General features: G+C 50.1%; 2 protein-coding genes across 2 annotated transcripts; one reads left to right on the top strand and one right to left on the bottom strand.

The window, feature by feature from the left end:
* Window positions 1–9,191: 9,191 nt before the first annotated feature.
* IL9 (interleukin 9) lies at window positions 9,192–12,794 on the top strand. The gene is made up of 3 exons (XM_075542690.1): window positions 9,192–9,305; window positions 10,933–11,058; window positions 12,681–12,794. The coding sequence occupies exons 1-3, from the start codon at window positions 9,192–9,194 to the stop codon at window positions 12,792–12,794; spliced, it is 354 nt and encodes a 117-aa protein (XP_075398805.1).
* A 21,885-nt stretch (window positions 12,795–34,679) lies between these two features.
* SLC25A48 (solute carrier family 25 member 48) lies at window positions 34,680–85,892 on the bottom strand. Its single transcript, XM_075542689.1, has 8 exons — window positions 85,847–85,892; window positions 85,683–85,799; window positions 82,444–82,487; window positions 73,189–73,260; window positions 70,333–70,591; window positions 44,746–45,003; window positions 39,489–39,622; window positions 34,680–34,802 (listed from the first exon to the last, which is right to left on the bottom strand). Exons 1-8 carry the CDS (start codon window positions 85,890–85,892, stop codon window positions 34,680–34,682), a joined length of 1,053 nt encoding a protein of 350 aa, XP_075398804.1.
* Window positions 85,893–143,306: the final 57,414 nt, after the last annotated feature.

Raw genomic sequence — 143,306 nt, 5'->3', positions numbered from 1 at the left:
TAAAATAAAAGAATGTGGGATGCTGGGAACTGCTCTCTCCCTCTGTCCTTACACCTTCCTGCCTCCTGGGCTCTGATGGTGTTCTCAAGAGCTGTCAGAGCCATATTGCCGCTGACCTTGGCTTCTCAGGATTCTGCACCCACGGGCCTGCGAGCTTCCTGCATTCTGCATCATCGCATGAAGCTACGTGAGTCTGAAGAGGGACTTGAGGACTAGTGTCAAACACATGGACTTTAGTTGGGCTGTGCTGGGATGCCTTCTTCCTACATGAGTGCTTCTTGATAGAAGGCTCTTTCTTATGAGGCCCGCTGGATTTGTTTCCCCGCAGCCCAGCCTAACACATCACGTTATCCAGGGACAGAGCCAGAGCGGGGTCCATGTGGGGTGCCCCATTAGTGACTAAATGTTGGGTCTGTAGTCTCCCGCGACGAGCCTCATTAATAACGCCAAGAGGGACGGAGAAAGAGAATAACCCCCTCATTTTCTGAGGCCAGGGAGCAGAACACGACAGCAGCGGCGGCGATTCGTTGGGCGCACAGATCATCACAATCTCCAATGGATGTTTATACTGATGTCTTCTAAGCATATTAATCACATATTTAGACCAGATGGTCCATGACTCTTCAGATACACGACAGGCTACACAAAGTCATAAAAAGCAGAAAGGGTAGTGAGTGCATAAAAGAAGAATTTGATCATTCATGATCTTGGCATCTACTTTCCAGCGGACCTATCTCTCCTCCTCGGTCTCATAAAATGGCCAAGACAGCTGGAGGTGTTGAGTCAACTCCAAGCGGGATTCAAATAGTAAAATACTCTAGACTCTGTTTGAATCCTTGGAAACAGTCAAAACACACAGTGATAAAAGTAAAACAAACTGACTATATTTAAACATGGCTCAGTGAAATTTTAAAAACCGAATGCAGTCTTGCTTACAAGTCTGCCTCATGGCCCAGTTTCTTTTCTAAGTCGATTCTGCATATAGAATTTGTGAGTATAGAATAGTGGTGTAATTGACTGAACAGAAATGTAGGGACCGTCTTGGATTACCAGCTACTTCTATTCTTAAATGTGTCTCTAAGGTAAATATGTATGTAAGTCAGAACATTTAGGTGTATTTCGTGTTTAAATCCAGTCCAATGGTTGTCTTCACAAACAATATACCTTTCATATATAAAAACATTAAAAGAAACACCTCCAGATACCTGAAAACATCTTGAACATAGTAACACAGTAATGACAGTAATAACAGCGTTTGATGCATATTACAAAGCAGTGTCCGACTTTGAACTATTGAATGTACTTCAAAATGTTCATGTAATAGACTTTCTAGAGGTTGGTTCTTAACTGTGGGTTGTCAGATTTTGGTAACCTGGGGATTCCTGTACAGAGACTGTGAGCATGGCATTAACACCCATGTGAACAGACAGCTCCTTGGAACAAATTACAAGCTAGACACACAGCTTGTACTTCACAGTCTTGGTACACTATCCTCTGGAGCTACACTGGAAAGAGTAGGCCCATGTTCCTGGGGGGCAGAAGGGATGCAGAAGAGAGGTGCAGGACTCCTTGCTAGAAATAACTCTCTTTTCAGGAGAAGCCCCTGCACGGGGGGAAGTTTATCCAGTGGGGCTTGCCCCAACCTACTTGATTGGGAAATACTGATCTAGAGATACATTACTTGATCACAAAATTAATTCTCGAGTATTCTCATTACTAGTTATTGCTTGGCTGCTGAGATTAAAGGGAAGAATGGGTTTTACTGAGAAATGCAGTGCTTTTTAATTAAAAAAAATTTTTTTGGTGTTAAGACTTCCTGGAACAAATAACCACTTAGCTTTATTCCTAAATAAAGAAGCCATGACACATGAACTTTTATCACAGAGCAAAAAAGCCAGACTTTATCTTTCAAACTAAATACATGGTTGAGTGTTGTCTCCATCATTTATTGAAAAGTGTATTATCTCTGTTAGTAAGCATCCTCCTCTATGATCTTTTGATATTTAAATTTGATGAGTAACTAAATTCTGAGTCTGGTGCATTTCTTATGTAGAAGAGTCACAATTTGCATACTTCACTTTAAATATTGCCAGAAATCTTAGAAACCAAACCTCAAACATGTAACAACTTGGTCTAGATAAGAATCAGCTGTGTAAATAGTGTTGTCATCTGCATAGTTACTATTTAATATGCTTCTTTAAAAACTTTCTTACTAAACTGGTGGGTGGAAGATGGGCAAGGATCGTAACGAGTCACGGAACCAGCTCCATTCTCCCTGCCTCTCGGTGTCCTCTTTTACATAACCAGAGCTCCCACATCGCCGTACCTCCCGATGCCCTGACTGACTAGGGCCATCAAAAGGGAGAATAGGTGGGAAAGGGCTTCAGAATGTCTTAAACCTGTGCCAGTGTCAGAGGCATGAAGTAATTCCTTCATTCATTGCTTGGCCCCTCTTCAAATGCTTTCCTTGTTCAGATGATTTTAAATATTCTGTTTTTGAAAATAAATAAAGGATTAATCATCCTCTGGGATCGTGCATTGATCATTAAATAAATAAAGAAAAATTTTACCAAGTTCCACCTGTCAAGCTTTCATTTGTTTAACTTATATTTCTTGAGCTCCCTGGGAATAGAATGACGAACCAAAGAGCCTTCTTATTTGCCTTCGTACAGCTTATGTTCTAGAAGAAATAGACACGCAAGAAATAAGTGCATGTGAATTGCAAGGTATTGAAAGGCTAAAGAAGAATATTCCCAGCAGAAAGCTTAATAAGGCAAAGTGGGTCCTGAGGCTGACCATGGAAAGTGCTTGGAAAATGGGGCCGGCTCTGTTAGCACAGCAGTTAAGTGCTCAGCAGCCAACTGAAAGGTTCTGGGTTCGAACCCAGCCAGCACCTTTGCAGCAGGTAGCTGTGGAGGTCTGCTCCCGGGAAGATTACTGCCGAGAAAACGACGTGGTTGTTGCTAAGTGCTGCTAAGCCAGTTCTAACGGACCGCGACTCTGAGCACAACAACAGGAAAACTGCCTGGTCCTGGGCCGTCCTCACAATTGTTTCCACATGTGAGCCCGTTGTTGCTGCCACCGTGTCCACTCATCTCCTTGAGAGTCGTCTTCTTCTTGCTGCCCTTCCACTTCACCAAGCATGATGTCTCCCCAACCTTTATTTTTTAAATACGGGGTACTTTTCATCCATCACATGGCGTTGCCTGCGTCGAACTGCAACACCTGACAACCACCACCCAGAGCTCCAAACGCACTGCCATCTTGGAAAGTCGAAAACCTGCCCAGAGAGCGCCAGCGTTGGCTGCCTACCTTCCCTACACCAGTCCTCGGAGCCTGTGGGAGGGACAGGGGGTCAGACCAGCACAGATCTGCAGAGGAGGAGACGTGAGCCAGCTCGCTGTTCTCCTGCTGTCAATCCCAGGGCACCGGGGTGGCTGGAGATACCATTGACTGAAGGTACCCGGCTGTACCCAGAGAGAAGACTTTCAGCTGGGGGGTGGGGGGACTTCAAATTCACACCATGGACAAGTTCCTTCTCCATTTCCGCAGCCTAGTGGCCGACGACTCTCGAATGCTCATTCCCTTTGTGCAGAGACAGGAGCCGCCATACCAGATGGCTCATGGGAGAAGAGACCCTAGAGCCACCACCCAACGCTATCCTCCCGGGCCTGGAAGATAGAGATCATGGCATGGTCTGGGAAGCCCACGGGGGGCAGTTCTACCCTTCCTGGGGCCTCTGTGAGGCAGCGTGGACTAGATGGCAGGGAGTTTGGTTTCTTGGGTTTTGAATATGGAAAAGGATCCTTGGCAGAGCTGTCCTGTAAGCCCACCCGATGCTCCACGGCAGAAGAACGAGGCTGTCTGCGTCACACAGATGTGCAGACTCGGAAACCCAATATAGGGTCGCTTTAGCACCGATTCAAAGCAACGGGTTTGTTGGCGTACAAGGAACGGGGCGTGCAAACTAGATCAGGTGCCTGCAAACACTTTCCGATACAGGCAGGAGCTCTAGTGGCAACGCACATGATGAGTTAGGCTCATGGGGACAAAGTTAGCCCTTAGGACGCCCCAGCGACCCCTCAGGAGAAAAGGGGGTGTCCATCGGCCTCCCTGGGAAAGATTCACAGTCTGGGAAACCCAGAGGGGCGGTTCTGCTCCGTCTACAAAGTTGCTGTGAGTCGGGAATCAACTCCATGGCAGTGAGGGTTTGTTGTTTGTTTCTTTCTTTTGATAAACAGTTATTTTAAAATCTCATCAAATCTTTTATGACCCCCCCCCCTTACTTCTCTTCTAGTGACCAAGCATGACAGAGTGGAGCGCTGCCTAGGGTTTTTGACGGTGCTAAGCTTTATGAACTTGGATCATCCCGTCCTAAGTCTGGAGATTAGCTTGGCCCATGGCAACAGCACCGTGACTTGGCAGCCCTTCACCTCAGTCACCTGATTTAGAAAAGTTCTCTTTTCCTCTTTAGAGTCACATCTGCTTTGTGCCCCATATCTTTTTAACGTAGCCTTCTAATGGCAAGCTCTCTATGTCACTGCTGTTGCTAAACTCCCAGGATGAGTGAACTTGCCAACTGCTCTTTGAACGTTCCTGCTAACCACAAGGTCGGCAGTTCTCAAACACCATAAGAAGCCAATTTCACTTTTCCTTGGAGGCCTGGGAATGTCATGGCTATGTGTTTATTGGGCTGGGATCAGAAAGGTCAGCAGTTCAAAACCACACACCGCTCCTTGGGAGAAAGACAGGGCTTTCTACTCCCGGAGTCACAGTCTCAGAAACTCACGGGCAGTTCTACCCTGTCCTGTATGGTCTCTATGAGTTGGCATTGAGTTGATATCAATGATTTTTTTTTTGCTTGATTTGGGTTTTGGTTTGCCATCAAGTCACCACTACCCCAACCCAGCTCACAACTAAACACCCTCACTGCTTTCAAGTGGACTCTGACGCTTGGCGACCATATGGGACAGGGTACAACTGGCCCCGGAGTGTCTGAGGCTGTCGTCCTTATGAGAGGAGACAGCCTCATCTTCCTCCTGTGCTGTGGACTTTGGTTTCAAAGTCTTGACGTTGGGGTGAGCAACCCAACATGTACTCTACTATGCTACAGGGGCTCCTTACAGCTCACACCTGTGCGGCCAAACAAATGACCCGTCTTCTCCTCTAAGGAGCAGCAGGCCCTGGAAAAGAGCGCCGTCAGACTCGCATGCAATGCTGAGAAAATACTGTAGCTTCTACAGTTCAAGGTGCGATAGATGGAGACCCCTCACCTTTTCCATCTCGAGTGTATCTTCCCACCTATGTATGCATACCTAGAAGGAGCCCTGGTGGGCTAGTGGGCTGTGCCCCGCAAGCTAGGCATTCTGACACCACCAGTGACTTCTCAGGAGAAAGGCGAGGTTTTCTGTGCCTGTAAACAGTTAACAGTCTCAGCAAATCTGGTTGATTGCCCCAGCGTGTAGACATTGAGAAAAATAGAATAGTTGTTTAAATTTTACAGAACATATTTCCTAATTTATTCAGTTCAGGGGCCTGCCCATAAACACTGAATGTTAGAAGGCAGGCCAGAAGAGAAACGCATGTTCCATGGTGGTTAACTAAGTCTCTGTGAACCGATGTCACATGTCATCTAGTGCTGTCTTTGCCTACTATGCCTGAGATAGTTAACGTTTGTTGTGCCAACCTGGCCAATGAACACATGTGGGATTAATTGAAGGGCGGAGAGATAAATGGCTCAGTGAGCTTCGCCTTTCTTGTCTCTCACTCTTGGATCATTGGACCAGTGTGCGGCTGCCTTGCTTGTTCTGTGCCTCCATTTGCAAACTACACTACCTGTGGGACATCTAACCTGTGGACTATGTCGCTGTAATTTGAAGTTCCTTCAAGACCTGCTTCGCCACACTATTGGAATATACATCTCTTGAGCTGGGGACTGTCGGACCCTGTCATCTGGCTGACTGTTGGAGACCTGCCTTGCTGTTTGCTGTCTGTGCCCAGACAGCCTGAATTGCTTTACAGAGGACCACCCAGCAGCCCTCAAGACCTGAAAGACTGCCAGTGTCTCACAGCTGTCTCACGGGAGTGAGTTGCACTGAGCCATTTGTACTGCTTTGTAGATTAATTGCTTATTTCTTATGTTATCTATCTATCTAAATATATATAATTATTAGCATTCTGGTTTTGTTTCTCTAGAGAACCCTAACATAATGTCTTTGTAGTCAATGTACCTTGTAATCAAATAAAGTGAGATCATAAACAAACAAGCACCAGTTAGTCTCAGGAACGTACAGAGGCAGTTCTACCCTGTCCCATGGGGTTGCTATGAGTCTGTAATTGACTCGATGGCAGGGAGTTTTAATATATAGCTCTAGGGCAGCAGTTCTCAACCTAGGGTCAAAGGACCCTTTCACAGGGGTCATTCAATTCATAACTGTAGCAAAATTATAGTTATGAAGCAGCAACAAAAATAATTTTAGGGTTGGGGGTGTCACCACAACATGAGGAACTGTATTAAAGGGCCACCGCAGGAGGAAGGTCGAGAACCACTGCTGTAGGGTCACTGTGCATCAGAATTGACTGGGTGGCAGTGGACTTGGAGTTCTCATATCGCTTCAACTCATAGTGACACTGTACGACAGAGCAGAACTGCCCCTGTGGGTTCTGAGACTTGACATCAGCACAGGAGTAGACAGCCTCATGTCTCTCCCGTGGAACACCTGGTGGGTTTCAACCACTGGCCTCGGTGTGTTGGCCACAAAGTTATGTGTGTCTTTCGTATTATTTCCAAACAACTGCAAAATACGGCTTCAAGTCAACTTTAGTGGGAGCCCACCACGTCGCAGGCACCTGCCTGAGGTCTTTCTCCTCTGGGCCTCGGGCTCATGGACAGCCTGGCCTGCTGGGAGAGCTGGAGAAAAGCACCGAGCAAAGAAGGAGGTCAATCGCTGGGCCCAACTCCGACTTCTGCGGGGGACTTCAGATTCCACTGCTCCCTGGCTGGGCAGCTTTGGAGACCCTTGTCTTTGGTTTTTGCTTTTAACCTGTCTCTGCATTCGTTTCCTCGCCTATAAAATGAAGACAATAATAGTGAGGTTAATACCAGACAACATAGATCACGCTCTGACCTGGAGCGAAAGACACGTCCCATTCAAAGCAGGGAGTTCCCACTTTGCACACTGGCTAGTTCAAACCAAGACGGCTCCGGCTTCCTGTAAAGTCCCATATTGCGCTCAGACTTACAAGCTGTGAAAAGTGACGTCAGTGCAAACAGGAGTTCCCTGGCAATCGGCCATCCGTGTGCGGGCATGGAAACACTGGCATACTTGTGACTGGTCAGAGATGTAAAACCCACTCACTGTCAGCAAGTCCATTCCGATTCACAGCGACCAGAACGAGACGCTGTTCCGATGTGTCCATCTACCTTTCCAAGGACCTTCCTCTTTTCTGCTGCCCCTCCGCGCTTGATAAGGACCCTAAATAGAGTTTCTGAGGTGCCGAGTCTTTACAAGAATACATGTCTTTCTCTCACAGGGCAACTTGTTTGAGCCTCTTACCTCTCAATCGTCCAATGCTCGCTCAGCAGCACTGTGGGCTCCCCCCCCACCCCAGAGCTCCTTAAACAAAGTGTGTGTGTGTGTGTGCTTTATATTAGAAGATCAACTCTTATTTTCTTTCTTCAATGTAGTTAATATAAAACACAAACAAGCAGAATGGTTTTTTATTGGTTTTCTGGGCTGCAGAATGGAAATCTATCTTACAGCATTAGTTCCATGTGGAGCTGCTCTATGAGTAGTTTTATAAATAAAAAGCTTTATTGGTATTTTATCCACATATCATACAATTCAGTGATTCAGTCGTGTCAAGAAGAGTTGTAAAATCATCACCCTGGATCAATTCTAGAACATTTTCTTCCTTGCATTCATTGCTATTCATGTAATTTTTTAATTGGGCAAAACATATACACAACAAAACATCCTCCAATTCCACAACTTCTGCATGCACAATCCAATGGCATCACATGCACAATCCAATGTCATCATCTCTGCTGTACAACCATCGTCGATGCCCTTTCCCACACTAGTCCACCCCCGTTAACATGAATTTGATGCCACCTAAGCAACATGGTAACTATTGGTCAAGTGTAGTTTCTTTCTTTCTTTCTTTCTTTTTTTCTTTCTTTCTTTCTTAGTAGTTGTCTGATATACTGTAAATGTATGATATAATATTCACATATCATACATTTCATAGTTAAATTGCTTTTCAAAATAATTATATATCCATCATCACAATCCGTTCTAATGCTCCCTCCCACCTCCCGCATTCATTGTTTCTCAATTCCCCTCATTCCCACCCCACATCCCTGATAAACCATTGCATGACTTTTTGTCTCGAAGCATCCACTCTCTTAGGGCTTCGCAAACACGCGAGCGTTTCCAGCAGCAGCGCCCTGCCTGCGGCAAATGCTCAGGAAATGCCCGCTGCTGTCTAGCTTCTTGTGCTGGATCTTACAGCACTGCCAGGGTCTCTCCCAGCCCTATGGCCACGGGAACAGGCTATACCTTGGGTGCTTGTGGTTGAAGGTGTCCTCCTGCAGAGATTTTTACAAAGATAATCTACGATGCACTTTGGGGAGATGGGGCATCTAGTCTGAGGCATGAAAGGCATGTTTAAGATATGGGGGCAGTGAAGAGAATGCGTGAGGTTAGAATTACTAAGAGAAAACTCCACTGGACAAAAGAGCTACCCTGCAGCCTCACTTGTCCCCCTCCTGCCCCGGACCTCCCCTGCATGGGAGGGCCCACAACTGGCTATGGTATCAGCATTTCCAATAATGTCAGGTGGGAAAATACAGATGTGGCCTTTCATGGAAAGTGCTCACACTCACAACCACAGTCCTTGCTGTTAAGACAAAAAAGTATGGTTTTAAGGTCTTTAATTTTTCCTACAACAGCTCAGCGCTTTCTGAAGGGCATCTCTTTCTTAGGATTTTGTATTTCTCTGTAAATTTGGACCACTTGATATGGAAGAAGAAAAAAAAACCAGACAGACAGACAGAAAGAAATCAAACTGAGTCACAGAGAAAAAGTATCATTTTGATGTCAGGGTTTTCCCATGTTTGAAAAGGAGCTTTAAATACAGCTCGGTCCACAGGAGCCTTCAGGTGAGCCTCGCTCCAGCTCCGTGGAAAGATGCTGCTGGCCATCTTTCTGGCTTCTGCCCTCTTCCTCTGCCCCCTGGCGGGCCAGATGTGTCCCAGCACCTTTGGGGCCTTGCATGTCAACCACCTCATCGAAAAGCTGCAGGTAGGTTTTGGAGGTGGGTGTGGGGAAGGGTAAAGATGGTGATTGCAAACAGAAGTGCGATAGAGATGGATGAAAGCACCATTCACTCACTGTGGGTTCTTGGCTTTTGACCAGGCGGATCCGGCTTCCCAATGCAGCTGTGGCAGTAATGTGAGTACCTCTTCTTTCAGGAACTTTCCTAACTCGCTCAGCTTCCTTTTCACACCCTGGACACTTCATGACCGGAACTTTCTCTCTTGCAGGTGACCCACTGCTTGTGTCTTCCCGTTCCTTCTGTGAGTATCAGGAAGACCTGGGGCTTCCATCCTGTTCACAAGTCAGCATCGATAGCTTCGTTTGCCTTACGAGGCAGACAGGGGCTATGCCACTGAAATGGTGAACAGATTAATGATAACCCTGGAGTGGTTTAAAAAGCAGCTTCTCTTGTGTGCTTGTGAGTGATTTGCATGAGCGTTCGCAGAGTGAATTGGTTTTCCTTTCAACAATTCCTGCACACGGTTTGTGGCACTGATTAGAGCCCTCCCAAGATCCGAGCCGTTTCCCGCTTCCTTCCTGTGACTGCCGCTCTCCGACTTCATCCTTAGTCCCATCCCTTCCTGCCTCTGGGGCTCTATCCCTGGGTCAGTGCTGCTGCCCTTAGGACCCCCAAAAGTGCGCCTTCTTACTAAGGGGTCATCCCTCTCTGGAGCTACAGTTCACTGTCTTCTGGCTGGAAGTTGAGATTGGTTAAGTTACGGGTATGAAGAGCGCCTACGGGCCACTCCACCAGGCTCCACCAGGCTCTACCTGACTGGCATGATTCTGAGTTTTCCCCAATATGCTCAGGACCTTCTAGCATGATCCCTTTCAGAGTGGTCGCTTTGTGCAATTATATCAAAGCGGACCGAAGACCACTGCCCTCCAGAGAACAGGGTGAGCTTGTGCATGGAGAAGGGCACAGAGTTCCCAGAGGGTGGCTCCCATCTTGGCAGAGAAAGGGGGGGCTCACAGGTTCCGATTCTGTTGATGCTTTGTCATTCAAATGCCTCACAGACAATTGGACAGGCTGGGGGGCCAGGCTAGTGTCAGGAAGAGGCACTTCCTAAGCTGCAGTGTGTTACTTCCACAAGCAGGGCGGGAGACGTTGGGCGGTGGTCCCCATTACAGTCCCTCCGGTAGTGGATTGGGAGAGAGGCTGTCTTCTAAGGAGGAACCACAAGTTCACAGCCTGCTCCAGGCCTCTCGGCGTAGACCCCATGATCCTCACTGCTGCTGACTGTCGGCTCCTCTCTTCAGTTTGCTGGGCCAAAGCTGTTTCTTCCTCCGCACTTTCAAATCCACTATAAGAAGGCTTAGAACACAGGAGCGTCTGTCGAAAGGTGGGCTCAGAGCTGGCTATTTCCAAAGCCCCGCAGGTCTCACATGCCCGTAGATAGAACATTCTAGAAATCTCCTCCAGGGAGACTGGGCAACGGTCTCATCTAAAACGATGAAAGAACCTTTTGGAGAGTGGCCAGGGATCTGTCTTAAAATGCGCAGGTGTCCGTGGCCCTTGGCTGCATTGCAGTCACCTCTGGACTCATTTTCTCTGAAGCGCCTGCTCAGAGCCCCTCTGAGTGTCTCTTCCCAATCCCGCCTCGTTGACCAGGACAACTGCTCCACGCCGTGCTTCCAAGAGGGGCTGTTGCAGATGACCAACTTCTCCAGGGCAAGAGACACTAATATCTATCAGGTGATCAAGATAGTGAAGAGCCAACAGCTGAAAAACTGCCAAGTGAGTTTGTTTATTTATTTATTTCTCTTCCTATGAGGTTTGCTATGGTGCGTGCTCTTTAAAGTTGATGTCAACCCTACTCAGGTGAGGAAAGATTACGAGGTTGGAAGTGGCAGGCTCAAGATGGATAAGGCATGTCCGAGAGATTTAATCGGCATCCCTAGAATTAAACAGGTCTGCCCCATCGATCCCACAGTTCTGCCTGGTTTGGATGGGCTGGCATTAGCGCACCCACGCCTGGTTTCTCCTTAATGGATTGGGAAGCACTTCCTCGGAGGACAATTAGAAGCTGCAATCTAGAGCCTCCAGGGCTAAGCCCACATGCGGAATGATTCCCAGGATCAGTTGGCTCGCTGAATGGATGCAAAAGAAGGGGAATGCCTTTTAGGTGTCAGCTGGGGGCGGGGTGTTGCCACGTGTGACCATGGCTGATGTCCCTGAATAGCTGCATTAATAGAAGTGGGCTCACCGTCTCAGGCGGGAGAGTGCCATTTGCCCCACGCCCAACAGCTTCTCTCATCTCTTCTGTAGAAGTGAATCTTCTAGGCTTGCTCCAGTGGGGGTGATGGGGGAGAAGGGCCCTGTTGTTTTCCCCTCAGAGCCCTGCTTCCGTGAATAGCATTTTCGCATGAGACCACGGAAGCCCGGCCGCCCTTCACTTCGCTGTCTAGCTGGTGCCAGGTACCGAAGAGCAGTCTCAGTATGTTTCTAACATCAACAGCCCTGAGCTCTGCATGGCTAAGCACATCCAGCGAGGCTTGGGAGAGCCAGAATTCAACGGGACTGTCTTGTTCTTCTGCTCCCTGATGTTGTCCATGTTGGACAGCATGCAGCCTTGCCGCTTCTCCGCTGCCCTGGATTCACGGGCGATATCTGGGTTTCCTTGCTCTGGCTGCATGGGTTCTGGCTTTTGTCTGTTGTACTGTATTGTCCCATTGACTACCTACCTTATAGACAGATGTTAGCTTTATTACCCTCAGGTCATTAGGGAGGACAAGGCGGCACAGTGGGGCTCGATGGCTTGCCTAAGGCTACATGGAGCCCTGGTAATGCTGCTGGGGACCGGTCGGACGGCCACCAGCAGGGTCGTCGGTTTAAATACATCATCAGTCCTGTAGGAGAAAGATGAGGCTGTCTGCTCCCGTGAAGACCTGCAGCCTGGAAAACCCATAGGATCCGAATAGACTCCATGGCAGGGAGTTTTTTGGCTACAAACATAGCATGTGGTAGAGTAGGTTTGAACTTGGGTCCAGGAGATGGGATCCTCTCTTGGCCATTCTTACTCTATTGGTGACCTTGGAAGGGGAGGGGATAAAAAGGTCATCATACAATGTTGGGTCCCAAGGCTTCTAAGAGAAGGTCTCTTCTGAGGGAGAGATTTGGGGTGGAGGGGTGTATGTGTGGTGTGAGCAGACACCCAAAGTTAACCAGCTTTCAGACAACACAAAATGCTATCCCTGGATCTCCCGTTTGCATTTACTCTAGGTCTCAACCCCCTGCCTGCCCACCCTGCTCCCTGCCGACACCTCCCACCCCTGGGGCTTTCTGGCCAGCGTGGTTCCGGGGGCTGCTGGGTGCCATGTGGTTCTCACCACTGTCCTTGTCCACTTGTATCCCCACAGGCCTTCTCCTGTAGACAACCGTGCAACCAGACCACAGAGGGCAACGTGCTGACATTTCTGAAACGCCTCCAGGACACGTTCCAGAAAGAAAATGGGCAGAGCAGGAGAGGGTGAAGACCAGAGTACTATTTATTGTATTTATTGAATGTAAAGAATGCCACTTCTTTATGTTGCTGCCATTTGGGCAGCAAAAGGAGGTTACCCCCATGAAGACGGGTTAGGATAAATTGTTTTAAGTGGTGCGCTTTGTATTTAGAGGACAAATAAACACGTGGGGAAAGCCAGCTGGTCTCCAGTTCCTCTCTTCTTTCTTACCGCCCAGCACTAAGCCACTGACTGACCCTGTCGATGGGAAGAAATGGTCCAATATTGGGGTGAGGACAGACAGCTCCCTGTCCTCCCCAGGCATGGGAAGGCAGAGATTTCCAGGTGACCCAAACAAGACCGCCCTGTGGAGGACAGGCCTACCCTGAGGCACCCAGGGTGGCCCGCCAGGAGGTGGGGTCCACACTTCCATGGTGGGGCTGCTTTGCTTTGCGAGGTTCCCCCGAGGCTGCTGCTGTGAGTCGCTCTGAGTAGCTCACCCAAATCAACCTTGCCCCTGACCTGGGAGCAGGCAGCCCCTGGGAGAGTCCAAAGGCGGGAGCTTGGGGGACCCAACAAGCCGGTCATGTACCAAGTGAGGAGAGAGGCGCGCTCAAGCTAGACCAGGAGCGTCTGGGAGCAGAGCCCTTGTGTAGAGACACCCTGGCAACGGGGCCATCAATTTCCACACACGCGGACCCCAAGTCAAGTGAGGGGTACACCCTGAGGTAGCCTGCGTGGTAGAGTGTGGGTTCGTCACCTTAACCCTGTAGCCTGCTTCCCACCCTACCCACACTACTCCTGGCTTCTTCTCCACAACACACCCCACCTTCTATGACCCTCTCCTTTCCTGTCTGTTGTCGGCCCCCTCTGGGACAGACAGCTCCCCGACGGCGGACAGCTTCCACATCCTGAGTGTCTGTGCTCCTGGCCTGGAGCGGTTCCCCATAAACACTGAAGAGATGGGAGCCTTTGAGACACAAGGAGGGACGTGGAAAGGGGTGTCTAGGTCAGGGGTGTACCTCCCAGAGAAAAGACGGGGCCCCGTGTCATGCTGAGGATGAGAGTGTATCCTAGTGCAATCGTGGTGTTTTCAGCCGCTTCCTAAGCCTGTGGGAGTTGGACAGAGGATGAGGATGGCAGGAGAAGAAGGAATGTACTTGATCTTCGGAGTTGGCGAAGGATGGTTGAGGAACGATGGACTGCCAACAAGAGCCTCACAGGCTCCGAGGCAGCCCTGGCCACGCAGGAGGGACAGACAGCCTGTAACCACCGTTTGGCCTCCCACACTGTTTGATGAGCAGCTGACTGTGGGGTGAAGGGCAGGGTCATAGTCTGATGTCAGAACGGCCCTCGCCTACTACCTGGAGGTGAGCACATAAGCCTGTCTGATGTTGCTGTTGCCAGACCAAGTCTCCACTTCTGAGGGAGGTAAGATGAGCAATTAAGGCACCACAAGACAGCATCCCACCAAGGTCAAAGAAATGACCTGGGCAGTTCAGTGTTGGGGATGAACCATGAGCCTAGCTGGGTGGTTTGCCTGGGCTTCTCTGCAAACTCCATCCAACCCCTGGCCTGCAATCCAGCTCTGCAGAGGTGCTGAGGGGCCAACAGTGAGGCGGGCATCCAGGAGCCAGGCTGACTGTGGCAATGGGCTCTGGCAGAGTAATGTGGTGAGGGCAACACAGGATGGTGCTGTGTGTTCTGTTGTGCATGGCGGCTTGAGGAGTCGGCCCCTAGAGACCACATGAAAACCTGCTGAGTTGGGTCAAATAATTTTTTCTGTCTCTGTTAAGAGTCATATTGGTCCTCCTATTTGTTAACTTAGAAGTTAACATTTTCATTGTTATTTATCATATCTTCTAGATTAGCTTTTGGAGTCGCAGAAGTAGCACCCTGGATTATGAGGATCCAAGGCAAAAGCTCTTTGACGGTGGGGTGCTGGTGAGTGAGCCCCCTGGGGAAGGAGCCCCCACCTGAGCCTGGGTGGGGAGTGGGGGTGGTGACAGAACGCCCATCTCAGATTGAAGATTTCTGAATGGATGGCACCCAGGCCTCATACTCGGTCTTGTGCCACGGGAATGACAATCTCTTGCTGTCCAATTCAAGGGGTGGAGCAGGGAGGACAACCAGAAAGCCCTTCGAAGAGTGTGTTAGGCAGGGTTTTCCAGAGGAACAAAACCTGGACACTTATGAATTATATATATATATATATGAATAGATTTATATAGCACCAAGGCCTACAACAACTAATTAGTCCACAAAGCAGTACAGAGGGCTCATTTCAACTCACTTCCAGGGAACAGTTAATATACAGGAATTCCTTCAACTTACAAGGGCAGCTTGGTCCAAGGCAAGGAAGCAGACAGCTGAGTCTTCCCTTGGGCAATGCAGGCAAACTCCAAAGTCCACCCACAGGCAACAAAGAGCAGGGAGGATCGCCAACAGTCAGCAGCTCGGGAGCTTAGTGAAGCAGGCCCAGATGAGAGATTGCAAGACAACAGTATCTACCAGCCTCAAGTTCAAGCAATGTACACACCAGCAGCATGGCGAAGCAGGTCTCAAAGGAACCTCAAGCTCTAGTGACACGATTCACGGGTTGGCTATCCCACAGGTCATGTAGCTCACAAGTTGAGGCAGAGAACTAGCTAAAGCAGCCACATGCTCGTCCGATCACCAGAGAGCAAGAGAGTGAGGGACAGGCCTTGCCGAGCCATTTATCTCTCCCCGCCAATCAAACTTCAGCTTGATTAATCCCACATGTTTCTATTGGCCAGGTTGGCCCAATAAACCTACCTATCACAAAGAGGGACCTAAGTGACCCACTTTGTCATCTCAGTGGAAAAGCCAAGGTTTCCCCCACAGGACAGAGAGGGGTGTGGATGTGACATGGAGCACTGGAAGGTCAGGGTCCACCTTCCAGTTGACTGACACGGCACACACCAGGTGGTAGAGGACCAGATAGGAATGGAGATGTTTCTGCAGAAGACCCAGCAGGGAGAAGGCTCTGTCTCGGGACTAGAGAAGACCACCCTCAGGGCAGCACCCAGATCCACCCAGAGCCAGCAGCCTCTTTGCCTACACTCAAGGCCTACAATTGCAAGTCAGCCCAGCAAAGCGGGGAGAGGACACATTCAGAACTGCCTGGATTTACCTGGGAACTTCTGAGTTTGACCCTGCAATGGCAAAATGGATTTTCCATCTGCCATCGATAGAGCCCACGGAAAATATGCAAACAACCCAAGGGCCCCCCTTCCTCCAATGAGTATGTCTACAAACCCTGAGGAAGCCCTGGAAGGGGGTAGGGCCAGGAGGGCCATTTTACAAGTGAGGAAAAGCCCATTGGGGGCAGAAGCTTGGCAAGATTGTGTAGGGTACCCATAGCAGACCTGAGACCAGATCCTGGGGTAAAGTCCTCCTTAGTCTATAACACAAGGTGAGACCTAGGAAACAGGAAGAGAGTTCTCATCACTGAGGCAGAGTACCAGCAGGGGTCTTATTGACCTCTGCTGCCACCAAGTGGTGACTTTATAGCATATCAGCCAGAAGCCCTTTCTCAACTGGCTTTTATGTAATTTCTCTTTCCTTCCTTCCTCCCTCCCTCCCTTCCTTCTTCTTTCTCTTCCTCCTTCTCCTCCTCTTCTCCTCCTCCTCCGCCTCTCCTTTCTTCTTCGTCATCTTTATTTTTCTTGGTACACCTGTGGTTCTCAGAGAGTTTCCAAAGGTCAAAGGTATTTTTAGGTAGTATTTAGATGTTATTTGCCTTTTTCAGTCTCATTCTATCAGGCGATGAAGTGAAATTTCCCAGTAGCTGCAATGGGGTCACGCTGAATGGGAATGGACTCCATTGTACGCTGTGTGTGATGGGTGATGAGGGCAGGACAGACTGAAAACACAAGTGGGTCTGGGGGTCTGGCTGCCTTCCAGGGAGCCATCGACTTGAACAGAGGACGACGACGCCATGCTATTCATTGGGGGTGGCGTGCGGAAACAGCAGTTTTCCTAAGACGATGTTATTTCCATCAATGTACAACAGGCTTGTTCTTATACTCAAATGAATCCAAAACCCAGACTCATGACCATCATGTTGAGTCTGATGCACAGCAAGCCTGCGGGACAGGGCCGACCTGCCGTGTAGGTTTCCGCGACTGAAGTCTTTACAGGAGGTGAAGCGCTTCATCGTTCTCTTGGGAGCAGCTGGTGGTTTCAAACTGCTGACCTTGTGGTTAGCAGCCCAGTGAATAAGCACCTTGTGAAAACTCTCAGATTTAAATTACGATAAATGTGGACAGATATAAACTGTATAACAGAAGTTCTTTGGTGTGCTCCATGATTGTTACCAGTGTAACAATCCTGAGACCAAGGGGTTGGAGAGCCATGGCTGTGCAGTAACATCGCTGCTGCTCTTTCCACCATGGCCTTTGAGCCAGTCCAGCCCCAGGATCAAAACATAAACTCACTGCCGTTCAGTCGATTTTGACTCATGGTGACATAGAACAGGGCAAAACTGCTCTTGTGGGTTTTCAAGACGGTAACTCTTTCTGGGAGTAGAAAGCCTCATCTTTCTTCCACGGAGCAGCTGGTTGTTTGGAATGGCCGCCCTCTTCATGAGCAATCTCATTCGTAACTACTGGCAACTGCCCCTGCGAGTTTCCAAATCCTTACAGGAGTTGAGAGCTTTGTCTTTCTGCTGAAGTGCAGTTGGTGGTTTCAAACCACTGACCTTGCAGTCCACCAGGACAGACAACCCAACTGAAGGTTGGTTTGGATTCTGTTCTGGCTTCAGGCATTCTTAACATTTTCGTTCTGCTTGTTTAAAGACATTCCTGATGATGACACATATACTTACAGTCCCCAGCACAGAGTAAGACTCAACACTTATTCTCTTGGCTGAATGAGAGAAAGGCTGTGGGGTGTGTGTGTGTGCGCATGTTAGATGCCACTGCGTCCACATAACCCAACTAAACACTGCCTGCCCTGCGCCATCCTTACAAAGGATGTTCTCTTGAACCCACTGTTGCACCTAGCATGACTCCGTCTCATTGACTGTCTTCCTCTTTTTTGCTGACCAAGCATGATGTCCTTGTCCAGGGACAACTCTTGATAGAAAGTCCAAAGTAAGTGGGGTGAAGTCTCCCCTATTTTTCCCTCTGAGGAGCATTCGGGCTGTAAGTCTCCCGAGACACATTTGCTTATTCTTCTGGTCGTCATGATCTATTCTGTGTTCTCCATCATAGCCCAGAGGCATCATTCCTGCCTTGTTCCTCCCCATTTATTGTCTGGCTTTTGCAGGTGTCCGAGGCCACGAGAATAACATGGTTTTTGACCAAGATGTCTTCTAGCAAATGCGTCCAATGCAGTACATATGGCTGATTTCCTTATCTGACTGCAGCGTCCTCGGACGCTAATTGTGAACACAGGGAACATTTTATGTTGGCAACTGCGATAGTTTCTGTTTATCGAGAGGCTGCTCGCTGGTTCTGTTATGGGGATTTAAAAATACCCATCCTGAAGGCCATAGTCTTTGATCTTCCTCAGTAAGTGCTTCAACATCTTCTCGGTTTAAGAAGGCAAGGCTACGCCATCTGCAGAGAAGGCTGTTACTGAATCTTCGTCCACTCCGGATGCAACACTCTTCCCCATAGAGCCCCTCTTCTCGGACGATTCCTCAGTGCCCAGATAGAGTAAGTAGGGGAAAGATACAACCCTGATTCACACCTGCCTGATTTGGTCTGCGTGTAGGTCCTGCATGCACACGGTAACGTGCCCTGGAATTCCCGTTCTTTGAAACATTGCCATGGCTTGTTAGGATCCACGGGGTTACTACTGTTTCAGAGTCCATAAAACGCAAGGGACCATCTCTCTGGTATTCGCTGATTTCAGCCACGACCCATCTGACCTAACTCCAGGAGCACTACCCCCACTCCACGGCCTCTGCCAGATCTGGCTAGAATGCCTGGCAATCCCTTCTGGCTGCATGGAAGCCACAGGTTTCTCATTCTCATCAGCAAGATTTTATGTGCATGTGATGTGAATGATAGTCTTTGGTAATGCCTGTATTCTGTAGCCTTGCCTTTCCTTGGGATGGGCACAAATCTGGCTCTCCACAGTTGCTGGGCCAGGTAGCTGCCTTCCGAGAGTCCTGGCAGAAATGAGAGATTGCATTCAGCTTCTTCCACACCTGCCCACAAGAGTGATCCTGCCGGGGTTTGAAACTGCGGCAGCATCCCAGTTTCACACCAACATGCAGGCCATGCCCGTAGGACAAATCGCCAGAGAAGCAGTGGAGAGGAAGACTAGGAGGTGTGAGGCAGGCAAAATAAAACCCAACCCCCCACTATTGGTTTCAGTGTTAGGCCCGATTACTCATTCACCAGTTTCTTTCCTCAGAGCCATTGGGGGCTGGGCCCTCCCAGTGATTGGTTCCTACATGAGGCTTGTCTGGGTCGGGGAAGTGTCTTCAGTAAGGTTGGATTGTTGCCTTTGGCGTTGTCCGAACAGCGTTGCCACATACCACAAGGGGGTGGTTTTAACCAAAGCAGAAAACCAAGCGCACTGCCATCAAGTCAATTCCGACTCATCGTGACCCCAAAGGACCAGGCAGAGCTGTCCCTGTGAGTTTCTGAGACTGTCACTCCTGACAGGAGTGGACAGCATCATCTCTCCCCTGGTGGTTTCGAGCTGCTGATCTTGGGGTTAGCAGCCCAGGCCATAACCACTAAGCTGCCAGGGCTCCAGCTTTAAGGAAGAGAAATGTAATTCTCAGGGGGTGGCTCTGGGGGGAGGCCCCTCCTCGGGGACAGCTCTATCAAGCCCTTGGCACCCCTTGGTGTCCATCTGCGCCCCGTGGTGGCTCTGTCCCTGTGGTGCTCTGTTTATAATCAGAGGAGATTAGGGCTCGAACCAGCCTCACTCTGACAAGCATCCAACATGGAACCCCAGCTCTAGAAGTGGGTGTCTGTTTCTTTTAATTATAAGACCAATATACGTTCTCTGTAAAAAATAAATTGAAACAGAGTAGTGTAAGAAATCATTATCTTCAAAGTAGAAATTCCTTCAGCCACGTACCTCAGATTAGGTGCTGAGTTAGTTTATTGTACCAACCTGGCCGATAAACACATGTGGGGTTAATTGAAGGGCAGAGAGATAAATACCTTGGTGAGCTGCGCCTTTCTAGTTCTCAGGTCTCTTGCTTTGTGATGGTCGCACCAGGGTGCAGCTGCCTTAGCCAGTTCCCTGCTTCAGCTGGCAAGGCTGACTTCTTGCAAGACATCCCCAAGGAGAAGCCACATGGACCTACCCCGATGCAGCCCTGGGTGCTGGAGCAGCCGTGTGGAGACCCCTGCCAGCGCTGAGATGCTTACACGTTCACTGATTCGGCTTTCCTCCTGCAGTCAGCATCATTGCATGTGTTTTGTGAGATGGAGGACTTTGTGGATTGGTGTTGGACATATGGGTTCATGGGTTAATGTTGGACTTGTGGGCTTGGGCAGCACTGGGTTGGGATGTTTTCTTGATGTGCACTTACCCTCTGTATAAAACTCTCTCTTATACATGAGTGTCTGTGGATTTGTTTCTCTAAAGCACCCAGCCTAACACCGGTGCTATAATCAGTTTGGTGTGTATACGTCAAGACTACCTTCAGTGCCTACATAGTTATGTGTCTATAACAAATAAAGACAACCCTACCACCATCCAGTCAATTCTGAGATATAGAGACCTATATAGAAGGTAAAACTACAGGACCAGACGGTCTCATCTTTCTCCTGAGGCTCAAACCACCCACCTTGTGGTTAGCGGCCCTATGGCAATATCATTGTATATTTTACATGAAAACAGGCACACATATAATGAATATTACATTTACATCCTTTTCTCACTTTGCATATTATTTTGCTGGCAATATAAACAGATCTCTCTTGCTCTCTTTAATGATTGTGTAATACAGTTTGTGGCAGTTACATAATCTCCTGTCAACTTCCAAAGGGGTTGAGTCTAGCCTGTCAATCAGATCATAGCCCATGAGGCTTCTGTGTGGGCATGGCCTTCTCCTGAGGATTCTGGGAAGTCCAGTCTTCCTCCCTGGAGGTGGGACTCACACTTTTTCTGTGCTTCATGTCCCTGCTTGGTATTCCTTTGGATAAGTCACCTGGAGCTACGCTGATGGAACCAGAGCCCTGGAACTGAAGGAGCCACGTGGAGACCCATGCTAGTGCTATGATGCTTCCATCACCACTGGATCCACACACTTTCTACCCACTGGCCTGTGATCTTCCTGCATTCTGCATCATTGCATGTGTTACGTGAGTCTGAAGAGGAATTTACAGACTGGTATCGGACATTTGGGCTAATATTGGACTTATGGACTTGATCTGCACTGGGCTGGGATATTTTCTTAATATACAATTACTCTTTATATAAAGTGCTTATACACATGAGTGTCTCTGGATTTGTTTCTCTAGAAAACACAGACCAACACACTATTCTAAAGTGTGTGCATACACCTGCATTTATTTAACCCTTACTCTGTCATTAGCATTTACTTTCTAAATTTTTTTTACATTTTATTAGGGGTTCATACAACTCTTATCACAATCCATACATATATATACATCAATTGTATAAACCACATCCATACATTCTTTGCCCTAATCATTTTCAAAGCATTTGCTCTCCACTTAAGCCCTTTGCATCAGGTCCTCTTTTTTCCCCTCCCCCCCACCCCCTTCCTCATGAGCCCTTGATAATTTATAGATTGTTATTTTGTCATATCTTGCCCTATCCGGATTCTCCCTCCCCCCTCCCCTTCTCTGCCATCCGTCTCCCAGGGAGGAGGTCACATGTGGATCCTTGTAATCAGTTCCCCCTTTCCAACCCACTCACCCTCTACTCTCCCAGTATCACCCCTCACACCCCTGGTCCTGAAGGTATCATCCACCCTGGATTCCCTGTGCCTCCAGCTCCCATATGCACCAGTGTACAACCTCTGCCCTATCCAGCCCTGCAAGGTAGAATTCGGATCATGGTAGTTGGGGGGAGGAAGCATCCAGGTTCTGGGGGAAAGCTGTGTTCTTCATCGGTACTACATCACACCCTGACTGACGCATCCCCTCCCCTAGACCCCTTTGTGAGGGGATCTCCAGTGGCCGACAAATGGGCTTTGGGTCTCCACTCTGCACTTCCCCCTTCATTCACTATATATATATATATATATATATATATATATATATATATATATATATATATATATATATATATATATATATATATATATATATTTGCATGATGCCTTATACCTGGTCCCTTTGGCACCTCGTGATCGCACCGGCCGGTGTGCTTCTTCCATGTGGACTTTATTGCTTCTGAGCTAGATGGCCGCTTGTTCACCTTCAAGCCTTTAAGACCCCAGGCATTATCTCTTTTGATAGCCGGGCACCATCAGCTTTCTTTGCCACATTTGCATATGCACCCGTTTGTCTTCGGCAAGCGTATAATGGAGGTGTGCAGCCAATGATATGATTTTTTGTTCTTTGATGCCTGATAACTGATCCCTTCGGGACCACTCGATCACACAGGCTGGTGTGTTCTTCCATGTGGGCTTTCTTGCTTCTGACCTAGATGGCTGCTACTTTCTAAATTTTTATTACCACAAATAGTTCTCTCTCTCTCTCTTTTTGTAATTCATTATGACAATCCATCATTCAATTGTATCAAGCACACTTGTACATATGTTGCCATCTACATTTCCAAAATATTTTCTTTCTACTTGAGACCTTGGTATCAGCTCCTCTTTTACCCCCTCCCTCTCCCACCCTCGAGAATCCTTGATCAATTATATATTATTATTTTGTATCTTACACTCTTTGTTGCCTCCCTGCACCCACATTTCTGTGATTTGTTCCCCTGGGGGGATGGGCTGTATATCCAACTTGCGATGGGTTTCTCCTTTCTCCCGCTCCCCCACCCCCTGTCCCCAACATTCCCTACCCTCATGATATTGCTATGCCCACTATTGTTCCTAAGGGTTTGATCTGTCCTGAATTCCATGCATTGAGAACTTTTATCTGTACCAATGTGTGTAGTTTGATCTAGCAGGATTTGTAAGGTAGAACTGGGTCATGATCGTGGCAGGGAGAAAGCATTCAATAACTAGAGGAATGGTATGTGTACAGTGGTGCTATACTGCATCCTGGTTGAGTTTTCCCTTCCTTGTAACCCTTCTGTGGGGGGTCCAATTATCTAGATGGGCTTTGGGTCTCCACTCCAACCCCCTTATTTCACATTGATATAATTGTTTGTTTGGGATTTTTTGATACCTGATCCCATTGAAACCTCATGATCACACAGGCTGGTGTGCTTCTTACATGAGAGCTTATTTGCTTCCCTGCTAGATGAGTGCTTGTTTAACTTCAATCTTTTAAGATACCAGATGCTATATCTTTTGATAGCCGGGCACCATCAGCTTCTTCACTACTTTTGCTTATGCACCCATTTTGTCTTCAGTGATCACGTCAGAAAGGTATCAAAGTGGGTCAGGTTATTAGAATAAAGTGTTCTCATGTCCAGGGAAGCCTTGAGAAGAGGCCAAAAGTCTGTCTGCTGTTTTAATACTTAACATATAAATCTATGTACATTGGCCTCTATCACTTTCATTATCCTCAGGAGAAGACCGTGCCCACACAGAGGCCTCACTGGCTATATCTTGCTTAACAGAATAGACTCCACCCCTATACTCTTAATCCTCAAATTTGACACCAGATTATGCAGCTACCACATCCTCTACTTTACCAAGCATGGAGTCCTTCTCCAAATTGGTCTCTCCTGACAACATAAGACAAAGCCTTTTAAAACATCCATTCCTTGGGTTTGGGGCTCAAACAATTATTTCTGACATGATGGCCCTGCTTGATACTCATCCTCAGGAAGGAACACAGACAATGTGCTATAGCAAAGTGTGGTGAAGAAATTAGATGGTGCCCGGCTATCAGATAAAATAATATCTGGGGTTTTAAAGGCTTGCTTCCAAACAAGCAGCCATCTAAGTGAGGCGACAGCTAAGTCGATATGGAAGAAGTCCATCATCAGTCACCAAAGGATTGTAAGTAATATAATCCAAAGCCGGAGGAGGGATTGGTATCAGAACCTAATCTGTGAGAATATGGTTTACAGAAGGCTATGCATGACAGTGGGAGCCCAAGTACATTTGTGGGAACAACAAGGAAACAAGCCTTTGGTGACTTCTCTCTACCCATAATAGGGGATGGGAATAAACTGGTTACCCAGCAGAGTGCATTGGAGAGATGACGATGGGAGATAAACCTGACTTCAAAGTTATAACCTTTTCAGTTGATCACCCAATTGATCCCTGTGCTGAAGCACATTGGGCCTGATCTGATTTTCAACATTTTCTGTGGGTTTTTTGTTGGTGTTTCTTCTTATTAGTTCATATTGGGATTGATCTCAGATATTTTTTGCCACTGGGGAAACCTTCTTGAATCTTGGTTATATGTTTTTCTGTTTTTTGGTAGATGCAACCCAGGGCTCATGAACCTATAGCAACAGCAAGGAGAACAAGGGTTCCTGGGGAGTGCAGTGGGGGCGGGAGGGGGTTAAGTGGAGCTGATATTGCGGAGCTCAGGAAGGAAGACGAGGTTTTGAAATTGATTGTGGCAGCAGCGCATTGTAGCAAGAAGACTGCTCGATGGGATTGACATATAGAACGATATGATATCTGTATTAGCTCCCCATAAAATGCTTTTGAGAAGAGAGGATCCATTCCGTTGTGTTTCCTGTATTGAAAACACTGGCCATGACTGCTGCTGAAGATGAGGACTGAATTTAGTCCTGGCCTGGGGAAGGGGCAGGAGGGGGGGCACTGCAGCACAAGGTGGGACCCAGAACCACCATCTGAATGAATGTAGGAGCAAAGGGCCAGCTGCGGCTGGGGAAAGGGAAGAAAGAGGGGTGTAGGGATGCCCCCGGTTGGAGCATCTGAGTTGGGCCTTGGAGACCAGGAAGCACTTCCATTCCTGGGATCAGAGGTTTCCAGGCCTAAGGGAAGCTGGGAGGCAGGAAAGCAGGGTGGGTCGCAGGCAGGGAGCTACTGGCCCAGTGCGTCTTGCCTTACTTGGTCACTCAGTCTTTCTTTCCAGGAATCAAGCGCCTATTCTCCTTGGTTGGCCCAAGATGGGATGAGATAAAACCTGGAAGGGAACAATTGGAGAGTCTGGAAGAGCAGCTCCGGGGTGTACTATGGGCGGGCTTCTACTGTGGGAGGACTTCCATGCACGCCAGACTCCACACATAGGAGTCCCCACAGTTTCCTTGTGCACACTGGGAAATGCAACTGATGATATTCCCTGGATGAACAGCAGGGGACAGTGTTGTCTCATGAAGATCCTCTAGGGGGATTGACGTTCCAAGTCCTTACTTAGCAGGAGCTCATGTACATTGAAGCCTCAATCTCCTCTTCTGTTAGAGGGAGCCAGCACTGCCCCGCTCCGCTTACCACTTCCTATTTTCAAGAGGAGCCCAGGTGACCAAGTGGCCCCCAGGAGGAATTTGGTACCAGTAAGGTTGTAGTTGGGTCTCAGAGATACCATAAATATCCTGTAGAAGATGCTGGAGGGCCTTATCAGCACGCAACTACCAAACAAAACTGGGCACCCAGGTCTGACATGGAGATAATAGCCTAGTTGAGGCAGATATAGAAATACATTCCAGAGGGGGAGGCGGGGGAAAGAAAGGGAATGCCAACAAACCCAGGGACATGGGAACAAGTGATCTAAAATCGATGGTGAGGAGGGTACAGGTCACCTGGTGGGGCTTGGTCAAGGGCAATGCAGCCAAGAGGAATTACTGAAACCCGAATGAAGGTCAAACATGATAGTGGGACAAGAGGAAAGTAAAAGGAAATAGAGGGTTGTACACTGGTACATATGAGGGCTGGGGGCACAGGGAATCCAGGGTGGATGATACCTTCAGGACCAAGGGTCCTGGGAGAGTGGAGGGTGAGTGGGTTGGAAAGGGGGAACTGATTACAAGGATCCACATGTGACCTCCTCCCTGGGAGAGGGACAGCAGAGAAGGGGGGGAAGGGAGACTCCGGATAGGGCAAGATATGACAAAATAACGATGTATAAATTACCAAGGGCACATGAGGGAGGGGGGAGCGGGGAGGGAGGGGGAAAAAAAGAGGACCTGATGCAAAGGGCTTAAGTGGAGAGCAAATGCTTTGAGAATGATTGGGGCAGGGAATGTATGGATGTGCTTTGTACAATTGATGTATGTATATGTATGGACTGTGATAAGAGTTGTATGAGCCCCTAATAAATTGTTTTTTAAAAAAGGAAATAGAGGAAAGAACTAGGAGGCAAAGGGCATTTATAGAGGTGTAATCACAGGCATGCATATATGGAAATATATTTATATAAAATGATAGGGAAATAGATTTATGTGCTAAATATTAAGGGATCAGACATTGGGCTTCTACTCAAGTACTCCCTCAATTCAAGAACACTTTGTTCTAATAACTAGGCATTCTGTGGTGCTCACCTTCCCAACATGATCACTGAAGACAAAGTGGGTGCATAAGCAAATGTGAAGAAAGTTGATGGTGGCCGGCTATCAAAAGATATAGTGTCTGGGGTCTTAAAGGCTTGAAGTTAATAAGTGGTTATCTAGCTGAGAATCAACAAAGTCCACATGGAAGAAGCACACCAGCCTCTGTGATCATGAGGTGTCTATGGGATCAGGTGTCTGGCATCAAAGACCCAGAACAAAAAATCATATCATTGTGAATGAGGGAGAGGGTGGAGTGGAGACCCAAAGCCCATCCATAGACAATTAGACATCTCCTTACAGAAGGGTCGCATGGAAGATACAAGAGAGAGGGTACAGTATAGCACTGCTGAAACATACAACTTTCCTTTAGTTCTTTAATGCTTCCTCCCCAATACTATCATGATCCCAATTCTACCTTACAAATCTGGCTAGACCAGAGCAAGTATACTGGTACAGATAAGAGCTGGAAACACAGGGAATCCAGGACAGATAAACCCCTCAGGATCAATGAGAGTAGTGATACCAGGAGGGGAAGAGGAAGGTGGGGGAGAAATGGGGAACAGATCACAATGATCTACAAGTAACCCCCTTCCAGGGGAACGGACAACAGAAAAGTGGGTAAAGGGAGAGTGGTCGGTATAAGACATGAAAAAATGAATTTATAAATTATCAAGGGTTCATGAGTGAGGAAGGATGTAGGAGAGGGGATGTGAGCTGATACCAAGGGCTCAAGTAGAAAGAAAAATTTGAAAATGATGATGGCAACATATGTACAAATTTGCTTGATATGTTAGATGGAGTATGGATTGTGATAAGAACTGTAAGTGCTGCCAGTAAAATGACTGCAAAAACAGGCCCATCAGGAGCACCTAGACAGCATTCGCAGGGGCTGCCTAGCGCTGGTGTGGGCCTACAGAACCACACTCCTGGTGAAGATGCCCATTGTAGATACAATTTCGTGCCAACCTGATTAAAATAAAAAAGGAAGAGGTGGAGTCTAGCCTGTCAATCAGGTCAGTATGATCCCTCCTTGTGGGCATGGCCTTCCCATGAGGATCCTGGGAACACTCTGCTTCACATTCCTGGAGACAAGCCACGTGGAGCTCTGCTGATGGCAGCCAAATCCCTGGAGCTGGAAGAACCACTGCAGGCCAGTGCCAGTGCTGAGATGCTTCCACTGCCACTGGATCCACAAGACTTCCCACCCACTGGCCTGTGATCGTCCTGCGTCAGCATCATTACATGTGTAGTGTGAGTCTGAAGCGTAATTTATAGACTAATAACGGACATATGTGCTAATATCAGACTTAGAGACTCGATCTGGACTGGACTAGGATGTTTTCTTAATATATAATTGCTCTCTTACACACACTTGAGTGTCCCTGGATTTGTTTCTCTAGTCAACCCGACTAGCACAATGCCAGGCTGTGGAACCGTTGTCCTTAACATCTGGGGCAACACCTGCACGTAGTAAGTGGTCAGCAATATTTGGAGTCTGAATAAATGATCGCCTGACCCCTGGAGGGAGAGGTTGGTGGCAGCCTGTAGTAGAGATGCCTGGGCCTGTTGTGTTGGGGGCTGGGCAGAAGGCTCTCCAAGGAGGCCATCCTGAGGAGCACCCCCTGATTTCATCCCAAGACCCTTTACCATCTTTGCACTGAACAATGGCTCGTGCTGGTTAGCACAGAGGATTCCCAAAGATACTCTCCACACCAAGAGGTGAAGGGAGTAAGAAACAGAGAAAGACCCTTTACAGGGAAACAGAGAAGGACGATAACGGAGGGTGTTTCCTCCTCCAAGGTGTTGAGACCAAGATGGAAACAGGCTTGTTGTCCCTGCTTGCTCTGCCGTGGCCCCCGCCCACAGCACCACGCTGAGGATTTGGAAGCTCCATTCAGCTCATCAGGAAAGGGCTCTATGACTGTTTGGGACAGTGCAGTGGGTTACGCATTGGGCTGCTCATCTCAAGGTGAGCAGTTCAAAACCACCAACTGCTCTGTGGGAGAAAGATGAGATTTTCTACCCCCATAAGGCTTTGTAGTTTCAGAAACTCACAGGGAAAATTCCACCCTGTCCTGGAGGGTCACAATGAGTCACAATTGACTCCAGGGCAACATGTTTGGTCTGCTTTGGTTGTAGGCACAGCACCAGGAGTGACATCAGGGGCCCATGGCATGTAGCAGCCACCCAGCAATGTGCGTCCCACATGGGAGAAAGGAAATTAGAAGAAAGCAATCATTCTGGAAATGAGCCTGTGGAATGTGTGTGTGTGTGTGTGTGTGTGTGTGTGTTCTTAGCATTTGCTTTGAACACAAGGCCTGGAGAAAGCTCACACCATCCAGCTCAGGAGGGAAACGTTTCTCCAGGCTTCCCTGCCTTGCAGAGAATTTTACCCCCTAGGTCTTTCGCTGCGTACTCGAGCATCTGGGGGAACAAAACCCCACGAGGGATTGCTTCCCTCGGGGAGGACTTCTGTCTGAGCTGGGCGGTGTCCGTGGGTCTGAGAAGAGGTGGCGAGACGAGGGTGGCTGGGTGTCTTGGAGAAGGGAGGACGCGTCTGATGCAGGCAAGCCTTACAGAACTTCTCAGCATTTTTATTCAGAAACGTAGGGACAACACCAGCTCGCCCATGGGTTCCCCGTGAGTGTACAGTCCTCATGCCCACTGTCCCCAGAGCTGGGTGAGGTGTCGATCCATCCCTGATCTGGTGCCCCTTCCCAGGGCAGTAGCCTATCGGTCCCAGCCAGGGGCTGAGCGCGGGAGGCCCACCTGGCAGAGTCTGGGGCTGGGGGCCTTCATCAGCTGATTCACCGGCTCCAATACTGGAGACACCACGAGCAGCGACGTGGCAGAGGAGCAGGGTCCTGGACAGGTGGCCTCCGCCCTGGGAGCAGGAGAGACAAGACCTTCATCTGAGCAGGGTTATCAGGCAGCGGGCCCGATGAAGCTAAGGAATCATTGGGAGCCTATATTTGTGTGGAATAACATCATTGGCACAGACTGCATTAGGGTGGGCAAGGTCGTCTGTGGTTAGTTTTAAATGTTTGTTTTTTTTCCTTTTAAAGCTAGGTAATGAAGAGGGCCGCAGAGGTCTGAAGCAGGACTGGCCTCGGGGAGGACAGTTCAGCCTAACTCCAGGAAGGCTCTGGGACAGGGTATCCTGGTGGGTCAGCAGCGATGGTACAGTCAGATTTGTGGACCTTGGATAAAGCCTAGGAGCCGGCTCCAGCCTTCTCTTCTACAACCACACGCCTCTCCTTCACAGCCTGATGCTGAAGTCCCCGTGCAAACAGATACAGCCTAACACAGTCACACAATGGACAACTTCATGTGGTGGTTACTGGGCTGTGACAGGTCCGTGGGTCACTAACAAGGACAACCTGGGAGAGCAGTCACTTAGCGGCTGCATGGGAAGGAAGCAAGCACTCTCCCTGCCGGGACTCTCAGGGAGCTGGACGGAGGGAGCGCTGTGTCTGGGTGTTGGAAGGTACCACACACGCTATCCTCTGAGGAACTTAGCATTCCTGTATCCCCATCACCTGCTGCCGGGGAGCTGGAGATCACCACTCACCACTGTTGCTGTCGTTACGGCCCAAGTTGGTTCCAACTCACGGCACCCACATGTACGAACAGTGTCTATGCCTGCACCATCCTCGCAATTGTGGCGATGGGGGAGCCAATCACGGTAGTCCCTGTGCCCCCCATCTTATCTAGCGTGTCCTCTCTGATTGACCCTCTCCTTCCCCACGCGTGACATCCTCCTCCATGAACTAGAACCCCCTGACATGCTCACAGTACCGTATGTACTAGTGTGCAAGCCAAGTTTTTCAGCACATTTTTAATGCAGTTCTTATGGTGAAATTAGGTGCCTCGGCTGATATTCGGGTCGGCTGATAGCCGAGGATATATGGTAAGTGAAACTTCTCACTGTGTTTCCTCTCGAGACATACTCTGGGTGTAGATCTCCCAAGATAGACTTATTTGTTCTTCTGGCAGCCAGTGGTCCATTCGGTGCTCTTCGCCAGCACCATCATTCAAAGGCATCGATTCTTCAGGGGCGTGATGATGCCCAGGTTTCACGGGCATCCGAAGCAAGAGAAAAGACCATGACTTGGGTCAGGCACATGTAGTCCTCAAAGTTACATCATGGCTCTTTAAGACTTTGAAGAGTTCTGGATTTGCCCAGTGCAATATATTATTTGACTTATTTTTTAATGTTTGACATGAGCTTGTACGTTATTCGAGACTCCAAGTCCACTTCAGTTTTACTTTTCCTCCTTTTTTTAGCCACTGAGACCGATGTTTAGTTCTGAGGGGTAAGGAATCTGGAGGTAAGTGTAATTGGCAGAGACGCTGTCGTCTTTCAACTTCATCAGTGTTTCAAGTACCCTTTACTGCCCGCAAGCAAGGTTGTGTTTCCTGCACATCGCAGGTTGTTCGAGAATCCTCTTTCAATTCTGATGTTGCATTCTTCATCTTCTTGTCCAGTTTCTCACATTATTTGCTCAGCAGACAGATTGTCATCAGCAATAATACCCCCACACACACACAATTTTCATGTTCTTTTCTAAATTCAGCCAGAATTTCTGGCAGTTCCATGTTAATGTATTGCTGCAGCTATTTTGATTGTTCTTCAGCAAAACATTCTTGTGCGATGTCAGTGATATTCTTCAGTGATGTGTGCGTTCTGATGGATGACCTTACATGAGAGAGGGTACGGCTGCGGGTCTCTTCCTGTGGGTTAGCAGGTGCTCTCCTCCAATTTTCTATACTGAGACGTCTCAGTCCATATCCCACCAATTCCTGGAGCCTTGCTTCTCAGTGCCCCCTCGGATTTTCTTCAACATTAGCAGCTTTGGGTCATATGTCACCTCCTGAAATGGTTGCATGCTGACCAATTACTTTTGCTCAGTGTATTCCTCCCATGTAGAATCCCTCAACATTTCCACTCAGCACTTGACATTTTCTTCAGTTCTTTCTGCCGGAGAAATACCAAAGGCGCTCTTCCTGTTTGCTCTGCTGGCTCAACGTCTTTGGGTGTTTCATTATAAGACTTCATGTTATCTTTTCAGGCTGCCCTTTAAAACAGTCTATTCAGCTCTTCTATGTCATCATTTCTTCCATTCACTTTAGCTGCTCTACATCCAGGGACATGTTTCAGTCTCTTCCATCATTCATTTTGGTCTTTTCCCCCTGTCTTTTTATTGACCTTGTATTTGCTTCAGGTGTCACATCCTCGGTGCCATCCCACATGCCGACTGGTCTTCAGTCATTAGTGTACAGTGTGTCACATCGATTCTTGAGATGGTCTCAACATCAGGTAGGATATCATCAAATTGTACTTTGGCTCTCATGGACTTAATTTTCTTCAGCTTCAACTTGAACTTGCAGAGGAGCAATCGATGAGCTGTCCCACAGTTGGTTCCTGACTTGTTCTGGCTGATGATTCTTACCTTCCCCGCCGCCTCTGTCTACAGATGTAATCAGTTTGGCCCCTGTGTAATCCCCCCTGACGAGGTTCGTGTGCGTGTTGCGATTGCTGGTGTCAGGTGCATCGACGTTGTTCTAACTCACAAGAATCCCGTGCACAACAGAGCACGGCACTGGCTGCTCTTATGTGTGAGCCGATTGTTTCAACTTCTGTGTCAATCCAGCCGGTTGAAGGTCTTCATCCTTTTTAATTCCCCTCTACTTTACCAAGCATGGTGATATCCCTCTCCAGGGACTGGCCTCTCCTGGTATCATGTCCAAAGTCCATGAAACTAAGTCTCAACGTCAAGTTCACGAGCATTCTGATTATTCTTCCAAGGCAGGACTGCTTGCTCCTCTAGCAATCCACGGTGCTTCCAGGATTCCTCACCAGCATCGGAATTCAAATCCATCCATTCTTTCGGTCTTCCCCTTTCACCGTCCAACTTTCATGTGCATGGGAGGTGAGTGAAAACACAATGACTCAGGTCACGGTGCACCTTAGTCCTCCAAGAGACGTTCTTGCTCCTCAATGCTTTAAAGTGGTCTTGTGGAGATCTGCCTGAAGTTGGAGTGGGTGCCTCCAGCGCTTCATCCTTACTCCCAGTCTGTATTGTCTCAGAGGCACCCAGTACATTCTCGCCCACGATGTGCGATGAAGCCCGAGAGCCTCTGGGGTGAAAGCAGGGGCTGAAAGCCTTGGCTTGTTTGAGATGAGGGGCTACAGAAGAGTCCAGAAGCCCGTTCCCTCTGCCACTCAGCCAACACCCACTTCCTCCTTGATCCAGCAGAGGCCAAGGAGACAGACGTCTGTCTTACACAAGACACTTTCATGACACTGTGCCACAGCCCTCACCAGCCAGATCCAGGATGATCATGCTTGGTGTGAAGTAGAGTTTCACCAGTGTGGTCAGAAGGGGCATGGAGTAGCTGCTTGGTCAGGGCCCAGCCACTGCTGTGACAGAGAGCTCTTGGCATCCAATGATCTTGTCAACTTAATGACATGTCAAAATGGTCCTGAGCCAGCTAATGGAGAATTCGGCTATAAAACATTGTGACCTGGAGGATCCCGCTTTGGGGATACATGCAAAATCACTCAGAAGAACATTTAAAAAGGTATTAGAATCCATGGCTTTTATTTTGTTCTCCTGATTTGCGTTTTTTCTATAATAGGAATGTATTGGTTTTATCATAAATTAAAATTTATCGATAAAAGAAATACCCTACCCCTTAAAACATTAAACATGGGGAGTAGCTGATATCTGATCACAGCTTCAAGAACAAAATAACTTCTCTCCCCTGCCCTGGACATAACCTTCATACATTAACTTTTTGCTGAGACATGGAATCATGTAAAATGTGTCCTTATCTTTCATACAAAAGGGCAAACAGTCAGAAAAGCGGTGAATATCCAAGCTTTAGTGAAAAACTAAACACTTGTTAGTTTGAGTCAGTGGGATGGCGTGGCCACGGCTCACTGTGGTCAGCCTGACTGACCACACCCTCTCCCTGCATCTGTCTCGACACCATCCTCTGCTGCCCAGAGGTTTTCGATCGTCCTCAGGAAGGTGGGAAAGGTGCCCGGGTGGCATAATGGATCTCACGTTGGGCTGCCACCCGCGCAGCCAGCAGTTCACGCCCATCAGCCATTCTGCGGGAGAGAGGGCATTGTACTTCTACAGAGACTGATCGTCTCAGACACCCAGAGGGACAGTTCTCCTCTAACCCACGGGCCCACAGCGAGTCCGAATGGGCTCAGTGGTAGTATGTTTAGTTTGTGTTAATGAAGGTGGGAAATAGACCTCAAACATTTGGGGTAAATGTTCAAGACCAAGGTGGAAACGGAGTGGTCTTTTGGTTGACTAGAGAATTCGGCGACATCCCAGTTTGTTGCCTTGGCTTTGCAGGTAGCGAGCTTGAGGCCAGAGAAGGAGACACCGGGAGGAGGAGCAAGGAAAGGTAGAGAGGTCGCCGCACCTTCTCTGAGCGTGCAAACATGTGTGCGCCGGCTCCGTGCTAGGTACCTGTGAGACAAAGGTGGGGAAAGTCCTTGTAGGTCCCCTGGGACTTTCCGGCTGGTTGAGGAGTGAGGAAAGTGGCCAGGCCAGCATAGGGTGATGTGCTGTGGTAGGGTCAAGCAGGACCTGTGGGAGGGAGCCTAGGGCTGGTGCAACCTATGCCAGCGGAGGCATCAGGGAGGGCTTCCTGGAGGAGGAGACTTCCAAGTCAAGATCAGATGACACAGAGGAATTAGTGAAGCCATGGACAACTATGGCAGGGATTGCGGGGAGGGGTGGCATAGAGGGGAGTGAGGAGAGGCTATCAGGCAGAGACAACAGCTTGAGCAAAGGCCTGAGGTGAGAGAGAAGATACAGTTAGGGTGTTGGTGAGAGATAAGGGGATCCTTCAGGTTGAATGATCTTTGTTCAAAGAGAAAGGATGCAGGGAGTGGTGGCAGAGGCCTCCCTCCAAGGCTTTGGGTCCCAGGGACCAGGCTCCAATGGCCCATGGGAGCAGGGGGTGGCACCTGGCTCAAGGCCTCGCTTCAGGGCCAGGGTCACGGAATGTGTGCAGAGAAGCCGACAGATCTTCTCTCCATGGCTGTGACAGCTGTTGCGTGGGGGCCTGTAGACTGGCCCAGAGGTCAGCTCGGTGCCAGCTCAGTTCCGGGGGGCCTCGGGCCTGGACATCACAGGTGGGCATCTCAGAAATGCTTATGTGATGACCACAAGAGTGGCAGTTCTAGCCCAGATCTAACACAGGTTACACAGAAACGAACGGCAGGCGCGTGTTTTCAGAAGGCCAACCTGTATTTTTATGACAGAGAAGCGTTTTGAGCCTTGGGAGCCCCTAGGGCCGGAAAGGCAGCAGACTCACCTGAGCTCACGGGTCCATTGCTGCGTGGTCCCCTCGGATGGCCTGCAGTGAGAGCTCATAGCCCAGGAACATGGCCGCACTCATGGGGAACCCCCGCACAGCATTCACGGTGATGCCCCTGAAAAACACCTTTGCACAGAAGGCTAGATTATGACCGTGGCCTGGCCCTCAGCCTCCTCGGCTACAGGAAAGCTGGGGCTGTGCCACGCCAACCCTTGACTTGGGTTGGACACTGCAGCCCAAAGGGTCTGCTCAGGTAGAGACTAGACAGGGCACGCCAATTGTCTCCTTCCCGAATCCCTGTCATGTCCGATGGCTCTTTTCTCCTAGGCTCTGGTGCTGTCAATGGCAAGCTGCCGAAGGCCGTGTGGACTGGCTGAAGTGCTCTTTCTCTCACACACATGCACCACTGTTCTCCAGAATCCTGACCCTGCCGTCTGCTCACTGCGCAAGGATGGGTAGAGGACCAGTCCTGACCAGCCACTGCCACGAGAGAGTCGTGATACAGCCTCAACGTGGCAGCCCGGGGAAGCCCTCAGGCAGAGGTGAGGAGCCTGCAGAGTTGGGGCACAGCTCTGCCACCCCACAGCTGTGGTCCTTGGGTAGGTAGTAGACACTCTGGACCTCAGTGTTCCCAACTATAAAAGGGGCGTGTGTCATGATAGAATTTAATGGAAAGAACTGTTGAGGGACTAAGGAGCTGGTGCTGCTGAAGTGCCCACACAGCCCTGGCATGTAGCCAGCAGAGCTAACTGTACCTGCTGGCCACCTCCACCCTGACCCTGACCTGGGTCAGTGGAGTGTTTCTGTGCCAATAACCTGCACGCTCTGTATTTGTGTGTCAGGGTCGCATTTCCTCTCTTGAGGGGTCTGGGTCAGCAGGCTCTGCTAAACGTTTTCTACAGCAAATTGGCAAAGAAATGGTTTATGAAAGCCCCTGGTGGGGAGAGGGCGAGGTGGGTGACAATGGCAGAACGTGGGCATCATTTTTGCATAAAGATACTGTAACCCAGATGAGGGTGCAATCTTGATCATTGTATTAACCACTTATACTTAGGAACAGCTAAACCCTGCCCTGAATACCCCACCCACTGCCCTTCCATTCCCCCAGGAACACTATAAGACCCATCTCCATCCTCCCGATGATCTCCCTTCCCATTTGTGCTGGATGGGGCAGTAGGGGAGGGGGTTAACAGAATTCGCAGATGTGTTGTATGTGGTTCTGGCAGATGTGTTGTGTGTGGTTCCTGCCTGGGGGGGACTCGATCACCAGCTAGGGGAAGGAAGCCTACTCCAGGGAGAGATGAGCACAGAGAAGGGCTTGGGGAGGGTCTTACCAGGGACTCTGGAAAGAAATACAGGGCTAAAGGCAGATCCCACCTAAGCACAAATGTTGTATCTCATGCCAGACCTGAGATATAACCTGTTGTCTGACCCTTGTGCAATGGTGCAAGTGTAAGACAGAGAACAAGTGCTATGACTTCCAGTAGTGGATGTCCAGCCCTTCCACGTGCATCTGCAGGGTCAGGCTTCCCTCGGGCTGCCAGGTCACCTGTCTGGGGCTGGAGCTGAGCCTTCAGATGCAGTGACAGTCTAGAAGATGCAGCTCAAATGGGAATGGGGAGGGGGGTCTTGGTGGACCCTGAAGGACAGTCAACCCCAGAGAAGAGATCCAATGTCAAGCTAAGCGGCTCAGCCAAACCCTGGAGCCCCTTAGGCAGTGCCCAAGAAGGCTCCAGGTAACTTCAGCTCTCCTTTCTCATGTCTGAACTTTCTGGAATTCCCAGGCTCCCCCAGAGTGACTGAATAACAGTGAGGAACTAGGTCAGGCTCTGAGAGGAAAATTCCAGAGACGTGTCCACAAATGCTCCCTGTGGGCTTCAGCTTGGCTTCCCTCCCAAGGCTGAGCCAAGCGAGACCTCACGGGGAGGGCACGCCTCCTCTCCCACAGTGCTGGGTCTGCAGGGAGCCCTGGCCGATTCAAACCTGCAGACGATTCAGGCTGCCCTCCGGCTGCTGCAGCCAGGTCCAAAGAAGGCAAGCAGGGAATGGATCGATTGGCTCTACCTTTACATGTTCAGAACCTAAAACCACCAGGCTGAGGCTCTCCTTGGAGCCTCAATGAGTTCTCATTGCCAGGGTCATAACCCACCCCACCCCCTTCTGCTAGCCCTCAGAGCCTCCCCTGTGCGGGCTCTGAGCCACCTCCAGGTGGCCACTGAGCAGACCAAAGGCCAGTCATTTTCCGAAGGCACGTGCTCCGCTCTCACAGGTCTTTCCGGGTCCTTTGTCCTGGAATGCTATTTGCATATGGTCAAGGATGCTGGTAGCCTTCCATGACCTGCCACATCAGATCCGGCCCGTGGCTTCTGCAGACTTGACCTGTCCTCAGCATAGCCTCTCACCCAGTCCTCCCTTCACTCACTGTTTGTCTGTCTCCCCGGGAGTCACAGAAATCAGATTTGAGAGGAGACAGTGGTCCCTGTGAGGGTCTTGTGAATCCCCAACACCAGATCAAACAAACCCAACAAAACTCACTGCTAGTCAGTCAGTGCTGACTCAGAGTAACCCTATCCGCCAGGGTGGAACTGAGCCTGTAACTCTGTCCAGGAGAAGAGGCCCCATCTTTCTCCTGCAGAGCAGCTGGTGGTTTCCAACTGCTGGCCTTGCGCTCAGCAGCCCAGAGCATGACCACTGTGCTTGACCACTGTGCCTGCCGCCATGGCTGCCGTCTGACTCCGCTCAGACCCTCTTCGCACCCGCTTTCAATAGTCTCTCCGGGGGTATTGGAGGGACCAAGGAGCTCAGGAAGCTTGCCCACCTGCCAATGTTCTTCTACTTTTTAAATTAATCAATATAGAAAGAACATGCTCAGTAATTTAGCACCATCTGGCAAATGAGATGGTTCATCAAGATAAAACTGGCCTCTGAATGTCACTCTGGGCCCAGCACCATGCACTTAAGACATCATCCCCATCTCCTTCTAGCAGCGTGTTTGATACAGTGTACAGTAACTTGGGAAGGAGAGGACATCAGAAAAACAATTTGCCTCTATAGGCTCTTTGAGAGCATAATATATTTAATTTGGGCTGAAGAGATAGAAACATCTCAAATAAAAACATCACATCCAGTTTGAATCTTTCTCTTGGATCCCTGTATTTGTTGTTGACTGAATCACAAACTATGCTTCTGTCTCAGACACCAAAAGGAAAAGAGGGGGCCAAGGAGGCCCCATAAAAAGAAAATACAAGAGGGCAACAACTCCAAGTGTGCCCACTCTTAAAATGTAAAGACAGAAATGAAATCGTGTCTTTATTGTGTTGTTTTCTGCTACGCAACCTCAGTCCTGCAGCCTTTCTTCCAAAGATACAGTGTCCGGACCTCTTCCTCACCCCCAAGGCCCAGTCAGCGGTGACCCGAGGGGACATCCCAGCTGTGCTCTGACCGGAGCAGAGACTTCCACCCCCTCCCCTCCTGTGCCCTGGGTGTTTCTGTACGTCGACTTGAGACTTGGTCCCATTGCTGGCTCCCTCACAGAGGGCGTCGGGAGCGTGGTCTTTGCCTCTCTCCTGAACCACGGTGTTCCAAGTTCCTAGCACATTCCAGAGACTCTAAAAGTGAGTGTTCGTCAAATTAACATTGACCTGATGACAGCAAATGCCCTTGGTAACCACTGTGAAATCAATCGGCCCACACGCACAGGACAGTGGGCATTTCACAGTAAGAGCAAGACTACGTTGACTTCTGGTGGTGCTGCCCTTCAGATTGAGCCCTTGGAGCGCTCTTTGGGGTGATTTTGAATCTTATACATTTCAGACAGTATATTCCTATCTTCCTCAACATGGGATCATCTGAAACTGGGTCTTCCCTAAGTTCGGGGCTGATGAAACAGGACCTCCTGGTACTTGCTCAACCAAGACGAGGATAAGCGGGTGATACTATAGAGGTGTCATCAGGGGTAGGTAGGTGCAGACAAAGAGCAGTGGAGGACATGGGTTCCGGGGACAGGAGGCGGGGGACGATCCTGGGCCTGGACGTGTGGGGAGGTCCACTGGAAGAGGAAGGAGCCCGATGGAGCCAGGAGGAGTGAAGGAGGTTAGACAAGTGAGATGACCGCGTGTACAACCCTGGGCAATGTGGGGGTGGAGAGGACTTGTGTTTTGCATCAGCCTTCGGCTACAGGGAGAACAGAGACAGAGACAAAGCCTCAGGAACCAAGCTGGAAGCTCCAAGGCGGCCCTGACAGCTGAGACCAGAGCTTATGGAACCTGGCTGGCTCAAGTGGGAGAGCAGCAAGCACAGCAGAGCCGGCAAGATGGGATGACTGTGGGTCAGTCATGGTGGAAAGCGGTGCTGGAATTTCCCGCCCGAGGGAGGGGAGAGGGTGAGCAGTGAAGGAAGGAAGGAAGGAAGGAAGGAAGGAAGGAAGGAAGGAAGGAAAGAAGGAAGGAAGGAAAGAAGGAAGGAAGGAAGGAAGGAAGGAAGGAAGGAAGGAAGGAAGGAAGGAAGGAAAGAAGGAAGGAAGGAAGGAAGGAAGGTATTCCCCCCTTTCTGGATGAGCCGTGCACCCGCTGTGTGGCCCTGGGCAGATCCCTGGTGCTCTCTGAACCCGTGCCAGGTGAAACACTTGCCTACCTGGGCCACAAGTGAAGATGTTGGTGCAGGGCCTATATTGTTTGAAATGATAGCCATCACCCCCGGCTCTCTTCTCTGTCATCTCTCATTCCACCACCCCCCCCACCCCCACACCCCCACAAATGGTTGAGCCCCTTCCCAGGACTGGAAGGGGCTCTGCATGCTGGCTGTGGTGCTTACTTTGAGACCTTCCTGTCGGTAGCTCTGGGAGATACAGTCCAGGACACCTCTGTATTTGGTGACATAAACCCCATCTGCCTGGAGTCGACTTTTCATCACATCCATTGGAGTTGCTGTTCCCCAAGAAATCGCTCCTGGAAAGAGAGACAAGCAGGCGTCAGGGGCTGGGCTCAGGGTGAGGTCCTCAGAAGGCTGGGTTCTGGGCTTCCCTCCAGCACTTTCTCTACAACTGGCCTGAGTCTCTTACCTGTTCTATGCCCGGCCCGTTGGTCTACACAATGGAAATAGGAGGTTCGAAAGAACCTTGTTCAAAAGGAGAAATGACAGTACGATCGATTTTTTTTTAAATTCCAGAACATGAGAGCAGACTCCTTTGTCATTGTCACTGTGGTTGTCATTGTCGTTGTCGTTGTTGTTGTTGTTGTCACTGTTGTTGTTAGGTGCCATTGAGCTGATTCTGACTCACAGAAACCTTCTGCACAACAAAACCAAATGACACCCGGCCCCGCGCTAGCTATCGGCACCCTCCTTGTTTTGTTCGAGTGCATTGCTGCAGCCACAGTGTCAATCCTCCTCATCGAGGGTCCCCCTCTTTTTCACAGCCCCTCCACTTCCCCAAGCAGGATGTCCTTCTCCAGGGGCTGGTGTCTCCTGGCCACACGTCCGAAGTGCAGGAGACGAAGCCTCGCCATCCTCGCCTCGAGGGGGCCATCCGGCTGTCCTTCTCCCTCGGCAGATCCGCGTGCTCTTTGGGCAGTCCGCGGCACTTTCAGCAGTCTTCGTCAGCACCGTGGTCCAAATGCACGGACTTTTCTTCGGTCTCCTTATTCAAGGTCCAGTGTTCCCATGCAAACGAGGCAAAGGAAAGTACCGTGGCTCAGAGCAGGTGCACCTCAGTCCTCAAAGTAACCTCCTTGCTTCTCAGCACTTTAACGAGGGCTGTGCAACCGCAGATTCACCCCATGCAATGTACACAGTTTCCCCTGGGCACACTCTCAAGCTGGTGGCTTGGGGGGCGGTGGCGTGGTGTGTGCGTGGTCCAGCCGGTGTCACCGCCTGCCCAAGTTAGGAAAATCACATTCCTGGTTCTGAGCGAGGAGATGGGTGTATAAAGCAACCTGAGATATCAGCCCTCATTTTGTTTTAAATTATGTACGATCATTAATGGTTCTTAGGACTGGATTTCTCCACCCTACCCCACCCCCACCCGTCCCTCAAATTAGAGACTTGTTTTTTCCTTCTGAATTTCCTGGCAGATAGCAAGCTGGAGTTTGTTCGATGGGTGAGAGCGACAAGCAGCGTGCAGCCTGATTTCAAACCGAGCCCATGAGCCGGTCTGAAGAGCATGGAAACACACTTCACACCCGTGCACAATGAAATGAACCCTGTGCCTGTGAGGCTCACATGAACAAGGCATGTCCAGCATCTGACACGGTGGCAGGGACACAGCCCCAAACCCCACTGCTGGCCAGTCCATTCTGACTCATAGCAGCCTCAGTGGGGCAGTGGCAACAGGAAGTCTCAACTTTTCCCTGAGGAGCAACTGGTAGCTTTGAACTGCTGATCTTGTTACCAGTTGAATGAGTAACCCACGACACAGCACAGTTCCTGGGAACCAGGAGAGAGTGCCCAGGGTGTAGCCTAGGGTCGCAGTTTGGGGGCTCCTTAGAGGTAGGATATACTGGGACCATATACACAAAAAAGCTTAACAAACACTTGAAGATTTGCTACTGGCCAAGGAAGCATCCACCTAGCTTGTAAAAAGAAAAAAACAAGCTCACTGCCATCGAATCAATTCTGACTCATAGCAACCCTTAAGGTAAAAGTAGAACTGCCACTGCAAATCTTTACAGGGCTGGACAGACTTCTCTTTCTCCGGGAGAGCAGCTGGTGGTTTGCAACTGATGAGCTCGTGGTTAGAGAGCCACGTGTAATCCACTATGTGACCAGGGCACCTTGGACGGTAAAAAGAGCATTGAAACATCTCACTGCCATTGAGTTGATTCCAGAGAATAGCGACCCCATAGAATAGAGTAAAACTCCCCCTTTGGGGTTTTGAGGTTATAAATCTTTACAGGAACAAAAAGCTTCATTGTTCTCCTATGGAGTGGCTGGTAGATTCGAACCACTGACCTTTTGGCTAGCAGCCCAATTCATAGTCCACTGCGCCACTCCCTCACTGCCATTGAATCCATGCTGGTTCACAGCGGCCCGATAGGGCCGAGGAGAATTGCCCCTGCGGGTTTCTGAGACTGCAGCTCTTCATGGGAGTAGAAAGTGAGGAGAATTGCCCCTGCGGGTTTCTGAGACTGTAGCTCTTCATGGGAGTAGAAAGCCTTGTCTTTGTCCCCTAGAGCTGCTGCTGCTGCTTGACGGACTGCTGAGCCGCTGAGCAGCCAAGCGAGCAACTGCTATGACACTAGGGCTGCTAACAAGGGCAGTGCCAGCCTCCAAACATCTCTTTCCTAAACATGTGGGAGAGAAGCCTTGGAACAATGTGCCACCGGGTCACCTGACAAAACAATCTCAGCTGCCCTAGTTTGGAAACTTTTGTGATTTTAATGGATTGTAGGAAAACAGCACCCAGTTATTGTGTAAACACAGAAATTAACACATTCTTGGGTGCAGAGAACCAGCCAGCTGATGCCAAAGTCCAGGGCTGCTGGTTTGCAGGGTTTTGTAATTGCTCCCCAGAGTTCCCAAAGGAGACCTCAGTCTGCCCAGGCCCTCTGTCCCTCCCAGCCTTCAGCCCCCTTGGACTACTGCCTAGGACCCTCTAGTCTCCCCTGGACCTCAAAGGCCTTACCTGCAGGGGATAAGAGGCCATTTCTACAGGAGTTGACCTTGTCACTGCCCTGCTATGCTCCTTTGTCCGTGAGCCCCGGATGAGGGTGCTTCACCTGAGATCAGCCTCCTGGACAATCACACCTGCTCTCAGCAGACACGAGAGCAGGTAGAAGCCTTGTGTGTCCACTCAGCCGACACGGACTTCAGGACTACTCCCTTTGAACCAGGGACCACACGGGCCTCAGAAACCTGGGGCCGAGCGAGAACATGGTGAAGATGTGTGTTACGTGTTTGTTGGGAGTTTGTTGGTATTGATGATGATGATGATGATTAGGAATTTCAATTTTCTTCTCTCTGTTGGATCTTTCCCATCAGCCTCTAACACAGCCATGCTCTAAAACCAACTCTTTGCAACTGGGGTGCCCCATGGTTCCTCGTCATGGGAAATCCCACCATTCTTGAGGCTTGGCTTTCCCCATCCCTCTGATCCCTTCTTTCGGATCTCAGACTCATGTGGAGCCACTGGCCTGAGCCAACCACTTGGGCTCCTGCCTCATTCTCTTCTTGTTAGATGTCATCTCCATCGGATCTTCGCATCCCTCTCTCTGTCCTGAAAGGGCTTTGGTGAAAGTCCTCATGAAGTCCACATTCTAAATCCAATGGCCACGTGTCTCATCTCTCACCTTCCTCGGCCTCACCGCAGCCTGGGTCTTGGTCAAGCTTGTCTTACTTTCACAGAGCGTGAATACCTCTGTCTCATCCTCCCCCCTCTCCTCCCCTCCTTCCTTTTCTGTCTCATCCTCCCCTCCCTCCTCCCCTGCTTCCTTTTCTGTCTCATCCTCCCCCCTCTCCTCCCCTGCTTCCTTTTCCCTGCCCTTCCTCTCTGCCCCACCTTTTCACTTATCTTGTCTCCCTCCCTGGGACCTTATCATCTGCTCCACCTCTTAAGGACTCTGTCCTTGACCCTGTCTACCTCTCACACCCACCTCATAACAATATACCCTCTATATGCTGATGACTCCCAAACTCGCCTCCAGCCGGGCTCCTCCCCAGAGCTCTAGGCTTGCGCCTCCCCAAGGATGGTTCACAGGTATCTAAACTCCGGTGGCCCAAACAACCAGTGACTCACTGGCTCTGGCCTGTTCAGCCCTATCTCAGTGAATGGAAATCCATTCTTCCAGTTTCTCAAGCTAAACATTTTGGAAGCATTCTGGACGCTTCCTTTCCTTCACTATACACCATTCCCCCCTCTCCCCAAACCAGATCCACTGCCATCGAGTTGACTCTGCCTCAGAATCCCCCTAGAGGGTGGCGTCTTACAGGAGTAGACGTGGGCATCATGCTTCTCCCCAGGGGTGATGGGTGGAGTGTACCACCAACCGTGCAGTTAGCCATCCAATGCCTGGCTCACAGTACCACCAGGACTGCCGCTGTCCACTGTCTGCTGAGAGATCCTCCTGGGTCCCGACTCGCAGGGAGGCTTGCTTTAACTACCGTCATAACCTTCAATCTGTGTCGCAAGCCAACTCTCCTGACAGCAGCCAGATGCATCCTTGGACAACCCTGAAATTGCGAATCACTCCCCGACTCGAGTCTGGTGCCCCCTTCTCTTTTATTAAGAGTGATGAGCGTAGAAACCAGTGTCCTGGCAGCCGTTTTCACGCAGCCCATCGCCTAGCCGCCAGGCCACCAGGGCTCCTGGTAGCCTCGGATTAGGTTACTTAATCTCTCTGAACTTCTGTTTCTTCAGTTGAAAAGGCAAGATTGGTCCTTACCTCAGGGAACTAACAAAATGCTCAGACAGCAAGCAGATACTCAACTAAAGACCTCAAAACCAACCCAAACCAACAAACAAGGCACACCAAATGCACTGCTGACCCGTGTTGACTGCCAAGTCACAGTGACCCCCTAGGACAGAGTGGAACAGCCCCTGTGAGTTTCTGAGTCTTTAACTCTGTATGGGCATGTAAAGCCCTGTCTTTCTCCAGAGGAGAGACTGGTGGTTTTGAACTGCGGACCTTGTGGTTAGCAGCCCAAGGCTTACCGCACCATGGCTCCTTCTGGCACAAGTCAGGTGCTTCAAAGAGATCTATCAACTGAGCCAAAGTTAAGACTTGACATCTCCATAGCGCCAAAGGGAAGGAGGCTGGCGAGGAGGGGGCCCCTTGTCCATTCTTAGACGTTTACTGATGACAGGTCTGACATACATGATCCTCAATAGAGATGCTAGCTGGTGGCTGCACAGCTCTGGGGATGTGATGCAACCATTGAAATGTGTGATATTGGAATTACATGTCAATGATATTGTTAAACATTTTTTTAATGAATTAAAAATTTTAAGATTAAGAAAAAGCAAGCAAGAGGAATGTTGAGTAAGTGGCTGGACCAGGGATGCCTGGCAGGCTCACCAGTTGTCCCGCTGCTGTGGAAGGCAGAGGACAAAGAGCCCCTTGCTGTCACCTGCCCCTACCTGCCAGGCCTCCTGCCAGCCACACAGCACTGGGGCTGGGGCCTGCCCGGGTGTCCGGCGTGATCCACTCATTCAGGAACACATAGGGGATGAAGTAGAGGCAGTATCCTGGGACATCCCTCAGCAGCATGGCGCTGGCCCCGCGGTACAGTCCAGCCAGGCCTTCCTGCCGCACAATGGCTGCCATGCAGTGCACAGGCCCGGCGTAAAGCGGCTGCTGCCCCCGAGTCACAGTGTTGGACTTCACATGAAGATCGGCTGCAGAGAAAGAGAAAAGATAGCAAGTGACCTAGGGGACCACAGACTGGACCGGTCTCTGCCAGTGCTGGCTCTCAGGTGACCACCTGATCCTAGCAAAGCCTCTGCCATCCTTGGCAGCTCACACCGGACTCTGACATCAGCACAAGGATCCCTGGCCAACATGCAGTTAGAATGGGGCCAATTCTGGCCAGTGATAAGGGACCAGTGGTTTCTGTCCGGCCTTCAGAAAGTCTTCCTCAGCTGCTGTACTGAAAGCTGCTTCTGAGCAGCTATGTCAAACTTGACCAAGATCTTCTGGTTTTCCGAAGGAAGGGCTGTCCAATCCAATAGACTACATGCACATGTGTGTCTATGGATGCCTGTGTGTATGTGCACACATAGATGATTTGGAGTCACACAGACCTGGTTCTGAATCCCAGTTCCACCTCCCAGGCTACTTTTACTATAAGTTTATGCATATAAAATGCTCAGCATGGTGCTCGGAACCTTGTGGAGGCTAAGCAAGTCATCAGCTGGACCATGCTTACAAGGTGGGTAGCAGAAATTGGGCACAGAATCCAATAGCTGGGTGCATCCTCACCAACTTACTTTAGCCCTGGCCAGGACACGCCCTGGAAAAGCTGACAGGGTCACATCAGTGGCCTGAGCCCCTCAAGGTCCAGGGACCACAGGGCCTGCTGTCTCCTTGTCTGACCTCCACAGGTAGTTCCTGACTTAGAAGGGTAGGTCACTACCTCTACATATAGTTCCTGACTTACAAGGTGTGTTAGTCTGGGTAAACTAGGGAAATAAATTCACAGAAACTCATATGTATAAGAGAGAGTTTTATATAAAGGGTAAATGCACATTAAGAAGGCATCCCAACCCAGTGCTGTCCAAGCCCATAAGTTCAACATTAGCTCATATGTCCAACACCGATCTACAAAGTCCTCCTCAATCTCACAAAACATACACAATGATGCCGACTGAAGGAGCAACGATGAATAATTGAGTATGTAAGCATCTCAGTGCTGGCAGAAGTCTCCATGCGGCTGCTCCAGCACCCAGGGCTGCATCATTGTGGGTCCATGTGGCTTCTCCTCAGGGATATCTCACAGGAAGTGAGCCTTGCAAGCTGAAGCAGGAAACTGGCTAAGACAGCTGCACCCTGGTCCGACCATCAGAAAGCAAGAGACCTGAGAACTCAAAAGGCAAGACTCACTGAGCCATTTATCTCTCCACCTTTCAATTAACCCCACATGTGTTTATCGGCCAGGTTGGCACAATAAACCTTAAGTATCTCACAAGGTATTCAAGCTACAATGACCTCTACTTAACAGTCTATTTGTGTGTGTTCTGGGTTAGCTACAACGACTGAGGACAGAGAGTATGCTCTTGGGGTGTTAAGATCTAATGAGACAGGCCTAGAGTCTCAAAGGGGGAGCTTGGGAGAGGCGTACCCACTGCAGTTTGAGTCCACTCTATGTAAGCATAAGGGGTCTTGTTTATTTGAATCAGCCCCCTTCCATGTTTCCATGAGCTCAGTCAGAGCTGGCAGGTTGTTGTTCAGTACTTGAAGTCCTGCTAGGGCTTGAATTGATTGCCCGCACCTTCCCAGCCTTGACAGGGGGTTGAAATGAGAAAGTTGGCAAGGCAGAAACCTGTAGACGCTTCCGGCAACATGTCTGTTGCCCTTGGCATCTGCTCTGTCGCAATTCAGCCTGTCGTGGGGCGCTAACGTTATAGTCCACCTGCATATAATCTGCATTCGCATTCGTAAGAGGAAGCTACGGACAAGTGCCCATGGAAAACCGAGCACTGACCAAACTATCAGGCGGCTAGAGTCACCTCAGGGCTGGTCTCTAAGAAATTCCGTCCATCTGACCTGCTCAAGACCCCTGGTGGCAGAGGGGTTACAGGTTGGGCTGCTAACAGCAAGGTCGGCAGTTTGAAACCATCAGCTGCTCCCTGGTAGAAAGATGGGGCTCTCTGCTCCCAGAAAGAGTGACAGTCTCAGAAACTCACAGGGGCAGTTCCATACTGTCCTATAGGGTCTCCTTGAGTTGGCATGGAATTGATGGTGGTGAGTTTTTGGTTAGCCCTTTGGTTCAGTTGCCTCGGGCCTTAGATCCAATATTTCTGAAGGGAGGCTCTCAAAGTCCAGGGACTCCAGGGCCTGCTGTCTCCTGTTTGACCTCCACTGGCTGAGAGGTAGTTCCTGACTCGTGTATTTGAGTTACGATCAACCCTACTGAGGGACTTTGGGTGAGGGGGATGGAAGGGGTAGAATGTCTTATTGTTAGTAACATGTACTAGATACAATGTTGCAGCGTCTAATTGGCCGATATCTTTTGTTCTCAGATGTTCACAAGACTGCTGTATAGCAGACTATGGCCTGATCTACACTACAGTTGGTGTCAGCAGTCTTAACAGAGAAAGCTGGTCAATGCTCAACTCAAAAGACATAAGACCAAAAAAATAAATAAATAAAGCCATAAGATGCTTACTCTAAGGACAGACCACACGCAGACTTTGCAGGTGCCCGACAGACTTCACAGCTCCAACTTCAAACATCAGGTGTCAATCTGAAGTGGAGTTGCTCAAGTTTCCGCAACTAACACCTGCCCTGCTAGGACCTCCAGCCATGTCTCCAGCAAACAGAAGTCACGTGATTGAAAGATCCAAAAAGAGCAGCGAGGCCGGCTCAAACCTCAAACCCACGGCCATCAAGTCCATTCCAACCCACGGAGGGTCTCCAACGGGGGGAACTTCCCTGGAGCTGTCTCATCTTGCTCCCTCTGAGTGCCCAACCTGGAGGTGGCAACATAATGATTCACCCCTACACTCCCCGAGGCTGTTGGAGGCTCTACACATGGACAGAACGCTGAAGACCATTAGGGGATGGGAATGGAAAGAAAATCTGAGAGGTAGCATGTGAGGAGGACCCTTCTCGCTTGACCATTTTAACCATCATCAAGAAGAATTTCAAAAAGTCACAAAGAAGCAATTGGCATACAATCGATGATTTTGACAAAGAGACAAGAGCCACTCCGTGGATGGGAGGCCTTGAAGATGCTGAAAAACTGGTGCAACAGCAGGGAGAAGACTGCTGTGTGCAGTCACATCGCTTCACGCACAGATGCGGCTCCTACACACGCGTGTAACTGGAGACGCAGGCAGAGCCGACGACGAAGCTGCTGGAAACCCTGCGGACGAGCCGGATCACCCAATGCAGTCAGAGAAACCCTCTGAGAGAAGTGCAGGTGTTATCTGAAGTTTTTTCTAAGCGAAACCCAGGACGTTACAGCCCCAGTGCTGATGGATCCAGGAAGCAGTGAGGTGTGGCAGTGAAATGTTTTTGTTGAGAAGAGAAACACTGCAGGCGATACACGCCATCCCTGTCACCGCAGACAGGCCCGCTGGCCCAGAGCCTTCCAGAGGTGGAGCTCTCACCGCACGCAAAGAACACCAATGTTCGTCCAACAATTCCTCCCCTTCGGGTAATTTTTAAAATTACTTGTGTGTTTTTAAAATATATACCTATATTCCATTTATATATGGTTACACATCAGACTGTGATCACAATCTCAACAGTTTGAAACCACCAGCTGCCCCTCTGGAGAAAGTTGGAGCCTTCTAGTCCCGTAAAGAGTTACAGTCTTGGAAACTTACAGGGCAGTCCTATACTATCCTCTAGGGCCATTGTGGATCTGTAAGTTCAGATGTAATGTTTCAACCGCAAACAACAACTGAAGATTGGATTAGTCAAGATATGGATACTAAAACTCAATAATAAAAAAAAACTTATGGGGAGCAGGAAGGGAAGGGATAAAAATGAGGAGCTGATGCCAGGGGCTTAAGTAGAGAGCAAATGTCTTGAGAATGATGATGGTAAAAATGTACAACTGTGCTTGATACAACTGATGTATGTATGGATTGTGATAAGAGTTGTACAAGCCCCCAATAAAATGATTAAAAAATAACAAAAACTTTAAGAAAATAAAAGGAGGGCGGTAGTGGTATTCAGCTCTAACATCAGAGCTGACTGACGATGGAGTCCTGGGAATGGGGCAGCTGTGGGCCAGGGACTACCTGTGTGCTGACAGCTCCTTCTCCGGCTGCAGTGCCCAGCAGAGACCGTCTCTCTCTCTCTCTCTCAGTCCCCCTGAGCCTTCCCACTGGCTGTCCCTGTCTGTTCTCTCGGGTGCCTCGTCCTCTCCACGTGTCCACCCCTTTTTGACTCCTGACCAGAAAGGCCCCCCAGCTCCATCCAGCAAGTGTGGATGCTGGTCTCTCCCTGCCTGTCCCAGAGGATGAGTGAGGATGACAGGATAGAAAAGGGGGTGAATGCTGTTGGGCTGCCCAAGTCTAACACCCCAACAGTGTCTCCATGTTTGCACACATGCTGTCTGAGACGCAGGGCACTCTCATTCCACGCAGAAAGTGCAAGCCTTCCCCCCCCTAAAAAAACAGTCCCACCTATTATCAGATGACAGGCTGGGATACAATATTCCCTGTCTTAACTCCACACACCGAATGGGCGACTAGGCCATAAAGTGACTTGTACTTTCACCCACCCCAGAGAGTAGGTGAGGCTTGTATCTAGATACCCAGGAAGTGTGCTTGGACAAACGGTTTCCATCCCTGGAACGGCTGTTGGGTTTGAACTGCTGACTTCTCCATTAGTACTTGAATGCGGAACCACCTGTGTGGGGGCAAGAAGGCAAACCACTGTCATGCATGGTGGACTATGCACAGCCTGGGCAGGGGCTGAGTCCAGGCACAGCCTCCTCGGTGGTTCCCACAGGGGGTCCTGTGCGTGGGAATGGTGGTTGTGTCGGGGGCACAGGCTCCTTTGAAATCACTGGGAAGTCAGCGACAGTCCTTCCTCTCCCAAACCCACGATCACTCTGGTCGTAGCCATATCAATAGGTTATTTATCGGGCTTGCATGGGTTATCTGGGAGCATTTGCCATTGGACAGGGAGATGTCACTGTCCCCATGTACACACTTTGCCACGTTCACATCTGGGTAGTAGTGACCTGCCCCAGGAGTCAAGGTTTCCATGAATCAGCGATGGGTATGGTGAAGCTTGCGGGCGTTAGTGATTGAAGCAGTGTCCTGATAAACTGCTTGTTGGGATATGCAGAGATGTTGGGCAAATACTTGCCACACTTCAAACCGGCCTTGTCAACAAGAACCAAGCCTGTACTTTACTTTCCTTTCTTCCTAGGCTGAGCAATAAGGAAATCCTCTTTCTTCTCCCGGGCTTGTAACATAGCAGTTTATCTTTTTATTGCTGGAGAATTGGCCATTTATTATGATGACAGCAATATAATGGTCACACAGTGACTGCTGCCACCCGGAATGCTGACCTCCATCTGCACGGGGTACCACGGCCTTCTTCAGAGTCCAGAAGCTCTGGACCAAAGTTTATTCCAAACTCCTTCAAACTCCTGCAGTCCCAACGTATTTTTCAAAACCCCTTTCTGGGAGATCATTTCAAATTTGCAAAAAGACGGGCCCATATAGAAAACCTGCATGATTCTTTTCCCAGATCCGTCTGCTCGCTAAGACTTTACCTGACTTGCTTTTTATTTGTCTGTTGCTGCTCTCCGTCAAGTACCTTCCTCCTCACTCAGCTCTGTGTGTGAAATTAGGCGGAATAAGCCACATCGAACAGTGTATGTGCCGCTCTCACCTCCAGCTCGCGGGAGCTGTTCCAGAAGCTGTTCCAGGGTGAGGCTGGCGGGAGCTGCTGATTGAAGCAGTGTCCTGAACAATCTTGCTTGTTTGGATGTACAGCTGTTGGAAAAAACAGTTGCAAACCCTGGCCCGGCCTGGTTAACAAGAACCAAACAAGAATTAAAGCTTACCAGTTTAATTTCACCACGGGGCTCCTTGCCAGTCACTCCACCCTCGGTGAGTTCTGATGTAACTCAAGTGCCTCTTTTTTTTTTTTTCGTGACCCTTGCCTTTATGAGCAGTATCTTTATGAATCTTTATTTGTTTGGGGGAGTTGCAGGACAATGATACCATCAGCAAATTTTGTACTGAAACATGGTATGTAATCCATATTACTAACGATAAGACATACAAAAGGGTCCTCCCCTAAATGAATAGCTGTTCAGTGTGGTTCCTCCTGGCTCCGATCCAAATGACTAAAAGACTAGATGCTGACTCACAGCGATTCTCTCTGCATAAGACAGGGTAGAACTGCCCCGGTGAGTTTTTGAGATTATAACCCTTAACGGCAATAAAGAGCCCCGTCTTTCGCCCAGAGAGGCTGGTGGATTTGAACTCCTAGCTTTTTGGATCACAGCCTAATGCGTAACCAATACGCCCCCCAGGTTCCATACTCAAATCCAAGGAGACTTCCAAACCGTCATGCAAAAAGCCCCTTATCTTGTAACTGCCATTTTCCCATTAGCTTTTTGAGACTCTGCTGTGTCATGAGACGGGGAATTCTTGCCCTTGTTTACGCTTTGCCTCTGAGGATATGTAACGAGGACACGCTTTTATGCACCCACTCGCCCCTGCTTCTCACATGTAATTGTATTTTACGAATGATTTGAAGGTGAATTCCCACATGGCCATGGACTGAGTCTGTGACCACAAACCCAATTCCCCATACAGTGTTCACATACTTCAGTGTGTATTTCCAAAGATTAAGGATATTATTGGACATAACCACGCTACAGTTAGTTGCTTTGCTAAATGGAACACTTCCATCGGATCCACAGTCTAAAGTCGAATTGTGCGTGGTTTGGGCTCTTGTTTCCTTTGCAGCATTTCCTCCTCCAGGAGAAGATCCAGTCCAGGATCATATATTTCACTTAGTAGTGGCCATGCATCTTTAAAAGACAAATGAAGCTCACTGCCATCGAGTTGATTCTCACTCATGGCAACGTATAACAAACACGAGAACTGCTCCTGTGGGTTTTCAAGACTATAAGGGAGCAGCAAGCCTCATCTTCCTCCAGTGGCACAGACGGTGGGTTGAACTGCTGACCTTGGGGCCAGCAGCCCAACTCGTAACCCACTAGGCTACCGGGCTTTAGCCTCCTCACATCTGGAGCATCTCCTTTTCTTGTTCCTAGTACGTTCCTCATTTTGGTTTGTGTCTGGTGGGTCATTCCTTCCCCAGGATCCCTGGCCTTCTCCTCTTCTGGTATCTGGTCTTTGTTCTTGTTGGCTGGTTTTCTAATTGAGGTGTGATTTACACGTAGTCCAAGATAGAGACCTTCGGGATGTGCAATTGGCCAGTTTTGACCATTGCAAGCACGTTAACCATACTTTATGGAGAAAATGCCTTCATACACTTCACACCGGTTTTGGTCAGAGTCCACTTAGGCAGAACAAGGAGTCCACTGACCACCTACCCTCTCCTGCTTGTCCAGGGACAGGAACTTGTGACATCAATCAGATGGCACTCAGTGGAGAAGCAAACCTTTCCCTGTGGGGCAGTAGCGGTTAAAGTCCCATCTAGCTGCATTAGCAGTGTGGTGGTGGTGGTGAGTCAGATTACAATCCCAGAGCAACACATCACAGAGTCTCATCATTACAGCTCTGGCCCAAAGTATGCCTGACATAAACATGCACCAAAAGAACATTGTGGGCAGGGGGAGATGCTCTGAGATAGATGTGGCAGTGAGGGTACAATTTCCCTTGATATGATTGCATCATTGAACTGTTCAATTATTCAATTGTATGATATGTACATTACGTGCCAATATAACTGTTGGCATCACTTAGCCAAACAGTCACCCAAAACAAAAACTGAACTGGGTACGACCATGGAGTCAAAACTGACTGAGAGCAACCTGTAGACAGGGTAGAGCTGGGTGTCTGAGACTGTAGCTCTTTACAAGGGTAGAAAGCTTCATCTTTCTCCCGTGAAATGGTTGCTGGTTTTAAACTGCTGACCTTGGGGTTAGCAGCCCCACATGCACCCCTGCATCCCAAGAGCTCCTAAACAGTCACGGAAACCTACAATGATGATCTATCTCAGCTAATATTTATTTTTCATTGAATAGCAAGCAATCAGAGGCAAAATGGAAATCTAACAGCTCAAAACAGCACGGTGGCTGATGGAATAGAAGCTTTCTTCTAGGAAACAGCAGGAATTATTACCGGTGTTCATGAGCTGCCAGGATGTGCCCCAACACATTGTTGGTGGCAAGGCGCTGGGGTGTCGCAGCCAGACTTTTTAGGAAAGGGATTATTGTGGTCTGATTCATGAGGACCTTCTATTCTATAGAATACAATTTTGGACCCTCGCAAATCATGATTCTAGATAACCAACAAAAGACTCATTTTAGTTTGTGGAAGTCAAATTTTAGTAACCCTTCACAAGTGAGTTGGGGAGCTTATTGGCTCAGAGTCCATCTGAATCTGTGGACTCAGGTGTCATCTGTTTCAGAACCCCAGAATGGACCAGAAATAGGTGCGGGGTCATGCTGAATGGAGACTGCCCAGCACCTGAAACACCAGCATTTGATTGCATGTACCTATGTGTGTGCAGGAATTGATGCTGAATCGATTTCTAATCTAAAGTAAAATGTGTTCAATTTCCCTAACCCAAAGGTGTGACTCTCCAAGGAGGACAAAGATAAGATTCCAAGTTTGATCTTCTCACCATGAGTACTTGGCCCTTGGGTGCTCTCTTGAGGATTTCATAACTTTTACTAGGATTGCATGATTGATTCAATTTATATTGTTGGGATGCTGTTGAATAGATTTGAATAGTGACCCCCCCCCTACCCCACCCCACACACACCTTCCCTGCCGCCCCCAATGACAGAGAAGAGCTGCTGCATAGGATATTTTTGGTTGTCATCTTTATAGAAGCAAGTGCCCCCTCTTCCATCCAGGAAGCTTCTGGGGAGGTTCAAACTGTCGACCTGTTTGTGTAGAAGCAGAACGCTTAACCATTGCTCCACCAAGATGCCCAGAGGTACTGCTTTAGCTTGAGACGCGTGTGATGTTCTCTGCTTCTCCACATTCAATTCGGAACATCAGTCCTTCCTTGCACCCAGGCTGGCAATGAAATTGGCTTTCCTCCTTGCCCCTAGCCTCTGCCTGGGAGCGGAACTGGCCTGTATTGTTCTTAAAAGAGCCCTCCAGGGTCCCTCAGACTTGTCCAGCTCACTCCTGGTCATTGCTTTTGAGACCACACGCTGTGACAGTCAGGCACTACTGCCCTGCTCCGAGAGCCCAACACTTTGCAGGCTGGCCTCCTGTCTGGGCCAGGAGACCACTGTCAAGGGCCTCGATGGAGGAGAGATTCCAGGTCCCGCCAGTCCATATAGGTACCTGGAGGCCCCTGGATGGTGCGGGGGCTAAAGCATTGGGTTGTTAATGGAAAAGATGGAGAATCTGACTGAGGAGACATCTACTCTGATTCGCTCCGTGAGGGTACCATGAGTTGGAATCAGCTTAAAGGCAACTGGGTAACAAGCCTTGTGCCCCATGTGCCCCCAGCAGGGACTCCTACCTACCTTACAGGCGGGGGGGGGGGGTGCTGCACTGGCTCAGACTAGAGGCTTCGATGCTTACTGACCTGCGCCATCCTCCCTCTCCTTGGAACCCAGAGACCTAGAAGTGGCATATTGCTCTGGCTCTTCAAACACAGACACAGGGTCATTTTGTTCCTGTCCCCTCTCTCTCAGACAATGCTGTCCAATGTCTTCAGTGGGTTGTGACCTTGGACATGGAACATATTGCCAAGTTACCGGCCCACCCAGAGAAGGAGGCCAGAGTTTTGGAAACTCAAGAGTGGCCAGACCTTGGCCAGTCTCAGAAATGCAAAGTGCCACTAGGGCCTGGTAGGGCGTGACCAAGGGTAATGTAACCAAGAGGAATTACTGAAACCCAAGTGAAGGCTGAACGTGATAGTGGGACAAGAGGGAAGTAAAAGGAAATAGAGGAAAGAGCTAGGAGGCAAAGAGCATTTATAGAGGTCTAAATAAAGGCATGTACATATGTAAATATATTTATATATGAGGATGTGGAAATAGATCTATGTGCATATATGTATAGGTTTAGCATTAATGTAGCAGATGGACATTGGGCCTTCACTCAAGTACTCCCTCAATGCAAGAATACTTTGTTCTATTAAACTGGCATTTCATGATGCTCACCTTCCCGACACAATCACTGAAGACAAAGCTGGTGCATAAGCAAATGTGGTGAAGAAAGCTGATGGTGCCTGGCTATCAAAAGATATAGCATCTGGGGTCTTAAAGGCTTGAAGGTAAACAAGCAGCCATCTAGCTCAGAAACAACAAAGCCCACATGGAAGAAACACACCAGCCTGTGGAATCACAAGGTGTCAAAGGGATTAGGTATCAGGCATCATCAGAATAAAAAATTATAGCATTGTGAATGAGGGGGAGTGCAGAGTGGAGACCCAAAGCCCATCTATAGGCAACTAGACATCCATTACGGAAGGGTCGCGGGGAGGAGATGAGCCAGCCAGGTGCAGTGTAGCAATGATGAAACATACAACTTTCCTCTAGTTCCTAAATGCTTCCTCCGTCCCCCTCCCCCACCCCCACTGTCCTGACACTATCATGATCCCAATTCTACCTTACAAATCTGGCTAGACCAGAGTATGTACACTGGTACAGATCAGAGTTGGAAACACAGGGAATCCAGGGTGGATGATCCCTTCAGGAACAGTGGTGAGAGTGGCGATACCAGGAGGGTGGAGGGAGGGTGGGTTGGAAAGGGGGAACCAATTACAAGGATCCACATATAACCTCCTCCCTGGGGTATGCACAACGAAAAGTGGGTGAAGGGAGATGTCGGACAGTGCAAGATATGACAAAATAATAATAATTTATAAATTATCAAGGGTTCATGAGGGAGGGAGGAGTTGGCAGGAAGGGGGAAAATAAAGAGCTGATGCCAGGTACTTAGGTGGAGAGCAAATGTTTTGAGAATGATGAGGACAATGAATGTACAAATGTGCTTTACACAATTGATGTATGTATGAATTGTGATAAGACTTGTATGAGCCCCTAATAAAATGATTTAATAAAAAAAAAAAAGGCTGCTCAGACCTCCTCTTTGTGTGTGTTGGGGGAAAGGGGGGTGAGGTGGGAACACAATGTGACTTCTCAAAGGCCAGTTCCTACAGAAGAGGCTTGACAAATAAGCCATCCAGAGGCCCTGCTGGCTCCTGGTCAGAGATGTGCAGGCTTACGTGTTCCAGGTCCAGCAGGCTCTCAAAACGGAAGTTGGAAGCTGGAAGTTGGTTCAAGGGAGCCCGGATGAATTGACATGATCCCTAAACCATCTCACACATAGGAGAGGGCTTCCAAAAGCTTGTGGTCACATCCCATGATCTTTCTTCCAGTCTCTTTTCCCCACAGCTGTTTCGAAGCCCCCAGGGTACACGTACAACCACTTCCATTATATGCAGAGATGCTATTGTAACAACAGAAAAGATGAACATCCTCAAGATGTTGCAAACCCATAGGAGCCCCTTGTCACCTGGGTCTTCCTTACCTGTGGGCTACTGTTCCACGGGAGCAGCCACAGGCTGTAGACTAGAAAGGCTAGGACAATGCCCGCCGAGCCCGTGCTCACTGCTATCATCTGTTGGTGCTGCTGAGGTTTCCAGCCTGTGCTTTGTTCTTCGCAGGTGCAGCATGCCTCCGGGTCCCATCAGAGCATCAGCGCAGGGCAAGTGTCAGCTCTGAGGCCTCCCAAGGACTCCTACACTCAGCCTGAACCAAGAGCTGGCCCTACCTGAGTCTTGCGTGAGAGACCTTGCACGAAACCTCCAAGAACACCAAAAGCACGGCCCCACGTAGCAAAAAGCCATACCCAACCTACTGCTTCAGCGTCATAGTCAACCTGATAGATGGAGAAGAGCTGCCCCCAAGGGTTTCCAAAACTGTACCCTTTATGGCAGACCACCTCTTTTCCCGTGGAGCAGCTAGTGGACTCGCACAAGCAACTGTCCCGTTAGCAGCCAGCCCTTAGCTGCGCCACTAGAGTGGCTTCTGCCACCTGATCTGGGCGGTGCCTGCGGCCCAGTCCCAAAGAGCCCAGTGAGTAGGCCAAGCTCTCCAGCCGGACTACTGACATAGCCTGGTTGGGTTGAGTTTGAGCACCTCCCAGTTTTCTTCCCCGGGGTTTGACCAGCTGGAAAGCTCTTGCCCACTCCCTGCTTCTAAAGAGTCCGCAGTTCCTTGTGACCCAAAGAGTTCAAGAGCAGCTGATGGTTCAGAAACTACCCTGGACTGGAAGCAGCCCCTGGATTTGATTCCTGGTCAGTCACTATTGAACTGTGCGATGCCAGGCAATGGACACAGCCTCTCTGGGCCTCTGTTTCCTCATCTGTCAAGTGGGAAGAGTAAGTGAGCCAGCCCCCTTGTTTGGCTTCTATGGAAGTCAAAGGAGAATGTGGGTGTTAGTCCTTACGGCTGCACTTTACTCAAATGCAGGGTATGTGGATATGCTTGACTGAAGAACAGTAGTCAGCATCGTTCCTATTTTTACGACTCTGTCCTGATGTGACTTCCAAATCTGGAAGTGCTGGTTCAGGCAAATCTAAGCTGCTCTGGCCCAGCACCAAGACTGTTGTGAGTGACCTCTGCTACCCACCCAGGCTCAAGAACCACCAGTGCAGATGTCAAGTCCAGAATTGACAATAATAACTCACGTCTGTCAACTGATTAACAGAAAAGCCAAGTGTGTCACCAGTGGATTAACTGACACGCTAATGCGTTACGACATGGCATGCACCCTCATCAATCCTGGTTTGTCATGTGGAACCCCCATGTGAAAAGGAGCCAGTGGAACTGCCCAGAGCTCAGACTCCTCTTCCATCTACACAGCTGCATGCCTACTTGCTCATTCACCAACTCCCTGCACTCCTGGGCTGCCATTGCGCTAGCTCAGGGGTCCTCAAACTTTTTAAACAGGGGGCCAGTTCACTGTCCCTCAGACCATTGGAAGGATGGACTATAGTTTTAAAAAAACAAAACTATGAACAAATTCCTATGCACACTGGATGAGTCGGCTGCTAAGCAGGACAGGCAGCAGCAGCAAAAACACTGGGTGGGATAAATGTCCTCAGGGGGCTGAATGTGGCCCTCGGGCCATAGTTTGACAACCCCTGAAAGCTCTTCTCCCCATGGGCAGGCCACAGAAGACTTGAGGACTGTCAACCTGCATGGTGGCCTGATTAGTCTTCTGGGTTTTGTGGCCCTTGTTGTGCTCCTAAAGTTCTTGCCTTTCCATGTAGGCATTTGCAGCGGTGAAATGAAGCAATGTGTGCCCCTGCAGTGAGGTTACCATCGGCAGTCCCTACCCATCACTGGCAAATAATGTCTGTTGTCATCTGCAAACCTTATGGCAGCAGCAAAACTATGCTACCAATGAGTGAGACAAACCCTGAGGGTGTGGGGGTCCCTGAGACACACTGATGACACTCTCCATTGGGCTTGTCTGGGCCCTTCGGGGAGACCACAGGAATGGCTACCCCCATTTCATTATCACACCGTGTCTTAGACCCGAAAGGGCTTCATGCTCTGGTGTGTATTTCATGAGCTCCCCTGCCTAGAGCCATGCTTTTCTGTCAGTTTGCCATCCTGTGGTGGTTCACGTATTGCTAGAATCTATGCCACTGGTGTTTTAAGTGCCACTAGGGCTGCCAAGGCTGGAAAGATTTCAGACTAAGGTAGACTAGAAATAAGGGTATAGACTGGGGGGATGTACTGGGGGTGGGGGGATGTGGGGGAGACCCGTGAAAAGTCTTTTGAAAAGCAGCGGAACCTTGTCTGATGTAGGAACAGAAGATGAGGTCCTCAGGTTGGAAGGCACTCAAAATACAACTGAGGAAGAGCTGCCTCCTCAAGGGAGAGTTGACTTGAGTAATGTCGATAAAACAAAGTTTCACTTGCGGATGTGGCATGAGGCTGTATGAGAAGAAATAGCTGTAAACACTCATCCACACGTGCATGTAACTTTAATGGAAGCTGAAGAAGATGAAAGCTGGACTGTGAGAACCAAAATATGACCTGGAGTGTATCCCACCCGGATAGAGAGACCAACTCGAGAACGAATTGGGGCACTACGCACTAGTGCCTAAGGACCACTTTAGCTGTGGGGTGAAGTTAGGGTATCATCTTTGAAAAAAGTGAATGGTCATGAAAAACGCAGGAGGGGGACAAAAGAAGAAAACGGATGTCAGAAAACACTGAAATTTGCTTTTCTATAGAAAGTAGCTGAAGCCAATGGAAGAAAGAATGACCTAAGAGAACAGAATAGGATATTTCAAAGGGCAATTAGAGAAGACAAAGTAAAGTAATATCGTGAAATGTGCAACAAACACACAAAAAAGGAAGAACACACTTAGCATATCTCAAGCTAAAAGAAAAAAATAGGCAAGCTTGGAAGTATTGCAGGACTCTATGGGGAAACTATTGGACGACAGAAGAACATCCAAAGAAGATAAAAAGAGTGCAGCGTCACTGTACCGAAAACGACTGGTTGACATTCAGCCATTTCTGGAGGTAGCGTAAGATCACGAAGCAATGGTGTTTACGGAGGAACTCCAAGCTGCACTGAAGTCACTGGACAAAAACGAGTCTCCAGGAATTAATAGGATACCAACTCAGATGCTTCAACCGAAAGGTCTGAGCTGGAGGCATATATATATATATATACATGTGGAGGACCTGGGTGAATGGAAGAGATCCATATGTGTTCCAACTAACACATGATTACTCTTACTGAATGACATTATTAATATCACATGCAAGTGTAATTTGGATAAAGATCGTTTAAATGTGATTGCAGCAATACATTGACAGAAAGCTCAAGCTATCTTCAGAAGGAGACATGGACGGATCAGGTGAATCTTGGTTAAAATACCAGAAAGATGTTTACCTGTGTTCTGTGGATTATACAAAGGCAGTGGACTATGCGCATCAATATAATGGATAATATTACAGAGAATGAGAATCTCAATGTAACCGTAGTTATAACCAATGTGCTACAATGTATCACAAGAAAATGACTCAGGGAGGCAATCGAAAATACCACGGCTTGGGTCCGGCAGCCCTTTGTCCTCAAAGGGCCAGCCTTGCTTTTGAACACTTACAAGCGGTCCCTGTGCAGCAGATTTATCCAATCTGCACTTGCTCTTTCCTTCTTCTCTTTTCCCTTCTCCACTCTTGGGCTGCCTCAACTGCAGTAGACCCCTCCTGCTCTCTCCCCGTCACCCCAGCTCCCTAACACCAGATTCTCGCGACTGTTTTTGGCCTTGGTAGAGTTGGACAAGCCTTGAGTATTTCCCTTCTCCTCTGTATGCCAACTCTGTGAGCAAGGGCAAGTTACATAAGCTAAGACTCCGTTTCCAGACTTGGACGATGGAGCCAACCACAGCACCTGTCTTCTAGGGTTGCCATGATGATTAAATAATGCCGTGTGCGTTCACACAGGACATACGGCACAGCGATGGACCACTGTTTGCGATAGCTTCTAGCGCTGTGACAGTGCTCCGTTCCTTCCCAAGCAACTCTGCTAGGTCTTCTCATCGCCGCTCACCCTCTTCTTTGTCGTGGCCTCCTTGACGGGCACATCTCATGCTGTGACTGGCACTGCCCCGTCTACGGCTGTCGCAATCATGTCTATGCCTCGGCTCTGACAATTGTAGCATTAGTCCTGCAGAGACCTCACACAACACCAACCAAGTCACACTCCCAGGTTTCCCTTGAGTCTGCCCCTCCTCCCAGGCACCAAAGCAGCAAAGGCTGCAGTGACAATGAGTTGTGATTGACATTGACTTCATGCCACGCTCCAGTCCCCCAGGCCCCATTTGCCATGTAATCCCCTAGGGGAGAAGTCCCACCTGCCTCACAGTCATGCAGCTTTGGAAGCCCAGGTCATATTGGAACATTTTAGTCTGCGTTAGCTTCTCATGCTGAGCCCGGTGGTTCTTCATCATGGATGCCTCTTGGATCTGTCACTTCTCTGTGGTCCCAATTCCCACCTGAACTATTGCCAAAGTGCTGGGCTAACCAAGATAAAAAAAAGAGGACACCGATTCTTGGTCTCAGAAGTGACAGGAGAGGATAACAGAAAGACAGTGGTGCTTTAAGTGCAGTGAGACTTTCGTGATGGTGGACGTAGCACAACGAGTGAATGCTCAGGTAAACTATGGGCTTATCTTCCAAAGATTCATCGATATTGGTTCCTCAGTTATAGCCAACGTCCTACTATGTATTACAAGAGACTGAACAGTACTGGGGGAGGCAATTGAAGACACTATGGCTTGGGACAGGCAGGTCTAAGTCCTTAAAGTAACAGCCTTGCTTTTCAACACTCAAAAGAGGTCTCAGGCAGCAGATTTATCCAAGGCAGTGCGTCATTTGATCTCTCGATTGCTACTTCCATGAGCACTGATTGTGGATCCCAGCAAGATAAAATCCTTGACAACTTCAACCTTTACTCCATTTAGCACGATGTTACCTATTGATCCAGTTGTGAGGCTTTTGGTCTTCTTTCTTTGCACGGAGTTGTAATCCACACTGAAGGCTGCAGTCCTTGACCTTCATCAGAAAGGGCTTCGAGTCCTCCCGGCTTTCAGCAAGCAAGCTGTGTCATCTCCATAGCGCAGGTTGTTAATAAACCTTCCTCCAAACCAGATGCTGCATTCGTGTTCATGCAGTCTGGTTTCTCAGATGGTGTGCTCGGCATACAGACTGAACGAGGAGCTGAGCGGATGCCACCCTGCGGCGCGCGCTCCCTGAGTGTAACCCCTTCCTCCTGTTCACAGGGTTCCTTCTTGATCTGCGTACAGGCTCCCCGTGAACATAATGAAGTGTTCTGGAATTCCCATTCTTCTCAGACTGCCCACGGTTTGTGGAGATCCGCACAGTCGAATGCTCTTGCATAGTCGATAGAACACAAGTACATATCTTCCTGATAGTCTCTGCTTGTCATTAAGATGCTTGGCTGAAACACCTCACACCTGGGAGCACAGGGGCTCTATGAAAACTATTTGCAGTCTTTGTACCCCTTCACAATTAAAAATGAGTATCCGAAACAAATATAGGAAAATGAAGCCCAGAGAGTGAATTCGAACGGCTCTCACCAGTCAGCCCCCGGTCTCTGGCTCCTCAGAAGGTCAGCACAGAGTTAATGCTGGTCCGCATGCCCACATGCTGCCCTCCTGTTGAGCTGAGGGCTTTGTGAGCGGCACATTAATTAGGTTCTTAATGAAAACATTGGCCTGAAAGTTCCCAGAGGCAGGGGGTGTGACCTTGGCCATTGGTCTCCAGGATGTGACTTGGGCCCAGGCAGCAGAGGGCCTGCCCATCTTAGGGGACCATGGCCCCCGCATCCAGCTCAAGCTAAGCAGAGTGCCCGACGCAGTTAGTTCATGCCTATGTGAAGGGCAGTGGAGGGGAGAGTGTCTTTCTAGGGGCCTTACTGAGAAGGGTGCTGGAGACAGAACTCGGGCCAGCCCTGCATTGCTTGCCAAGTGGCAGAGGCCCCGGCGGGAAACCTCTGTTAACTTGGAAGGGCTCTTGGAGGGAGAACTGGCATTTAAAATGCCACCGCAATCGGTGCCAAAGGGAGACGCCGTGTGCACTTTGGCAAGCACCGATGCAATTTGGTAAAAAGCATTTTGGATAGTAACGTGCCAATATATGTCCAGAGCCTTTAAAAAGAGAGAGTATGGGCTGGTTTGTGTCCCTGCCCCACGATGTGTTCAAGTCCTAATCCCTGATACCTGTGAATATGACCGTATCTGGAAATTACAAATTAACACAAGTTAATATGCTATTGGACACGGTTGAACCCTAATCCAATAGGACTAGTGTCCTGCTAAGAAGGGACACATAGATAGACAGACAAACGAAATACAGCCTTGCAAGGATGATGGCGGGAGAGACAGGAGTTAAATTGCCAGCAGCCGAGGAATGTCTGGGATCACCAGAGCCTAGAAGAGACGAGGGAGGGTTTTCAGCTAGAGCTGCGGAGGGACCATGGCCCACCAGCACCCTTCATGTTGATCAGTGAGAGTGTACGTTTGTCATCTGAAACCACCAACTTAGTGACCATTCACTACAGTGACCCTAGGAAACTGTAAGTCATGACTTTTGGCCCACATGGGATTCGAAGCGCCCACACATTCAGTTCAATAGCCCTGAGAGCAGTACTGCATGGACAAAGTTGCTGATCCCTCCAGCATTTTAAGAGGGAAAACAACCCCAAAACTAACCAAAATGTTCGCCAGTAGGGAAGTTGTTAAATAGTATTTAAAGTTGTCAAGGAGCTTAGAGATGCATGTGTGATAGAGCAGCCCATTCCATGGTCACCGTCACCACTGCCACGCCTGTACTTCAGATACAGAAATAGACGCGAGCTTGGGGATGGGAGTCTCCTAGATGTGGTGGCGGCCAAATTGAAGCAGAGATTTCTAACTCCAGCAACTGAATTCTCAACCACTCATTCTGGGAGTGTCTGTCTGCGTGGGTATACTTGATGAAATATTGCACCTCTATTTTAAATATTAGACTTCTGTTTTAAATATGTTTATGTGCTATTTCGATAGCATCAAACCTGTTTCTGCAACGGTGTTAAGTGGAAAAGAGGACATTCAATCATCTCTGTAATCTATTGGGATGGGCTTGATGGCAGCGGATTTGCTGTTGTCATAATTGTTGTTGTTGTGGTTTACGTACATCGGGTAGGAAAAGGAGACACATTAAGGCGTCAGCAGGGGCTGCATTTGAGAGAGCAAGCACCTTCTCCTCTGCTTTCAATATTCCATATTCTGTAAATCTTAAAAACAATGTTCTCCCTGAACACTCAGTGTTTAAACACCACAGATATTGATTATTGGTGGGATTGTAAGTGGGTTAGCCACAGTGGAACACCATTTGGCAGTTCCTCAGACAGTTAAATGATCATCCAAGGCACTGCCATCTAGTTGAATCAGACTCTCAGAAGCCTCGTAGACCAGGGTAGCACTTCTCTGGGTTTCCGAAACTATAAAATCAACAAGGTGAGCAGACCACTTCATTTCTCTCCTCTGACCCAGCGTTTAACCCATGAGGACTCCTTTGAAATTCCCTATGAGCCAGCAATTCCACCCCACGGCATAGACCCCCAAGACCTGACAGCAGCAATACAGACAGATGCACGGCATGTCCCCATGACACTGCAACACCATTCAGGGCAGGCAACAGGTGCAAGCAACAGAAATGCCCATCAGCTGACGAGGGGCTGAACAGAATGGGGCTTGTATAGTCAAACATGGGGAAGCTGGAAGTCATGTAAGAAACCTGGCAGAGAAGGAAAAGGAAATTATTTTCCAGCAACAGACAGTGACAGAAAAGCAGTCAGTCTGCACTCAGCCGAAGACTGAAAGCCTGTGGGATCAGGAGCAACCAGGTCAACCTATGGGGTTCTGGCAATGGGGCATAGAGATGAACTGAATAAGGAGGTCCTGGTACATGCCACCCCACACAGAAGGACAGAGGCGGCGTGATGTCCCCTCTATGAAAGGAGGACGCAGAGGCCATGAGTAATTAGTGGCTACCAGAGGCGGGTGAGAAGGGAAAAGTTGAGGCTTGTGCTTAGAATGCACTGAATGTATGTTAATGGTGGTGGAATAATTTGAGAAAATACAGCCAGAATGGTAACACACATTGAGGACGAAAATCAATGTCATACAAGAGGATGTGCAGAAAGCAATGCAATGTCGTACAATTTGTTGGCAATATCCCACTACAATAGAAACAAACAGAGCCCTGCTGTTAGTGCTGCTGGTGCCTGTGTGCAACGGAACAAAGTACTCCCATCTCCTGTGCCGTCCTCACGACCATGCGGGGCCCGTTTCTGCAGCCACCGCGTCAATCTATCCCATCGAGGGTCTTGCTTTCTGTTTCATTTTTTTCTACTTTACCAAGCACAGTGTCCTAAAATATGTCATTTGATTCCTTGACTGCTGCTTGTCTGCTCATAGATTGTGGGGTCAAGTACGTGGATTGTGGGGTCAAGTACGTGGATTGTGGGGTCAAGTCCAACGACATCCTTAACAGTTTCCATCTTTTCTCCACTTACCAGCATGTTACTTATTGGTCCAGTTGTGAAATGTTTCGTTTTCTTTATATTGAAGTGTAGTCCTTTTTGAAGGCTATATAATCTTAGCTCTTCAAAGTACTTCAAATCTTCCTTTTCAGCAAGTAATCAAGGTTGTGTCATCTGCATATTGCTGCTTGCAAATGAGCCTACCCTCCAGCCCTCGTGTGGCATGTGCCCTCTTGGATTATTAGCTTGTGGATGCTGCGTAGTCCATCTGCCCCTGCTCCTCATACAGACGGAATATGCATGATGAAAGGGGAGAGAGCCTGATGCACACCTTTCTGATGTAAGCCAGGCAGAATGCCCTTGTTCTGTTGGGCCCAGTGCTTCTTGGTTTGTACAGGTTCCGCATGAAGAACGGAATTCCTGTTCTTCTCAATGTCAGTCATAATTTACTTGGCACAGATAGAATGTCGTTGCAGAGTCAGCAAAACACAGGTCAGTATCTTTCTCCTAATCTATGCTTTCAGCCAACATATGAATACATGACACCAGCAAGGATCTCTCTCATCCCACATCCTCTTCTGAGTCTGTCTTGAATTTCTGGCAGTTACCTGTCAGTGTACTGCTGTAGCCATTTTTAAAAATTATCTTCAGCAAAATTTTATTTTCATGTGATATTAATGATGTTGTTTGATACTATCTGCATTCTGTTGAATCATCTTTCTTTGCAATGGGTACAAATATGGATGGATCTCTTCCAGTCAGTTGGCCAAGTAACTGTCTTCTAGAATTCTGGGCATAGATGAATGAGTTCTTCTGGCACTGATTGCATCATTTGTTGAAACATCTCAATCACAAGGAATGTGATTATAATCATCATAGGTGCACTGTGTCTGTATTCTGAAGCTACCTGACCCGACGAACCAACAGCGCTCTCGTCTTAATTTGTCACATGTCTCAGAACAGAAAAGCCAGATGCCACCAGTTCCTTTCTTAAGAATGTGGGTGTTGTGGTAAGTTGTATGAGCCCCCAATAAAATGATTTTTTAAAAGAATGTGGGTATAGTCTGTGCCTCCATGGTCATGACCCAGGCAATTTGGCGGTGAACCCACAAACTATGAGCAGACCCTCCAGTCCTGCCCAGGACTTCCTGGAAATGCTCATCTTACCGAAGCTCTTGCCAAAAGCAGAGCCCACCACGCACACTCAGCTCTGTCCCAGTCTGCCCAGGCCAGATGCTGAGGAATACACAGTGTTTGCCAGTTTGTTTTTGCTTTTAATTCATTTATTGGATAATTTCCAATAGAAATTTATCACAAAAATATCTAGTTTTCTACCTGTTCCTAAAAATCAGAAGATCTGACCACACCAAGCCACATAACAGCAGTCGGCAGAGTAGAGTTAGGGTCCTCTTTTGGACAGGATACAGCTTGGCATAGTTTCCCAGAAACCCAAACGGACATATTATGAGCCCTGTTGATTTTCTAATAGCAGAGGCATTCAGAAAGTGTTTCCATCAAAAGAGTGAAGCGTTTCTCATTTTGTTAGCTCTCGAGCCTAGAGGGCTTCTGAGGTGTTCTCTCTCTCTCTCTCTTTCTCTCTCTCCCTCCCTCCCATCATCTTCGGGAGAGTTCCCTGGCAGAAAGTCCTGCCTGGTGACTCTGCTCCACTTGTCCCACCAAAGCTACCTGTGTTTGTCTGGGTACTTTAGAGAAACAAATCCACAGAAATTTGTGTGTAAGAGAGAGTTTTATATAAAGGTTAACTGTGCATCAAGAAAACATCCCAACCCAATGCTGCCGAAGCCAACAAGTCCAACATTAACCCATATGTCCGACACCAATGCAAAAAGTCCTCCTCCATCTCACAAAACAGACACAATGATGCCGACTGCATCGAGGAAAACCAAGTCAGTGAATGTGTAAACATCTCAGCGCTAGCAGGGATCTCCATAAAGCTTCACCAGCACCCAGGGCTGCATCAGGGTAGGTCTATGTGACTTCTGCTCAGGGATGTCTTGCAGGAAGTGAGCCTTTCCAACTAAAGCAAGGAACTGGCTAAGGCAGCTGCACCCTGGTCCGACCATCAGAAAGCAAGAGACTCAAGAACTAGAAAGGCGAGGCTCACCGAGCCATTTCTCTCTCTGCCCTTCAATTAACCCCACATGTGTTTATCGGCCAGGTGGGCACAATAAACTAACCACCTCACTACCTTGCTCCGGTAGTTCATTCTCCCTGTAGTTACCAAAGGCCTTTCCCCGAGCAGTTGGGGAGGTAGGCAGGGAAGAGTGGTCCTTGCAGAAAGGGGAAACTCAAAGCCACACATTTCTGACCTAGCCCTTGGAACCTATGCGACATGTCCATGTTGATTAACATTTTGAAAACCTGCTTCCAGACCATCTCTCCTCACCTCCCCTTAAATTAGCATCAATTGTGTGCAAAAGTCTAAGTGAGCCCATGGTACCGAAGATGTCAAAGCCTCAGCTTCTTCAAATTCTGGGGCAGAAGCAGCATCCATGAGTCCCCACATGGGCCCACATTTCAGTCCAATCTGGCTCTAGGACAGTGACCTCAGGCTCCCTCAGCAGTGTTTGGAGTATGAAAAACCCAAACCCAACCCATTGCTGTTGAGCAGATTCCAAGCTACGGTAGACGTGTCCAGAGGCTGTACATCTTTCCCGAAGCAGGCTGCCTCATCTTTCTCCCACGGAGCAGCTGGTGAGTTCAAATTGTCAGCCTTTTACTTAGCAGCCCAATGCTAATCCACTGTGTCCCCAATACATTTATGTGACTCACCCCTCATTCTGTGACAGTCATTGGCTTGCCTCTGATCACCAGGGCATACAGGTCCCCCATCTAGGTTCCTACCCTCCTCCTCTCACTCAAACACGGTCATTGCCTTTGGCCCCAGAGCTAAGCCTCTGGGATCAGGAGCTACTGACTTTGAGCTTTGCAGTGTTGAGAAATGTTTGCCCATGGAAACCTCCCTTTGCCCTGCTCTGAGAACCTTCACTGTGATCCACAAAGGCTAGTCTTCAGGCAAGCTGGAGAAGGACAGAGCAAACATATCTTCCTTTTCTGTTGCTTGTTCAATGGGGCTTCTTGAAGAGAACTGGTTTTCCTCTGGCACCAAAGACAAGCTGACACCCTGAGGTCACAGGCAGGCCCCAAGACAGGAGTTGGTGGTGGTGGCCATTGAGTTGGCTGGACTTAAGATGGCCTTATGGGTCACAGGACAAAACATTATGATCTTGACGATCACTGGTATGTTTGAGCCCATTGTGTCGGCTACGGTGGCAAAGCAACACAGGAGCAAGGTTAGGGAATCATGGCCCTCCAGAGCCTTCCAGGGTCTCCCACGGTGGCGAGGGGGCTAGTAAGGTGACCAGATTTTAACATTGGTAAAGCGGGACACCATTGATAAAACTCATATCCTGGCGAAATAGCCACATGGCAGCCGGAAACCGTATACCCTAGCTTGTCGTGCATTCTTTCCAAAATTGGGACTTTTTCAAAATGCCGCGGGATGTGGGAAAAAATTGTTTAAAATCGGGACTGTCCCGCCAAAAGCGGGACATCTGGCCGCTAGGGAGTAGGGCGGGGGAGGGGCACACAGCTCCCCATGGGTCACTGCGCAGCTAGCTTATCAAAGAGACCAGGTCTTAGAAGGATAAATCCAGACTGCCCACAGGGGCGGATCTTCTGCCATGCTCCAGGCATCAGGGCCCCGGTGAGGCAGGCCAGGGGGATCCTCAGTGAGCTGAGGTCAAACCCAAGATACTGAGATATGTCTTTCAAGACTCCCTTCCTCTCCCTCGGCTATCGTTGCTCTCCCATGCTTTCCATCCTCCTTTGTCTAAACCACTTCCAGCCAAAGACAGGGACGATCCTTTCCCTCAAGCTCTCACTGCTGCCAAGTCAATTCCCACTCATGACAACCCTGCAGGACAAAGTAGAAGCACCCCTGTGGGTTTCTAGGCTGTAATCCCCCACCCCCACCTCACACCCCAAGACTGAAAATCTTTCCAAGAACAGACAACCTCATCTTTAGTCCTTCAAGGGGCTGGCGGATTCGAATGGTGGACATTTCAGTCAGCAGCCCAGTGAAACCCGGTCTCCTTGGCCCATTCCCAGACAGGAGAAATTGGGGGCATGGCTGATGATGCAGGAGTAGCCCTGTGCCACACCGCGAAATGAAGCTCTAACCGGAATTCCAGCAAGGGCAAGGAGAGAAATAGCCACTCCTTGCCTCAGTCGCTTTGGAATGAGACCGATGTGGGTTTGAGTCCCATGAAGCCCAGACCCAGTTTCACAGGGATCCGAACGGTGCTGTCACGAGGTTTGGCGTAAGCCTAAGATTCTAGCTGTGTTGTTGAGTCTGTGTTGCGCACTGGGTGAAGGGATACAGAGAAAGTCCACTGTCCTGTTATCACATACACTCTCTGCTTCAGGTCACCGATTGCAATCCTCGCTGCTTATCCCGCTTCCTGGGTTAATTCTCCACCATTGTTTAATAAGGTGTCCTTGCATTTGCATTTTGCATAGCACCACACAAATTATGCAGCTAGACCTCACTCATCTCTGATGGGTTACATGTCCTTGAGAAAATAACTTGGTTCCTAGGAGTCTCAGCTTTCTCATATGTAGACCTGAGAGGGTAATCATACCGACCTTGTTGAATTACAGGGAAAATTGATCAAGGGAACATTAGCAGGGCCCCAGGGCAGTGGTTCTCAAACTTCCTCATGCCGTGACCCTTTCACATAGTTCCTTATGCTGTGGTAACCCCCCCCCCCCAAGCCATAACATTATTTCATTGCTACTTCATCACTGCCATTTTGCTACTGTTATGAATCGGGCGACCCTGTAAAAGGGCCGGTCTACTCCCAAAGGGGTCGCGACCCACAGGTTGAGAACCACTGCTCTAGGGAGCCCTGGTGGAGTGGCGGGTTACACATTGGGCTGTTAGTGGCAAGGTCAACAGTCCAGACCTACATACAGCTCTGCAGGAAAAAGATGAGGCTTTCTACTCCTGTAGAGAAACTGATGTGGGTCGCTGTGAATTGGAACTGACTTGATGGTAGTTGAGCATGCAAGAGTCCTTAGCAGGGTGCTAGGCACATCATGCATCCATCCTGACCTGGAAGTAACTACTACTATAGACGAAGTCCTGATCGCTACCAACTGTGATGTGACAATACAGGTGTCTTGCTCAATCAAAAGGGTGCTAACAACCACATCTCAGACTGGGCAAACCGGGCCCCCAGACACCAGGCCTCTTCTTACCTTCTCGAAATGGCTGTGTTTGCATCTGCAGCCGGATCTTGATGAGGTCCACAGGCCCGCCCAGCCCGACGGAGACCACACCGGCCACCATGCTGGCCAGGATCAGGTCAGACAGAGTGCGGGTCGGGCTGGCCTCGAGCTCCTTGCAGCGGTGCTGGCTGAGGAAGCGCTGCGTGTTACTGAAGACCCCAAACACCACGGCGTTGTAGACGGCAATGCTGGCCAGGGGGAAGGACATACCCTTGAAGAAGCCGAACACCTGCGAGAAGCCCAGTGGGAAGAAGTGTGAGTATTTGGGGATGGGGCGGGCCAGCTGGGCGCTCCCCTGGGTTTTCTCACACTCTGCGGGGGCACCCAGTCCAGATCCTGCCACGTGGAGCCTAGAGTCATCGAGGAGAGGATACTGCTGTGCTGGAGGGGGGAAGGGCAGGAATCGGGGGAGCAGGGCTCTTGTGGCCGGTTGGAGTGTGTTCCATCCAAAGCGTCCAGGTGAAGATGGAGAGCGGAGTGATGCAGCCTCCAACCAGGGAGCCTCCAGGTTTGCTGACTTCTGCTAGGAAGTCACCAGAAGGACTCCCCGTCTAGAACCTTCTGAGGGAGAGGGGCCCTGCTGACACCTTGGCTTTGCACTCTGACCCCCAGAACGGACAGGCTCAGTTGCTACTTCTTGGCTGTACGCCAGCTCTTGGTGGTGGCAGCTGCTACCCGGGAGATTACAATTCATGGCACCCCAAGTGTGTCTGAGGGAAATGTCCCCGTTGTATTTTCAAGGCTTTCTGGCACCCTGGGAAGCAGATCACCAGACCTGTCTTCTGACGGGCCTCTAGTGGGTTCAAAATGCCGGCCTTTTCAAAAGCAGTCCCACCGGGGCCGCATGGCATGCCCCCTGGTCTGTGATCAGCTCTCTGGCAGGCCTGGGAATCTGGCCAGGGCTGGTCTCACCTCAGTGGCAGGGCCTTCTCTCCACCCCACCCCCCACCCAAGGAACCGGCTCTGTGGGGTGTGTAGCTCCTGGCAGGGTGGTGCCCTGCCTCAGCCACAACAGGAACCCTGGTTTGGAAGGCCCGACCACCACAGTGGGCCAGCCAAGCCCCTCATGCTCCATCCCCATCTGTCTCTCAAACAAAAGCTTGTTCCAGGAGCCTGCCACATGGCAGACCCTGAGGAACAAAAATAGAGTCTCACCCTTCCCCCTGCCCCCAAGAGATGAGAACATGGGTGCTGTGGTGGCGGTGGGGACCCATGCCAAGGAGCTGATTATCAGACACTGCATACGCCTGAGCTGGGAGACGGCAGGCACCTGGGCCAGCCTGCAGGTAGGACCTCTGAGTTGGCATCTCCTGGCCTCAGTGCCTGGGGAGGGGAGCTCCAGACGGAGGAGGTGCATGCACACATGGAGCACTTGAGGGTCGACCAGGGTCCCTTGAAACTGCCTTCTCTGCGCACCCACAGGCATGCTGGAAACTGGAAAATCCCACTGGCCCTTGGAGGAGTCCAGGACAGCACACACGTTCTGTCCCTGTGCCAGTCATTGTATGCACTCCAGACAGCGCCAACTGCTGATCCTGACCTGCTGCTGGGCTATGACCCTACTGACCTGGGGCAGGCACACACACACACAGACACACACACACACTCGAAGCTTCAGGGTCTTCCTCTATCACAGGGCCTGCAGATAACTTGGGCCATGCCTGGTGGAGCACTGAGCCGCTGTCTCTCAGAGCACTGCCACAGCCCTCAGGGAAACCCGCAGCCAGGGCGTAGCTGGGCCACTCCCCAAAGGGCCTTTAAGGTTGCCTTTCAGGGAACTGAGTTGCACAGAGTCTCCACAGGGAACAGCAAGTCCTAAGCTTGCAGCCCTCCCCTTGGCCTTGAAAGCAGGTGACCAGGTGGGCGGGTTCCCACAGCACGCCAAAGCAAAGCATGTTGTTGTTCGGGACATGGGCAGGGGCTGCCAAGCTCTGAAGGGAACTTGTGGACACCCCGCTAACAATGAAGCCATATTCCCAGTAACTCCTGGGAATGCCATCCTCCAAGAGGCTGGCCATTTAGTCAAACCATCGGGTCATGCCATCCGAAGTTTGCATCATGTATGTAAATTCCCAGAAGGGAGTCTTCAGAAAGTCTTCCTGAAACACACACACATGCTCAAGGAAGTGACCTGCTGGCTGTTTGGGGAAGCAAACTCATCGCCAGCTGCCACCGGAGCCTGTGTGTGTGCCTGAGAGCCTGTACTCAACCCGCATGCCAACGTCTGCATACTCAGAAGGAGGCAGCCAGGCCTTTCCTGTGAGGTGCCTCTGGGTGGACTCCGACCTTTAGACTAACGATTTGCATGCCCCTCCCCCCTGGGACTCCAATGAAATGGCCTCTCTTCCTCACCCCCCCCCTTTAGAGAAGAGGAGCCTTGGTCCCCTAGTCACGGTGGAGGAAGCCAGCTGTCCATGTGGCACCTGGCTGGAAGGTGCTGGCGCCCACCAGTCCGTCCTTCCCAGATGAAGGGAAGCCTGTGAGCACAGGGTTGCCAGCCAGCCACTCATTGTATTTTGAAAACAGACAGGTCACCTTGTGTTTGCAGGGATCTTCCGTACCGTGGTTCTAAATTCCTCAGAACATTACCCAAAAGGTTCCATTAAAAAAACATTTGTCTCCCCGCCCCCAATAGCACTGCCCTAAGTGACAGAGGTGCCCAGGTGTGTGCGAGCGGAGGAGCAGACTTCCCGCCACCATGCTAGTGCGACAATTAGGATCTCCTCCCCAGGCCTGGTCTCTGGCTGTCTGCGACGGGGGCTGCGGGGGGGGGGGGGGGGGGAGATGCTCAGTGACGCCACTCGCTCCCACCCCAGGGACACTTACACTCTCCCTCCTGTACACCATGCGGATGCAGCTCAGCGTGTTCCCGTAGCCCACGCCGGCCTGCAGGCGAGTCTGCGGAGAGAGGCAAGAGTGGGGAGGCTAAGTCAAGACCATTTCCAAGACCACATTGCGCTGCAAGCCAGGCTCATTCCGGCTCAGAGGCCCAGAGGGAAAGGCCCTGGGAAGGCCATGCAGCCAGTAAGGAAGCGGGTTTCCTTCCTGGCCTTCTGTCCCTGGCTGGTCCAGCCTCCCAGGACCCACCCACACATTGCAGAACATGCCATTGTCTGAGAGAAGAACAAGAGTCAGTTAGTGATGTGGGCTGGCTGAGGATACAATATGGGGTCCTTTAAGAATAAACGCTGAGCCACAGCTGGACCAGGGCACCCATGGCCCCATCTGCTGTCCCTCACTACCTTCCTGATTGTGTCCAAGACCATCCTGCCCCCACTCCACCCCCACTCCCCCACCTTGGCTTTGACCACCCTTATCTCGCACCCGACTGACGGCCTGCTCCTCCCTTCCCCAGCACATTGTGCCTACACACATGAGCCCTGCCTTTCCCAGACACGACTGCTTCCCCATCACTCCTGTTCAATGCTTTGTGGCCTCGTGGCACACAGGGTCGGCAGCTAGGACCTTGGTCACTCTAGGGGACACTTAGGTCACTCTTGGGGACAAAGATGAGGCTTCTGTTCCCGTGAAGATTTGCAGCCTCGGAAACCAAAGGGAGGCAGGTGGCGGGGGTTCTGATGTATCCTATAGGGTGGCGATGAGTCAGAATTGACCCAGGGCAGTAGACTTGGGGGAGTTTTTGAGTGGTCTCGTATTAACCAAGAATACAATCTCCACTCTGCCAGGGTCGCCAGGCCTGGCCTGCCTCTCATTCCTGCATGCCATTTCCCTCCTCACCCAAGGTGCCGGCTACTGGGCGCACTGCCGGGCCCTGGGCAGCCCTTTCTTTCCAGCCTCCAGGCCCGTCACCTGGGTCCCTCCTCCTGCGAGGCTCTTCCTCCAGCTCCCACTCATCTGCCAAGTCTGGGCTTAAAAGCTGCCCCGGGTGTGGGCGTCCTCCACTGGGCAAGACCCTCTGTCTGTTTCGTTAGCTCCTCAGAGCCGGCACGGCCCCTGCAGGCCTGCATGGTGGTCCCACCGGGTGGCTGCTGGGTGAGGACTGGATGGGGAAGGGACGGAGGCTGATAACAGAGGCTCGCTACTACATCACGCAGGCCAGGATTTTCCCTACTAAGACATTTTAATGAAAAAGAGTGAGTGTGGGCAAGAATGTGGTCAAATTGGAATGTGGGGAGGTAAAGGGTGCAGTGTCTGTGGGAGATGGTACGACAGCTCCTCAAAAAGTCCAGCAGAAGTTTACTCCTTCCACAGAGCCACTAGTGGGTTCAGACGACCGCCCGTTCTTTTGACGGTGGAGTGCATAATCCCTGCACTACTGGGGAGCTTTAAAATGGACCATGAGCCAAACCCCAAACCCATGGCGTGTGATGTCGCAACCCATTCCAAGATTGTACATTTCCATGAGAGCAGACAGCCTCATTTCCTCCCCAGGAGCAGCTAGTAGGTTTGAACCTCCAACCTTGTGGGCAGCAGCCTAGTCCACAGCACCACCAAAACCTCACCACTATCAAGTTGAGAGTGGAACTGCCCATGGAACCATTGTGGATTTCTTAGACTCTAAGGGAGTAGAAAGCCTTGTCTTTCTCCCTCAGAGCAACTGGTGGTTTCGAACTGCTGACCTTGCATTAGCAGACCAGAGTGTCACCACTACACCACCAGCCAGGGCTCCTTAGACATTACCAGTTGACCCAGCAAACCCATTCCTAGTTATATACAAAAAAGTTGAAAGCAGGGTCTCAGACCAGCAGGTGGTCTGTAGACTGATTCATGACGATGCCCATGTACAACATGATGCCAAATGAATGGAGTAGGAGATTCGCCCAGTTTAGAGATGAGGAAAATGAGGTTTGGGGAGGTTACTTAAGCTGGTCTCGAGGCCACAGGCTAGGAAGTGGGGAGGTTCAGAGGCTGGGCCTGGATGCCAGGTCATTTGGACTCTGAAGGCCTGGCCCTCCCCGTTCTTAGTGAGCAGGGATCTAGGTAAATGTCAGCCAGGAGGAAGGATGTTCCGGGAGTACCAGGGTCCTGGGCCACACTCCTGGCATCACCGGGTCAGAGCCTCCAGCAGGGAGGCTTTCAGGATGAACAGAGTCCAGATGTTACATTCAGAGGGGCTCAGCGGGCAGAGTGGAGGGAAGGAAGAGACTGGTCTTCTCAGATGCACACATGGGCAAAGCAGTTGGGGAGGGCGCTGGCCTCCGCCAGGCATCACCAGCTTCCCGCCCAGGCTGGGTGTGAGGGCAGATGTGCCAGCAAGGAGAGCTGAGACTGCCTGTGTCAGAGACACAGCTGGGGACCCACAGAGCCATGAACTCGGCTTGCTCTGCACACCACAGATTCCTTAGCCTTCCACACCATGCCTGCCACAGAGGGGGCTTCCAGCATGTGTCTGCCAGATGAAGGAGAGAGAGGGCTTATATGAGGGGTGGAGTCTCTGAGTTAACACCAAAAGATCAGAAGTTCAAGGTACCTCATAAGAAAGGCCTGGCAATCTACTTTCCCAAAGATCAGTAACCAAAAACCCGAGAGTGCAGTTCTACTCTGGCATGCCTGCAGCCAACTCACCAGCAACTGGGCCTGGGATGAGAGGGCTGGACATACCCTTTCCTGACCTGCCAGAGCTAGACTGCGTGCCACCAAATCTCCTCTGCTGGTTCACAGGGTTTCTAGCAAGAGCTAGGCAATCCGTGACCCCCTCCCTCCCCCTACCCTTTTGGTATCCCTATTCCCATTCCTGTTCCTGGGTTCCATGTGTTGTGAGTTATATCTCTTGCCTATACCTATGTGCATGCTTCTGTCTAGTCTAGATTGGTAAGTGGCCAGGGGGAAGCACAACAGAAACCAGACAGGAAGGGAGACAACGTTCAGTGTGAGAATTGAAGATAATTAATGAGGTAGTTAGTTTATTGTGCCAACCTGGCCGATAAACACATGTGGGGTTAATTGAAGGGCTTAGGGATAAATGTCTCCGTGAGCCTCGCCTTTCTAGTTCTTGGGTCTCTTGCTTTCTGATGGTCGGACCAGGGTGCAGCTGTCTTAGCCAGTTACCAAGGCTCACTTCCTGCAAGATATCCCAAGGAGAAGCCACATGGACCTACCCCGATGCAGACCTGGGTGCTGGAGCAGCCGTGTGGAGACCCCTGCCAGTGCTGAGATGCTTACACGTTCACTGATTCGGCTTTCCTCCTGCAGATGGCGTCATAGTGTGTGTTTTGTGAAATAGAGGAGGACTTTGTGGATTGGTGTCCGACATATGAGTTAATGTTGAACTTGTGGGCTTGGGCAGCACTGGGTTGGTATGTTTGCTTGATGCGCACTTAACCTTTATATAAAACTCTTTCTTACACATGAGTTTCTGTGGATTTTTTTCTCTAAAGTACCCAGACTAATACAATTAACAATTTACAATCTATTAAGGGGCCATGAGGGTTGGGGGTGAGGGAAGAGGCAGGGGGAAAAAAAGAAGAGCTGATCTCAAGGACTCAATGGAAAGTAAATGTCTAAAAAGAACAATGGAATATATGTACTAATATTTCAGATACAATTGATGTATGGATTGTAACAAGAGTTGTCAGAGCCCCCAATAAAATGATTATTCAAGAGCAAAGAGCTGGGCAGCCTGGGAGCTGGCCCGGCCCTGTTCTGAAAGTGAAGAAGGTGCTGTGACGGAAAGCCTCTTCCGCCTACTGCGATGAGAGTCCCTCTTTCTTCCTCAGTACCACTGAGTCAGTGCTGACTCCCGGCCACTCTACTGTGCGTTTCCAAGACCCTTACTGTTGCCGAGAGTAGAAAGCCAAGTCTTTCTCCCACAGCGTTGCTGGTGGTTTCGAACTGCTGACCATGCGGATCGCAGTCCAACGCCTAACCACCACACCACCAGGGCTCCTTATTATGAGAGCAGTCTCTCTTGTCTAGAATAATCTGTTTCGGATTCCAGGACAGACGGACTCTACTTAGACAGTGAATTGAAAGGAGGGGGGGAGTGGGGAACAGGGACAAAGGGTGAGACACACACCCTTAAACCTGTTCCATAAACATCTCTGCATTCGATAATCAGTCTCCCTCTCTTCCAAAGCCTCCTGCTGATTCCCTGGGACACGCCACATGGACGGAGCCCTGCCACAACGTCCAGCCTGCACCTTTCCTCTGAAGCAGGAAGAACCTAGCGAGGTGCCAGTTATGCACCCTCCGAAGTAAAAGCTTTGATTCCCCTGGCATGAGTAGAAGGAGCTCTGGTGGCGTAGTAGGTTGCATATCAGGCTGCTAACCACAAGGTCTGCGGTTCCAACGCACCAACCACTCCTTGGACAAAAAGATGAGGCTTTCTACTCCTGTCAAAAGTTACTGTCTCAGTACCACTCCTGCCCCCAAAGGTCCATTCGACCCTGTCCAGCAGGGTCACTGTGAGTTGAAGTCAAATCGTTATGTTTTGATTGAACAGTGTTTGCCAAAAAACTGTAGCCAAGTCCTAACCCGCCCCACCTCCCCCACACACCCACACACCTGTGAGTGTGACCTTACTTGGCGATACGGTCTCTGTAGCTAGGATGGAGTCAAGGGCTTTACGATGAGGTCATCTGCGGTTAGGGTGGGCCCTAGTCCAACGATGATGGTCTTAGAAGAGAAACGGCGATTGGCAGAGAGACGGAGATGGAAAGGCCAGAGAACGTGATTTGGAGAGATAGAGGTGGACAGACTACAAGCAAGGTATGCTGGCCGCCACCAGAAGCTAGGAGGAGGCCTGGGCTAGATTCTCCCTCCACGAAGGAACACCTGGATTTCGGGGTTCTGGTCTTAGGAGCTGTGAGCGAACACACAAATGCTATTTTAAGTGATGATTCAGTACCACAATCCTCAGACATAAATACAGAGGTGTCTTCAAAAGTTCGTGGAAAAACAAAATGGAAAGACAATGGAACTTTCCCACGAACTTTTTAAAGTCCCACCCCCACCCACCAATATGTCACACTCCATTTTGAACTACTAAATATATCACCCTTAATTCTACAATAATTTGCTATAGACTCCACTTTAGCAGGTCAGCTCAGTACTAGAAAAACAGCAGCCCTCCCCATGCGTGCTGTAACACACACGAGTGAGTGACAGGCAGCTCCTTGGGCAGCAAACAGAAGTCACCCTGGATGGAGAAGGACCACAGTCCGTCTGAGGGGTCCTCATTGTCCTCCTCCAGTGCCCCGTCCCCACCGGGAAATTTATGCATACCATGTAAGCTGGACAATATTAAACCCATTCTTCCAATCCGTTTAACATCCACCTAGATATTTTCACCGGATGTGATTACTAAGAGAGATAGAATTTACATAAAAGCCTGTTGATAGAAATAGCAGTTATGACTCTTGAGAGCTAACTGAGTACTAGAACAACCCTCTAATCATAATCGTAACTTTTCTCTGTAAGCAGGGATTAGCATTCTGCTTCATAGAAGGCTGAACAAGACGGAAATGGCCCAAACAGGATTCAGACGCACAGCCTGGGTTACAGGGCCACTCAACAGCACCCCTTGCCCTTGGGTCGATTCTGACGCATTGAGGACAGCGTAGAAGTGTCCCACAGCGTTTCCAAGACTGCAAGAGCTTTATGGAAGCAAGCTGCCACGTCTTTCTCTCTCAGAGCAATTGGTGGGTTCTACCCACTGAGTGTCTGGCTAGGAGCTGAGCACTTTAGCAGCGTGCCAACCCACAGCGAGGCTCCCTGTCTGTCCCTCACAGTGTGGTTGGACTCCTTTGTCAGGCGGGACAAACACAGAACAGGTTGGGTGAGTTTGAGCGAAGGAAGTAGGGGACAGTCAGAAACAAGCTGTGTTCTCACTGGGACAGAGGGCTGTGTCTGATTCTTCCAAGTCCCCTGTAAGGCCCAGTCCTGGCGAGGGATGCATTCTACCCTGTACTGAGCCCTGGGACAGTCACTCTGCACCCGCTCATCCATCCCTGTGCTCAGCCCTGGGGCGAGCCCAAACCTGCCAGAAAGCCCAGCTCTCTGCTGACCAACTGGCCAGCCCTTGTGGGGGCTGGAGAGTGCTCAGTGGGCATGTGAGGCTACCACACAGGTATGGAGGCTTCCAAGAGTCTGAGCTGGCTGCAGAGAGCCCTGGAATGCCCGCCAGACCCCTCCTTGAGAGGCTGCACAGTCCATCTGAATCGCAGCCAGAGCCTGCAGCAAGCCCTCCTCATTGGGCTCTGGGAGCAGAACCAGGGCACGCAGGGAAAGCCCCAGCTTGCTCCGCCACCCCATTCTCCATAGCTGTGGCTCTCAACCTTCCTAATGCCGTGACCCTTTAATACAGGTCCTCATGTTGTGGTGACCCCAACCATAAAATTATTTTCGTTGCTACTTCATAACTGTCATTTTGCTACTGTTATGAATCGGGCGACCCCTGTGAAAGAGTCGTTCAACCCCCCAAAGGGGTCACGACCCACAGGTTGAGAATCACTGCTCCCTTGCTTTCTCCAGACCCACCCACTTGTTCATCTCATTACTGACACACTGACCTTCTTCATTTGCCTCGAGACCATATCAAGACCTGTTCTTGCCTTACAGCCCAGGGCAGAGCGTGGCCTGGAAAACGATTTCCAAAAGACAAGAACACTCCAGAGCCCAGCACCATCCACTGTGACTGGGATACTGAGGGGGCCCTAGGCCAACAGCAACATCATGTTGGCGTTCCTTCTTAAAAAAAAAAAAAAGCTCTGAAAACATCAGACTCTACAGCCCTGGCAACCTAAAGAGCTAGATGGTGCCCGGCTCCCTCTACCAACTGCTCTGAAAGGATGGCATTAGAGGACTGTGGCTTAGCCGGAGAAAACCATGGGCACAGAACGCAGTATCATCCAAGAGATCAGGTTTGAGGGCGGTATGTCTTGGGAAGTCCACACTTTCGGTCTGGAACTGAACTCCCCGCTGCCCACCCCAACACACCCCACACCCCCAATGTGAGGATGACCAACCATTTCAGATGGAAAGGATGACATTTACCCCTGGACAGAGGGTTAGGAAAGCAGCAGGAACAGAAACACGGGCACTGGGAGGAAGCGGGACTCATGATGGCCCATTTGCAGGGCTTGAAATGCATGAGCTGAAACCAAACGTGCGTCAACTTTTGAATACAAAACTGATGAGCTTTCCTGTACACTTCCACCTTAATCACTATAAAAAAATGGTGGGGACAGAGTCACAAAAGTCAGTGGACAGACCTGGAATTATGTATGCTTTTTTGGGTATTTTTTAAAAATCTCTTTTAATTCAATCTTTTGTTTTCTCTCTGTTGTTGTTTTGCCTACCTATATAAGATAGGCATGGGAAATGGGACTGACATTTCTGGAGGGACTTGGCAGAGGAGGCAGCGGAGAAAGGGAGTGGTGAGCAAACAATGCCATAGACAGGGAACAACTAGGGAATTAAAAGCAACAACGAGGAAGACATAGAGATCCTGGGGATGTTGGGGCAAAAGCAATCTAGCTGCGAGGCAGTACTAAGAGTTAGAAGAAGGGCAAGCATGATGGTGGGGCAGGAGGAAGGTAAAGGGAAACAGGAAAGATCAAAGTAAAGCTACGGATAAAGGTATAAACATAAGTGTGTACATATGTAAATATATTTAAAATAAAGGTATTGGCCTATGTATATATATTTACATGGCAATACATTGAGGAAGGGGATGGACTTTTTGAGTCTCTGCTCAAGCCCTCCCTCAATGCAAGAACACTTTGTTCTAACAGCCTGGCATTCTGTGATGCTCACCCTCCTGACAATTGCTGAAGACAAAACAGGTGAAGCATACAAGCAAATGTGGTGAAGAAAGCTGATGGTGTCTGGCTATCAAAAGATATAGCATCTGGGGTCTTAAAGACTTGAAATTAAACAAACAGCCATCTAGCTGAGAAGCAACAAGCCCACGTGGAAGCACACCAGCCTGTGGGATCGTGAGGTGTCCACACAATCAGGTAACAGGCACCAGAAGACCGAAAACAAACAAACAAAACATAATTAAGAATGATGGAGGTCAGAGTAGAGACCCAAATCCCATTTGCAGACAATAGGACAGCCCTCACAGAAGGGTCACAAGGAGGGGATGACTCTGCACCTCATTCTCCTCAATGAAACCAGCCCCAGGAGGGTGGCCCTAGCCTGCTGCACTCACCTCTGTGTGTTCCTGGTTCCCACCGCTGCACCTACTCACCACCCTCTGCAGCCCTGAAGCCCCTGCTTACCCCTTCATGGGGTTTAGACAACGAGTCTGATCCCTGAATCGTGAAAAGAGCAGGCTGGACTCTCACTATGAGGGAGACAGACAGAGCGATAGGGACCCACAGAGCCACTGGAGGAGGACCTCAGAGGCTCCTTCGTCTGCACCATGCAGTCACCACTTGGGAACTGCCCTCAAAGTTGGGGTGGGGAGGAGGCATCTTTAACGGCTCTGCTGGGTCTTGCTCACCAAATGGAACAGGCTTAGGGTGGGGCCATGTCAGAGAGGCCCTTGGCGGCATCCCATGCCTCAGTGACTAGACTTGCAGTGTCTCATCCTTCCTGGACCTCAAGTCCCCCATCTGCAGAACAAGGGGCATACATGGTCCCAATGCGAGGTGGCCCCATCAGCTCCCGAGTCCCTGTCTGAGTCGAAATGTCTTCCCACTCCCAACTCAAGTCCAAATGTCATGACCCGCCTCCTCCTGGCTTCTGACCCACAGCGGATACCTGACACTAAACCTTAGAAAACCTGGCCCTGCTGTCAGCATGGTTCCTACCCTGCTTCCACCCCCGGTGGCTTTGTCCCTGCTGCTCCCTGTGCCTGAGTCTCTTTTCTACCACCTGAAACCCAACCTGAACTTGTTGCCTCAGTGTCACCTCACCTTGAAGGCTTTTGCAATCCCTCAGCTCCACGGAGACTTAGAGGAGGTGCCTCGGCAGCCGCGCTGATTCACGAGAATGTGAACAGAGGCAAATGCCCACTCCAAACCCACCTCGTGGGGCCTGGCCCTCCCCCGCTGGCTGCGCAGTCTGTCTGCGCAGAAGGCTCTCTGGGAACCAGAAACAGGGGGTCCATTTCTGGAGGCAGCTCTGCTATAGACACTTTTCTCCGAGGCTATGGAATGTGGGCTACCATACCTTGACTGTGTCCAGAGGGTGGCCGACAATGACGCTGGCTGCACCTGTGGGTGGAAGAAGAGTAGTTGGTCACTGGACTCCTGGTCTCCTGACTTCTCCCAGTGGGCATGTGGGGCAGGTCCGGGGAGTCAGGAGCACCAAGCATGCCCTCGGTCCATCCATGGCCAGCTGCTGGGAAGCCTCAACCTCTTAGGTACCAGCCTACGTACCAGGGCTGCATCCTAGGTGTTGAGCGGTGCAGGAGACAACCCAGAAGACCCTGGCCGCTGGCTCTGGAAGCAAGCAGCCCAAAGGAGAAGCCTGAAGAAAGGACTTAGGCACGGTTCAGCTAGCTTCAGGTGACCTCTCTTCTCACAAAGGAGGGATTCAGGCATTAGAACAGTGCCTGCCTTTAGGTCAGAGCAGAGATTGAAACCGCCAAATCAATGCTCATGGAAGTAGCAGTCAAGAGATCAAAAGGTACCTTTGCATTCGGTCAATCTGCTGCACAAGACCTCCTTAAAGTGTTGGAAAGCAAGGAGGTTACTTTGAGGCCTAAGGGGTGCCTGGCCCAAGCCGTGGCATTTCAATCGCCTCCTGTGCCTGTGAAAGTTGGACATGGAATAAGGAAGACCAAAGAAGAACCGGTGCATTTGAATGGCGGTGCTGGAGAAGAACATTGAAAATATTAAGGACTGCCAAAAGAACAAGTCTGTCTTGTAGGAAGTACTGCCAGAATTCTCCTTAGAAGCAAGGATGGCAAGACTTTGTCTCAAGTACTTTGGGCATATTGTCAGGAGAAGGTCATCCTGCTTGGGAAAGTGGAGGGGCAGCAAGACAGAGGAAGGCCCTTGACAAGACGGCGCGACACAGTGGTTGCCACAATCTGAACACAACTGAGAGGAGGGCGCAGGAGCAGGTGGCGTTTCGTTCTGTTGTGCACAGGGTCTCTATGAGCAGAACAACTCAACAGCACCTACGTTTCCCCTCTTGCATTCAGGGTGGCCATGGGTGAGGACTGACTTGAAGGCACAAAGCAACAATAACACGTCTATGAGTTAACCTGTCCGAGAGTGGGGGACGCGAGATGAAGATGAGAGTGTCACATCAGTGATTTCCAGAGCTTGAGGCTTTGTACAAAGGGGAAATGTGTCACGCAAGGTCATTAGGAAAGAAAACGGTGAATATCTGCTCCTGAGAGTGCAGATGAATGCAGGCCTGAGAGATGCTTGGTCACATCAACGCATTTCCCGGGGTCTCTATTTCTCCATCTATAAACGGGCATTCGATGAGAGCACCTATCTCATTGGGGCTGTTGTAATAATTTTTGACCACACACAGGGAATATGTGTTATATGATTCCATTTATACCAATGCCCATAAAAGATCCATTTATTCTAAAGATAGAAAGCAAATTAGTAGTTTTCTGAGGCATCCTAAGAGTGTAATGGGTTGCAAATTGGGCTGCTGACAGCAAGGTCAGCAGTTTGAATCCATCAACCTCTCTGAGGAGAAAGATAAGGCATTCTAGTCTCGTAAAGATTGGTAGCCTCAGAAACCCTGTGGGGCAGTTGTGCCTTGTCCTATAGGGTCCCTGAGAGTTGGACTCCATTCGATGTCAGTGAATGCTGAGCTTTTTTCTGGAGCGGAGGTGAAAACAAGAATTAGCTGAGCAAGAGAGACATTAATAAAAGGCTGGATTTGTTCTCAAACTGATACTAATACCACCCAGTAAAACTACTAAAGTTATTAAATTGTGCACAGACTACATTTCATATGTCAAATATACTTCAATAAAGTTGTTCTTAAAAAGAAGCATACATAAGTCTGAAGACAGCACTTGGCCTCCAGTAAAGATTTGAAGTTGGTGCACTCATCATTTCATGAGGGCAGAAGAAAATAAACAAAACTACGGAAAAGGATGCTGATGTTGATAAAGCAAGGACAACCTCTGGATAAGAGACGTCTGCCACCCCTCCTGGGAGTTACCGAGAATCCTCCTGTTATCACTGGAGAGGGGGAACTAATTTCACGCATTCCACCCTTCAGGGTATTTCCCAAGGAAGGTCACTTTCAAGTTCTTCTGAAATTGTTCTGGTTACTGACTGAAAGGTGTGAGGGGGCTGCAGGCTGAGGTCATGCGGGAGGGTTGAGGTGGGGGTGGAGTAGATGACTGCTGGAGGGAAGGGGCATGCCTGCCATATCATCTAGTTCCTTGCTATGTCCCCCCCTTACAAATCTCAGGGGCTTCTGCCGCATCTAGAAGACTCTCTGTGGGCAGCACATACCCTAAAACTCACCACCACCCAGGCAATTCTGACTCCCAGGGACCCGTGGCCATCAGACACTGTACAGAGCCTGGCCTTTCTCCCTTTAAAGGGCTGGTACATTCAAACCAACTCAACCACTCAACGTGCAGCCACTAAGCCTCCAGCACCAGGGCTCCCTAGTGTGCCCCCACCCCCAGCACCCTTTCCAAAGGGGCTGCATTTCATTAGCACACCTCTGCTGTAGATTCTCTTGAATGGGACCAAAGGACTGATAACACCCTCCCCACACACACACACACACACAAGCAGACAGACACAAACACCTTCAGAATAAGTAAAGACTCTCAAAGGCACCCCACCACCACCTCCAAACACCTGAGAAAGGAGGAGAGGGGAGAGGAAGAGGGATGGATGCGTTGGAAAGACTAGGTGCAGAGAGGCAAGGGCACAGAAGCTTTGCCCAGAAGAACCCAGCCAGGCTCAGGGCGGCCGCCCCAGGTGGAGGGCCTCAGAGGAAGGCCCATAGGGGGTGCGACACTGGGTTGAGACGTAGAACCCCTTGTGAAATTGGCGCGGGACCAGGCAGTGATTCCTGCTGTTCTACCGCAACGTGTCCGAACTGACTGGACAGCGCCTAACAACAGCTGTCGGCAAACACCCCTGGCTCCGGAAGCTTTGCTCCTTCCCGTCGGGTCCTTCCTGTGGGCCAGCCAAACACCACTTGCTGTTAGTCAGCCGGGTCCCCCAATTCAGGTGCGCGCCCGCCCTAAAGGGTGTGTGCGCGCCGGGACGCTCCATTGGCCGCCGCTCGGGCGCGGTTTAATCATTACCAGGTCACGTTCGCGGGTCCCGACTTGGGGACAAATCAGAAGCTGTGGGCGAATGGCGGTGAAGCGCTCGAAGTTGGGCTCCCGCGGCAAGCGAAGAAGACCCCCAGGAGGACACGCCTCGCCCGCCGGAGGGAGCCCGGGACAGACGGAGAGCGCCCACCGAGCCCGGGCGGGTGGCGCAAGTGCTTGGGGCGCAAGGGCTCTTGACGCCGAGCACGGTTGGCCAAGTCCCTGCCTGGGGTCTCTGGGGCTCTCTGATCGGGGGCCAGCAGGGGGCCTGGGGCGAGGGGATGCGGTGGGAAGGCGTCCCTTCAGCGCACTCACCTCCGATCCATCCCGCGGCGAAGTCCTCCAGCTGGAAGCTGCCCATGGCCGCGCCGCCTCGCTGACCCGGAGCGGGCAAGGGCAGCGCACGCTCAGGGGCTGCCGGGCATGGTCCGCGCGCGGCTCCTGCAAGTCCCACTCGCAAGCCCGTCTCCCCAAGACCGGCTGGAGCGCTCACCTCTCCTAGAGCCCGCGGGCCTCTGACATCACGCCCCCAGTGGACCTTAAAGGAACAGCACGCAGGAGGGCGGGGGCGGCACCTCCTTCCTTCAGCCTTCTCCGCTGCCTTCCACGCCCTTGACCCCGGCTGAGCTTCAGTTCCCCAGAGGATCAGCCTCAGCTGGAGCATCTCAGAGCATCCCACTCAGGAAAGAATCCCAGACATTTCTCTGCAGTCGAGGGAGGGGGGGAGGTTCCTGTCCCATAGGAATTCCTAGACATAATTTACCTGTGAAGAAACACTGGGGCATGAGCTGAAGCAGCAGGAAATCCTTCTACACTAGAAGTTCTTTCTGCCTGAAAGTCTTGGGCCAGGGCAGTGGCAGTGACTGGGGGTGGGTGAGGGGCTGCACTTGGATAAGTCTGCAGCAAGCCCCCACGCCCACCCGCTGGGAGGGGCCGCCTGCCCTCTGGAAGAGTGTAGTGCTCACATGCAAACAGGCTATCTAATTTACATGAACAATGGGGGGGGGTGTCCTCATGGCTGTCTCAGCATCCTGTCTGAATGTCATCTTGAGTCACACTTGGACGGCCACATAACCCAGACGATCAAAACCCCAGAACCATGGCAATCTTTCCACCTGCCTTTGTATAGACACCCCCACCACAGCCTGCTCCTGTAGCCCTCCTTCTGACAGTGAGACCTGACCACCCACCATGACCTTCTGAAGATGCCTTTACTCTCGGGAGACTCTAGGAAAAGCGCAGCTGGGGATCCTTGGCTCCCCTGGCCTCTGTACTGTGTGCCTGCTGACCGCGTCCCTCATCCCGACAACTGTGTTTAGGTCCTTCTTGGTGATAGAGCGTGTAGAATATACTTGGATTTGAAGTCTTTCCCTCTGGCCACACCTTGACCTCAGCAGCTGAGCGCTCTACCCACGGCACCAGAAGAGCTGCTTATAATGCACCTGACTTCCCATGCCAGTTGCAGTGCTGTGTCACTCTTTCTCCACCTCCAGTTTCTCCATAGCTGACAGGTTAAGACCTCCATTAGTGAATAATTGAAATCATATGTGGACGCTGGAAGTCAGCTATAAACAAGGATTAACTATTAATAACACTCAACGTTTTCAGAGTCTCTACCACACCACTCACTGTTCCTGTGCCTGATCTTCCCAGCAACACTGGGAGGTGGGTGCCGTCACCACCCCCACTTCAGAAAAGAGAAAATCTTATAAGGCTTATATGTTCAATGTTTTCACACATGCTTTATGTCACTTGTGTCTATATGAATGTATGTATATATGTTTGTGTGTGTGTCTATCTCCATATACTTATCTGTATACCTATACATCAATATATACCTTTAGAAAACTGGCCCGATGTAGAAAATGAATATTGCTACATCTGAGGGATAGCTTTAATTATGGACCAGTTTGAATTTAGGAGCCTCCTGGTGGTTCTCAAAGACTTGGCTCTCACAACGGAGGGTTTGGTGGAGAGCTGGGCTGGAGGCCAAGGTCCTTCCAGAGGCTTCCTGCTGATGGTATTCAGCGCCCCCACTGACAGCACTCTGTCCAGGTGGAAATTTTCTGAGCCATGAAAACTTCCAGCCCTCCCGTGGCGAAGCCTCCAGGAGGGCTGAAGCCAGCTTGGGAATTCCTCTGAGAGCTGTCTAGAAGGGAGGACTGCAGGCCAGGGGGCACCACTGTGCCCCTGGAAGGCTCGGCTGGCTTGCAGTGGGCCGAAGCCACCGATCACAATCACTGCCAGTAACACACACTGCTACTCCCGCCTCTGAAGATACCACAAGAGACAGTTGCCAATGAATGTCAGCCACTGGCTCATGGCAACTCCACGTGTGTTGCAGTGGAACTGTGTTGTATGGGGTCTCCAGTGGCTGATTATTTGACCCCAAACCCTGTTTGTTCAGTTGGGCTGATCCACTTCTCACCACTACTCGCAGCTCCCCGACCTCCCCCCACATATATCCTCCTCTTCCTCTCTCGACACACGCTCCAGACCAGCGAACACCGCTCCTCCTCAAGTCTGTCTGTGTCCAGGGCTTCCCATCTACCTTGCATAGCGCCTGTGAGCTGACAAGGTTCCCATCTCACCACGAGGGTCAATTAGGCTAGGCCATGTTGTTGTTTTCAGGCGCTGTGTAGCTGGTTGTGACACAGGGAAAGAACTGCCCCGGGCGGTGTTGTTGTTAGATACTGTGGAGCCAGTTCCTGCTCCCAGAGCAAACCACTGCCCAGCCTTGCACCAGCCTCACCACTGTTTCTACGTTTGAGCCCATTGGTAGACCCACTGTGCCAATCCGTCTTGTTGAGGTCTCGCTCTTTTTCTCTGACCCTCCACTTTAGCAAGCATGGTGCCCTTCTCGGGAGACCAGTCCTTCCAAGGGCATGACATGAAGAACCAGTCCTGATTCTGTCAATGAGGAAGAATGAGTACTCGGCTAAAATAACAGGAAAGCGGTTTGTTGACAGTTCAAACCAAGGACACATCGGGTCTCACCACATGAACTCAAACAGCACAAAATACTGAAGCAGTAGAGGTGTATTTCTGAAGGAAAATCAAGAATGAAAGGGTCAACATCCTAAATAAGAAGTTACAAGACTAAGGAAGCTGGAGGTGTGACCAATACATGACTAAGGTAGGTTTTTCGGGAGCTCTGGTGGCACAGTGGCCATAAGTTTGGCTCCTAACCTTAAGGTCTGAGGTTTAAGCCTACCAACCGCTCAGCAGGAGACAGATGCAGCTCTCTGCTCGGGTAAAGATGTATATTCTCAGAAACCCACAGGCCAAGTTCTGCCTGGCCCTAGTGGGTGGCTATGAGTTAGAATAGACTGGACGGCAGTGATTTGGGGATGTCAGGATTTATTAGGTGCAGTGTGCTTGGTTTGAAGCAGGTTTTTACAGGGGGGGGGTGCTACAAAGTAGTTTTCTTAAAACACTTCCTGAGAGAAGTTCTTAAAGACATTTTTCCCTATCTTTAGTTTAACCACAGAGAAAAAGGCGTCCTTTGTTATGCTCCTAAGTCTAAGGATCTGAGTGCTGCAAGGAAAATAAGCAGAAGATATGCCGGAGTCAGGCAGCGAGGCTCAGACACAGGTTAAGCATCTCCAACTCTGGGACACTTCTAAGAGCATGCGGGGCCATCCTTCTGTCAAGATCGAGTTGGCGTTCCCCATGGTAAGTGCCATATTCTTGGCCAACACCATGACTCAAATGCATCCTTTCTTCTCCAGCCTTCCTGATTCATTGCTCGGCTTTTGTTTGAAAGTACAGATTGCCCACACGGCCTAGCATTTCATTTCACTTGGCTCCACAGTCAGCACCCCTGGAAGCAGCAGGCAAGAAATCAAACAACAGATTGCACGGGGCAAATCAGCTGCAAAAGACACCTGTGCCGTGTTCAAAGGCAAAGGTTTCACTCAGAGGACTGGCGTGTGCCTAACCCAGACCATGCTTAGCCCCGTCACCTCAGGCACATGAGAGCCAGACAATGGTTGAGGAGGACCAAAGAAGAATTGATGCCTTTGGATCTGGACGTCTGTGAGGAGTATTAATCATACCATGGACTGTCAGAAGAACAAACGGATCTGTTATGGAATGATCTGCCAGAATACTCCTCCGAAGTAAAGATGGCAAGATAGCTCCCCTGCTTTGGGCCTGTGGGAAGAGAGCAGTCCCTCGAGGACATGAGACTTGGTGAAGTAGAGGCTCCGAAAGCCAGAGGAAGACCCTCAGCAAGACGATGGATACAGTAGCTGCAACAACTTACCCATGATGGGCTCCAACTTAGTCATTTCCCTGCTCAGGACGATGGCGGGACAGGCCGTGTTTTGACCTGTTGTACGTAATTAATGTTGCTAGGAGTCAGCACTGACTCAAAGGCACTTAATAATAACAGATAAGGTGATAAGATCGAGATAGGGATAGAGATAAGTTATAGCGTGACAAGGCGATTCCACACTCCAGCTGAAAGGTCAACGGTTCAAACCCGATCAGATGCTCTGGCAGAGAACGATGAGGCCATCTGTTTCCACTAATATTAACAGCCTTGGAAACCCTATGAGACCGCTTTATGCCTTCCCATAGGGTTACTATGACTTAGCATCAACTTGACAGCAATAGCTTCCCCTTTGTCTTTCTTGCTGGTTCTGTTTCTCTCGTTTGAACACTGACTAATACACTCATCACACAAATGAGGTGACTGAGGATGCCCAAACGGAAATAAATAAGGAAAGAAAGAAAGCCCCAAGGGTTAGAGAGGTTAAATTCCATTGAGCTGAGCCAGGAGGGCCATCTCCATGTGAAGGACTGGAAGTTTCCTAGGAACAGCCTCCAGATTGCTCTTTTCCTCTGGTCTCCCACAGCCCTTCTCACTTCTCATTCTGCCCCACTTTCTCATCCACCTGCCCTTCGTGGAGTCTCTGTGCTCCCTGGGGTGGTCAGGCAAAGACAACTGTGGACTCTCTTCTCGCAGCCTCCTCCTGGGCAGTGGTTGTTTGTCCTCTCCATCATGCTGCCCCAGGGCCCTATGCCTAGAGCAAGCACTTCATGGCCTAGGGTCATGACTAACTCTCAGTGACAGCTCACCCAGCTCTAGGGCACAGACTGCGCTATGGCCTGTGAAAGGCAGAGGGCAGGAGTCCCCTCTTCCGCAAGCTCTACCTCCTGGAAGCAGCCCTTGCATCCAGCCATGCCCCAGCTCGAGGTCCAAGATGTGCTTTGAGGAGCTTGTGTTCTGATGGGAGACTCCTGGGTTCCCCTCCCACCCAGCCGGTTCCCTATCCTGTCCCAGAAGGATTCTACATGTTGTCCTTCAGTAGCACCCTGCTAGTTTCTTTCAAGGGTCCAGCCTTGGGTACCAGTCCAGACAACCCAGAATTGATGATGGTGAGTGGTATGCTCTGTAGGAAGGGACCAATCCTGGACCTGCCTTGCTACTGATTGTCACATCTCTCAGGTGATATGCAGTAGCAGGTGGCCAGGCTGCTCAATCCCGAGAGGACCAGAAGGCCTGCTGATGGGAGAAGGGCCTGGATGGGAGAGGAGCTCTCTCAAAGACCCCTGGGTGTACAGAAAACCAGGTACCTGAGGAAAGAGCCCAGAAGATGCTATAGGCCTGAATTCTCCCTAAGTCCTGCAGAAGGAGCAGGCAAAGTCATGGCCAACCTGAGCCTCCTGCTGCACATGGTAACCACTTTGTTACAGTCATTGCTGACCTGAACTGTGCCCTGCCATGCCCAGGATGCATGCTGGGACAGTCATGAGAAGAACCACGTTTCTAACATTACAGAGTCTCACTTCAGCGAGCTCACTACTGCAGCAAGTCTCCAGTGCCCCCAGACCACCCTTTGAGAGGACCACCTAGTGCAGGGATCCTCAAACTTTTTAACCAGGAGGCCAGTTCACTGTCCCTCAGACCCATTGGAGGGTCGCACTATAGTTAAAAAAAGACAACAACACTATGAACAAATTCCTATGCACACTGCACATATCTTATTTTGAAGTAAAGAAACAAATGGGGCAAAAACACTCAGCAGGCCAGATAAATGTCCTCAGCGGACCACGCGTGACCTGTAGACCATACTTTCAGGACCCCTGAGTGGGTGTCAGAAGATTGTGTCAGCACCAACTGAGGAGGTCTTGAGTTGGCAGGCAGTTCCCGAAGCAACCCCCAGGCTGGCCTCCTCAGCCTGTGGGAAACTGGGAACCGGGAGGAAAGTGTTGGTAGACTAATCTCTGTGCTCTATTTAAAAATCTGGGAGGCAAGACTCTAGTGGGGATTCTCCTGACTAAAAACCATGCCCCAAACAGGCTACTTAAAGATGTTTCTATGAAGCACGCGGCTGCTCTCTAGCACACACAGAGGCTATCTGCCAATGAGAGGCATCAGACCCTACTGTCTGTCCCACCCTAAGTATGGCCCATTGTTCCGCTGAAGAAGAGCTCAGGGACACCTAAGGTTAAGACACCGTCCTAACTGGAGTCTGCCCATCGTGTTACGTATGGACCTTCCTGTCACGTGGATGCCCTTAGTCCCTCTCCTTCCTGTTTCATGTATACTTCCAGCACATCCCTTCCTATTATGTACCGGGGGTATCTGAAAAACCCGGAACTTTTTGGTCAATGCTATGTATTTGCACATTTTTACAGAACAACCTTATGACCTTCAAAGTACTCTCCATTACACTTACTGCCTTTGTCAAGCCTGCGATTCCATTCTTGGAAACATGTTTCAAACTCATCTGTTTGGGTGGCTGACAGCACCTCCCTCGTTTTTTTTTCCTTCACCTTTCCTTCGATGTCGTCAGATTGCTGCCCTGTCATGTCCCTCTTCATTCGTGGAAGCAAAAAGTAGTCAAATGGAGCAAGGTCAGGTGAGTCAGGTGCAAGAGAAGCATGTTGTTTTTCACCCAAAACTGGTGTGAGCAGGTACATTGTCGTGGTGGCAAAGCCAGTCCCCTGTCTGCCACTAACCAGGCCTTTTTGTTGCAGTGTCCTGCAATCTTTGCAGAACCTCTAAAGAGAAAGCTTGAGTAGCAGTCTGACCAGGTGCAAGGAACTCAAACGCACTATCCCACTCACAGCACATCCGGGTTTGGAGGGGGCATTCCCTCCCATGTGCATAACAGCCTGGCTTGCATACCACGTGGTTAGAGAAGCCTGCGAGAGCACACGTTCCCCTACACTCTTTGGTTCCAGACACCGTGGAAGAGGTAGGTGAACACTTGCATGCCTTGTCGGATGCTTCTTTAGTTTACCCTTCAATTATAAGGCTGCCCCTTAGGACCCATTTGGCTGTGGAGCCTGGTCCCCCACAGGAGCCCAGCAAGCGGCTTTTGAATTGCTAATGAGCTGGAGCAGAGGGATGGGAGGGGCCCATTTCCAGAAGGAATGACCGCACTCAATCCCTAAAGGTATGTCAGTATTCCCCACAGGAGACGCATCTCCCAAGGCCGCAGCAGGGGTGTGTGAGCCAGGAGTTGTGTGGCTTGAGTGTGGAGTACTGCGCTTCTATGCTACTTTAAGAGAGAGCGGAGCAGCTAGCTAAGCACAATGGCTTGTTTCCTGGTGCTGCAGGATACAAACACCACCGGAGGGTGGCTTTCATGAATGGAAACTTTTATTCTCACCATTTGGGAGGTGATGTGTCTGCACTCAGGGACTGGTCTCGGGCAGGTGCTCTCCTGCCTATGCTGGGGGAAATCCTTGTCTCCATTTCTCTAGCATCTTCTTCAGCATTTCTTGGTTCCTTGGTAATCTCCATGTGGCTCTTACCTCCTCCTTTGTGTTTGCTTGTTTTTGCGCCTAATTGAAAAGGAGCCTGGTAGCACAGTGGGTTATATGTGGGACTGCTAATGGAAAGGTCGGTAGTTCGAAATCACCAGCCACTCCTTGGGAGAAAGAAGAGGCTTTCTTCTCCCGTAAAGATGTACAGCCTCAGAAACTCACAGGGGCAGCTCTACTCTGTCCCATAGCGTCGCTATACGTCAGGCTCGACCCGATGGCAGTGAGTTTAGTTTGGTTTGATGCCTAATCTGTTGTCTGGATCTCAAAGGTGAGTAGGTGTCAGACAGACCCCACATGATCTAAACAAATTAACAAGGAAAATCTTGTTCCCAAATGGGACCATATCCATAGCCAGAGGTCCTAGGACTCCAGAATGGATGTTGGGGGGACGCAACTCTTGAAGAACCCTCTGGAACTCCTCAGAGTGGCCTTCCTTCTGGCTCCTTCAGCTTGTGGAAGGACACCTCTGCACAGCTTATAGAAACTCACAATGAATCCTCTTGCTCCCACAAGTCCTACTCCACCACTCGTGTCACCAGCCACCAAACTCTGGAGGTCCTATCTCCCCAGTGACCCTAAGACCCAGCCCTCTGATGTCTGATGTGGCTCAGCCCAGGTCCCTGGCACAGTCAGCCCATGGATCACGGTGAAGAGAGGGCCCAGGCTCTCCCTGCCCCCGTCATCTGTCCATCATTGATCGCCTACCTCCTGTCTTCTCCATCAGGCTCCTGAGGGCCAAGGCTAGCTCTGGGGGTGTCTGGGGACTAGGGATACCTGTCTCTTTGGCTTTAAAAAAGTTCTCAGCTGACAAAACAAAGTGAGCGGATCTTGAGGACAATGGGAGGCTCAAGGGGTCAGATTATGGTGACCTGGGCAGGGGAATACGCAACGGAGGAGTTTCTGAATGAGAAGGAAGATGAGGGAAGGGAAGGGGTCATTTTAGCTGTTGGAATCAGGTTTGGCAGCACCTCCTGGGCACCTACTATGCACTGGGTGGCTTGGGATGCAGACAAGTTTGCAGCACTGACATTGAGACCAAGTGGCCAAGTCCTTCAATGTGTAGTGACCTTCAGACAGCAGTCAAGAGAGGCGAAACCATGGATTGCATTGGGAGATCTGCTGCACAAGACCTTGAACGTGTTGAAAGACGAGGAGGTTACTTTGAGGACTCAGGTATGCCTGACCCCAGCCATGGTAGTTCCTATTGTCTCCCATGCATGTGAACACTGGATGTTGAATAAGAAGGATGGAAGAAGAATCAGTGTATTTGAACAGTGGGGGTGACAAAGAATATTGAAAGTACCAGGGGCCGCCAAAAGAACAAACCGATCTCTCTTGGAAAATGTACAGCCAGAAAGCTCCTTAGAGGCAAGGATGGCGAGACTTCTTCTCACGTACTTCGGGCATGTTGTCGGGAGAGACCAGCCCCTAGAGAAGGACATCGCGCTTGGGAAAGCAAAGGGACAGTGCAAAAGAGGAAGGCCCTCGAGGCGATGGAGTGACACAGGAGCCTCGCGGTTGGGTTCAAAGATAAGAACAGTTGTGAGGCTGGCTCAGGAGTGGGCCGTGGGCGTGGGGGTTGCTATAAGTCCAACGCACTGGACAGCCTCCAGCAGCAGCCATGACTCTAGACATAGAGTCAGTTCCTGAGTTCAAGAGTGGAGGTGTGGGGACTGGGTTTGCGGCTTTCCCACCCTCACCTGTCCTGCCTCCGACTTTGTCTTCACCCCAGAGCCTCACCCAGGCAGCGTCTCCTGCATGTACACACTTCTCTCCTCATCCCCGCTGTGCACGAGCTGTTCCCTTGCCAACAACACCCTCTTGGCCCTTCTCCCCGACCAACCCCTACACCTTACTGCTTTGAGACTCCACTCAACTGTCACCTCCCCGTGATGGCCCTTGCTGGAAGCAATTGCCCCTGTGCCCACTGGGTGCTGGATCTCACTTACGTGTCTGGAGTATTCGGGGACTATCCACATCCTGCTACTTGACTTTGTAGTTGAAGATCTGTCTCCCGCACGGGACTCCAATGAGGGGAGGAGTAAGTGTGCACGCCCTCTGACTGCTGAGCTCCACCTCTTAGCTAAGAGGCTAAGGTGGACCAGAACTGCCCTGCTCGCTGCGGACCGGGCACTGCCTTATTCTCTTCTAGACCCGTAAAGCCTGGCACAGGCCTGGTGTGCCCACAGCACTGACTTCTCAGCTGAGTCTTAAATGAGGAGGTCATGGAGCAGATATTTGCTTAGTACCTGCAGGGAGGTGCCCCTCTGGGGGTCCAGAGGCAAAGCTTTTAGGAGTCCCTTTTGGACTTCTGGGTTTGGGAGGCTCACGTTCCCACCAGAGGGCGCTGCTGCACAGCACTTGGGGTGCTGTGGAGAAGATGTGGAACTGGACACAGCACACACTTGTAGAGTGACAGCGATGGTTGCTCTGGGGGGCTCAGAGAGGCACGTGGGGCCGTCAGAGTGAGATTCTGATGGGGCCCGGAGGCTTCCTGGGAGGGACAGTGTACAGTAATGAGTGGTAACTCCTTCCATCCCTGTACCTGCCTTTCTTTCTCTCCGGAGCTAAGCACCCCGTTTGATAATCTCCCGCCACCATCTCCCTGGATCCGGTGGGTGGTTCTCCTCTTTGCAGGGGCCAGAGTGATGCTCTGGGAGGGTAAGCAATTTTTCCAGAGCCACACAGTCAGTGAGTGGAGGATTAAGGGTTCAGATCCTGGGTTTCAGACCCTGCTGAGCCCCAACTTCAGCCTGGCCAGCCTTTCCCCCACACCCTCAGGCTCAGCACCCGCGTCCTGGCATCTCTGTCTCCATTTCTCCGGCGCCCGTGAGATGGGATGCCCGCAGCATTCGTGAGGATCCCTAGTGGCACAATGGTTAAGCACATGGTTGGGAACCAACAGGTTGACGGTTTTAGAGAAAGATCTGGTGATGGATCTGCTCCCATAGAGGCCGTCGCTGCCAAAGAGTCCATGCCGACCCCTCGCGACCACCCTTTGGGGCAGTGAGGAATTGCCCCCGAGAGTGTCTGAGACTGTCATGCTTTACGGGTCTAGAAAGCCCTTTCTTTCGCCCATGGAGTGGCTGATGGTTTTGAACTTGAGGTTAGCAGCCCAATGAGAATCCACTGTGCCTCGAGAGCTCTCGTATAAAGATTACAGCCGAGGAAATCCGATGGGGCCGTTCTGCTGTCAGACAGGGCAGCTTGGAATTAATTCAAGGGCACCAACATCAACAACGACTGCATCCTTCTTAGCACTCCTGGAGCAGACGGCGAAGTAGCCGGGGTCGGGGTTGCGGGACTCTTTCCCTGGAGTGTCCTGGGATGCCCTGCTTCCTTTCTTCCCCCAATGGGGTCCTGTGGACCAAGGCTAGCCGTGTGGACATCTGAGGATGGGGACTCCCTGGCCCACTGACCTTTCTGCTCAGTTGATGACCTCACAGAGGCTGGTCCTAGAGAGAGATGGAGCCCAATGGGTCAGGGGTCAAGGAAACAGATGGGTTTATAGGTGAGAAGAGGATGACAAAAGTCGAAGGCATCCTCAGACCATTTGAGTCACATCTAGAAGCACTTGCTGAGCACCGACCATGAGCTAAGCATCCTGGGATACAGAGAAGTTTGTGATGCTGTCAGCATGAAATGAATTCACGCCATCCTCCACCACACAGTGGGTCTTCTGGTCATGCAGGGCTCAGGGCAGCTTAGTGAGCCTGGGCCCATCCTTGACAGTAAAACGACCAGAGGACGGGGCTAGTGTAGACAGGGAGGGAGTCTCAAGGCAGGACTCAGGGGCAACAGTGGTGCCTCACTGGGCTGTGACCTGTGGAGGGAGGAAAGGTCGCAGCAGAGTGGATGTCAGGTGGGTGGGAGAGCTGAGGCAAGTGGTGAGAAGGGTCGCCCACCAGCTGCTATGGCAGAGCGGGCTGGGCTGCAGCCTGCCTTACTTTGGGAGAAGTACAAGGGTGTGGCTGTCGAGAAGCGAAATGTGTTGGCTCTCAGTGCTAAACGCTGAAAGTTCAAATCCAGCTCTCAGACATGGTGGCTCCTCCCTTATCAGAAGCCCCAGGTGTTCTTTGATGAGATGCACTCACACAGCTCTGTCTCCTACAGGTGTGTGTGTGTGTGTGTGTGTGTGTGTGTGTGTGTGTGGTGTTGGGGGGGGGCGGGTCCAGCCTGCTTATACTTCATCAGTGACTAAGTTTAGGATCAGCCGTGCACTAGCGTGACCTCACTCGTGTAACAAGAGAACACTCTGTTTTCCAAGGATCACGTACACAGCAACAACATCAGGACCTCGACATCTGGGGAAGCACGACTCCACCTGCAACGAAGGGTGAGGGTCTTGAGTAGCTGGCAAAGGGCTGGACCGTGACCCTGTGGGCGTGGACTCACAGGGCAGGGGTCACCTCAGCCCCGACTGCTCTCCATGAATGGACAGGGACTGACACATGGGCAAACCTCCACGGTCCACTTTGAGGCGGATCAAGGATCCTAGCAGACCAGCTCATAGTCCTTGCTGAGATCTGGTGGGCTCTCTGCGGGCCAGCGAAGGCCTGTGGTGGTTGGTCCAGCGCCTCAGAAGGGTGTCCTCAGCCCCTCCGCTCACTGTCTGAGATGGGGCCGGCATGCCCCTCCTAGCCCTCACACCCAGTGCCTTCTGAATCTCTCTGGATGAGGCCAGAGGAAGTGGCTGGGACCTGGGGTCATGTGTCCAGTGGTGAGGGGATTCAGGCACTGAACGAGTAAGCAATCCCAAACCAAACTCACTGCCATTGAGGCACCAAGAAGGTAGGGTATCGGTGCTGTGTGGGGGTGAGGTTTGTAGGGGCATGGAGTGGAGCGAAATGGAGAAGTAGGGCCAAGGGAGGCCGAGCAGGCACCAGCTGACCTCTTTCATGCCTTGGACACACAGGAAGGAGGGTGTCATGGGGAAGCCTGGGCACACTCGGGCCACAGGTCAGACAGACCTGGCCATGGCCCCCAGCTAGGTGAGCTGGGGCCAGCTGTTGTCACCTTTCTGAGGCCATTCCTTCTGCTTCAAGTGGAGGAGACACCTGTGTGAACCCCTACCAATGAATGGGGGTGGTTTTTCTAAGGTGACTTGCATGTAGCAAGGGTCCAGTACACAGAAGCTGCTAAAGCGGCCAATCACTGCACCAACTCCAACCTTCGTAAGAACCTAATTTATTTACATTAGCCCTTGGGACCTCTTGTTTGCTCAGGCAGACCCTGCCACTCTTGAACTTGAGCCAGCATCCAGAAGTGCTGGGCAGAAGGTTTCGGGGCCATGTGGACACCCCCCTTCGGGGACTATCCCAGGGGCTGCTGTCCCCTTCACCACGGGCAGGTTTCCAGCTAGGACCCTGAGGTCAGCAGGCAGAGGCCAGAACACAAGGAGACATATCCGGTCCAGGGGTAGGGAGTGGGGAATCGATGGGCAGGACTGAAGTGGGGCACAGGCTGAGCTTCTCCCTTCTTTTCCTTAGGGAGCCAGGCAAACCCCATTTCTGCTGAGTGGCACATTCTGTGGGCTGAGGGGCAGGTGGGGCTGTCAGGGCGGGGAGGTGGGAAGGCTCACACACTGGCATTGGGCATGGTGACTGAGAGGAACTAAGGCCCATGGGCTCAGGGCTCAGAGCTCAGGCTGACTCAGGCCCCGCAGTAAGCTGCCTGACGCCTCAAAGAGTAGCAGGGTCTGGGGCTGCTTCACCAGCGATTCTCAGGAAGCCCGGGAAAGGAGCGGTGGACAGCCCTGTGGGCAGCCGCTGGCTCTTTCCTGGCTGTGTGTGGCCTCATGGTGGTGGTGGCGGGGGGGTTGTGGATGGGATGATGTCCTTACAGGGTGGTGGCACCTGACCTGGACTGTTCCCCTGGGAGCCCTAGTGCCCCGGGCAGAGGGGCCAGGGGGCCGGGGCTGGTGCACAGATGTTCCTCAGGGGTCCTGTAGTAAGGCACGAATCCCGAGCCCCCTGGGGCATGGCCCCTGAAGGTGGCCTCGCTGGAGAGAGGAGCATCCAGGCAGCTGTCCAGGAAGCTCCCTGCAGAGACTCGCAGGCTGGGGCAGCAGGTCAGCGAATTCAAGGCTGAGGCTGTGTTCTGTGTGTCAACTGCGGCTGCCTGGTTAGAAGGAGACAAGATGTCAGTCAGGTGCAAGCCTGCCTCCCCATGTACAGCCTAGGAGCCCACACCTCCACAGTGGTGGTCAGGGAAGAAAGCAGGGTCAGGCCTGGCCCTGTTCACCAGGTGGGGCAGTCTGCAGAGATGCCAGGAAGGCTGCCTAGCTGCAGGGGCATGGCTGGGACCAGAGGTGTCTGATCCCATGCTAACCCAGCCTCCTTGTAGCCACAGGAAATGGCACGCGGCTACAAGAGGCTGCCAGGGGGTTTGATGATGATAGAGATCCCTTGCATCTGAACCCCAAAGCCTGTTCTCTGCAGCATCATTCCCCTCATCCCTACAGGAGGAATAACAGAGAGCCCCTCCCCACAGGCGGACTGCTACTAGAATTAAATGAAGGGGACCCCTTACGCACTCTGCTGGGTGTCTAGCAAGTCACGTGGACAGCCAGTGTGGGCTCCTCCCATTGTACCAGCTAAGCCCTTTCAGTGAACGCGGGCTTGAACTTCACAATGGTTCCACTGGCAACTACGTTCTCATTCTCTCTTCCAAGGAAACAGGTTCAGGGTAGTCAGGTGCCTCAGGCCCTCTCCAGGTAGTGGCCAGGCTGGCACTGGGTCCGGTCAGCTTGGCTCCAACCCCTGGGCTCTCATCCTCTGACACTCTGCCCCCAGTACCCCCGGCAGATCTTACAGGACTGGCCAGTGGGCTGTTGATGCCTGGGACCTTGGGACAGAGTCTGCGGGGTGCTGCCCCCATCCCTCTGGGGGCTCCTCAACGTACAGGACCGTCGCTGCTGCCTGTCCTGCTGCTGGAGGTGGTGTCTGGAGAGTCCTCGTGGCCGTGGCCAGGAAGGGCCAGACTGGGGAAAACCTCCTCTTCGGAGCGGTAGCAAGGGAAGAACCCACTGAAGGTTGTCGAGGCTCCCAGAAAGGGTGCCTCCCTGACACCCTGGCCTCTTCCTTGGTCTTGGTCCTTCCAAGCCTCTGGCCATGGGGTCTGCTCTTCCTCCATCAGCATTGGTCCAGTGGTGCGGAAGAAAGGAAGGAACTCTGAGGCCAGCAGGACCCCATGGGAGGGGTCATGGACACTGAGGGCCTCCCTGGAACTGGTGGCCTCTGCTTGCTGTGGAAGGGGCCCTGGGCTCTCCTCCAGGGAGCTCTGAGAGGGTGATGCTGGGTCCTCGGGCCTGAAGCTCTCCTGGGATGCCTGGGAAGAGAGGGGGGGTTCCATCTGTCACCTCACCCCAACCTTCCCTAGCAACCTTGGCTCCCTCCCTAAGTCCTGGCTACCAGGGAGGTCAGAGGGGTCTTTCTGAGACCCAGACCTCCTTAGAAAAAACCAGCAATGGGGCCCTGCTGTGTGGTTTGGGTTTTCTAGAGCAACAGTTCTCAACCTATGGGTCGCGACCCCTTTGAGGGTTGAACTACCGATTCATAACAGTAGCAAAATGACAGTCATGAAGTAGCAATGAAAATAATGAGGACCTGTATTAAAGGGTTGCGGCCTTAGGAAGTTGAGAACCACTGCTCTAGAGCCTCAATTCGCTGGCCAATATCAACCACCATCTGCATGCTCACTCCATTCCATGCGGGCAGGGTCTCACACCATTCCTTGTTGGCCAAGTGTGAACCTGCTCGCCAGCCTTGATCCATGCTCTCTGATGCTTCTTTCCCAGCACACCCACCTGTCTCCCTGGGGCTGACCCTGGCTGACTCAGGATGACCACTCACTTCTTCCCCGGGGCAGCCTGGCATGCCTGGTTCTGAAATTATATGTGCTCTGCCAATCACTGGTTCGGCAGGCTGACTCTCAGCGCACTGTGGCTTCCTCTCTCCCTCTCTCCTTCTAGTCCAGCCACCTGAACCTTCTCTCCTTCTCGCGGGTCAAGTGTCTTCCTGCTGAAGCCCAGACTAGGCTCTCCTGGGAACAGAAGACGAGCCGCTTCACACCTCGTGCAGACCTCCCCTGCAGACATCTCATGGGTGTTATCTGGTCCTTTCTCCTGTAATCCTTACAAGGCCTTACAGTCCAGCAGTTCTCAACCTGTGGGTCACGACCCCTTCGGGGGTCGAACGACCCTTTCACAGGGGTCACCTAAGACCATCGGAAAACATATTTCCGATGGTCTTAGGAACCGAGACACCGCTCCTCTCTCCGTCTCCAGGCGGGTCCACCCACATGTAAGCACGCTGATCTGGTGAGAAAAGCTATCTCGACCATCGCACTTATGGCTTTTTACCCATATTGTCACAAAATGTAACAGGGTAGCTTACTCTTGTTAGATTAAGACTGTTACCCATGCTACACCATGCTTAAAGACAAAATTTCCTTTACTTTATTTGTCATTAGAAATAAATATTTCACAATATATAATTACATATTGTTTTTGTGATTCATCACTACGCTTTCATTATGTTCCATTTGTAACAATGAAAATACATCCTGCATATCAGATATTTACATGGCAATGCATCACAGCAGCAAAATGACAGTGATGAAGTAGCAACGAAAATAATTTTGTGGTTGACAGTCTCCACATGAGGAACTGTATGACAGGGCGTTGGCATGAGGAAGGTTGAGAACCACTGCCTTATAAAACACAGCTCAGTCTCTTACTGCGCTGAGGACACGGAAGAGTGGCCAGGTGCAACTGCCCCCTCAGAGGTCTGTGCTTTGTACAAGTGGGTTGGGCGGCTGGCTGTGTGGTGGACAGGGATGACCCTGTACCAGCTGGTGAGGCAGTTTTCAGGGAGATGCTCAGTCCCTTGACCATGTCCGCTGGGTGAGCGGTGCCCTGATCTAAGGCCTTACCCTTTCAGCCATCTAGCAGAGGCTGCTCCTTGTGGGAGGTCAGTGAGTGGCTCGGCCGCACTGCAGGCGGTCCCGCCCAGGTCTGGCTTCTCCTTGACCACCAAGTCCTAGGCTGAAGGAAGTCAAGAGCTCTCTTCCCATGGCTCCTCAGTTCCCTACCCCACCCCCAGCAAAATGGCACCTGCAGGATGATTCTCACGTCCTTCGGCTAATACCACCTTTACCACCTTTGGTCTCCCCCTCAGTCTGCAGTAGTACCAAGTGGTGACAAGATGAAGCTTAATCTTTAATTTGGGGACTAAGAAAAGCTTTCTTCCTTGTCCCTCCTGCACCCACAAAATCTCCCTCTGTCTGTTGGGAGAAGATTCCACCCTGATGTCATAGGCAAGAAAGTTAGATGGCTCTGTTACCATGGAAACCCTGGCCCAAGCACCCAACATCTAGGATCATCACCTGCCTCTCAGTTCACCTTCCTCTAGATCTTGCCAAGACATGCTCATGGAAACGGAAAGCCCCTGTGTCTTCTGGGATCAGAACAGCTCTCTGGTTGCAGGCCAGTGAGCTCCTCCAGGGACATCTTGACAGTGACCCTGTGCCTCCCCGTGCCTCCAGGGAAGGTGAAGAGAGGCTGAAAGCACTTGTTTTGAGAAATCATGTCTGGTATTTGGGCTTGGCCAGACCTATTCTTACCTCAAAGCCCCCACTTGGTCCCCTCCGAATTGTGGTCCAGGTATGGGTCTCTGCTCTGCTCCTGCAGCTCAGCTGCCTCTACTCTGTGGTCCTTCACCAAGTCACTCAGGAGCCGGAAGCCTGAAGAAGCAAGACAGTCATGGACGCGCAGGTTGTCAGATGCCTAAGACTTCCCAGGCTTGGTCAGCATGCTCAGAAGAACAGGCTTCGTCATTTTTGCTACCTATTATTTCCATGCAATCCTTACTAGAAGCCTCCCAGTGTCAAGGAATGTGCCGCTCTTGTGCCATTTTATTGACTGGCGAGTGAAGGCTCAAAAACTGAGATTTGAAAGGAAACCAGCCTGAGAAGAGAGCTTCTGCCTAAGGGCAGCAACAGGAGAGCCCAGGCCACAATCAAGGGCTCAATCAAGGCTGGGGCTTCTCTCAACTCAGATGGCCCCTCTACCTCTTTACCCTGCAATATCTGACCGACCCTGGAGCATCTCTAAGGGGAACCAGGTAGATTTACTCTTCTTTTTCACATACCTTTTAATCCCCATGGAGTTTATTTTATGATGTGATTCTAGATCAGGCTCTAAGGTATAAACTCTCAACTGAGCATCACTTATAATTTATTTCTCCCCTAATCCAATTTGAAATATCAAAGCAATCATGTTCTAAACTCTTTGTCAAACTCAAGTTGATTTGTAAAATTTACTGTCCTATCCATCCCCTGGTCTCTTTTGGTACCGTGGCATTTGTATTTATTTTATTTTATGCTTTTATAAGTCATTTAATTTTGTGTTATATACTCACCATTAAAAAACACAAATATATTCACATATAACTTACATACATAATAAAATGTATAGCTTGATATGTTGGATAATCTCAACACGCATGTTAAACCCCAATTCAGCGCATATTAATATCGCTTTTAAGACAAACCCTCCCACCACTCCCCCAACCACCTACAAACACACACACACACCTCCAACCCCAGGCAACCACTGATTTGCCTTCTGATACCATCCATTCATCTTGCCTATTCTAAGATTTCATAGAAACGGAATGTGTACACTTGCTTGTGTGAAGCTTCTTTCACGTGTGTTTTTCTGGGATTCATTCATGTGGCAGCATGGCGTTTGGCCCTTTTCCTACTGAGTACGCAGGAGCACACTGACGAAATGGCCCTCTCTCTCACTGCCATCCAATGTTAATGTAAAGCGACCGGTCACTGTTTACAGGAGTAGAAAGCCCAGTCTTTTTCCCGAGGAGCTGCTGGTGGTTTCGATCTGCTGATGATATACAATCTTGGGAACCCTACCCTGCTGCTTTGAGTCAGCACAGACCCTATGGTGGTGGATTGTTTATATAGCTATGACATCATTTGGTTCTGTCCACCTGAATAAAACTTTATCAATTGTTTCTGTTATGACTAAAGCTACGCTGTATAGTCTTCGTGCGAACATAATTTTCCTTTTCCTGGATAAATATCCAGGATTTGAATAGCTTCATCATCCACTAAGCACATGCTTAACTGAACAAGGGCCTGCCAAACTGCTTTCCAAAGGGGCTGTGCCATTTTCACACCACCCTCCAACAGGCACTTTGAAAGTTCTACTTGCTCCATGTTCTTGCCATCAGGTCTTACTGTCGGCCATTGCAGTGGGTGTTTCAGGGGTCTTGGTGGTGCAATGGTCAAACTAACAACTGCTCTTCAACAGGTGGCCGGTTCAAAGCCCTGGTGGTTCTGCGGGAGAACAAACTGGTCCTTCTGTGTAACAATTTCAGCCTAGGAAACCCCCTGGGCAGTTCTACAACCCGGATAAGGTCATTCCGAGTGGGAATAGACTCATTAGCACAGCAGCAGTAGACGGCGTCACGTTATGGTTTCAGTTTGCATTGTCTTGTGGTTCATGATGCTGAGTGTCTTTTCATACCCATCGCGCCAACCTGGACACACAGACATGTATATATGTGCTTGTGAAGGGCCCAAATACTTTGCCAACTTCAACAACTTTGCTGAGCTAGAATAAAAGCATAACCCACTGCAGCTCTTCAAAAAGACAGTGCGGTCAGTTTGGATGTCTGTACCTACCTGAGCAACCGCCACCACTTCATGGATCCAACACTGTGTCGACCCCAATGGCTTCCTCGTGCCCCTTTACCATCCATTCCTCCCACGAGTCCCATGGCTGATTTTCAACAATCTATATTGTGCTAGTCTGGGTTGACTACAGAAACAAATTCATAGACACTCAGATGTGTGTAAGACAGAACTTTATATCAAAGAGTAATTGTATATTAAGAAAACATACCAGTCCAGTCCAATTCAAGTCCATAAGTCTGATATTAGCTCATATGTCCAATACCAGTCTATAAATTCCTCTTCAGACTCAGGCAACACATGCAATGACACCATATGCAGGAAGATCGCAGGCCAGTGGGTGGAAAGTCTTATGGATCCAGTGGCGGTGGGAGCATCTCAGCACTGGTGTGGGTCTCCATGTGGCTCCTCCAGCTCCAGGGCTCTGGCTCCATCAGCTTAGCTCCATGTGGCTTGTCAACAGGGATGTAAAGCAGAGAGAGTATGTGTGTCCTGCCTCCAGGAAGGAAGACAGGAGTTCTCAGAATCCTCAGAAGGCCATGACCACACAGAGACATGATTAGCTATGACCTAATTGACAGACTAGACTCCACCCCTATATAATATTTAACAAGTTGACATGAAATTATGTAACTCCCACATATAGTTTCTACCTCTCTGCCGAGAACCCAGTTTTTTATTGATTCCAAGTATGACCTCATGGAGCATAGCCACAGAAGCTTATTTGAAATTCCTCTTTCCTACTTTCCACCACACATGGGTCACCTTCAGGTTAGCGTCTATTGTCTTTTCCCTTGAGAGTTGGTCACACATTTCTGGTTCTTTAGATGTTGGGTAAGATGGGTTTTTCTGGACATTTTTCTGGAATGCTAATATTGTGTAAACTTTGGTTCTCTCACATCTTCTGGAGATGTTTTTGTTTTAGCAGGTCAACAAAACTGTGTGTCAGCGCCCAAGCGCGTCTTGCCTTGCCCTTTATGTGAAGTTATTCAAAGCTCGGTTGGGTTCTTGAAGCCCTGCTGTACTGCTCTTGAATGCACATTCGTTACCAATTAGGCTGACAGATGCGCTTGTGTGGCTTAAATGTCAGCTTGGTCACAACACTTTGCTAGGCAGGTTTAGGTTTGTTCCACGCACATGTAGCTCAGGGGTGAGGCTGAGGTATCTGTGCGTTCACAGATTGAGGGGCCCACTCTTCCTGGACTCCTCTAACATCCTCTGTCCTTCAGGGGTCACCATCTCTGACTGACCAGAAAGATGAGGTATTGCCTGAAGTTTCAGTCATTCTTGCTGCTGCTACTGCCTTTGAGAGAGAAAGACAGTAAAAGAGAAAACTGCCAGTGGGTTACTTTTTCAAATTGACCCTCCTCCACAGTCTAATTTTGTTCACCTGACAAAATTCTCAGGTAGTCAGTTTGGGCTGCTAAGATGTTAACGCTATCGTCGATAGCTTTATGAGTTTTTCTTTGTCCTGGGTCTATCTATCTATCTATCTATCTATCTATCTATCTATCTATCTATCTATCCATCCATCCATTTTGCTTCCCTCATAGTAGTTCGAAATACAAAGCCCACCTAGAATCAGTGTACCAAACCAAAGATTCAGCAAGTTTAAATGACTCTTAACTTACAACTTTTCTTGGAAGAACCTTGGCTCATGGGTATAAATTATTCTGTTCCTCGAAATAGTCATCAAAACCTGTCTCTGTGAGTCCTGCTGAGGTACATATTGTGCAGGGGACTTGAGAATCCCTCCTGTGAAGTGAATTCCCCCTTACTCTTTACCTGTGGCTGTGCAGTGCCGGAATGGTGTCACTTATGTGGGGCAGGGTATATTGGGGCTTTCAGTCATGCCACTCAGAAATATCCTGTAAACCATCCATTTTCATGGGCTCAGACTAGCATAGCCTTCCTCAAACGGGCCGTTGTGAAGGTCCCTCAGCCCCATGTGAAGGTCCAGTCTCTGCACACCTTCACCAGCATCAGTAGATTTCTGGGCTTTTTTTTTTTTTTTTTTTTAGAACTTTGCTCTTCCTGCTGGGGGCGTGGGGAGCGATCGGTGTTGTTTTGATTCGAATCCCTCAAATGGCTTATAACCCAAGCACGTCTTCAAATGTTTGTTGACTTCCTGAATGTCGTCTTTGGTGATCTGATTTCATGCCTTCTGGCCATATTTAAAAGTGAGATTATTGGCTTTTTTTCTTACCAAGGTATTGAAGTTTTCTACACACTTCAGATTATCAGTGGATAATCAGTGGACAGTCTATGTCTTCCTCCCAGTCTGTTCTCTCTTCAGAAGCTCTATTGAAACCTGCTCACCGTGGGTGACCCTGTTGGTATTTAAAATACTGGTGGTTAGGGTGTGATATAGGGTAATGTAACCAAGAGGAATTACTGAAACTCAAATGGAGGCTGAGCATGATAGTAGGACAAGAGGAAAGTCAAAGGAAATAGAGGAAAGAGTTAGGAGGCAAAGGGCATTAAAAGAAGTCCAAATAAAGGATGTACATATGTAAATACATTTATATATGAGGATGGGGAAATAGATCTATGTGCATATATTTATAAGTTTAGTATTAAGGTAGCAGAAGGACATTGGGCCTCCACTCAAGTACTCCCTCAATGCAAGAACACTTTGTTCTATTAAGCTGGCATTCTGTGATGCTCACCTTCCCAACACAATCGCTGAAGACAAAGGGGGTGCATAAGCAAATGTGGTGAAGAAAGCTGATGGTGCTTGGCTATCAAAAGATAAAGTGTCTGGGATCTTAAAGGCTTGAGGGTAAACAAGCAGCCATCTAGCTCAGAAGCAACAAAGTTCACATGGAAGAAGCACACCAGCCTGTGTGATCATGGGGTGCCGAAGGGACCAGGTATCAGGCATCAAAGAACAAAAAAATCATATCATTGTGAGCTCACCTCCCTGATATGATCACTGAAGACAAATGGGTGCATAAGCAAATGTGGTGAAGAAAACTGATAGTGCCCAGCTATGAAAAGATATAGCATCTGGTGTTTTAAAGGCTTGAAGGTAAACAAGCAGCCATCTAGCTCAGAAGCAACAAAGCCCACATGGAAGAAGCACTCCAGCCTGTGTGATCATGAGGTGTCAAAGGGATCAAGTATCAGGCATTATCAGAACAAAAAAATCGTATCATTGTGAATGAGGTGGGGAGTGCAGAGTGGAGACCCAAAGCCCATTTGCAGGCCACTGGACATCCACTTACAGAAGGGTCTCGGGGAGGAGACGAGCCAGTCAAGGTGTGATGTAGCAACGATGAAACATATAACTTTCCTTTAGTTTCTAAATGCTTCCTTTCCCCCACTATCATGATCCCAATTCTACCTTACAAATCTGGCTAGACCAGAGGATGTACACTGGTACAGATAAGAACTGGAAATGCAGGGAATCCAGGGCAGAGGATCCCTTCAGCACCAGTGGTGTGAGTGGCGATACTGGAAGGGTAGAGGGAGGGTGGCTTGGAAAGGGGGAACCGATTACAATCAGTTCCCTCTTCCTTCCCTCCTCTCCCCAGCTTCCCCCTACCCTCCTGGTATTGTTACTCCCATTCCTGTTCCTGGATTCTCTATGTTGTAAATTCTTTTTTTTTTTCCCCTTACTTACATTGGGGTCTCTTACATCTCTTGTGACAATACATACATTCATCCAGTGTGTCAAGCACATTAAGGTTGTGAAGTCTTATCTCTTATCTGTACCTGTGCACATGCTCTGGTCTAGCCAGCAGAGAAAGGTAGGATTGAGGTCATGATAGTGAGGGGTGAGGAAGTCTCAAGGAACCAAGGGAATACTGTGTTTCATCGGTGCTTTACTGCACCCTGGTTGACTCACCCCTTCCTTGTGACCCTTCTGTGAGGGCATGTCCCAGGAAAAAGCATTCTTGATAAAGTAGATGCTCAGTGAAAAATAGGAAGACCCTCGAGACGGATTGACATGGCAGCTGCAGCAATGAACTCACCGTAACAAAAAGGATGACGTTTCATTCTGTGTACATAAAGTCGCTAGGGGCCAGGGCTGACTAGAAAGTGATCCAGGGGTCCTCAAACTTTTTAAACCGGGGGGCCAGAGCCATTGGAGGGCCGGACTACAGTTAAAAAAAACTATGAACAAATTCCTATGCACACTGCACATATCTTATTTTGATGTAAAAAAACAAGCTGGGCAAAAACACTCAGCGGGCTGGATAAATGCCCTTGGCAGGCCTCATGTGGCCCGCGGGCCGTAGTTTGAGGACCCCTGGATAGGTCGTTAACCAAAAATAATTCCCAGGCTGGGGTTCTCTTTTGACTCTTGACTTGGTGTGTCTTTTTCCGGAGTTCTCAGTCGTCTGATTTGTTCGCTGCTATTCGTGTGCATTGTGTTATGTTTTCTAGTGTGTTCATGTATGAGGGACCTTAAGTTTGTCCCTGTTTGGTCATTGGTGATCCGCGTAGTTCTGGGTTTGACGTTTAGGTCTTTGATTTATCTTGAGCTTTGCCCATGGGGTGAGCTGCGGGTCCTGTTCCATTCTTCGGCAGTCCATGTCCAGTTTTGCCTCAACCATTTGTTAAAGAGGCTCTTCGCTCCCCTCGCTCTCTCACGGGTGGGCGCCCCTCTGGGATCTGAGCGCTGTCCATGGTCTGTGTATCAGTGGCCGTGGCCGTGGCAGCACCAGGCTGGCGTGAGCTCGGAGACTGCGCGGTAGACTTTGAGGTTGGGAAGTGAGGGGCCTCCTCTTTTGTCTTTCTTCAGAAGCACTTTGTTTATCCAGAGTTGTTTTCCTTTCCATTTAAAGTTGGTGAGTCACTTGCCCATCTCTGAAAGAATGATAATAGAATCTAAATTGGGATTGTATATTATCTGTGGATCACTTTGGATAGTATTGACATTTTCACCAAATTAAGTTCATTCAGCTTCTTAAATGCATATGATCCCATCTTTTATGATATTAGAGAAGTTTTCTTTCCATGAGGTGTTGAAGTTTTCAGTGACGTCCGATGATTGCCATCCATTGATTCAGTTCTGCTCCTTTGCTCTTTCGATGTGTGGTCTGAAATCTTCACATTAATCTTATTTCTGAAATCTTAGTATTAATCTTAGGGATTTCTCTATTTGCTATTTTTGGTAGCTCCTAAGATCTTATTTATTTTCTCATTTTGTTCTTTCAGTATTTTCCTTTATTCTGAAATGTTTTCCTTGATTTAATCTGTGGCATTCTCAATATTTCTCTCAATCTATCAAAGGAGCTGAAATACTATTCTTTTGAATTTCTTATCAAGTAGCTTCATTGCTATTTCTTTCTGAGAAAGGTCTAGTATGCTGGTCGTTTGCTTAGGCCATGCTGTCTTGTTTTTTGTTTTGTTTTTATTTAAACATTTATTGGGAACTTGTACAACTCTTAAAATTATTTTTAAAATAATTTTATTGGGGGCTCATAAAACTCTTATCACAATCCATACATACATCAGTTGTGTAAAGCCCATTTGTATATTCATTGTCCTCATCATTCTCAAAACATTTGCTCTCCACGTAGGCCCTTGGCATCAGCTCCTCATTTTCCCCCTCCCTCCCTGCTCCCCCCTCTCTCATGAACCCTTAATAATTTATAAATTATTATTTTGTCATATCTTACACTATCCGATGTCTCCCTTCACCCACTTTTCTGTTGTCCATCCTCCAGGAAGGAAGTTATATGTAGAACCTTGTAATTGGTTTCCCCCTTTCCACCCCACCCTCCATTCACCTTGCCAGTATCGCCACTCTCACCACTGGTCCTGAAGGGATCATCTGTTCTGGATTCCCTGGGTTTCCAGTTCCTATCTGTACCAGTGTACATCCTCTGGTCTAGCTGGATTTGTAAGGTAGAATTGGAATCATGATAGTGGCCTGGGAGAAGGCATTTAGGAACTAGAGGAAAATTGTATGTTTCATTGTTGCTACATTACACCCTGACTGGCTCGTCTCCTCCTGAGACCCTTCTCTAAGGGGATGTCCTATTGCCTACCGATGGGTCTTGGGTCCCCAATCTGCACTCCCCCTAATTCACAATGACTTGATTTTTCTTGTTCTTTGATGCCTGATACCTGATCCCTTTGGCACCTTGTAATCACAGAGGCTGGTGTGCTTCTTCCATGTGGGCTTTGTTGCTCTCAGCTAGATGGCTGCTTGTTTATCTTCAAGCCTTCAAGACCCTAGATGCTATATCTTTGATAGCCGGGCACCATCAGCTTTCTTCACCACATTTGCTTATGTACCCACTTTGTCTTCAGCGATTGTGTCGGGAAGGTGAGAATCATGGAATGCCAGTTTAATAGAAGAAAGTATTCTTGCATTGAGGGAGTACTTGAGTGGAGGCCCAATGTCCATCTGCTATCTTAATACTAAACCTATAAAATATATGCACATAGATTCCCTCTCTTCATATAGAAAGATATTTACATATGTACATGCCTTTATTTAGACCTCCATAAATGTTCTGTGCCTTCTAACTCGTTCCTCTATTTCCTTTGACTTTCCTCTTGTCCCATTATCATGCTCAGCCTTCATTTGGGTTTCAGTGATTCCTCTTGGTTACATTACCCTTGATCACATCCTACCAGGGCTCATCCACCCTCCTCACCACCGATTTGGATCACTTGTTGTTTCCTTGTTCCTGGGTTTGTCAACACCACTTCCCCTCACCTTCCCCTCTCCCTTGTCCCACTGGAACCATGGGTCCCCTTGTTTTCTCCTCCAGATTGTTCGTCCAGCCTATCTTATTTAGACAGACCTGTAGAGATAATAACATGCACACAAACAAGACAGAACAAAACAAAGCAACAAAAGAAAACAAAAAGCCAATGACAAAAAACCCCAACAACAACAAAAAAGAAAAGCCTGTATTTAGTTCAAAAACTGTTTGTTGGCCTTTAGGAGTGTTTTCCAGTCGAGTCTGATGGGGGTGCCATACCCTGGCCCCAAAGTCTATTTTTGGTGTTCCCTGGGGACTTCATTGCTTCTGTTCCCCTTGCTGTTCTCTTGCACTCCTTAGTGTTTTGCCTTGGTGTGGTGGGATCAGACTGGGCTCAATTCCCACACTGTGTCTCCATGCTGTCTTTTTTGTGTGTGTCAACTAAAGTTTTCTTGCATCGAGGACACCGTGGTTCTATTTTATTTGTAATTAATTGATGATTGTATGTGAGTATAATTTCAGGCACTAACCCACTGTCTTCTGGTGGGTGTGATGGAGAATGTGAGGGTGTGTGCATTCCTCTGTTCACTGCTATGTTGCAGAGTTGAGGGTGGGTTGGCTGATAGGAGCTGCTATCTACCAGTGAGCAGGTGGTACAAAAGTGGGTAGTGACCCTCATCCTGCAGATGGTGTTGCAGAAGGTACAGATGTGGCTGTGCCAGCAACCTTGTCTCTGGTCATTAGGGACAAGCAAGAGAGAGAGAGAGAGAGAGATAGAGAGAGAGATAAAATGCAAAGAACAGCATAAAGAAAGTAATAATTAAAAACAAGCAGGGGACAGCAGGCAAACAACAGCAAGAAAAGAGAATTTAGTAACTGAAAAGAAAAATAGAAATGAGATGGTTAGTTTATTGTGCCAGCCTGGTCGATAAACACATGTGGGATTAATTGAAGGGCTGAGAGATAAATGGCTCAACGAGCCTTGCCTTTCTTGTCTCTCGCTCTTTGACCATCGGACCAGTGTGCGGCTGCCTTACTTGTTCTGTGCTTCAATTTGCAAGCTACATTACCTGCGGGACACCTAACCTGTGGACTGCGTTGCTGTAATTTGAGGTCCCTTTAAGACCTGCTTCACCACACCATTGGAATTTACATATCTTGAGCTGGGCACTGACTGTTGGTGACCTGCCTTGCTGTTTGCTGCCTATGCTGGGATAGCCTGAATTGCTCTACAGAGGACCACCTGGCGGCCCTCAAGACGTGAAGGACTGCCAGTGTCTCACAACTCTCTCATGGGAGTGAGTTGCACTGAGCCATTTGCACTGCTTTATAATTTAACTGTGCATTTCTTGTGTTATCTATCTATCTATCTTTAAATATAATTATTAGCAATCTGGTTTTGTCTCTCTAGAGAACCCTGTTTAACACAAGAAACATGAAAGCAAGAGAAGAGAGACAAAGAAAGACGAGAACACAATAAGCAAAACTAAGGGTGAGGAAAAAGAAAAGCCAGCAAGAAAGGAGAATAATAAAGAAATGAAGCAGAGAAATAAGAAGGAACCCAAACTGATTGCTCCTGAGTCAATTCCACCTCACAGCAAGCCTGCACGACCACCCAGTAGGACCTCAGTCCTCTGGGACAGTGTTGTCTGAATCCCTGGTGCACAGACTGTGGTGTCACCTGTGGGCTCCTCCCTTCCTGGGCACCCGCTTCTGAGCCTTCTCTCCTACTTACTCTATTCTGATCCTTCAAACTCAGATCCTGGACAACTTCAGCATCTTCCTGGGTCCCAGCAGCTGCCAGACAGCTCTTTCTAAAGGGCAGCTTGCATCCCATCACTTCCTCACTCCAGATGTTCTGACGCTCCCTCCTACTAGGAAACCAAATCTAAACCCCGAGGCCTGCTACCCAAGTCCTAGCATCTGGCTGCTTCTCTTCCCTGGTCGAGCGAGTCCCTCACTCAGCACCCAGCACTGCCTCCCTCTGGGCCTTTGTTCACATGGTAGGTCGCTCCTTCACCCCGAACTGCAGCCTTCTTCCAAGACGCCTCTCAGATGACCATGGCTGCTTTGATGACGCCTGTCCCCTTCGTCCCTGACTGCTACAGAAAGGGTGGCTTCTGATCCCTGGTGCTCTTTGCTTATCTCCCATCCTCCTCAAAGGGAGTTCCCCTGGTACCCTGGGGGTGGGGGTGGGAAGGCATCAGGCTATAGCACTTTGGGGTCGGGCAGACTTCCCTGAATGACGTAGCTATGCCGCTTGCCAGTTTGTGACTTTGGGCAAATCTCCGGCCTCTTTGAGTCTGCTTCCCAAACTGTCAGATGAGGGTAGCAAATCCATAGGCATATTATGCGAATAAACTTAGAGACTTGCCATCATGTGTACGAAGGAAACCTGCATCATTGCAAATCCCCCAGACCTCAGTAGTTATTCTTGCTGCGGAGCCCCGGCCCGTGTGTGTGGTGAAGGCTGCCAACAATAAGGTTGGAGTCTCAGGTCAACCCCAAGGCACCTTGGGAGGAAGATCCTGAAGAGCTACGTGCAAAAAGTTAGCCACTGAGCCCCTTATGGGTCTCCGTTCCACTCAACCACAAACAGTCACTGGAGGTCAGAAACAACTCGATGGTAACTGGTGCTTGGTTTGGGTTTTGTAATCGTTTCTCAGTTCCTTGTCCGTGATCTTCTTGAATCACTTGGACTTTCCTGTTAAGGACATCTAGGCAGGGGCTCTGAGATTGACAAGGAAACACTGAAAATTATCTATCTCTATCTATCTATATCTATATATAAGTTTGGGACCTCTTTTACTTATTTCCTTAAATGCTATCTTTGTTTTCACATACCTGTCCAAAGCTAACTCAGTGATTGCAAAGATATTTTATCATTTTGATACCATTTCAATAATATGTGCTTGGTGCTCTGGTGGCAGAGCGGATTAAGTGTTAGACTGTTATCCGCACAGCTGATTGTCCAAACCTACCGGCTGCTCCAAGGGAGGAAGATGGAACTTCGTGCTCCCTTAAAGAGTTCCAGTCTCAGCACCCCAAAGGGTCAGTTCTCGGTGCTGGAGGGTTGCTCCCACTATGGAGCAGCGAAGGGCGCCGAGCTTTTGAGTGGGATCGCTTTTCAACGGGAAGAAAGCCTGCCCCAGCTTTGCGTGGGGATACAAGGAACTTTCTTAGTTATCCACAAGGGGGAGTGATTCCATTTCTTCTGCAGGATACCCAAGAGATCTCATTAATGATCGTTTGGAATATATTTGTCTGGGTGTGTGTGTGTACTCCCTTCAAAGAAATAATATTTCCCTATGCAGGGAAGATGCTATTTAGAGGCTGGGTTTTTTTAATCTGACAACTTACAGATGGCAATTGGTTTGAAAACACATTTCAAAATCATTTACACACGCCTTCTCCCTGCAGTCAATCGCTGAGCATGGTAACAGAGGCCACACCCAGAAGGTCCCTGTGGTCTCCCCACCAGAAATCAGGCACATCATTTAAATTCACAGGCAAGAACGATCTTTCCCCCACCCCTCGCTCAACATCAAACAGAAAACATTCTCTCTTTGAACATGTAAATCCCTTAAACATATTCAAGAATTTTAACCAGCATCTTAGAGAAGATCCTATTTCTCTTTGAAGGCCTTAAGGAATTCTCTTAAAATAGTCTCATGCTAGTCAGGGTGAGGGATGGGGGCTTTAAGTGACCATGGAACTGGAACCTCTGCCACAGAGCCGCCTGTGTCCCCAAGGATCTTCTTCCAGAAAGGAAAGCAGCCCCCCAGAGAACTGCTTCACAAATGGGGGGCGGAGGGGGATCCTCTAAGAAGAGCATTGCTCAGGATCCAGGTCCCATCTGTTCTGCATCTGGGGTTAGAAAGAGGCTACAGGGCTTGGAGCCACAGGAGGGCCTCCAAAGAGATGTGGACAGTGTGGACCCCTCATCTGTCCTGATCCTTTGCCCCCAGGCCTTGCTGGGGGTGTCCCAGGAGCGTGGATTCGAGGGACAGGCAATTCAGAGGTACAAAGTGGTCTGAGGGCCAATACTCATCTGATCTAATAAGAAAACCTTAGCTGCTTTCTGTTCAGGGAACTGGCGTTCCAGGGAGGTCAGAAGAGCAGGAGGGTACCAGCGCTTTCAGTGGAAATAATGTTTCCTAAGAAAGCAGGGGAAGACCTCCTCAGAGACACAACTTCAAGGTTATCAGAGCATTGTTTCTAACAGCCAAACAAAAACAAAACCCAACAGTAAACAAATGTTTACAAAGGAACATGTGAAACGGAGGGTTGGTGAAATAAAGGGTGCCGTCTCCACACAAGCGGAGATTGTGACATGGTGACCACTGGAGACCGTGGCCAGGGAAGGAGCCCGCCCAACGGGCCGGCGGGATGCAGCTGCTGGTGAAATTGTCTGCACAAGAGTGTCTGGATTCGGGTAGCCTTCCAGGGGCTCTGCGTTCTCTCTCTGCTCATTTTTAGTTTCAGCTTATTAAAAAAGAATATGCAAAACACATGCTGGCTAGCTGTGGAAGCGTTCCATTTTTTAAAGAAAGACACAGCACTCAATCCTATGAAAACACAGCAAGATCTTTTTTGCTCATGCGCTGCTGTTTGTTCTTCAGTACAGACAAGTTGGCTTCGATACACTGCAGCCCCACGCACCACAGAACAACGCCCGAGGAGCTGCGGGACCCACACATCTCCACCGGGGCCATGCTTGCCCTCTCCGTCACACCTCTGTGCCAACCAACCCTGCATGCATTCCTCTTTTTTACTGGCCCGCCACTGAGCGTGGCGCCTTTTCCAGGGGCTGACCTGATGGCATGTCCAAAGGACAAGTGAGGACTTCCTCTAAGGGGTCGCGTGGTTTTACTTCTTCCAAGACAGAGCAGACTGCTCTTCTGGCGGTTCAGGGGACCTTCAGTAGTCCCTGCCAGTGTCATCCTTCAAAGGCATCGGTCTTCTCTGGTTTTCCTTGTTCATGGTCCAACTCTCACATGCAAATCCCTATGGCTTGGGCCAGGCCCACCTTAAGTCTTCAGAGTCACATCTTGCTTGTCGGCACTTTAAGGAGGTCCTGTGCACACACAGACAGAGATGGTTATTGTAAAACGGATGTGGGCATGAAAAGAGATAAGATGTTCTTTTCTTTTTTATATAAATCGTTTTATTGGGGCTCTTACAGCTCTTATAACATTCCATACATCCATTGTATCAAGCACATTTGTACATATGTTGGCATCATCTTCTTTCTACTGGAGCGCTTGGTATCAGCTCCTCCTGTTTCCCCTTCCACCCCCGTGAGCCCTTGATAAAGTATAAATTATTGTTGTTTTCATATCTTACACTGTCTGCTCTCCCTTCACTCACAGAATTTCTTTTAAAAAAAGATGATGAAGAAGAAGAAAGTGAGAAAAGAACCACTCTGTGATAGGTAGGTTTATTGTGCCAACCTGGCCAATAGGCACATGTGGGATTGATAAGGTCATAGTTTGATTGGAGGGCAAAGAGATACATGGCTTGGCAAGGCCCACCACTTGCTCTCTTGCTCTCTGCTGATTGGACCAGTGTGTGACAACTGTAGCTGGTTCTCTGCCTCAACTGTGAGCTACACTACCTGTGGGCCAAGCCAACCCATGGAGCATGTAGCTAGAGTTTGAGGTTCCTTTGAGACCTGCTTCACCATTCTGCTGGTGTATACATCACTTGAGCTTCAGGCTGGTGGATCCTGTCATCTTGCATAGTTTAAGTTCAATATCCCATCCCGGCTGCTACGCTAAGCTCCTGAGCTGCTGACTGTTGGTGACTTTCCCTGATGTTTGCTGCCTGTCGGTAGACTGCCTGCGTTGCCGGAGGGAAGACTCAGCTGTCTGCTTACTTGACCTTGGATGCAGCAGCCTTTGTGAGTTGAAGGACTTCCAGTATATTAACTGTTCCACAGAAGTGATTTGAACTGAGCCCTCTGTACTGCTGGGTGGACTAATTAGCTGTTATGTTCCTTCCTGCTGTATAAATCTATCCATTTATATTTACATACTATATATATGTATATATAATCCTCTAGAGAACCCTGCCTAACACACACTCAATCTGCTTTTACGGCTTATTGTATACTCACTGCCATCCAATCAATGCCTAGCCACCCTAAAGGACAGGGAAGACCGCTCCTGTGGGTTTTTGAGACACTAAGTCTTTATGGGAGTAGAAAGCCCTGTCTTTCTCCCACGAGGCTTATTGTATGGAGCCAGTGAATCACCACTATGTAGGTATTAGCAAGGGAATAACATATAGATCAAGGGATTGGACAGAGAACCCAGAAATGGATCCATGCAGACATGCCCAGCTGATTCTTGACAAAAGTAAATCAATGGAGGGAAGATAGTTTAATAAATGATTCTATGACTCCTGAAATTCCTCAGGCAATAAATAAATAAATAAACCTCTGTGTCTCACACCTTTTATTAAAGAACAACTCAAAAGGAATCATAAATTCAAATGTAAAATTCTGAAACTTCTAAAGACGGAGACAATCTGTAGGGTTCCATTTTTATAACATTCTGGAAATGAGAAAATTATAGAGATGGAGAAGCGATCCGTGCTTGCCAGACTGGGGGTAAGAGCGTGTGGCTATAAAAGCCAAGGTGAGGGGTCCGTATGGTGATCGAAACGTCCTCTGTTTGCACTGCGTGCACACCAACACCCTGGCTGGGCTGTAGGATGCTGCGAGTGGAGGACACTGGGCAATCAATCCTGTGCATGTGAATCTACCTGAAAACCAAGCCCACGGTCATCGGGTCGATTCCAACTTCTGAGACCATAAAGAAAAGCTTTTGTTTGTGGAGGAAGCATGAAGTTTTCCGGAGAACAGGCTGTATGAGACAAGCCGTGGGTTTGGGGTTCTTGCACATGGGGTGCAGGCCTGAGGCACGCCACTGTTCATGCCAGGGCATGCCACAGCCTCGGTGGCAAGTGTCTGGGCCAAGGGGAGGGGAGTCCTGTGATGTTGTCACTTCTAAATGCTCCCTGGAAGTGAGCGTGGTGAGGTTTCCTCTTGCGTCCTTCGGACTTGTCATTGGGAGAGACCAGTGCTTGGCGAGGGGCATCGTGTTTGGTAAAGTGAACGAAGAGGGAGAGCTGGGGCAAGACGGCTTGACACGGTGGCTGCAACAATGGCCGCAAACATAAGAACAACTGTGAGGGTGGCGCGGGGCCGGGTGGCATTTCGTTCTGTCGTACACAGGGTCACTCTGCGCTGGAGCCGACTGGACAGCACCTAACAACATGCGCGTGAAAGGCACCCCGATGCACACTGGGTAGAGCACTTCATCACTCACCAGAAGGTGCGTGCTGAACCTGCAAGCCCCTCCGCAGCAAGTGGAGTGCAGAATATCACCTGCGGAACCCTGTGGGCAGTTCAACCTGGTCCTCGACACCTGTGTCAACTAGATGAATGGCCCAAACAAGAAACTATGACTGCTGTTACTACCCACTGCCGCCGAGTTGATGCCCATCGCAGCGGCCCTCTAGAGCAGGCGGGAACCGCCCCAGGAGTTTCTGAGCCTGTAAGGATGTATGGGAGGAGAATGCACAGGCTTTCTTGTGGCTCTAATCCTATTTGGATTATAGCATAATCCTTTTGCTGTGTTAATGGACCAAGCAAGTATAGGGTGTGTCTACCATCGGACTACCATCGCAGCCCTGTGAGACAGCGTGCTGCCGAGACCATGTGCCTTGACCCCTGTAGAAAGTCTGTTCTCTGCCCTAGAAGCGGCTGGTGACCTTGTGGTTAGCAGCTCAAAGCATAAACCCCTACAAGACTGGGGCTCCTACCGCTGTGAGGTGCATGCTCGTAAGAAGAGCAGGTTAGCAACATCAGAGCAGAGAGCAAGCGCAGACGGAGGGGAAAATGCACGCACCCCCCATGAAAACGGCAAGGAACAGGAGCTGCTTAGAGCCAAGGACCTTCCCCAGAGATGACAGGATAAGCAGGTGCCCTGAATTCAGATGTTGAGTCTCCCAACCTATGAGAAAATGAATTTCTCCTTGTTTAAACCCCACACGTATGGTATTTCTGTTATGATAGCATGGAGCTCCAAGACGAGCCCAGGGGTTCTACGGGCCCTCCTTCTTCCTGTGCCCTCCGCAGCCCTCGGGAAACAGGCGGGGAGGGCTGCATGGCCGGGTCCCTCTTCTGCAGGCTGCTGTCTGTTAGGCGCAGGGCCTGGACCCTCTGTGTGGGGATCCATCAACAGCAGCTCACAGAGCCTTCGGCAGCTGGGCACATCTGCTCCCGCCCCACCCACAGACGGGGTGAAGAGTGACTCTCTCTCTTTGCAGGTGAGATCTGGGCATCAGTGCCCATCAGCAGTCAGCAAATGAGGAGCCAAGCTTGCGAAGAGCTGATGGTGAAGAGTCCTTAATGAAAGCCGTTTTCTCCAATTAACTAACCAGGGGCAGGTGTGCGTGTGTGTGTGTGTGTGCGTGTGCGTGTGCGTGTGTGTGCGTGTGCGCGTGCGCGTGTGCGTGCGCGTGCGCGTGCGTGTGCGTGTGCGTGTGTGTGTGTGTGTGTGCGTGTGTGTGTGTGTGTGTGTGTTTAAACAGACCTTAGCACTCTGCCTGAATAACCAAAAGGTAAGCAGAACACGATTAACCCCAAGGCAAGGTCCAAGAGCTGCCAGTGGGGTCAGCTAACTGCCTCTAGTGAGGGCGGAGGGATCAGAGATGGAGGAAGTGGGGGGCGGGGGTTGGGGTTGGTGGGAGCGTTGCAAGGAGCAGAGCTACTGCTTCCCCTACCAGCCCATGCTGTCACTGTAGCAGCCACACACGGGCACCTGGGCAAGGAGAACAGCCCGAGCAGAGGCAGGGGGGCAGCTAGCTCCCCGGGGGACAACTTGAAGGTACCTGGGTGGTGTGCAATCAGCTGTTCACTGAAGGGTTGGCACTTAGAACCCACTCAGCAGCCTGGTGGTCTGCTTCCATGACGATTACTACCAAGAAAGCCCTGTGGGCCGCGGTACTCCGTCTCAGCCAGGGCCTCCACGAGAGAGGCTCTGATCAGATGGCAGCTCACAGCAGCCACAGATGAGATAAGGCAGTGGAGGCAGGCTCCCTGAGGCCAGGGGCCTCCCTGGGTGATCCCCCGTTTGCTCTAGGCACTGGTTCTGAATCTAAAATCAAATCCAGTTTCCCACCTCAGAGTGTTCTGCTCCCAGATCCCCGCCTGGCCGAATTCTAAGTTTCGGCTTCAGAAGGACCGTTGCCGGTCACTCCCTGATGTCGGCTTCCTGTCCCCACCCCCAGCCATAATCCCCACCACCCCTCCCTGTTTATTTCCTCCATAGAACTACTCTGCAGAGAATGTCCGGTCCATGTGTTTCCTAGATGATCACCCCTAAAGGTCACACGCTCAGCTAGCTGGATGGTTGGGGCTTCCAGTTCACCCACAGGCACCTTGGAAGATGGCCGGAGGTCTCCTATGGACCAGCAGTCACGGGTGCCACTAGGAAGCCTCGGGTACACAGCGCATCTTGGACTCTCACGGGGTTGCTCTGAGTCTGAGCCCGCTCAGTGGCCGTGGCTATGCCAGACACTCCTTAAGGACAAGAAGCTCACTAATCTTCTGGCCCCAATTGACCCCCTCTCCTCTGACAGAAACTCCACTAAACGCCTGAGGAAGGAATCCTGTAGCAGCTTTGAAACATTGGTGTCATAAAAAGATCCATCTCTGGAGACTTTGCTGCGAATGGAAGACTCAAATGCACATAGCCCTTTGGGGACATCCACTTGGTAGTAGCTTTTGCGGTCAGTCTGACAAGCTAAGCCAGCAGACCGAGGTTGAGCTTGGGGGGGCCCTGAGGACGACTTCTTGTATCTCAGAGTCTATGCTGTTTGCCTCATCTCTGCCCACCAAGCTGGGTTCTAGTCTCTGATTTCTACCCTGTCCCTGTCGTGACCACTAACGAGGTGTTAGCCTTGCATTTTCTAAGGACCGCTGCAGTGTGCGAGAATCCCTTCCCAGTGAGTGGACAGAGCCCTGGGCACAAGTCTGCAGACTCAGCTCTCTAGTCCTGGCTGTGTCCATGACTCACCTTTGACTTTGGACGAGACTCTTCCCATGTCTTGACATTGGTTTCTGTCAATGAATCAGACTTGGGGCCTCTCAGCTGCCTCCATCTCAGTGTCTGTCTCTCCATCCTTCTAGAGGTTCTGTGGGGTCTGGTGAGGTCTCCTTCCCCTAAAGAGAGGTCCATTGTGGGTAAGGCTCCTTTGACCCAGAAGTCCATTTGGCACTTTAGCCCAAACTTAGCCCTGGAGAACAGGTCCCTGTATGAGGTGGTGCCAAGTGTCACTCACACGCAATGAGTGGTGCTGAGGAGCGGGGTCAAGCGAGGGGGCAGACCTCTGACACCTGACAGCTCTTAGCCCTCAGACAAGCTCCTTCAGCATCCTGAGCCTTGGTTTCCTCACTCGCATGACTCAGGACCGTCATAGCAACTGATGGGGTTAAGCAAAATCTTTAGAGCAGGGATCCTCAAACTTTTTAAACAGGGGGCCAGCTCACTGTCCCTCAGACCCATTGGAGGGCCGGACTATAGTTTAATGAAAAACACTATGAACAAATTCCTATGCACACTGCACATATCTTATTTTGAAGTAAAAAAACAAATGGGGCAAAAGCACCCAGCAGGCTGGATCAATATCCTCCGCAGAATGCATGTGGACCTCTGCTTTAGAGTGTCAGGAACCAAGCATCTGCTCCATCAATGATGGCTCTTAGTGAGACGCTGCCACTGGTGATGCTGGAGGAGGACAAAAACGCACCCCGAAAATGCAGCCAAAGGAATGATCTCTTATGCTCATGATAAGACACACGGGAGATTGGGCAGCAGGCTCCTTGGAAAACGGGGCTAGCTGAAAATGAGCAGCTGATGAGCCTGGCCTGGGGACGCCTGTCCACACCAGACATTTCTAGAGTTCCATACGCTGAGGAATTCCAGAAATCGCTAGACGCCTGCTTCCCAGTTAATGCTGGTCCTTCCACGTGATGGAGGTGGTGGTGCCCATGCAGAGGCTGGAAGTCAAGTCCTGAAGCCCCCCTTTATGGACATCAAGTGGCCATTAGAAATGATGCCCATGATGCAGACTGGGTAGCAACTCAGGGCAAGGCATAGAATTAAGGGGGAAGTCATGCTGCAAAACTGTGTTATGATTACAGCTATTTAGAAAAAGTCTGCTTACAGACAGGCTCTGGAGGGGAAGATTAGAAACAGTTGATTTGCCTGAGTGATGGGATTAGGGGTGATTAAAGCAACATTTCTGTGATGGTTATTACACTGTGGTGCCATATTTTAAGTATTAAAAACCAGAAGGAGGATTTTAGGGAGGGCGTGTACCTCAGGGAGTCCCTGATGCTGCCCGATGAGGGAAAGCTTTAGTGGCCACCACTCTGGGCCCACGCCACTAACACCAGCCAACGTTTTCTCTCTCTCTCTCTCTCTCTCTCTCTCTCTCTCCTCTCAGACTCAGACTCTCCAACTCACTACGACTTCAATTACTCCAGCTTCAATATGGTCTGTTGAAAAAGGAGTTTTGCAAACTAGCAGTACCTGAAAGAATAACTAATCTTTAAAATTTAGCCAATTAAAAAAACATCATCCATGTGCTTGACACAATGGATGAATGTACGGATTGTGATAAGAGTTGTACAAACCTCCAATAATATGATTTAAAAATAATAAAAATACATCATCTTTGGGCTTTGTCGTCATGGTTAGCAACATAATGGGGAGTTTAGAGGCCCCTTGGGCAGATGGAGCATTTGTGAAGAGCCCTAGTGGTGTAATGGTTATGAATTGGCTGCCAACCACAAGGTCCACAGTTCGAAACCACCAGCTGCTCCTCAGGAGAAAGATGAGGCTTTCTACTCCCATAAAGAATTACAGTCTCAGAGACCCACAGGGGCAGTTCTACCCCATCCTATAGGGCTGCTATGAGTCAGCATCAACTTGATGGCAGTGAGTTGGCCTTGGTTTGGGACGCTATTTAAACAGGAGCTTTCAAGGAGCTCTGTGTCTCAGGAATCCTTGCTGCTTGGGGGAAGGCCCACAGGCTGGCCACTCCGTCAGCCCGGAGAGCCTCAGCCATGCAGGCCTCTTGGAGGAAGATCAGTATTTGGGTAGTGAACAAAGCAGTCACTTAGGACATCAGCTCCCTATGGCCTGGCCCTATCCTGGGTGAGACCCTGTGGACAGAGAGTGACAAGCTGTGCCCCGGGACCACCGCTGCACTCAGCCTGGAGGTACCTAAAAAGGAGGAGAGTCCAAGTCCCACCAAAGCCACACCAAGTACGGTACTGCCAGACCAACTTGGGATCAGAATTTGGCATTTGAGGGACAGTGGGGACAAGGCTGGTTTCCAGAAAACCCCCAAGATGTCCTGGGACCACAGGGGTGATGACTTTGTGGGTAGAACCCCAAGGCTGACAATATAGAGCCAGATCTGCTCTAAGGATGCATGATTTAACCCAGTCCTCACTGGAGCAGAAAGGAAGTACTATTATTAACCCCTTGCACAGGGAAAGAACATCTCAAAATCAAAACAAAGCATGTAGCTTGGCCAAGATTCTAGAAAAATGACAGAGAGTGAGTCAAGCCTGCGTCATTTTGCCTGTTTTCCATAAAGAAAACGTGCCCTCTGATACACGTGAACCCTATCTGGTTTTCAACCTCCTCTGTTACTTTAGGTGGTTTTGTTTTGGCGAGGAGGCATATCTCAGAGATGTCAAGTCCCTGGAGGTCACACTCTGGATGCTGTGCATGTGCTTGTCTGTTTTTAAGTCTATGCAACTCAGGATTGATGAACTTACAGGGAAATCAAGTAAAACAAGGGTTGGGGGGGGCCGTGGGGATACAGTGGTGGGAAGGTAAAGGGGAGACCATGTCAAGTAGCCCAGAAAGAAAAAGAATATTTGGAAACTGATCATGGTAGTAATTGTGCAATACTGATGTGATTGACCTAAGGAATGATAGGATATATGTATTACCTCCTAATTAATTTTTTTAAAAACTTGGAGGAGAAGTTGAGTGTCTGGGAAAAGAAGAGAAATACGCATTGCAGGCAAAAATACCCCCTCAGATGGCTCGTGTCCCGAAGGGGCTGGTCGCTGCCAACAGTGTGAGGAGTGGAGCACCAGGCAGGTGGCATGGAACTTTGGGGAGATGGGCTGACTACCAGAAAGAGCCAGAAAGCCAGGTAAAACTGCTGTGTTTACGTCAAGCATGCATTTGTGAAATATGGCAGAGAGAGGAGAACCACGGATCTATGGGCATTCGGTTCTGCGCTGCAGCGGAGCTCCTGAAGGAGAGGCTGTTGGGGCTTAAACTCGTGCTGGGCTCGGCTTCTTCTGAAATTGTTGACAACAGAGCCAAACCACAATATACAATTTCGCTCCGACATGGAGGCCAGACTCCTGTAGACTAAACTCTTCCCAGAGCTGCTCTGGGGCAGCTCACAACAGGATGGGGCCCCCAGGACCCACATACCTGGGCTGGATGCCCTCTGTGCTGGTCACTGCTGGTTTTCAACAATACTCTGCCACAAAAGCACAACTTATAATCATCGAGGAGGAATTCCAGGGCATGACAACCGCGTCTTCCTTGGTCTGTGTCCAGGTTCATCTCGCCAGAGCTCTGGTGAGATTCCAGGCAGCAAGACAGGCTGTCGGCAGCCCGCTGTGGACACGCAGTTCCTCCCGGCTCTCCACCTTTTCCCTACCCCGCGCCCTCGAGGTCTCCTCCGCCTGCATGAGCAAATCCCTTCTCCTCTTGGCAGCTCCCACCCGCAGGTCTGGAGAGCAGGCACCTGCTCCTATGGTGCGACAATCACATCAGCTGCCTGGTGACTTTCAACCAGTTTTAGCTGTCGAGGACTTTTGAGATGCAGTTTTATACGGGCCCTGGTGTATAAGGACACAGAAGTGGGACAGCTCTAGATAAAATGGGGGTGGGAGTTCAGAGCCCTGCTTAACCAGCTCCCTCAGCCACGTGCCCGGGCGACCCGAGAGGACAGGGTAGACATGTCCCTGTAGGTTTCTGAGACGTTAACTCTTTATGGAGTTGAAAGCTTCCTCCTCTCCTTCGGAGCAGCTGCTGGTTTCAAACTGCAGACTTTGAAGCCGGTGATGATGCGGTCAAGGCGCCTCTTTCACCACCAGGAAGAACCAAAGGTGCAGTTTTCTGCCATCCCTACACTTCCTTCCCAGTTTCCCCCTGCATTGCCTTGGGTGGCCCCGTGGTTTCTGGGCTGAGATCGCCTTCCTCTGCCTGTGGCGCATCCTTCCCTGGTCACCTTGCATGAGGGAACCACGTGACCAGGATCCTCTGTGACCGAGTCTGGTGACTGTGCACTGGGCAGATGGAGCCCTGCTGCAGGGGCTACTGCATGCTCACTGTGAGCGAAACCCCATTCTGCGGAACCAGCTGTGATCCAGTAGCAGCAGCACTAGTCCCACAGAGAACAGATCCCTGAGAAGAGGCCTTGTGCTCTTTGGAAGAGGCATCTTGAGTCGTGTGTGTGTGTGTGTGTGTCAGGGTGGGGTGTGGAACACTTGCTTAGGGGGCAGGACACTGAGGGGCAGGCCAGCTCAGTGCTGATGACTTGCTGGCGGCTTTGACTGTGGCCCTCCGTCTCTGGGAGTCATCATCTCCCTGCCCCTCACTTCACTGGGTACCCCACATTGAAATGAGGCCCGAACAAACACCAGCCCACCACCTCGCGAGTCAGCCCCAACTCCCAGCTTTTCTTCGCAGGCAGAGTAGAGTGGACCTGTCTCCGTAGGGTTTTCGACACTCTGAAGCATAATCTTTCTCTAGTGGAGCAAACCAGACAGGTGCTTCCCCCGCTGCGTCACCTGGGCGCCTTGGAAACAAGAGGGGAGCGTCAAAGACACGCGCAGAGTGAGGCCACACGGTAGGGGATTGCACAGAGCTGAGTGTGAGTCCAGCCCTTGCCAGCCGTGGGACCTCAGACTGTTTCCTTCAACTCTGCGAGCTTCCAGAGAGATGAGAAGAGCTGGGTGAGCCCTGGGGGCCGCGCGTCCTGGGGCGTGCTCAGCACAGGGCCTGGGGCCCCTCACAAACCCTTGCCCTCTTTGTGTAGAGCGCCAGCCCGCCCTTCCTTGCCAAGCACTTGTTTTAAAAAGTACCCTGTTGGGCTCTGGTAGCAGAAGGACAGTGCAGATCCCTTCCGTGGACCACCGGAGCATTTTAATCCGCTTCAGCCTCTCTGGGCCCGAGTAGTCTTGATGGATGGGTCTGAATTACCCAGGGAGGGTGGTCCCACCTTCCCCTTTAAGATGCTCACTTGTACCCCGGATGAGTGGGCCCAGGAGAGTCTTCTGTAGCTTCCAACTCCCACCTGACCTAGAGAGCAATGAAATGGAGCGCCATTCAGCTTTCAAGACCAATGGCCTGTTCCAGGGGCAGGCCACCTCGCTGAGCGACAAGTCCCTGAGGCACATGGGCCACAAGAAGCCTTTCTGAGTGGTGGTGGCCTCAGGTGCTGCCCTGCGCTACAACCTGCCACTGAAGCACTGCAGGAATGGGTCTGCTGGACAGAAGGCAGCTTGGTGCACCCCCACAGGCAGGGCTGGGTCAGAGCCAGTCCAGTCACAGAAACACCCGCAGGACCCCTTTCCTCGGCCTCCTGGCGGCCTCCACCTGTGAACAGGACCAGCAATGGTGGTGCTTGGCTCACCTCTTTCCTCTTGGTTCCTGCCGCTGGTGCCCCTGTCCCTGCTCCACAGCCCTCCCACACTGGGGCCTCATTCCAGAGCAGGCACTGACTCAGCCCCGATGGAAGATTCTGTCGCCAGCGGCTCTTCATGCAGAAGCATGAGAGCACCTTCCCTGCTTGTCCCTGCTGCTCCTTTGAAGCTGCAGCCCCTGGGGGAGTGTGGGGAGCATCCTCTGGATCCACCCCTTTCCTCCCCACCTCCCATTCCTCCCCTTGGGGCTACATTGAGAGAGATGGAAGCCAGCCTTTCATCCTGAAGAGGAACCAGCCTCCATTCTGGTCTCCAGCATGCCTGAACACCACCCACTAACCCACCTGCTTATGACACAGACACACACACACTCACACATACACTCACTCGTGCTGCCTCAGGACCCACATGGGTTCATTTTAAGCCAATTTGATTCAATAAAAGGAGAAAATACGCCCTAAGAAAACCCATAAAGGAAAACTTAACCCTAGCTTTGTGAAAAGAAAGCAGACTGATTGAGTTATTTTTGTTTACACTTCCATTTTTTATGTTAACCTTTTCTTTTAATTAAAGTTTTGTTGTGAGATGTTTTCAGACTCCCGGTAAGAGCCGATGCACAGAGATCCTGGGAAGCCGTTGAGCAGTTTTCCTCCTCGGTAATACCTGGTAAGCTCTAGTGTGGTGTCAAGACAAGAAGCGTGTCCTGTCCAGAGCTCCCCAGGTTTATGTGTATTTATTTGCAAGGTTGGATATTGCACCAGTTCCTGTCGCGTTAACTCCAACTCATGGTGACGTGGGTCAGAGTAGATCTGTGGCCCAAAGGATTTTCAATGACCGACCGTTTTCAGAAAGCAGGTCTCCAGGTCTTTCTTCTGAGGCACCTCAGGGCGAACCCGAACCACCAACCTTTCCCGTTCTCAGCCAAGCACATGAACTTTGTGTGGGAAACAGACCTGGGAAGAGAGTGTATGAGGACAAACTCTCAATTTTCACAGATTAAGGACTCTGGGAGGCCAGGGGTCCCATGAGGAAACCTTCACTTCGTGGATGGAAGATGCACCCCACTCACATGCTCCTAAGAGTTACTCCCCACACTGCCCCCCATAATAATGTCAATTTAAGGTGCTGTTTGCAAACACATGGCTTGCTACTGTGTACTCTTGAAGGTCAACTGCTTGAAGACTATCTGCCTGAAGGTTATCTGCCATCAAAAGCAATCAGACCCTATTGTCTGTCCCACCCTAAGTAGGACCCACCCCATTCTGATAAGGATCAGAGATTGTTGCCCTGAAGAAGAACTCAAAGAAACCTAAGGTCGAGCCAGCTCAGAGAAGACCAAGGTTAGGCTGCCATCTTGACTCTAGAGCCCTTGTTACATAAGTGCCTTCCTGTCACATGTATGCCTCCAGTGCCTCCCCTTCCTACTGAGTGTATACTCTGAGCTTATCCAACCTCATGTTACCGGTATGCTTTTAATACAACCCTGTACCTTACCTTGGTCTGTCTGCCCGGGAGTATATAAACTGGTGAGATTTCATTGTGCACTCTCTCTCTGCTTGGACCTGGCTCCTGAAGTCATGACTGTGGAGGTGAGCCCTTGCAGGCTTTATCTTGTCAGATGTCTAATTTACCCCTCAATTACACAACAGCCCCTTAGATCCATTCTGTTATGGGGGAGCTGATACCCTGCAACTCTGCAGTGTACTTTGTTTAGTGCAATTTTGTCAAGTGTGCACGTGTGTCTAACCTACCACCATAGTCTAGACACAGAACAGTTCTCAAATCCCAAGGGTTCGTCTTGTTCCCCTTTTGTTGCCACACCCACTTCCTTCCCACCTCCCACTCCTGGTAACTGCTAATCACTTCTCCATTTCTAAAATTTTAGCATTTCCAAAAATACCATTTAATGGAATTATATTGCATGTAACCTTTGGCATTGGATTTTTTTTTCCCCACTCAGTATAATTCTCCAGAGACACACTCAGGCTGTTGTGTTCAGTAGTTCATTCCTTTGATTGCTCAGCAGCCTTCTATGCAGGTTCACTTTACCAATTTGTTTTTGCCTTGCAATGAGAAGAATATCAGTAATAATAGCAAAAATATGTCACTGTGATTTCAGCGATGGTTTATGGAACAGACCATGGTTTCACGTGCAGCAATGCATGCACAGTCTGCTCAGCTCACCCACTGCAATCCCTTCCAGGTACTGTCACTTACAGAACTCCCTCCTGCGCTTCTGTTACAGCTCCTCCGGCTTTCCTGACTCCCCTGAGCCGCAATCTGGGAAAAACGCCGTCCTTTGATGGGAAGATGCTGACTGTTGTCCGCGAAGGACAGTGAGTTCAGTTCCAGACCTGAAGGCTAAGGACCGTGGTCTTGTACGTCCCACCTCTCCCGACCACGAAGCCTGGACAAGGGCCCATTTCTTGTCATTCTAAGCAATGCCTTTCCAAGCACCGATCTGTCCATTTTTGGATGAGCCCGGCGGGCCTGAGAAACAGCCCGGAGAGTAAAGACATTCTAGTAGAATCCAGAGAGCTGCCCATCAGGGATACTCTAGGGTGAACTTTGTCAACAAGGGTGATGCCACCCCAATAGGACCCCCCAAAAAGGCTCATGGGAGGCAGAAAATCTCAGATTTCCAATGCTGTAACCCTCCAAAAGGTCACAGCGCATAAACATGTATACACTGCATCTGCTTCAGGGTGCTCACTAAAGAGGGGCAAGCTAACCCCTATCTACATAGAGTCTGTGGGCAACAGGAAAGAAAGCACGCTAGGAGACACCGCGGGCCAGCTGAGGAAGGTTTTGCTGGAAGAGCTTGGCTAAAGTGATCGCCTTGCTTCCTAGTTCAAGTATTCTGGCACCCCCGGCTCACGTTTGTAATGAAAAGTTGGCTCCTCTGCGTCCCCCTTTTGCCCTTCTACAACAATTGGACCAGAGCATGCCTTTCTGTCGCTCTATTGGGGACAGGAGTCTCCTCTTCACTCTACACCTGCTGAGAGATGCTTGCAGTCTCTGGAAGGAGAAACCAAGTCGGTGACCTGCCAGTCAGAAGTTCCTTATGCAAATTGGATCGCACACTCATGCACACAATTGTGTCCGAGAATGAAAGCCCATGGAATCTGAGGAGATCTGTGTCTGTCGGGAGTTTTCTCTTCCCTCTTGGGTTGCCTGTGAAAGCGCAAAAGAGTGTGGGTGTGCTGAGGTCAGCCACAGGCTCCCCGTCTTCTCCCTGCAGGCCCCTCTAAAGGCGCTCATCAGAAACCAACCAGCTACGCTGATCCCCAGCCACGCGCCTGTGAAGTGCGTTGTGAGGTTGAGCAGTTCTTGCTCAGTTCCTCGGTGGCTGTGCCCTGTCTCGCTTTTCTCCCCCAATGGAACTCCTGCTGAGCAGCAAGATACAAGCCAGAGCTGCTCCTTGTAGACGGGAGCTTCTGGAAGAAAGGAGGACTGGTCAGCCCCAAGGCCTGGTCAATGGCAAGGTTTCTTTTTCAAGGGGTGGACACATCACGCGGGGCCAGGAAGGGTCCTATCGACCATGAAGATGTCTGGCAACCAGGCCCTTGGGAGCGCGGTGTGTGGATAACTGGCACAGTGCATCTTGCTCGGAATGAAAAATTCAAAAGCTGGACCAGAGTCGACAGGGTCTGCTTGAGCCAGGCCAGGAAACAGAAAGCAGGAGCCCAGCAGCCTGTGGAGACAGGACTACCTCATGGGCGAGAGCATGTGAGCCGGGTCTTGTTTCGGAGCATCAGCCCCTCGGCCGATTCGAGCCTTTCCGGCTTTGAAAGCCAGGACCACGGCTTTAATGAGGCAGTTTCCTAATTACAGGTACAAGCGCTTCTAAGAGAGAAAAGACTGTGTCATCCACGTTGAAGTTTTCTTTCAGGAGGCATTAACCCACAGCTGGTGGATTAGTAATTTAAGAAATGTGTTTTCTCCAAAAGTCCTCCTGTGCCAACATGCTGGGGCCCAAACTTTTCATCCATGCCCTGGGGCTTTGGAGAGCGACCCCGAGAGGTGAAATCACCTCTGACCAAACGCAATCTCCCAATATTTCCTTGGCAACAGTAACTACAAACAAGTATCCGTGGCAATCAAGGATGGGCAGCCACGCTGGGGCTTGACAAGGCCTACTGAGTCCCTGGGAGCCTTTCCAGGGCGGACAGCTACCACTTCATTGGGTTTGCTGAGAAGAGCTGGCCAATCCTGGCTCCGATGAGGTCCACTGGGCTAGACTCCCAGAACCCGAACACAACCCTGACCTACTTTGTCCACTGCCCTACGTGGCTCTTGGGACAGAGAAGAGACAAACAGATGTGTCCACTCTGGGATGGCCACATCAGTCTAAGAAAGGAACCCATTGCCACAGCAGATCAGAGTCCCATCCTGTCCCTGACACCTTTGCTGTTTCTCTCCATCTCTTCAGCCCCACACTGTCCATGCCAGGCAGGCCCTCAATGCTAACCTTCTGCAAAACCAGCCTCCTCAGCACCTCCAGCGTCTTGTCTCTTGCCTCTCCATTCTAGCCTCCAGGATGTCCCTTCTGACCTCCCTAAACCATGGGTCAGACCCTAGTACTCCCCTTCAATGACACCCTCTTGTCTACAGAGGAAAGTCAAGACCCCTTGCTTTACCCCTCACCCCCACATGCCCCAGGTCTGCACCCACTGCAGTGAGGCGAGGTGGGTCTGCATGGCCAGCCTCAGACAGGTGGTCTTACAGGGAGCGCCTCCCACCTCCACAAGGTGGGCATTCGGTGCGGTGGCTGAAAGGGCCTGGGCAGTGGCCAGCCTCCTCGTGCTTCTTTTGGGTCACCTGTCAAATGAGGACCAAACCGGTGCGGTCCACGACCCGAGGGACCGCACAGGGGATGGAAGCATGTGATGCCTGTCAAGTGTCAGAGAGTGCTCAGTCAGAAGGGCTCAGTAAGTGTGACCTCTCACGAGTCTCCCGACCTATGTCTCAGTGTCGTTGGTGACCAGAGCACCGAAGTTGAAGCAGGTGAAGCTGCGGGTTGGGGGTGAAGGCGACACACCCCGGACCCTGCCTGGTCAAACTGCCCCCGCTGTGAGCGCTCAGTGCTGTGGGCTGCCATTGCAAGCCAGACGCAGCGGTGTTTCCAGGGCGAAGACAGGTGACTAGAGTGGCAGGAAGGTGCAGGATTGTTGACCACCCTGTGTGATGAGTTCGAGAGAGGCTGACCTGGACGGAGACATCTGTCCTCTCACACCCACCCACCCACCTGGTCCAGCACATCTTTTTCCAGGCCCCGAACTGCAAAGCCTTGGCTGCTCTCCCTTGGGCAGTGGGCGCGGAGAGAGGCTCGGTGAACTCCTGAGGTCGGAGGTTCAGCCTTTTAGACCCTCATCTCTATGCTTGCTGGTCCACTCTCAGGTTGGCTCTTGGGGGAGCACATGTGAAAAGGCCTCACTTAATGGGCTCCCAGTGGACCCCAGAGCCCAGCGCCCTGGGGCGAGAGGCCCAGGGTGAGGATTCCAGCTGAATGGGTTCCAACCAGGAACCCATTATCAATTAGGAACCCATTATCAATTAGGAACCCATTATCAATTAGTCCTCTCTCACATCCATGGCACTGGGACAAGCCATGGAGCTACTTCCTGTCCATGGTCCTAAGGGGTGGAGTGGGCCTTGGGGAGGGGAGAGGAGCAGGTGTTCTAGCCCTCTCTGGAGAGGTCCTGGGGGGCTTCCCAGGGGGTCCTAAGCACAGGAGCCGGCGGCTGGGGTACAGGCTCCTGTCCACACTGTGCTAAGTGTCACAGGGAGCCTTGTCCCCATTCCAGAGCGAGAAAGCCATTCCACTCGGAACCTTGTGTTCGAATTTGAAATGGACTCCAGGCAGTATAATGGGGTGGTGGTGGGGGGGGTGACCCACAAACCTCTCTGTAACAGAGCTTCAAAAAGCCTCTCCTTCATATGAGTGCTATAGCAAAGAATGGTGAGGAAACCAGATGGGGCCTGGCTGTTGGAAAGAAGAGCATCTGCGGTCTTACAGGATTGTCTTAAAGCAAGAAGCCATCTAAGTGAGGCATCAACCAAGTCCACAAGGAGAAAGCACACCAGTCGGTGTGATCCAAGGATTGTACATAATAAAATCCAAGCCCGAAGGAGGGAACAGTCTCAACTTAAATTCTGAACACCTGATTTATGGAAGGTTAATGAAACCTACACGAATTTAGGCTCCGGTGACTCTCCTCTGACCACAGTCCAGAGATGGGACCAGCCTTGTGGATTACGACAGATATTGTTAACATGTAACACCTCCTCATGCGATCTCTCTTTTGACCCATTTTCAAGTTGTTTCCGTTTTAAATATTTTCTGCTTGCTTTTCAACTGAGGCCTTTCTGTGTTTCATTTTGTCATTGTGGTTAGTTTTGTTCGTTGCTTGTTTGTGTTTTGTATAATTTCTGTCTATGAAATCTAGGTTGGATAAATCTATAGAGGCAGTAACTGGATTAATGATTGCTTAGGGGCATCGCAAAGGAAGTTGGGGTGAAATTGGGAGCTATTTCAATGAGTATGATAAGAAGCAAAGGTTCTGAAATCAATGGTGGTGAGGGTTGCACAACTTTTCTCCATATGATTGAACACTGAATTAGATGATAGATGAAGTATATACCAAGAAAAGGATTTTTAAAGCCCCTGCACCTCAGACCCAACACAAGTTACTCCAGCAAAGCAGTTGGCACTCAGTCCTGCCACACCATAGTGAAGCTTAGGCAAGGCTCGACCATGAATTTCTTCGTGTGCAAAGTGGAGACAGTGACCGCTGGCAGCCTCTCCATCCGGAGGACTACAGCTCTCCATCCGTTCAACTGCTAATTAAACAGTGGACCAGTCCCAGGAGCTGCCCCGAGGGACACGCTGGGAGTCCCTGCCGCCTCGGCGGGGCCCAGTCTAGCCGCTCTGCTAATCCCACAGCTCAATTACGATGTGTGCCAAAGTTTCATAAGAGGTGTAAAATGCCAACCTTCTGACATCATTGTCGAGAAAAATCTTGCGTGCAAAGAAACGATGCTGCGGAAAAGGGCAACTGTTATGCTAGAGGAGTGCTGCTCAGACTTCCATGTGCAAGTGAATCACTTGGGTGGTTTGTTAAAATGCAGATTCTGACTCAAAGGGTCTTGATCAGTGGTTCTCAACCTTCCTAAGGCCCTGAGTCTTTAATGCAGTTCCTCGTGTTGTGGTGACCCCCCACAACCATAAAATTATTTTCATTGCTACTTCATCACTGTAACTTTGCTACTGTGATGAATCAGGTGACCCCTGTGAAAAGGTCATTTGACCCCCAAAGGGGTCGCCGCCCACAGGTTGAGAACCGCTGGTCTGAATGGAGCGGATTATCTGCATCTCTTGAAAGCCCGCCGTTGGTGCTTATGCCACTACTCTGCGATCTGCACTTTGATTAGAAGGTATGGGCTCACGTTGACTTCTTTTCATGAAACCCAAATAAAACTTCGTCTATCAGATCACCTAATTGCAGAACTTACATGGCATTGGGTGAGGGTGGTTGGCATGGTGTAGCCTCTAGAATCGGGTGTCTCTGAATGGTGACCATCCAGAATGATCTATGCTTCTATAGGAGAAAGTGAGGCTTAGGAGCATTTGAGGCAGGGTGGGGTGTTTAGGAAAGGACAGGTAAACATATTTTAAGTGCTCCTCGGTGGTGTCCAGAATGCTCTAAGAAAACCTATGGGTCTTCGAGCAGAAATTTCTGAGCACAAAGTTTGTAGAAGGCTACAATTGATAGTGGAAACACTGAATCCAGGTATGAGTCTTCATATAAATTGATCTTCCACTGGATTCTTTTGGGCTGTTGTACTGGCAGTGTGGGTGCCCTACCCTCGAGTAGACTGTCTTAGGGAATGGGTCACTACCGCTCCCCTGGCCTGGCCCTAGCAGGGTGGCCTAGCCCTTTGGGACTTGCCTGGCTGTGCTCAGAATGGAAATCAGGTGCCAAGGTCACATGGTCATGAGGCATACCCTGACCACCTGGGTCAGAGGGCTCTGAACCACTCATGTAGGCTCTTGGTCTAGTATAACGCACCTATCAATCATGGTCTCGTTCGGCTTCTGTAGTCCCACTTACAGCTATGATGCATTCATTTGCCATCAGTCATGCTTTTATGGCAAGTTTCTTTGCTCTCCCCTGTCCCACGTCAAGGACCAATGTTCTGTAAATCCTTGGGCACCATTAGGACCTCACCCTCATGGTCTACCTCAACTGGATGGTATGTCTTTGTCTGTGTCTTATCTTTGCCCTGGTTAAGACTTGGGAGTTCTTCTTAAAATCCCCTGGAAATCTGGGATCTCTTTTGTCCCCTAACACAGTTCTCTAGGTGCAAGGGGCAGGCGGGTTGGAGCACAGATCTTGGGCAACTTTCTCTGCAGCTTTCTTCTCCTAAATCTTCAAGATGAGAAAGCTGGTCTTTTGGTGGCTTTGGGGTGAGATTCTAAACTCTAGAATAACTCAGCTCAATCCAGAAAGCAGTCTCAGACACAAATATCGATTCCTGGAGCCTGAGGCAGGGAAAACAGGCCTCATGGGGATGGGCAGAGGACAGGCTCTCCCTCAGGCCCTCTCTCCATTCCCTCATCTCTGTTCCTTTCTTGGTGCATCCCCAAGTGTCTGCTATGAGACTGCCAAAGGGACCCAGGACGTTAATGAAGGGGGTGGGGTGGGGGGATGTACATTGAGGCCATCCATGTGGCCTTTAAAAGAGTAGCCCACGCAGAAACAGACTGACATTGTATGGTAGGAACGGAGCTGGGGCACCTGGAAAATTCGGTTCTTTCTCTTGATGAACATTTTCCTCCCAAAATAAAGCCCATAAACTTGTTCAACAGCTGGAATTTTCCCTCTGAAGCGAATCCCTCGTCTGGCAGTTGACTTCAGCAGTTATTTGCAGCCTGTAATTTTCACAACAACAGTAGGGTGTGCCTGGCGGGAGATGTTTGCTACGATCCCATGGAAAGAAAGCAATGAGAAAACTTTGGAACAAAGGACGCTCTGATCCCATCAGAAAACCATCGGCAATGCCAGGTCAAGGCCAACAGAGATGTGGGAAGTCTTCCGGCAACTCGTGAAGGGTTGGGAGTCCTGTGCCTCTGGCAGGCATCGAATGCAAAGCCTCCCAGATTTCTGGGCGTGAGGAGGTGGGAGGTGGGGGCTAGAGGCAGGAGACAGTGAAGACTGGTCTGCAGAGAACTCCAAGCTTAGAGGGGGAAGTCGTGGATCTTGGGAAAGGGAGTCCAGGTGAAAATGGATATTAGGAGAACCAACAGAGCTTGGTAATGGATCAACCAGGAAGAATGTAAGAAAAGGCTCCGGAGACAAAGATGGCCTTGGGTTACCGATGCCAGGTAACTGAAGCATGCAGGCCAGCCAACAGGAAAGGGGGCACAGTCAGCCAATTCAGATGTACAGAGATGAGAGTGCAGGGTCAGCAGTGAGGTTTCCATGCTTAGGCAGTCCTTTACCTGCCTGGCTCCATAGAGGAGCAGCCAAAGATGAAGCACATGAAAAGAAAACTGAGCAGAGAAAGGAGGTGGTAGGGGCATGTTGGGTGGTTTTTTTGGGGAGATGGGGGGTGGGCACTATCTTTCTAGTAGGTCTTAGCATAGAAGCTCCTCTTGCCACATACCGGGGAAATGGCAGATCACATGACACGACGCACATGAGTAGTTCCCTCCTTTATTTTAGCCGAGAGTAGGTTGTGACGCAGACATGGGAGAGGCTCACGGCTCTTCCCCTACTCCTTGGGGGCAAGAATCAGTCCACAAAACGTGGAACCTGGCCGTGGCCATGCCTCACCCCTCTGCTCTTCCCAGGCCACCTTAGTTCCCCCGTTGGAATCAAGCGTATGAGGAGCTTGAAAAAGTTTGTGGGGAAATTGTATTGCTTTTTAATTTCATTTTCTGGCAAACTTTTTGAAGTTCCCATCGGGGACCAGTCATGACAATGAAAAGACTTCCATTGAAAAAAAAAAATTCTAAACTAGATGACCTGCCTGGTGAGAACTCAAAACTCAAAACTCCAACTCAAAACTCACGACTGTTCTGTCCATTCTGACTCCTAGGGAGAGAGTAAGCCGCCCTTTGGGGTTCCAAGACTGTCAGTCTTTAGAGGAGTAGACAGCCTCATCTTTCCCCCTCTGAGCAGCTGGCGGCTTTGAACTGCTGTCCGCATAGTTAGCAGCTGAGTGGATAGCCCACCACACCACCAGAATTCCCTGCTGTCGTCCACATTCTGGACATTGACCTATAGCGCTGTCCTTTGAAAGCACGTGGAGCGCCATCTGCAGTGAAGCGCCCTCAGACTCCTGCTTCACCACCCCTGGTTCACATGTGATGCCCGTATTGTTTTCTCTGCCCAGGTCTCTTGGGGTCGTGCAAGCCAACAACAGCAGGAGCATGTGAGCTGTCCCGGAAGCTCAGTCTAGCTGCTCTGGAGCACAACGGACCGCTGACAGGATGACTGGCTCCCAGGCTTCATGCAGCACATTTCACTGTACCGTTGTTTCAGCCAAGCTGTTCGAACGGAAACACTTCAGAGCTCAAGGGCAAAACATAGAAAAAGTGGTTTTTTTTTCTCACCAATTTCTCACTAATAGAAAAGATGACTATTCCACCAATGCAGATGCCCCATTCTTCTTTATATAATCCAGCTTCTCTGGATGATTTGCTCAACATTCAGAATGAATAATTATGTTAAGAAGACACAACCCTGATGCACAACTTTCCTGACCTTAAGTTGTGCGGCCTCCCTTGTTAGATTTGAACCTCTTGATCCATGAGCAAGTTCCGAATTAGCACCATGAAGTATTCAGAAATTCTCATTCATAGCACAACTACCATAGTTGGTTATGATACACACAATCAAAGGCCGTATCTTCCCTTCTATTGTGATATGCAGATGATGCAACTTTGGTTGCCCAAAGCTAGGAGGCCTTAAATCACTTGCTTATGAAAACCAGAGATGGCAGTATTCAGTATGGATTAAGACTCAGTGTCAAGCAAACCCAAATGCTCACAACGGAGCCAATAGGTAGCATCGTGATCAACCAAGAAAAGATTGAGCTTGTCGGTGCGTTCCTTTAGATGGGGCCCACAACGGATGCTGATGGAGCCACGATCAAGAAGGCAAACAGCGCGTTGCAGTGGTTAAATCTGCTGCCCAAGATCTCGCCAAGGTGTTGGAGAGCAGGGGTGCCGCGTAGAGGCCTGAGATGCACCCATCTAGGGCAAGCGTGGTGTTTTTCTCACCTCAAACGCATGTGTAAGTTGGACAATGAACAAGGAAGGCCGCAGGAGAATCGATGTGTGTTGAAGAGGAACGTGGAAAGTACCGTGGCCTGTCCTAAGAACACACAGGTCTCTCTTGAAAGAAGTGTAGCCAGAATGCTCCTGCGAAGCCAGAATGGCAAGGCGTTTTCTCATGCGCTTTGGGAGAGACCTATCCTTGGCAGTAAGGGGGAGGGTCAGCTGAAGAGGAAGATTGTCAAGGAGATGTTTTGGCACAGTGGCTGCAGCTATGGGCTCGAATATCACAGCTGTGAGGATGGCATAGCACCAGGTAAGGCTTCATTCTGCTGGGCACTGAGTCAGAACCGACTTGGTAGCACCGAGGTAACAATGGTCTAACAATTTACATAACAGCCGCAAAGTGAGTATCGGTGTATGCTTTCCTTCAAAAGTGGGAACTCAAGCACCCAGGCTCCATCCATTGTGCTGCTCCACAACGGTATCATGTGTATTCCAGGTATCGACAATGGGCCATTATGTGGCACAGAGTCTTGAAGCATCTGTCAGATCAAAACACGCCAAATACACCTTCAAAATTGGCAATGATCCATTCCGCTTCTTTCGTGCAATGGCCTAACACAAACCAGCTCAAGACTAGTTTCATGTAGAAAATAGCGCTTGGGGAAGGAAAGAAAACGTTTGGAGCAGGTCCCGATAGAAACGGTCTACTCTCCTCAGCTCTGTGAGTGAAGCTAGGTTCTGAGTAAGCTTCCAGACTCTTGCAGTAGGAGGCGCTTCAGAAAGGCCCTCCAGGTGCCATCTTCTTCCCGGAGTCCTCATGGCTTTGGCGCTCTCGTCCACCGAGCTTCTCTCTGCCAGGCACCGGTTTGGGCTCGGAGGAGTTTCCCATTCACAGCCCCACTGGATGGAGGTGCAAACGGCACCGGAGAGGCCAGATGGCTTGCCCACGGTCACACCACTGACTGTTCAGTGGCAGCGCTGGGACTTGACCCCAGACAGCCTGGCTCCAGACCCACCCTCGTTTCTTTCAAGACGCGACCCGGCCTTTCTTGGAGATCAAAACAAAGCAGAACTAAACCAGAACCCGCGAAGGCGACGGCCGTGGCTTCAGACGCGTCACCCCCTTTCATGCGGCCCGCAGCAAATGGTAAATATTAGCGTGCTGGAGCCATCTCTGCTCTTTGATGGTCCTCTGTGCCCCGGGTTACCAATGACAGTAATTTGAGGCTCCACTTCCCATTTCCTGCATCAGTGACGAGTACACACAGGCAGCAGAACGGCCAAAACCAGCTGCCTTTTCTGGCAGGAGGCAGCAATTCCATCCGGTGGGCTGCACGGAGCCTTTCCATTAAGCCGCTCTGGCTGAGCAGGGGCAGTTCACTGCGGCTGCGCGCGGCGTGGCGGGATGACGCCTTATGCAGCCCAGTGTGTGTGTCTCGCTCCACTCCATCTCCAGTGGCCATGTGCTAAGCTTGCAATTGGCCAGGGTATTTACACCCCCACACATCACGAGGGAGCATCGTATTGCCATCTTAGGCTGCTAGCTGCAAGGTCAGTAGTTTGAAACCACCAGCCACCCCGTGGGAGAGAATTGGGCTTTCTCCAAACTACAGTCTCAGAAGCAAACAGGGGCACTTCTACCCTGCACCAGTGTCACGATGAGTCAGATTTGACTCGATGGCGGGGAGTTTGAGTTTGTTTTTTGTTTTATCCAGTAACGACTCCATCTCAGTCATTTCGAATCCACAGATCCAGTCGTTAATGTCCTTGGGGAATGCGTGTGATGTGTGTGGACGGGACGGAGGGAGTAGGGGGAGGGGACTGAGGCACCGCTGAGAAATGATGGGAAATTGCAATAGCTACCAAGCAGTTACCATGTTCCAGAGAGTGCTTCAAGCTCGTGTGTGTGTGTGTGTGTGTGTGTGTGTGTGTGTGTGTGTGTGTGTGTAGCTCTGCTGGCACAATGGTGGGATGTCGCTACTACTGGGAAGGTAGGTGGTGGAAACTCACCGGTGGCTCAAGAGGAAGAAAGTCCTGGTAATCTCTTCCCAGGAAGATTTTGGCCGCTCTGCTGGCACAATGGTGGGATGTTGCTACTACTGGGAAGGTAGGTGGTGGAAACTCACCGGTGGCTCAAGAGGAAGAAAGTCCTGGTAACCTCTTCCCAGGAAGATTTTGGCCTAGGAAACCCCTTTGGGAAGTTATCCTCTGCCAGATGGAGTTGCTATGAGTTAGAACCTCCTCAGCATCATAGGAGAGTATGTTCTGTAGACCACATGTAGCGTTATATTACATATACTGCATACAGAGAGGGCTGAGTGGGGTTGGAGGCACTGGCCTGAGAGCCAGAGGCTCCCCACTTGGAAGCAGAGGAGTTTCCAGACTCAGCAGATACAGCCAGAGATGGAGGGCAGCTGGAAAGTGATGTGGGCCCAGGGCCTGGGCAACCCAAGAAGGTGCTAGGAGCCTTTTTTTTTTATTGGTATGAAAAGAGTGGTTGGTTGAGATTTTACTACCAAATTCAGTATGCGAGGCAATATCTGTTTTGTATTATTTTCGTGTCAAAATGGAGTGCTCCGTATTTTATAGCCTGAACACCACCTCTGCAGGGAGGCCGTCGTGGGATCTCAACGCAGACATGATTGGATGAAATGGCATCTTACACCATTTAGCAAGTGACCCCTGCTAGAAGGAAAGGCCCGTGCTCTGCGCAGCTGCTGCAGGGCCAGCCCAGCTCTCAAAAGTGGTGCCAGTCCCCCTGCTTGCCCGATCCCCATCACACTAAGAGTCCCACTTGGATGACTGGCTCTCATTCCTCTGTGTGTTGTGGTATCCCATTGGAAGTCATTACCATTCTGGAGACACCGAGGGTCTTCCCAACCAGCCCAGCTGATGGACTCACGCTAACATCCCTTTCATTCCCCTGACCCAGAATCACCAGCCCAGAAAGAGTTGTTGTACAAACTCTAATCCGGCAGCAGTTCTACACCAAGGCCATCCTGAACCCTCCATTCCCTGGGGGCCCGACCGAGGAGACTTGCTGAGTGCTGAGAAGCCTTAGCTATGGAAGGACGGCAGAGGTAAGTGACCAAAGTGAAAGAAGGTGGGAGAGTGAAGCAGTAGACCACGAAAGATGACACTGAGACGTCAGCAGGGTCCGGCCCTCATCACATCTATGCCAGCTCGTGGTGACCATGCATGTCAACATAGAACGTTGCCCCAGGGGAGTTTCAATAGCTATTTTTTCAAAAGTCAGACTTCAAGGTCTTTCTCCTAAGACACAGCTAGCCTCGAACTGCAGACCTTTTGGTTAGTACCTGAACACTTATTTGCCCCATGTTGGAACTTCCTGCCAACCCTCATAGAGCCTACTTTGGGGGCTGCACAGCTGGTTATGCAGATGGGGTCAGGTCTGCAGACCTGCTACTCACCCTTCCTGATAGTCTATGGGCCACAGGTCCTGAGTCTCCAAATACAGGATACCAGAAGGGACTAAAGACGTGTGGAGCTTCCCAGGACAGACTTCCCACATTAGCCCCACCCTACTGCTCTACAGCCACAATGGGATCCTACCTCCAACCCTGTAGAGGGCCCCGGCCTGAAAGCCCTGCGCTGTGTACACCCCACACCTCCTCCACTCTTCACTTTTGGTGTGCTTTCCTCTACCTGATCTACACATCCGTTGTTAGAATCCATCACATTCTCCCAGGAAGCTTTTCCAGGCCATTCCCAACAAGAAGGGGCTTCTCCCACCACGGCTCCACAGTGACCCTTAGTCCTCGTCACCTAGACTTGGATGGAGGAGGACACAGGTTCACACATCTGTGGCTTGATGGAAGGGACACTGCCTCTTCTACATCTCGTCCTCCCCAGGACTCCTCTCCTTTCAAGCTGCATCTTGAGCAGCACCTTCTGGATATTCAGGAAGCTCTAGCTGCCCTGTCTCCAGTGCTCCAACCACGTCTGCACTAGGCTTAGGTCACGGGCTGTCCGTGTGCTTGCCTGTCTCTTCATAGCGTGCAGCTTCACTGTGACAACAGTGCATTGTTGATGACGGGTCCATCATGTGCTAGGCTCTGTGCTCAGTGCAGTTTATGCTCCCGTCATTCCTTCCTTTGGGGTCGTACTAGTTTTTTACACATTTATTTATTTTAAAATCATCTTATTGGGGCTCTTTCAGCTCTTCTGACATCCCATATGGGGTGGGACTATTTTAAGTCCAACTTATGGTCAGGGAAATTGGGGCGAGGGAAACTTATGCATGTTGCCCAAGCACAAAGTGATGAGCCAGTATTCCAGTCAACATTTGTCTGAGTACCAAGATGCTGCTCTCGATATTCTGCAACCGTTGTCCCCTCTGCAGGGGGAGAAGGCCTGAGTCACCATGGCAGTTGCACCATCTGGTGGAGTCTTGCTTGTCAATCAGGTCACAGCTGGAGGCACCAAAGAGATAGCTCACTGGAGGCCAGATACATACAGATTCTCTCTGTTTTTATTCCCAATGTCAAGACACATGGAGCTAAGCTAGAGCCCTGGAGCTGGAGGAGCCACGTG

Source organism: Tenrec ecaudatus, chromosome 2 (assembly GCF_050624435.1).
Source record: "Tenrec ecaudatus isolate mTenEca1 chromosome 2, mTenEca1.hap1, whole genome shotgun sequence".
In the NCBI taxonomy this organism is placed as follows: Eukaryota; Metazoa; Chordata; class Mammalia; order Afrosoricida; family Tenrecidae; genus Tenrec; species Tenrec ecaudatus.
The sequence above is the reverse complement of the archived record's forward strand: the minus strand, read 5'-3'. Positions and strand labels throughout refer to the sequence as shown.

Bases quoted from the DNA above. Each gene is read 5' to 3' on its own strand.
- IL9 (XM_075542690.1), top strand. From the start codon at position 9,192: ATGCTGCTGGCCATCTTTCTGGCTTCTGCCCTCTTCCTCTGCCCCCTG. The intron at 9,306-10,932 runs GTAGGTTTTGGA...CTCGTTGACCAG, and splicing joins ACCTCATCGAAAAGCTGCAG to GACAACTGCTCCACGCCGTG. The intron at 11,059-12,680 runs GTGAGTTTGTTT...GTATCCCCACAG, and splicing joins AACAGCTGAAAAACTGCCAA to GCCTTCTCCTGTAGACAACC.
- SLC25A48 (XM_075542689.1), bottom strand. From the start codon at position 85,892: ATGGGCAGCTTCCAGCTGGAGGACTTCGCCGCGGGATGGATCGGAG. The intron at 82,488-85,682 runs GTGGGCGCTCTC...TTCCACCCACAG, and splicing joins GCGCCACCCGCCCGGGCTCG to GTGCAGCCAGCGTCATTGTC. The intron at 34,803-39,488 runs GTAAGCACCACA...TTCTGTGCAAAG, and splicing joins ACCGACAGGAAGGTCTCAAA to GTGTTTTTCAGGGGCATCAC.